The 144179-nt window shown below is 38.4% G+C and overlaps 1 long non-coding RNA gene across 2 annotated transcripts; it reads right to left on the reverse strand.

The window, feature by feature from the left end:
* Positions 1 to 9537: 9537 nt before the first annotated feature.
* Positions 9538 to 119431, reverse strand: LOC147916989 (uncharacterized). 2 transcript variants are annotated; one of them, XR_015552177.1, is made up of 5 exons: positions 119187 to 119431; positions 109748 to 109801; positions 96059 to 96164; positions 34995 to 35048; positions 9538 to 16640 (listed from the first exon to the last, which is right to left on the reverse strand). It is a non-coding gene; the product is annotated as an uncharacterized LOC147916989 (long non-coding RNA). The 2 variants fall into 2 exon arrangements; XR_015552178.1 differs by lacking the exons at positions 109748 to 109801; positions 119187 to 119431 and adding an exon at positions 100692 to 100816.
* Positions 119432 to 144179: the final 24748 nt, after the last annotated feature.

Raw genomic sequence — 144179 nt, forward strand, 5'->3', positions numbered from 1 at the left:
GGTAATTATCTTCTTTCAAATTATCTTTCTCTCACTAGCTCTCAACTCCAAGGAGACAGGAGAGACAAATGTCTTATACAGTAATATTCTCCAGGACTTGAAACTATGCCAATATAAGCAGTCAATATATGCTGAGTGAGTAAAAATGCCAAATGGAGACTCTATTTATTCACCCATAAACTCTACAGGGTTGCTGTGGTGCTTAATTTATTATATATTTAAATATGCCAGGTGCAGTGCCTGGTACAAAATAGCTATTTAGTTTTGTCTAGCAAATGCTAGTGGCTCAGCAAATATCATTAATTCATTCACCCACATGTATCTATGGCTAGCACTGGCTAAATTTATTACTTCCTCTACAATAATGTATTTGAAATTAGCATGTACCTTTTTGGAAATACAAAGTCTTAATTCACTGAACAGAATTGAGATATCATGGCAGGCGATCAGTTTAACATCTAAAGAGGTAGTCTTTTTCGCTCTTGAATCACAACACAGTGGACACATTCATTTTTCTATCTATATGGGGATCAAATTTTGCCAGAAGCATCCCCTGAAGTTACTAAGGTCAGGGTAGATCTGCCTGGTGTGAATGACGGGGTTCCTGGCAAGGCTTCTGCTATACCTGCAGCATCCCTATTGGAATGCCACCTGGGAAGAAGGGAAAAGGAAGCAATGATAAATCAGTGGCAGCCCACAGCTCAGCAAACAGTAGAAATCCATCAGGTGAATGGATGCTAATTTCTGTCATTGCCAAGTCCCCTTGACTTTGTGGGTTGTCATTTGCTCCTTTCCTTCTTAGTCCATCCTGGCATCATCAGGTTCCCTCTCTGCCACATTAGCCAGGTCCTCCGTGCTGACTATATTTGCCTGTCAAATGACTGAGCTCTTGACCAGAAGCGGTGGCAGCGAAGGAGAGAAGCAGATTGAGTCACGAGTTTCAGCTCTCATAAAGAAGCTGACTGTTTCATTTATGGTCCATTGCTTCTCTGGTTTCTCCCATCCCTGCTTCTCCCACCAGCTGTTCCCTTCTCCCTTTCTTTGTCCTCAAGTCTCCCATTAGCTGTCTTATATCCTTCCTCCTCTGCTAATCCTGTTTCCTCCTGCCTGCCATTACTTTCCTTCAATCCTTTTCTCTCTCTGACACCCATTTTTACTTCAAATGCTATGTGATAAACACATTGAACAAAAAGGTAGAGAAAAAGATAAATCTAGCAACAACAAAGAGTATAAAGCTATACCTTTTTTTTCCTGAATCTATCTTTCTTTTTAGGAATCCGAAAATAGATCACCTACGTTGATTCCACTTAAAATTAGCATAATAACACTTTTGTTGCCTAAAAGTGAAGACCTATCATTCTAAGAATTATATCTTGGGCCGGCCCGGTGGCGCAAGCGGTTCGGTGCACGCGCTCCACTGCGGCGGCCCGGGGTTCACCGGTTCGGATCCCTGGTGCGCATGGACGTACCGCTTGTCAAGCCATGCTGTGGCGGCATCCCATATAAAGTGGAGGAAGATGGGCACGGACGTTAGCCCAGGGCCAGTCTTCCTCAGCAAAAAGAGGAAGGATTGGCAGATGTTAGCTCAGGGCTGATCTCCTTACAAAAAAAAAAAAAAAATCAAAAAAAAAACCATAATTATATCTTAACCAATTTCAGAAGTGGGATCATATCTTGTAACAAGGAAACTTCTGAAAGGAAGACTAAGTGTCAAGTAGCATCTAGCCTAAGCAATTCCTCACCCTTTCAGGAATTAAAGGAAAAGAAGCCTTGATCTGATCCTATAAGTGGCTCAGAAACCAGACAATCATAACTGTGATCTGAAAAATGGTTCCATGTTGATTCCTGTCCCTCCACCCCACCTATATGAGTTTCAGAAATGGGGACTTCCAGCCAGAGGGGTGCTGATGCCAGGATTTAAAGACTGCAGGCCAAGCCTGGGTAAAGAAATATTTATCTGAAGAAGCGAGGAATGAAGCAAACAGAAAGAAAAACTAGTCCAGTTGTTCTCAAAGTGTGGTCCCTGGACCAGGAGCCTCAGCATCCATTACTTGGGAACATTTTAGAAATGCAAATTCCCAGCTCCCACTCCAGACCCATTAAATCAGAAATTGGTTCCATAACCAGTTGAGATCTGATGAGGAGGAATCCAATAAGGCTTCAGGTACAGATGTGATTTAAAACGAGGTTAAATAGAGGCTGGGAAGATGGTGGCGTAAGAGGACTCTGAACTCACCTCCTCCCATGGACACAACAGATTTACAGCTACCCTTAGAACAATTACTTTTGAGAGAGAACTGGAAACTGGATAAAAAGAACCCCCAGCACAAGGGACAGTGCTGACTGAGGTGGAAGAGGCAGAATATCTTTCCGGAGAGGGAAAAAGCCACATTCTAGCTGTGGTGCTTCATAAGCAGGAGCAATCTTAAGCCATATATAGGATCTGCCCCACCTTCCACCCCTGAAACGATTGTGTGCTGCCATGCCTGGGGCCAGCCCCACCCAGCTATACTACTAAGAGAGCTGACAACAGCCTTGCAGGATGGAGGCCTACAGCGATTGTAAGCCCCTGAGCCTAGCAACCAGCCACACTGGGGGCCTACTCACTTACCAGAAAAACTGCATCAGGAATGTGCTATTAGACTTTGCTACCAAATGTGCTAGGGCTCCCCCTGCCCAATAAAGTGACTGAAGGGACCGTAGCAGCTGCACACAACTGAGCCTCACAACCAGATTGCCAGGGGAACAGGCTAGCCTTTCTGTGCTCCTGCAGTAAGAGCAACCCTGCCACAACAGAAGGACACATGTAGGCCACACAGGGGACACTACTGGAACATTTGGAACTGGTGATCACAGGGAAGCACATTGCTGGGCCTCATGAGGCACCTCTTGTATCAGGCCACTTCTCCAGTATTAGGAGATGTAGCTGATCTGCCTAAAACATAGATATAAGCACAAAGATATAGGCAAAATGAAGAGACAAATAAGGGAACAGGACAAATCCTCAGAAAAAGAATATTTGAAGAAATAATAGCTGAAAACTTTCCTAACCTAAGGAAGGAAACAGACATCGAGGTACAGGAAGCACAGAGAGCCCCAAAGAAGATGATCCCGAAGAGGCCCACACCAAGAAACGTCATAATTAAAATGTCAAGAACCTAAGTCACAGAGAGAATCCTAAAAGCTGCAAGAGAAAGGCAACAAGTTACATACAAAGGAAACCCCATAAGGCTATCAGCTGACTTCTCAGCAGAAACCTTACAGCCTAGAAGGGAGTGGCACAATATTTTTAAAGTGCTGAAAGGCAAAAACTTACACCAAGAGTACTCTACCAGGCAAGGTTGTCATTCAGAATGGAAGAGGAAAAAGAGTTTTACAGACAAGCAAAACTAAAGGAGTTTATCACCAATAAACCAGCCTTAAGTGGAAAAGAAAAGACCACAAATAAGAATAAGAAAATTATCAAAAATAATAATAATAATAATAAAATCACTAGTAAAGGCAAACATACAGTAAAGGTAGCAGATCAACCACCTATGAAGCTAATATGAGGGTCAAAAGACAAAAGTATGAAAATTATCTATTTCCATGATAAGACGGTAATGGATACACATGCACAACAAAGGAGGTTAGATATGATATCAAACACAAAACGTGGGAGGAGGGGAGAAAAAGAGTAGAGCTTTTAGCAAGAGGTCAAACTTAAGAGACCATCAACTTTATATGGATTGCTATTTATGTAGGCTATTATATATATACCTCATGGTAATCACAAACCAGAAACCTATAACAAATACACAAAAAATTAAGAGAAAGGAACCCAGACATAATACTAAAGAAAGCCATCAAACCACAAGGGAGGAGAGCAACAGAAGAGGAAAAGAACAGAGAAGAACTACTAAAACACCCCCAAAAAAGTAACAAAATGGTAATAAGCACATACTTATCAATAGCTACTTTAAATGTCAATGGACTAAAAGCTCCAATCAAAATACATAGGGTGGCTGATTGGATAAAAAAACAAGACCCATATATATACTGCATACAAGAGACACACCTCAGACCTAAAGACACTCACAAACTAAAAGGGAAGAGACAGAAAAAGATACTCCACACAAATGGCAATGAAAATAAAGCTGGGGTAGCAATATTTATATCAGACAAAATAGACTTTAAAGCAAAAACTGTAACAAGAGACAAAGAAGGGCTCTACATAATGATAAAGGGAACAATCCAAAAAGAGGATATAACACTTGTAAATATCTATGCACCCAACATAGGAGCACCTAAATGTATAAAGCAATTACTAACAGGCATAAAAGCAGAAATAGACAGTAACACAATAATAGCAGGGGGCTTTAACACTCTGCTTTCATCAATAGATAGATCATCCAAACAGAAGATCAATAAGGAAACATTGACCTTAAGTGACACATCAAACCAGATGGACTTACTAGATATATACAGAACATTCCACTCAGAATACACATTCTTTTCTAAGGTACATGGAACATTCTCCAGGATAGATCACATATTAGGCCACAAAACAAGTCTCAATAAATTTAAGAAGATTGAAATAATACCAAGCATCTTTTCCGACCACAATGGTATGAAACTAGAAATCAACTACAGGAAGAAAGCTAGAAAAGCCACAAATATGTGGAGATTAAACAAAAAATGCTACTGAACAACTACTGGGTCAATGAGGAAATCAAAAGAGAAATAAAAAAATACGTAGAGACAAATGAAAATGAAAATATGACATGTCACAATTTATGGGATGCAGCAAAAGCACTTCTAAGAGGGAAATTTATAGCAATACAGGCCTATCTCAACAAACAAGAAAAATCTCAAATAAACAATCTAACAGTGCACTTTAAGGAACTAGAAAGAGAAGAACAAACAAAGCTCAAAAACACTAGAAAGAAAGAAATAATAAAAATTAGAGTGGAAATAAATGAAATAGAGACTAAAAAAAAAATAGAAAAAAATCAATGACACTAAGAGCTGGTTCTCTGAAAAGATAAACAAAATTGACAGACCTTTCACTAGACTCACCAAGAAAATGAGAGAAAGCTCAAATAAATAAAATCAAAAATGAAAGAGGAGAAATTACAACAGACACCTCAGAAACACAAAAGAATATTAGAGAATACTACAAAAAGCTATGCCAACAAATTGGATAATCTAGAAGAAATGGATTAATTCTTAGAATCATACAACTTTCCAAAACTGCATCAAGAAGAAATAGAGAATATGAATAGACCAATCACCAGTAAGAAGATTGAAACAGTAATCAAAAACCTCCCAAAAGATAAAAGTCCAGGACCAGGCGGCTTCCTTGGTGAGTTTTACCAAACATTCAAAGAAGACTTAATACTGATCCTTCTCAAACTCTTCCAAAAACTGAAGACAAGGGGAAGCTTCCTAACAGATTCTAAGAGGCCAACAGTACCCTGATACCAAAATCAGAAAAACACAAAAAAAGAAAATTACAGGAGGGCCGGCCCCATGGCTTAGCGGTTAAGTGCGTGCGCTCCACTACTGGCGGCCCGGGTTCAGATCCCGGGCGCGCACCGACACACTGCTTCTCCAGCCATGCTGAGGCCGCGTCCCACATACAGCAACTAGAAGGATGTGCAACTATGACATACAACTATCTACTGGGGCTTTGGGAAAAAAAGGAGGAGGATTGGCAATAGATGTTAGCTCAGAGCTGGTCTTCCTCAGCAAAAAGAGGAGGATTAGCATGGATGTTAGCTCAGGGCTGATCTTCCTCACCAAAAAAAAAAAAAAAGAAGAAAAGAAAATTACAGGCCAATATCATTGATGACCATTGATGCCAAAATCCTCAACAAAATACTAGCAAATTAACTACAACAATACATTAAAAAGATCATACAGCATGATCAAGTGGGATTTATTCCAGGGATACAGGGATGGTTCAACATCCACAAATCAATCAACATGATATACCACATTAACAAAATGAAGAACAAAAATCACATGATCATCTTAATAGATGCAAAGAAAGCATTTGACAAGATATGCACTTTATGATAAAAACTCTGAACTTATGATAAAAACTCTGAATAAAATGGGTAGCGAAGTAAAGTACCTCAACATAATAAAGGCCATATATGACAAACCCATAACCAATATCATACTCAACGGGTAAAAATCAAAAGCTATCCCTTTAAGAACAGGAGCCAGGCAAGGATGCCCACTTTCATCATTATTATTTAACGTAGTATTGAAAGTCCTAGCCAGAGCAATCAGGCAAGAAAAAGAAATAAAAGGGATCCAAATTGGAAAGGAAGAAGTGAAACTCTCACTATTTGCAGATGACATGATTTTATATATAGAAAACCCCAAAGAATCCACCAAAAAACTTTTAGAAATAATTAATGAATACAGTAAAGTTGCAGGATACAAAAATCAGTTGCATTTCTATACATTAACAATGAAGTAGAAGAAAGAGAAATTAAGAATACAATCTCATTTACAATTGCAACAAAAAGAATAAAATACCTAGAAATAAATTTAATCAAAGAGCTGAAAGACTGTACACTGAAAACTATAAAACATTGTTGAAAGAAATTGAAGAAGACACAAAGAAATGGAAAGATATTCTTTGCTCTTGGATTGGGAGAATTAACAGAGTTAAAATGTCCATACTTCCAGGGGCTGGCCCGGTGGCACAAGCGGTTAAGTGCGCGAGCTCCACTGCAGCCCGTGGTTCGCCAGTTCAGATCCCGGGCGCGCACCGACACAACCAGTTCGGATCCCGGGCGCGCACCGACACACTGCTTGGCAAGCCATGCTGTGGCAGCATCCCATATAAAGTGGAGGAAGATGGGCACAGATGTTAGCCCAGGGCCAGTCTTCCTCAGCAAAAAAAAGAGGAGGATTGGCAGATGTTAGCACAGGGCTGATCTCCTTACAAAAAAAACAATAATAATAATGTCCATACTTCCTAAAGCAATCTACAGATTCAGTGCAATCCCTATCAAAGTTCCAATGGCATTTTTCACAGAAATAGAGCAAAGAATCCTAAAATTTATATGCAACAACAAAAGACCTCAAATAGCCAAAGCAATCCTGAGAAAAAAGAACAAAGCTGGAGATATCATACTTCCTGATTTCAAAATACACTAGAAAGCTATAGTAACCAAAACAGCATGGTACTGGCACAAAAACAGACACACAGATCAATGGAACAGAATCAAGAGCCCAAAAATAAACACACACTTCTATGGACAGCTAATTTTCCACAAGGGAGCCAAGAACGTACAATGGAGAAAGGAAAGTCTCTTCAATAAATGGTGTTGGGAAAACAGGACAGCCCCACACAAAAGAAGGAAAGTAGACCATTATCTTGTACCATACACAAAAATTACTAAAATGGATTAAAGACTTGAATGTAAGACCTGAATCCATAAAACTTCTAGAAGAAAACATTGGCAATACACTCTGCAACATCAGTCTTAGCAGCATGTTTTAAAATACCACATCTGACCAGGCAAGGGAAACAAAAGAAAAAATAAACAAATGGGCCTATATCAAACTAAAAACCCTCTGTACAGCAAAGGAAACCATCAACAAAACAAAAAGACAACCTAACAATTAGGAGAAGATATTTGCAAACCATATATACGATACGGGGGTTAATATCCAAAATATATGAAGAACAAGAACAAAAGTACACACAACCCAATTAAAAAAATGGGCAAATGATCTGAACAGACATTTTTCCAAAGAAGATGTACAGATGGCCAACAGGCACATGAAAAGATGTTCAACATCACTAATTTTTAGGGAAATGTAAATCAAAACCACAATGAGATATCACCTCACACCTGCCAGAATGGCTATAATTAATCAGACAAGAAATAACAACTGTTGGAGAGGATGTGGAGAAAAGGGAACTCTCATACACTGCTGGTGGGAATGCAAACTGGTACAGCCACTCTGGAAAACAGTATGGAGATTACTCAAAAAATTAAAAATAGACCATATGATACAGCTATTCTACTTCTGGGTATTTATCCAAAGAACAGGAAAACACAAGTGTGTAAAGACAGATGTACCCTTATGTTCATTGCGGCACTACTCATAATAGCCAAGACTTGGAAACAACCTAAGTGCCCATCAAGGGATGAACGGATAAAGAAGACATGGTATATATGCACAACGGAATACTACACAGCTATAAAAAAAAAAAAGGTGAAATTGGGCCAGCCCGGTGGCGTAGCAGTTAAGTGCACGAGCTCCTTCAGTGGACCGGGGTTCGCAGGTTAGGATCCCGGGCATGCACCCACACACTGCTTGTCAATCCACGCTGTGGCGGCGTCCCATATAAAGTAGAGGAAGACGGGCACAGACGTTAGCCCAGGGCCAATCTTCCTCAGCAGAAAGGAGGAGGATTGGCATTGGATGTTGGCTTAGGGCTGATCTTCCTCACCAAAAAAAAAGATGAAGTCTTGTCATTTGCAACAAATACCGTATGATCTCACTTATAAATAGAAGATAAAACAGCAACAACAAAAAACACATAGATACAGAGATTAGATTGGTGGTTACCAGAGGGGAAAGAGGGAGGGAGGAGGGTGAAAAGGGCGACTGGGCACATGTATATGGTGACGGATGGTAACTAGTCTTGGGGTGGTGAACATGATACAGTCTACACAGAAATCAAAATATAATGATGTACACCTGAAATTTATACAATGTTATAAACCAATGTTACCTCAATAAAAAAAAAAGAAACCATTTTACTTCAGAAAAAATAAAAATAAAAAGGCTACAATATAGCTACAAAATAAAAATAAATAAAATGAGGCTAAATAAATAATCATGACTTAGAAATGACAAGCAAAGGGGGAGATCAATGCATGTGAAAGCCTTTTCCCCTTGCATCTGTGTCCTGATCTTTTACACCTCACTTTGGTCCTTGGTTTTCTAAAGGTGGTTGCTTCTTTATCGCTTTTTAATTCATAGTGATATGTTTAGTCACAGATTTCATCTACGCTGGGGAAACAATTCGCTGGTAATGGTTCTTATTCTTTCATTATATTTCCTCCTTTCGTCTTGTAGCATCATTCATACATTCTGCACTAATCTTTGATGAGGTGAAATCCTCCCGGACCACTGGATGGAGGTTTCTGTTAGAAAGGAGCTAAAGTCAATATTCTTTCTTGGCAATAATTTTTCTTATGACACAGGTTTGGGTGTGAGTGCTTTAATATTTATTTCTGGCAGCCAATAGAGATCAACACTGCAGAGCTAATCACGAGGCGAACTCTCTTCCCTCCTCTCAGTCTTACCAATGGTTTGCTGCAAATATGACTTGCTATTTGCATCCCTTCTTAATCCTGCCTTCCCTGTCTATTGTGACTTCAAGTGAAAGTGAATCCAGGGAAGGTCTTGCATTAACCTTGCCTTCTGCTTTCAATTTAATAAAGAGAGGATTATTGATTTCAAACCTCAGATATGCCACTACTAAGGAGAACAGATACAGGCCAATGCTGTCTGAGGTCTACAGCCACAGTCATCCTCTCTAGTACATTCTGACACCTTTCTTTTTTTAATTGCACACTGTTTGGCAGCTCTTGTTCATACATTATGGTTTGGGGTTACAAGACTTTAGTTTCATCAAATATGGATTGGCATGTTTATGCTTCTTCTCTTTGTTGTTTTATGATGATTTCCAAAAGGAAGGTGAGAAATCCAGAACAGCAGACCAAAAACAACAGGAAAATATGTCCTACAGATTCCATCTCCTCTCTGTCTATGTAACCTCCTTTCTGTTCCCACATCCTTCATTCAATCTTTTATCGCTTCTCACCTGGAGTTTGTAGTAGCTTCCTAACTGGCTACAGACAGGCTTTCTAACAACCGTTTTTTCAATAATGTAGTCTCTTTACAGGTCAGAATTATCCTATTAGCTTCTTGTTTAAAATCCCCCAAAGACTCCCTTAGCTTCCAGGACAAAGTTCAAATTCCTCTACTCAGCACCAAAGGCTGTTCATAATTGATTCTTGCTTAACACTCAACTATTTACATTCTTTCATGTGTTATTGAATACCTATGTGGCAAACACTGAAAATACAGTAGTAAATGAAGAACAGGTGCCCTGATGGACCTTCTGACCTAGCGGAGAAGACAGATGTTAAACAAACAAATGCCTACATCCATATAATTACAAATTGTGATAAAAGCGTTAAGTGGTGAAGACACGGTGCCACGAGCTAAAATAATCTGGTTAGGGGGAACAACGCAAATTGCAGAGTGATCAGAGTTCATCGGTCTTCAGAAGTGACGTTGGAGCTAAGACCTAAAGGATGACCAGGAGTAGTAAGAAAACTCCAAGGAGAGTACTCCAAAGAAGCGCAATGAGAGAAGGTTTGAAAGAGAAAAGAACTTGGCATTTCCGTAATACTATTTCTCGCAAGCATTATTTCCTCCAATCATATCAATTTCCTTGGAGTTCCCTAAGCTAGAAATCTTCTTTCAGGATTCAGTATCATTACATGTGCTAATACTTCTACTTGGAATGATGATCCAGTTCCTGTTTATCTTTCAAATCTCAGCTCATTTGTTACCTCCTGTAGTAGACTGATGATGTGGATAGCCCTGAGTCTCCACTCTTCCCATTGTGGATAGTGTGTTCAACCCATGCTCACTTTGATTCTAGGCTCATGCAGGTGATTTTCTTTGGCCTACGGAATGTTAGCAAATATGATGCAAGCAAAGGCTTGAAGAGCACTTACACACTGAGGCCTGTTCTCTTGCTTATTCTTGCACCTCTGCCTCCACTACAAGATCACGTACAGGCAGCCTGATGCAGAGATGTGACAGAAACAAGGCAAAGAGTCAAGACCATCCTAGAGCAGCTGACAGCCAGCTGACCCCCAAATATGCGACAACTGTCAGCCAAGATCAACCAAACTGCCTATCTGACCCCCATCTGTGGTAGATACATGAGCAAGTTGAGCCAATATCAGCAGAACCGTTCAGCCAACCCTTATATTCTTGAGTAATAATAAATGGTGGTTGTTTAAGGCACTGAGTTTGGGGGTAGTTTCTTAAGAAACATTAATTGTGATGATAGTGAACAGATATCCTCCTATAAAAACTTTTTGGATCTACTCAAGCAGAATTAATTCTCCTAGTCCTCAGTCCCATAGCACTTTAAATTTCTCTGTCATTGCACTTTTCTCATTGTGCCAAAATAATTGGTTTATTTGTTCAGCTTCTCTATGAGGATAGAGTCGGTAACCTAATTTGCATTTGTCCCATCAAGGATCAGCAGTATCTGACATTTTGGCATTTAATAGCACTTATTAAGTGTTTTTAATTAAAAGTGAATAAATTATTAAGAAGGAAATGAATAAAAGCCAAAATGATCAAGAAGTCTTCCTAGAAGAACCCAGTAGAATGTAGTAAGCTCCATGATGGCATCAATGGTGTCTATCTTGTCCACCACCACAAACTTAGCACCTAAAGCAGAGCCAGACACATGGTAGGTAGTCAAATATTTGTTGAAGTGCATGAATAGATAGCTGAAAGAAGGAATTTAAAAGGTGAATCCTGAGATGAGCTTTCCCCACTCCGGTATCACTCATCCACAAAAGTCCCATGGATTTGGCAGAATTGCTATAGGTCTGTGCTTGGTGGTTCCATCTTTATTTCCCCATACCAACCCTATTCTTTTTGGAGGACACAGAGTCATCACCCTCAGAAGTGGGGGCCACTTTCCTAAACCCATCAGATAAATGAGATTTTAAAATAATAAATGTTATTTATAGTATACTAACACGAGTGCCTCTGTAATACTTTTATGTCAAAGGGAGGATAGGAGAAGAAACAGATATGAAGTAGGAGAAGAAATAGATATGAAGGGATGTGTTTGGTTTATTGATTGCTTTTTTATGTTGATAAAGGCAGTTTTTCCTGGAGGGAGAAATCAAAGCCAGTCTTTTTTTGTTTTAATCTAATTCCCTTAGGTTTGGAACTATATCAATCCAGGTATGTAATTCATTTTTGTTTATAATTATAGATGAATGAAAATCTCTAGCTGCTTATGAATATACAAATCCCTCATTATCTCCATTTATGAGAAAACCTTTGGTTAACTTCTAATCTCCTGTGTTTCAAATTTACCAAAGTCTCTATGTTTCTTAAATAAAAGAAAACACTTATTCCGCTAATTGCCTTTTTTTACAAACTTTATTTACTCTCATCATTTCACATTCAGAAGCAAATTTGCTAACTCCACTCATTGTTTCTAAAAGAAAGCTGCATGTGATCATTTAAGGAGGGGACATCCTTTGATTGGAAACACACAATTAGTTCCTGTTACTTCCTTTACCTCCAGAGAAGACACTAAGATTAAATGCTGTGAATAGCCAGAAAAAGTAATGGTTCTGGCCATTTCCTTCTTCCCATTATAGACACCATCATAAACAAAGAAGTTTAGTACAATAAAACATTTAAACTTGTTACCACCATTTAAGAGGCCCATCAACAAACGGAATCTCTGGGGAAGGTCACAAAAAATAGAGTTTCTTTTATACTTTATTTTTTTCTCCAACAAGCGTAGTCTAATTAGACAAAGCTAATTTCACATATGTTTAACTAAGTATAGTTCTACTCTTATTCCCCAAAACTGCCTATTTGGAAAAAAGGTCATATGTGATATTTGGTTCTGTTTATCAAGAAGAGTTCATAGTCTTGCATTTTGAGGTTCTGGGGCTTCCAACTACAGTTTTTAAGTAGTCATATCCACAGAAACTTATTATTATTATAAGAAATAATAACAATGACAACTACTACCATGGAAACTGGTAAACAGTTAGCCATTGATGATTAGGTTGCTAGTAACTCAAGTCTGTTCTTTTTTGCAATTACTGATTATGGCTGTTAGTTGTTCATCTGCCCATTGTTAACCGTGCTGCTTAGGCAACATGCTTTCTGACTCCCACTAGGTTCCTACAGATAACATCTCTCTGGCAGCTGGGTCACCATGGTAATGGATGTTTGAGCTATTTTTCAGGAATTAGGACCTCCTTGTCCAGTTCAGGCCAGTTGAGACCACCAATCCATCAACTGGGCCTGTGCAGATGCCCAATAAGTGACCTTTTGACATCAAGAGGCCCAAACTCCACCCTCAGATCATGCTAATGCCATCATTTTGTGAACGTGCATCCTATGAAGAGGCATGAAGTTTGACTACACTTGTGCAGATCATCAATTACCTCACCTCTCCTCACCTCCAATCACCTATCTGCATACTTCAGACTACCTTGCCCCCCACCCCATAAATATCCCTGAGCTCCCAGTTTCAAAGAGGCAGCTTTGAGACTTGTTCTCCCGCTCACTCACTTGGCTGCCTTGTGATTAAAATCCTCTCTCTGCTGCAATCTCGTTGTCTCGGTGATTGGCTTTCTGGGCGATGGGCAAAAACGAACCTGGTTTGATAACACCACCACCATGTACTGAGGTCTTACTTAGTGCCAAGCACTGTGCTAAGTACTTTACATGCATGAGTTTCTTTAATCATTATAACAATTCAATGAGTTTAAGTGTTATTGACCACAATTTATGCAAATAAATTTGCTACAATTCAATTTAAGATATCAAACAAGGTGCCAAAACATAAGACCTCTATAAATGCTAACCATTATTGTAATTGTATAACTATTTTTCATTCACCTTAAAGGGATAATAATGAAACACAGTTCAGTGAAGGTGACTCTGAGAAGAGCTGAGATAACGTGTTCCTAATGAGAAGGCTTCCGGTGGTCTAACTAGTTTAGGAATAGAGTATAGAATATCTAGAATAGCTCCTCCCTGCCTTCTGCACCTAAGTCAAGTAGCAGCATCACCTCCATATTTTCTATCTAATCCTAATGGTTACTAAAATATATCTCCACATTGACAAGGAAAAGCCTTGAGAGTAAACAATAGGTCACTTGCATGTCAGGCTCTATGATCCAAGCCACTAAGAGAGACCATATTAGGTGAAAAAATACTGACTTCGTTGCAAATGCCAGTAGTCAGCTAGGCTCACTCACTGGATATTTGATAGGATGGGGCTCACCAACCTAAAAGCTATCCATTATGGTAATTTGCTTAATTAGCCTTAATTGGTTTCCTGCTCTTCTCTGTCTCACTTCCTGCCTGGTGTTTCCTGGAATCACATCTCAAATAAATGGCTTCCACTGGAATCCTTGTCTTAAGATCTACTTCTGAGAGATACAGGGTTATTGTGACAATTAAACGTGTAACAAGGTCAAAATTTCACTCCCATTAAACTTAGATTGGCCAGAACAAAGTGAAACAAAATATGTAGCCTCTTTATATTCTGTAACTATTCTAATCTTCTCACAAACCTCTAACATTCTAGATAATGGTGGAAGGAGAATTGAGGAGCCTTAAAAAAAAAAAGCACAATTAATAATCAGTATTTATTGGCTGATAAAAGAAAAAGACTCCTTCAAATTCAAACTATGGTCCCTTCTCCTCATTTTTTATCTCCTTGTTTCTATTCACCAAGATGGCATTAGTGTACAGTGGGTGGGATGTGCTCGGTATTTCCCTGCAGTAGATGTGGAGAAGGGAGCCTCTAAAATGTAGTGGTTTCTTTTGTAAAGTGGCTGAGTGAGTCTGTTCCCTGAATTGATGACCCTAGTATGCAGTGGCCTCATTTGAGCTTTTGAGATGCCATGATGCTACCTTCGTCTGAAGTCCTTGTCTTCAGCCATTTTCTTCTGCTCATGAGGTTCCTGCTCTTGACAGCCTCTCCATACCCGGACTCTTCCCTGGAGCACATTAAACCTATGAAGCCACTGTGTACTTCACGGGCTGTGAGAAGTCAGGAGGGCTTCTTCTATCTCATCTATGAAGCCTTTCTTCTCTGTCAATTGCCACTTCATCTAATTTGTGCCATGTGGGACATGCTGAGTGTGGAGCTTCTGCTAGAGGCTTATTGAGGAAACATACCACTAGGCTCCTCCCCTAATGTTTTCACGCTCCTCCAGAGTTATCTGGATATTTCTACCATCTGACATCTCATCTGGGTTCTACCCTGAAAGGGAGAAAAATGTAGACCCCTGTTTCTTGCTTCTGCTCTGTGTCTCTCCTTCTACTTCTTATCTTTATAGCCCCAGCCAAACAAGATGGGCTTTTCTCTTCTTCATAGCACATCAAGAGTTCTCTCAGACGCTAGCATATAAAAATGCTCTATGATTTGTGGAGTCAGACACGGCTCTTGATTAGGTAAAGGACAACATTTGGAATTGAAAAGTCTCCCCAAAGCTTGGATTTAAAGATCATTGTCTCAATACAAGAGGTCACTTTTCAGGTTTAAACCTGACAAATACCTCTGTTCCTCACCCCCAGGACCATGAGCCTCATGGCTCAGCCTTGAAATAGAAGGCTACAAGCCAACACAATTAAAGAGTAAAATGGAAATTCATCAGTCTAATATGTGTAAAATATTGTCTGTGTCGCATGTGCAAAGTGCCTAGAACAGTATGCAGCTCACAGGTCCAGTGAAAACTGAAAGAAACAATTATGGAAGGTCTTGCTTTTGCAGAGATCCCTGAAAGGATAGACAAAAGTTGAATATACAGAGACAGGTTAAAGCATTCTAAGCAGAGAGAGCAGTCTGAGCAGAAAACAGGGCATGAATTAGGATCCAAATCATTAAAGGGTCAGGGTAAAGGTTTTGAACTTTATTCTATAGGCAATGAGGGACCTTGAAAGTAGGTCTTTGAGCAAGGAAGAAACATGCTCATAGCTTTAAAAGAAAGACCAATATGACAGAAATTGTGAAGTGAAATTTATATCATTATTGTATAGTAAATAGAAATGGAAACATTCAGATTTCAACAGGTAAAATCTCAGAATAGATTGATGCTTAAGTAAGATATTCTTCCCCCTTCCTAATTATTGCTTGGTGCCAAAATAGAAACTTGCCAAAATGCCAGACCTAACAGTGATAGTCATTATATAAATAGTCATATACATAGATGCTAGATAATTTATTAAAAGAGAATATAGTATTTTCCATCAATTAGTATACCTTCTAAAATGAACTCTGCTCTCACTATAATACTTTTTTAAAAGTATTTTGCAATTATTTTCAATTCCAACACTTTAATTAAGAAAATATTTTAGAAGTAACCTAACCACTCCCTGAACAACTTCAAACATGTGCTGTGTTACTTGTCTAAACCCCTTCTAGTGAATTAATCTAAAGCCTAATAATTATAATAAAAACAGTCTCAGACCAGTTGTCAGCAGACTTAAATATGACCAACTAAAAGGAGATTTCACAGTACTGAGATGTCCTAACAAATGTACACTACACATCTACTAGTGCAGTGTGAAGTATTATCATAAATATTTTACACTTAAGTGTCATTTGTTAAAAATAAAGCACATTGGTGCCCTAGATTGTCTGAGCGAGCTTTGCATAATTTCTAATTCACAACTTTGATAATTGCCAGAGTGGTTCCCAGTCAGTAGTGCAGAGTAGCCAGGAGTCCATAAAAGCACGTTCCAACGAGGCTTTCAGATGCCGCAGCCGCGTGGGTCAAGTTTCTTGTGTTTTAGTCTCATGCCAGCTCAACCTGAACATCAAGGAAAAGATTTTGTTTTATTTTTGTCTGTTAAAAGTGAAATGCTAATTAAAAAAAATAATCTTCCAGTGCACTAAATACCTACATCATGGACAGTAGAACTAAACTTAATTTTTAAATGCTAAAATGGATCTTGAAATGGAGCAAACTGAAGGAAAAACTAGAGATTTCAAAAAGGAAGCATAGCAGTATTTTATTGGTAATCTATAAGTAGGTTTAAAAATACTTCACTGTAGAATGAAGAATTTGGTACTTGGGCTCATCTGATTCAGCTCTTTATGCAAACAAAATCTGAGCTATATAAATCAACTACAGAAAAAATGCCAACCTCAATTGGCTAATAAGAGATTTACCCAAACTACACTTTTACCCAAACTACACATTTTTTAAAATAATTCATTTGTATTCTGAATTAAAGAATTATATATTTATGTGAAATACGGTTGTACATTAAAAGCACATACACAGTATGAACAGATCCTCCATATTAAAACAGATTTTGTTATTTTCACCATCCCATCCCATTGGCATTAGAAATGTGACAATAAATGTCTTTTTTGCTGGCTCAGTATAATATTATATCCGAGAAACTTCAAACAGGCAATAATTAATATATTAATATTATTATTTTTCCCTTTATAAATCATTTTTCCCTTTATAAATAAATCCCTTAATATATTTATAATATTATTTTTCCCTTTATAAAACCTCAAAATATATGCAATATTTTTTAAATGTAACACTAAAAATGCACACGCAATGATAAGATGTAGCAGCATTGAGGAAACTGATTAATATTTCAGAGACATTGCCATTAATTTTCCTGGAAAATACTTTTGGAAAAAAAAAAAACATTCTTTAAGTTCAAAGGAAACACCAGTCAAAGAATGTCTTTGGAGCCCCAAGTAGCATTTCTAAGGAGTTATAAGCATGCTGGACTCTTCAGAAAGGAAATCAAGTGGAAAGCTTGTAAGGGATATTAATTCAGCACTACAGAGACAATCCTGAGAAAACAGAGGCATTGTTTTCAAAGGAAATTGGCTTTTTGAAACATAAAAAAAAGATACAACTCAGGGGGCGAAAGTTGTAACTGTGATATAGATAACACAATGGAAACACCAAACTAAGCCATCACCACTTGAAATCAAGAATGGAGACAAGACTGAGAAGCTTGGGGTAAAATACCAGAGGCCACGGTGGGTAGCATCCACCTTTTTTTTTTTTTTTCAAACAAGCAACATACAAGTGGTGTATTAAGGAGGAAAATTGTTAATTGATATACATTTTGCTCAATTACATGTAAGCTGACTGGAGAAGAGGAAGCCATGATGGAAGGCAAATCTGGATGAAGCTTTTTTTATTATTTATAAAAACATTACATTTAAGTTTGGATTCATTGAGCTCTAAGTTTTTGGGGAAACATATTTTAAAAAAAAGAACTATACAGATTTATCCAAAATTTCATTGGCACAATTTGAAATAAGATTAATAGTCATATGAAAACTATGAATGAGAGAGTCCGCTGTAAGAGGATATTCGACATAAACCAGCCACATAATTTCTATCACTGACATCCAGGAAAATTCAAAGGCAAATCTAGTAACAGGGATTGATAAACATTTTTGGTACTATTGATTTGAATGAAAGTCATGGGATGTCAGACTTGAAAGGAAACCTAGAACTGTCAACTCTGACATCTTTAATTTTGAGGAGACTAAAAGCCCAGTGAGATTATCCAGTCAGACATAATGGGGAGAAGCAGATTCATCCCTACTCTGCTCCTCAAAATCCTTCCTATCCTTCAAGACTCAATTCAAGACAGAGATCCCCACCCCTGACTCTGGCATCGTCTGTACCATTTGCCAATTAATTGCCGTACTGTGTCTCATTTCTTCTTTTTGCCATATTTGAACTATAGGAACTCTTCTGCCGCTGTTTGCCTTTCTTTTAGTTGCTCTAACGAAAACGTGATACTGTTAGGAAAGCTGATGGAGGGTTCTAGGTTCTCAAGATACTTAAGAGCTAGAGAAAGCCCTCAACAAGTCTTGAAGCTAGATTTTGTGGGGACTTTATACCACCAACAGCAGGGTCTGGCATCTCCTCCAATGTAACAAGTGAGGCAGTGCATCTAAGGACCAGGAGATGGATTCCAGCATTGATGATGTCCATTCACACAATTTGTCCATCTCCTTTCTGGCAGTCTGTAGACATGTACTGGCAGAATCGGAGCAAACAAATATCTCCCAGTAATTCTCTCAGGGGTCTTATATCCTTCTTCAATTATCTGGCAATTGCGAACAACTTCTGCTCATTGCAATTGACTATATTGTTTAGTAACTAGCAGCTGAAACACATTTAAACCTTTACAGTCCAACCTCTAAATCATATTGCAGCACATATACCTAAAAGAGTAGCTTTTTTCCTACAATAAAACATAACATCCCAGCATATTCTGTCATCTACATTCTTCATTCATATCTCATTTTTAGGGACCAGTCAGGGACACTGTGCTGCACCTTCCAGAACCCTCTTCAAGACTGAAGGATTTATTTTCCAGGCTGTGGAAAGTGCTGTAGGCTAGAAGCTCTCACCTTGCAGCTCTCTCCAGGAACTGCCCTTGGCTGCAAAGAAAGCCACTTTGCCCAAAATCATGCCCCTTCCCTGGAGGCAGTTTGCACCCAGAATCCAAAATATAAAGGCCTGCTATCTTCACTTAAACTCAGACCAACTGTGAAGATCTAACCCAGTTTCAAAATTCCCCCATGAAATGTGTGAGAACTTTGCTGTAACTGCATTGTTGCATTCCAGTATCTCCCTCTGCCCAGTCCAGCTTCTGTCCCTTCCCCACAGGTGTTATTCCTAATAACCACCTGCCCGCAAACCCCCATCTCAGAGTCTGTTCTCTGGGGAACCCAACCCACAACAAGCCTTAGCATTCTTTCATTTTTTATTTCTCATATTAGCAAACTGCCTTTCATGCCCATGTTCATCCACTCAATTGATATTGTATGAGCACCTACAATATGCTGGGCATTATTTTATGTGCTGATTATTCAGCAATGAAAACAATAGATCCAGAGGATTTCACTGGCAAAGTCTACCAAACACTTAAGGAAAAAAATAAGCCCAATTCTACATAATCTCTTCTAGAAGATTGAAGAATAGAGAACACTTCTCAACTAATTTTTTGAGACCAGAATTACTCTAATACTCAAAACAGACAATGAAATTACAAGAAAAGAAACTACAGACCAATCTCTCTCAGGAATAAGATGCAAAGATCCTTAATAAAATATTGGCAAATCCAATCCAGTTATATATAAAAGGAATTATACAACATAATTAAATGGAGTTCAATCCAGAAATGCAAGGTTGGCTCAACATTCGTAAATCAATCAATGTAACATCATATTAACAGACTAAATAAGAAAAACTGTATGATCATATTAATAGGTGCAGATAAGACATTAAATAATATTCAAATGCCCACTCATAATAAAGTCTCTCACAAAACTGAAAATGGAAGAAACTTTCTTAACTTAATAAAGATTATAGGTGAAAAAACCCATAGCTAACATCATGCTTAATAGGAAAAGGCTGGATGCTTTCCCCTAAGATCTGGAACAAGGCAAAGATGTCCTCTCTCATCACTATGGGGGTAGAAAACAGATCAATGGTTGTCAGAAGTTTGGGAAGGGAGGAATGTTTGACTAGAGGCAGCACAAGAAATTTTTTAGGGTGATGGAACTTATCTATATGCTTGATATATGACACTACATATTTGCTAAAACCTATAGAATTTTACAGCACAAAGAGTCAAACAATGTATGTAAATCTTTTAAAAACTCAACCAGGAAATTGGAGGATCCTAGGATGGAATGTATACTGTAACAAAAGAATCTAACTGTATTGTAAATATATAACATAATCTCACTGAAGGAGGTGAAGAAAGAAGTGCTAGTCTAAGTAACTTTGGGGAATGATATTTTTACTAGAAACTGTAAGGCTAAAGACAAAAGGAACTTCACATAAACATTAGCTGATAAACACTCTAGCTGATAAAGTTGCTTCTCACAAGGTATGGGTAAATAATTCTGATTGCTACATATGCATACTGGGATTAAACAAATAGGTAAAAATATGGCAGATAGTGGGAGCCAGGTTTCTCACTATTAGAGTGAGAGTTTACACAAAAACATAGTGGGAAGGCCAGAATGAACTATGTGGGACTAGATTAGAGTTGGAGAAATCAATATGAATTTACAGTTACCTTAATATAGATACAAGTGATATACAGGTATATAGTAATACATAGATAATATACAAACAAGTAGATAGATACAGAAATAGTTATAGATACACTAATACATGGGTGTATACATGAGTTGGTATCCATACATATATTTCCTAGCTCTCTCTGCTGAGAGAGCCTAGAAATGATGATATCACAGTAACAATGAGCACACTCAGAGCCCAGATCTTGCTTTTTAATTCTCTAATAAATACTTTAATAAAAGGAACAAGGGATCCTTGGAGAAATGACTGATTCTAAAGTTGGAGCATAGAATACAGATGATGAGCCTGGAGCATCTTGTAGTGCTAGAAAGTAAGGAAGTGCTCACAAAACAAAAAAAAACGGGGGCATGTCAAAAGGATACAGGGGGCCAACCGAAAGAGCTCCTAATGGCCAAAGCTGGAACAATCTGAGCAACAAAAGATACAAAGGATTGGATTATAACCTAAAGTATAAAATAAATATCCATAATCCATATTGATTAATGCTTGAATAAATAAATAATGAGAAGAGGTAAACTTCTTGTGACAAACAATTCTAAGTACTTTATGTCGATACTCTGTTCTCAAGGAGGTGGAGCATAACTCCACACGTCTTGGGTAGGGGCTGCACTTAGTGACTTGCTTCCAAATAGTAGAGTATGGAAAGAGGAAAGAAAACTCTACAGTGGAGAAACTTAACAAACATGGCCTCAGCCAGGTGATCAAGTTCAACGTCATCAGTGATACTTCACGATGATAGAATGTCCCTTTGATATGATGTGATGAGAATGGCATTTCACCTCATGGTTTCCTCCCAAAAACCTATAACCTCAATCTAACTGTGAGAAAAACTTCAGGCAAGTCCCAGTTGAGGGACATTCTACCAAATACCGGATCAGTACTCCTCAAAACTGTGAAGGTCATCAAAAACGAGAAACTCTGAGAAACTGTCATAGACCAGAGGAGTCTAAGGAGACATAACAACTGAATGTAATGTGACATCCTGTATGGGATCCTGGAACAGAAAAAAAGACACTAGAGAAACGCTGCTGATATCTGAAAGCAAGCATGGTTAATAGTAATATACCAATATTGGTTTCTTAGTTGTGACAAATGGTGCATAGTAACGTAAAATGCTAACCATACGGAAAACTGGGTGAGGAGTATATTGGAACCCCCTGTTTTACCTTTGCAACTTTTCTGTAAATCTAAAACTATTCTAAGATTAAAAGTTAATTTAAATTTAAAAAATAAGGCACGGGCCTTGGGACACTCTAAAAAACAATCTCACAGCCAAAATAGAACATATAATCAACTTCCTCTGTCTGAGTTCCAGTATTTTATTTCCTCTTCTTTCATCTTGTCCTTGTCTAGAGCCACGGCCCCCTGCAGATCTGCTTTCGCTCTTCCTTCTTCTTAGACCTGTCCTATAGCACTTTTTTGGAATTTTTTTTCAAAGATCTTTATTTAAAGCTGCAGGGAGTAGTCCTCAAATATTCCCCTCAGTCTCTCTTGTATCAAGATATCTACTCCTCTGGGGATCCTGATCCCCATTAGCAATGAAATGGACACAGATCTATATCCAGGGCACAGGGGTGGAGAAACCATTTATGCCTCAGGAGCTCTTTAATACAAAAGAACAGGCGACAGGGAGTGAAATCCATTAACAACCTAAAGCCCCTCGGGACCAACACTCCAAGTATTGCTAACAAAACAATTCCTATAGAACAGCAAGGAGTCAATAATAACTTTCTAACCCGAGTACACTTTCAAAAATGGCTCCTAGATATATAGTGCTACCTCTCGTTTCAATTTACAATTCTTCCTACGTTTACCAGCCTTCCTTTATTCTTATGGCATTCCTATGCACATAATAATAAAGAGTAATCACATCTTACATGTATTTAGTGATTACTATGTGCTATGTACTCTCCGAATTATTTCATTTAATCCTCACAGTAAGGTGGTTACTATAATTATCCACAAATTACAAATAATAAAACTAAGTTCAAAAAGGTTAAATAAATTAATCACGCTTGTAAATAGTGGAGCCAAGGTTTGAACCGAGATACATATGGCACCAGATTCCATGATCTTAACTTCCATACATCCTGCTTCCGATCTGTATGTCTTCTCTTCTCTCAATTACTCTTTCAGAGACTTTTAACATTTGTCGTTGGTTCTCTGTCCACACTCGTTATGGTGGACAATTTTTGTGAATCAATGTTTTCTCAGAATAAGACTGAGGTCCCCAAGCATCTGATCAGAAAGAGAGAGAAAAAGAGACATCAAACTGAACAAAATCCTGTAGCTGTGCTTCATCTCTTTCCACTCCCGACTCAATCCTTACCTCTCTGGTTAGAGCACCAACCCACAATTCTCATTTACGTTATGTTCAGGTCTCCTTCAAAACCTTAACCCGGGAAAATAGTAAAATATCCTTTAAAGAAGAATGAGGTACAAAACTGCAGAATAGCAATCCTTAGCAAGTTCCATTGTATTATGTATGCAAATACCTGAAACTACATATCAATCAGCTTGAATCACCATTTTCCACTGTATGGTGGTTACTAACTACAACCACCAGAGGATTTAAAATAGAAGCTCTAAACATTTTTAATCCCACAAAGCTAACCAGTTTTCCCAAACGTTCTCCCTGATTCACAGTGGAATCATCAAGAAAATTAATCTGTTCAACTAAGAAAAACATCTAACTAGAATAGTATTAATAAAAAATTTATGTTCCCAATTTTATTAACTAAATTCTTGAGTTATAAATTGGTTATTATTTTAAACACATCTATTTAAATATAAAAGATAAAAAGCACCCCAATTAACTAATAATTTCCAAGAGAATAGTTATGTAGAAACCACATCTCTTCGTTCTTTAAATTCCCCCATAAGCACCAACTGCCTTGCTTATAGCAGAAACTCAAAGAATGTTTTATCAGTCAGGCAAAAAATTATTGGTTTTTTTTCAATGTCTGTGGATAATTGTGTCAAGAAAAGTCCTGAGCTCAAATTCAGTGTTTGGAATGTTTTCTAGTCATTAAGCAATTTCAGGAGAGGAAAAATACTATCAAGTAAAAGGCATTGATTCCTTTCCCACACATTCTGATAAATTCCTCTGTAAGAATCAAACAAACATGAAATGACCTTTCCTAAGTCACATATAACTTTATTAGGAATGCCAAAACATTCTACACTGTTCAAACATTAGAATTATCAAAAAACATTTATTAGTGTTTTATTAATGGAAGGAAGAAAGTGAATCTTTAATGCTACCCATCCAGACAAATCAATACCCACTAAATAGAAAGTAATCCTCTCATTGAATATGCCAACTGTAGAGCATGGAAGTCTCCCATGAATATAGATTTTCAAAAAACAAACACCTAGTACAGAATCTATCTTACCCCATTTCCTCGTCATCAGGCCTTTTTGTCTGAAATGGAGTTAGAATATCTACTTATGTGCTCAACTAAATGAGCGATTCAAAGATGCTCTAATAATCAACCACTATATGGCCAAACAGGTGGTCAAGCTAATTAGATGCTGAAATTACCAGCCTACATCTTGGATGCATTCTATTTCAGATAAAATATGGGAGGATATGTTAAATCATATTTCGAGCAATAATTTTTGTAATCAAAATGTAATTCACTTATTTTATGTAGATTAGGATTATCCTCAATTGACTTGAAATAGAAATATTTTCCAGTGCTATTTCATTGCTAGCCTATTTACTAATATTCAGAGAAGTTTTAATCATATTTGATGTTACTCTCTGTTATTCAGAAACCCAGCTGTTTTCTTTACCCCAAGCTGTCAGTCATGGAACTGAAGACCCCTGACAATTACCACACAGGATAAAACTACTTATGGGAGAAAATCACCTCTGGGGAGGATGCCAATGTGCACAATTTACAAACAACTTAACCACCCAAAACTAAATATATCTTGGGCTATTATCTTACATGTGAAGTAGTTTTATATACATTTTTTTCTTTTATTATATAGGGAATACATGAGTTCATTGTAAAAAAAATCACAAATTAATGTATATGCATATATAAAAAACTCTTTTGTCACCCCACCAACAGCAATAATGAATTCTAATTCCCTATGCAAAGAAAATCTTTACTAGGTTCAGTGTGTATTGTTTCACAATATGCATACAACTCACATATATACATCTACGCATATTTTACTTTTCTTTCTTAAACTTTAAATCCATATACGATAATTGAATTAAAATTTCAAGACGTATATATAATTTTTTTCCTAAATCTCCATATAGTCTTATCTTTAATACGTTAGCTGGGAGGTGGTGGTGGGTGTTGCTGTTACTAATGTTGTTTTTAAATTAAGGGTGAATAAAAGCCTAACTTACTTCTTAGTAACCTTCCTCCCTACAACTCTGGCTTAGGCAGCAGGAAAAGGGACTCTCATCGCATAAGTGAAAGGGATTTCTGTGTTTGCCCTGTGACCGTTTACCCCAGGGATTCTCAAAGATCCGACTGGGTTTTTGTAGCTGAAGAGAACCAAATACCATGTGTGATTTGTTCAGTGTCACTTAGTCTTTTTCAAACAGTTCTAACGTTTACATACGTTACTTTGGAAGTCCCGGCTGTGCTCCCACGGCACATAACCCCTGAGCTCACATCATCCCATTTTTCTGTCCTCTCTTTACAAGTTGCATCTTGATGAGAAATCAGAAAAGTCTCCCTAAGGAGCCTCAGATGCAGAGTTGGACAAAATGAGAACTGTGACACATATCCAGGACTCACCACATTTGCTGAATTCCATCAGAAGAAGGCAGAGCTCCTTAAAACTCCATGGAAGAGTATTTATTGCTGAGGAATCTTAAAAGATCTGAATAAAGGCAATCTTCACTCCACGGGGGTCCGGACATTGAGGGTTGGCCAAAGCAAGGGGCCGAAGACACATGAGTTAGCTCTCCAAATAAACTTGAGTAAAGGTACCCCAAAGGCACATTCTCCCTAACTCGTAATGAAGAACGGTAATAGCCATGTTGTTCTCTGAAGCCAAATGGAATTGGTCCTCAGTTCTCTGTAAATCCCAATCTCTTCCACCAGTAAAATGAGAGGAACTAAAGTACCTATTGGATAAAGTCATTGTGAAAACTAAATCATCTACACAAAATGTTTAGTATAGAGTCTTCAAAATGATGGTTATAACTACACTTACAACTGTTGTCATTATCATCTCAATTTTCAAGAATTCGGTTCTTAAAGTGTACATTACGATGAGCCCAAATGTCTGAATGCAAGGAAGAAGATTTTTTTCTCCATAACACCTTTACCTTTCTATATGGTCTCTGCTATCTGCCCAGCACCTGGAACGGCAAAAGCCAAACGAATGAATGAATGATCAAACGAATATGTTTTAGCATTTTACATTACTTTCTTTCCCATCTACTTGATGGACTCTTGCCTCTTTTATTATGAAACAATGATTTGTTCTCCATTTCTTCTCAGCCTGTATCAAAACACTCCAGTCTTCACATATGGTGATAGCTTTTACAACGTTTAAAATTTTAAGTGAGCTATTTATCCCCTACTGCCAATAAGTGTGTTCCTATTAATCCATTTGTCTCCTGTATCATGAGCACAGAGGTGACTGGGAAGATGAATAATAATAGCAGGCAAAAGGATCTACCTCAAATTCTCTAAAATCACTAAATGTACTGTGCTCTTCTTCCACATAAAAGATTATGGGGTGACAGAACCAGCATATTAAATTTGGAAAGGCAGCTCGGTTCACAGGTGTAGCCAATTGAGTCTACAGTGCAACTTTCACATAAGCCTATCTTGTAATCAATTACATATTTGCTTAAGTTCCAAATCACTGCAGAGAGTTGTCTGTTAATCTGATTACATTATGATCATTACTTCTAGCCATCCAACTGTTTAAAGAGGAAAAAAAGAAACATCCCTTTTAAAATAGACACACCAAAACATTTTCCTACACTTCTCTTTAATTTCAAACTCTTTTGCATAGCGTGAATTAGAATAAAATGGAATAAGATTGTACTTCAAGGGCAGAGCATTCTAAATTCTCCCTTCTCAATAGTCTCTCTCTTCTAAAATAATTCGAAAGAAAACAGTATATTACTCCAGTGTCACAAAGCCTTTTCACATGTGCTATTGAAAAAAGTCATCACTCAAAACGTAGCTTAATCTTCTATGCCCTACCAATTATTTTTGTTAAGAAACTACTATTTATATTTGAGAATGTTTGTTACCACCAGCATCCTGTTGTGATGAAATACATAAACAACAAAAATCTGAGAGGCAAAGGGAGGTAGTCTGAGAAACGATGCTTTTCATATTTAGCAGCATAATGGAGTTGAAAGCAGTTAAGAGGAGAAAGAAAGGGACAGCTGACTGCTCCCCTCCTCCTGAGATGTGAATTTAGAGTGTGATTTTCTCTTATTACTTTTGAAGTGAGGCAAACCTCAGACATTCTCATGTGGCACTGACGGTATAGAAGCAAGTTTCTAGGCCAAAAACAATAATTTAATCACAGCCAACTAGGATTTTTCAAACTACCACTCTGGTACAATCAGTAGAATAGATAAGGAGTAAATGGACATAAATGTCTTTTGTAATAACTGCTAAATAGTTATTTTTATACCACTCTCTAATTTCTAATTATGCCACAGGAACAAAGGCACACTACGGCAATCACAAAAATGCACCTCTCAGATCTCTTACTTTTAGAGGCATAATTGGCAACAGCCCAAGCTGCTGCATTTTGAAATCCGTCACTGTGTCTGTGATGAGGCCATGCTCCCCACCGCTGCTCCTAGCCTCTGGCTGAGCCCATTCCTGCAAGATGCGGGAGCTCACTGGTGGGAGGACTTGGCTAGAGGACCTCCTGTCAGCCTTGCTGAAACTGTCTTAAAACTGTGCTGCAGTCTAAGACCTTCCTTCTTCCCATCCTCTCTTCCTTCTTCTCTTCCTTCCTTCTCTCTCACCTTCAGAGGGGTCTGAAAATTCTTCTAGTTTCTTCTGATCCCTCCCCAAGTTTCCTCACTGGCATTTCCCGCAGTAAATCTCTTCCCATCTAATACTACTTTAATACCTGCTACTCAGACAACTGTGACCTACACCTGTACTTCACACAAAAGAAAATGGGGGCAGATTTATTTTTTATATTTTTATAAAATTTTATATAAAAATATTATATATTTTTATAATCACATTTTAAAGTCACTGGATAAATATATAAAGCAAATAAAGGAATCCGTTTTTTTATTTGCCTATAATTATGCCCTAATTTATGTTTGGTAAATTCTGATTTCTGTTTATTAGCTTTCACTCAAGTTCAATACCATTGTACTAATCTCCTCGATCTCTAATATACCGACGTCTTGCCCCCATAACACTCAAAAATAAACATGTTCCATTTATTTTAAAATTCTAATAAAAGAACAAGTTTCTCAGGTAAGTTTGAAAAAACCAGTGCAGAGGCAGATATGACTGATATTAAAAGGAAGTTTTCTTTCTTTCTTCTTTTCTTTCTCTTTCTTTCTTTCTTCCTTCCTTCCTCCCTCCCTCCCTTCGTACCCCTCCCCTCCCCTCCCCTCCCCTGCCCTCCCTTCCCTTTCCTACCCTTCCCGTCCCTTCCTTCCTTCCTTCTTTCTTTCTTTCCTTCCTTTTTTGGGGGCTGGGGAAGCAGTTTGTGGCAGAAAATGCTAGCTAATCACCAAACCCCTTTCCACTTCTGCTGGACAAACAGCCACCAGACTATACTTCTCAGCCTCCTGCATGTGGCCAGGTGTGACCACGTGACTGAGTTCTACCCAGTGAAATGTGAGCAGAAATGAAGGGCACTATTTCCACATCCATTTTATGGCCCATAAAAACTTTCCTGTGTGACTCTCCATGTTCTTTGCCTTTTCATTTATCACTGCCTACAAGCACAGCAAACCTGGAAACCACATGTTAAAGATGAAAAAATGACAAGGTGAAAGGAGCCTGGATCTCAGAGTTACCAAACAAACAAGAGCTGCCTTGACCAGGAAGGACCTGGGCTGTTATGGAAACATAAATAAACTTGATTGTGTGAAGCCTCTAAGATTTGGTGCTGAGCTTGTGTCACAACAGCAAGCATTACTTTAACTAATATATAGTTCTATACCACGAGCATAGCTAGCGGGATTCATAATATGATTGCCTCTGCAAGGCAATGATGAAGGGAGGCTGTGGCAGATGGCTGCAAAGATGACCACCAAGTGTTCTTCCCCTTCCTGTGTGCACAAGCCACTCCTCTCCTCAAGAAGCAGTTTATTTCCCCCACTCCTTGAATCTGGATGGTCCTGTGACTTGTTTTGACCAATAGAATACACTGGGGACCTTCAGGCAGTTCCAAGCCTAACCCTTAAGAACCCAGACAGCTTTTACTTTCAGCATGAACCTAGTGGCCATGCTATAAGGAAGACCAAGCTGTCCTCTTGGAGGCAGGGGCCACTTGGAGAGGCCTCATCATGAGGAGAAAGAGGCCACATGGAAAAGATTCAAGGCACCACAGCCAGCCGCCAGCTCCAAGTCTCCAGGCCTTGGTGAGACAGTTACCTTCTTCTTTCCAAGCCAGCCCACAAGCCAGCTGAACGTAGCCATGTGGGTGACCCCAGCTGATACCGCATGGAGCAGAAGAACTGTCCAGTCAACTCACAGATCATGATAAATAATAAATGATTGTTGTTTTAAGCCATTCAGTACTTTTTCGGGGGGTGGGAGTTGTTGTTATATAAGAAATGATAAATGATGCATTGGGATTTTAAGTAAAGTAGTAGAGTTTAGAGTAGGAGATAGCCTGAGAAGTGATAGTTTCTCTATTGTATTTTCAGCTTTGAAATGCCAAAATATAAATAATTGTAACTTTTTACCCTTTTAAAATATTCTTACGTTCTCCTGTCAAATAAATGACAGACATCTTTAGGTTACCGAGTAACCCCCTGATTTCAACACAAACAGAAGTAGCAAAACAAAACATTCTTGTTATTTCAAAATAAAAACACAAGTAATATATTTATACGCATAAAAAGGTCAAATTACACATAAGGAGAGGGAAAAGTGATAACTCCCCTTCCATGTTTCTTTCATGACTCCAACCCCACTCCCTCTCCCAGAGGGAACTGCTGAGGAGATTTCAGTTTAGTGTGTTTCATTCTTCCAGGTTTTTTCTATGCAACGTCTATGTGTCAATGCATGTGTGTGTTTGTATTTGCTTTCTGTATTTCAATATGATGGGATCAGACTGTGCATGTTATTTTGCAACCCACAGAATACATTTTTGAGGGAACAAATACGCTATGACAGACTCTATCAAGGGATTTATTTTTTACACGTGTGCTTTCTTTCTGTTAAGTTCACATTTAGAAGCTTTATCCTCTAGGACCAACAACATGCCACCAACCACTTCTCTCCTTCGATTTAAGCATACTACATAACAAGAAGAGTTTCTGAAATACAGACTATCTTTCCCACAGGGCAGTTTCTCATCTGTTTGATTTTGAGACATTTTCATTGCATGAATACTACTTTTCACGTTTCATGAAAATTTTTCATGTTTCTGTTTCAACTATTTCCCGGTAGTCTTCAACTAAGAAAAAATAATGGGGAAGGATAAAGCTCTGATGTCCACAGTCCCCAACAACTTACTGGTAACAAAGATTGTGAGGGCACTAATAAATCTGTACCGTCGCAAAATTGTAATACTTATCCCAAGCTTGGAAAGAGGAGAATTAGATAGAAAGACATGAAAATGCATAGAAATTTTTCTCCTTAGAAATCTCTTTGTGCTCGATAATCTTGAATAATGTGTATTCTTAAATAACGCATATTCTCAGATTCTTGAGTCAACTTTGGAAAAGCTAATAACTCTATAAAAAGATTTCTTGGGTCAAAATTGCCAGATTTCTTGAATATCAGGCCTCTTTAAAATGGATAGTTTTGGTTCTTTAATCCTGGAAGAAAAGGCATTTCCTTCTTCTTTGTAGATGAATACAAGGTCTAAAGGCATCTCAAGGACACGCTATCTTAAGAAGGAAAAACAGTCCTCTTTTTAAACAATAATTCAGATTAGACTCCTTCATTATTAACAGAATATGAAGTAGAACACCTTTGCATCTGGTATTAACAGAATAAGTATCTTCTTTCAATCAACCACATAGAATATCTCCATTTGTGAGAAAATTCCATGGAGTTGACTACACTTTAGCATCAGATAATAGCCTGGCTGAGACAGAACATTTTCATTTCATTTCATAACAGAAATATGCTTAGCACTATGTTTCTTCCACTCTTAGCATATGTTTCCTTGAGGTATGTGACAGTGTCAAGAAGGCACTAGATAATAATATTATAGCTGTGGCAGATTGTGTCTTCCAAAGATGGCCGGGATAACATCTCCTAACTCACATATTCCTCTTACAATGCAACTCCATCTGTTGAAATCTAGGTGAAATCTACATCCTTTACCCTAGAAACTGGCTGGGCTTTTGTGACAGGTTCAACAAACAGAGTACAGTTGAAGTGTTGCTGCATGACTTCTGAGGCTAAGTAATAAAAGAAATTTCATTTCCACCTTGCTGCTAAGCAATCACTCTTTGAGCCCTGAGCCTCAATGCATGCAAGAGACTGCCCTGAAGCAGCCACGCTGTGAGGAAACCCAAAAGAGTGCACATGTGAGGACAAATGGAGAAACTCAGCCATCTCTTGAAGAGTAGTGTCCAGTCAGCTTCTAGCTACTCCAGGCCCCTATTGAATCAGCTACAGCCCCTCAAACCAGAACCAATCAGCCAAGCTGTTCCCAAAGTCCCAACCCACTGAAATTATGGGAGAAAATACAATGGTTATTGTTATTGTTCTAAGTCACTAGGTTCTGCAGTGCCTTGTTACATGGAAATAGACAACTAGAATAATAGCTAATATTTATTGGGCCATAATAATATTGAGCACATGATATTTTATTCAGTTTATTGGGCATATAATATTTGTGTGCCAGGCAGTGTTTAAAGAAAATTACATGAATTAATTCATTTAATCCTTACAAAAACCCTGTGTGGTAAGTATAATATTTCTATTTCAAGATAGGAAACTAGAGCAAAGAGCACTTTTGTAAATTCCTCAAGTTCACAGTAGTAGGTGGCAAACATGGGAATTAATCCTGAGAGTCCAACTCCTGAGCTAACACTTCTATTTTATTATTTTATTTTATTTCATTATATATATATTATATATGTATAATATATAATTGTGGTTGATATATACATACATATTGATACATATACATGTATATACATATATATCAACCACAGTTATATTATTAAATAGAACAAAAATATTCAGAACTTTTTAAGATAAAAAACACAAGACTCCAGAGAAATATCTACTTGAAGCTATTCATCCAGACTTTCTGAAAATTATGCCTCTTATCAAAGCATTTCCTGAAAACATGTTTTCATTTTATTCTGTTTGTCATCATGAACTTGGCTTTTCATTGAGTGTCATTATAAGAAATTGTGATATGAAGACTGTTTCTACATAATCAGTAAGAAGCAATATTGCAGACAGGCCTCTCTATCACCGCATGGGTAAACACCTGTTAGAATATCATGTAAGGCACAGGATACCTAAACATGGAAACTTCGTTGTGCCTTTTTGAGCCACTTTTCTGCAATGAATTTACTTGTCTAGTTTCTCTTACTTCAGGATTTAAACTATTACCTTTAATAGTCAGGTGGGGTCCAAAAGTATCAAAGCATAACAAAATCTGCAGGGTTATTTATCTTGGGAATTTATATAAGAAACAAAGTATGAATTGCGAATTTTGTATTGAGGATGACAGAGAGTTTAACATACCAATTATTTATAACAAATTCTAAAGAATTTGGCAGCAAGACCCAATTCTTCAGTTCCTCGTGACTATGGAGTTGGTGATGAACTTTAACTTCTATGGCTAGAGGAGTGACCTCAGAAGTGGTGCCATCTGAATCCTCTTGAGTGGGGCTTTGTTCCACAACAGACCTATATCTAGCACTTGCAGAGCCCAAGGCAAGAGTACAAATGCAGGCCTGCGTACCATGCATCTAAATATTTAGAAGTTGTAACTTATGCTGCGCCGACAGACTGGCCTGCATTCCCACCCGGGGGGCCCTATAGTCACTTATGGGAAGTTGCCATGGGGACCCAGGGGCTAAGAGAGTTGCATTATCCCTTGGTTCAGCCCTTCTGCCTGGGAGTGTGAGAAGCAACACAGATCTGTCTGGCAGGACAAGGTGGATATTTGCCTACTGCTTACATTTGCCCACCAAACTTAAGGAAATTCTCTGTTAGGCAATATATGGTGGTTTTACATATTTCTGCAAATTCTTTGATACTTCTCCTGTCTTAGTCTGTTTGGGCTGCTATAACAGAATACCATATACTAGGTGGCTTATAAACAACAGAAATTTATTCCTCACAGTCCTGAAGGCTAGGGGGTCCAAGATCAAGGCACCAGCAGATTCAGTCTCTAGTGAGAGCCTGCTTCCTGGTCCATAGGCGGTGTCTTTTCACTGTGTCCTCACGTGGCAGAGGCGAGAGAGCTCCCTGGGGTCTCTTTTATAAGAGCACTAATCCATTCACGAGGGATCCACCCTCATGACCTAATCACCTTCCATAGGCCCATCTCCAAATACAATTGCACTGGGGGTTAAGATTTCAACATCTAAATATTGGGAGGACACAAACATTCAGTCCATAACACCTCCTACCAAAAGTAGAGTCTAATTCCTCTCCTCTTGAATGTGGCCCAATCATAGTAACTCAGTTCTAATAAAAACAATGTCATACAAGTGACTCTGTTTGATTTCCAAGGCCACTTTAGAAGAAAAAGTGATAACTTCCAGCTGGACATCTGTGTGTGTGTGTGTGCGTGCCTCCCTAATGACTCTCGGAAGTCATGGTCTCAAGGAGGCCATATGTAGGTGTTCCTGGTGACAGCCCCAGCTGAGGTGCCAGCCAGTGGCCGTCATCAACCACCAGACATGTGAGTGAATGAGTCTTCAGATGATTGCAGCCTAACTGATGCTAAGCGGAGAAGAGACAACTGTCCCCACCAAGCTAACTCTGCCCAAATCGCAGAGTTGTGAGCAAAACTGTTGCTATTGTTTTAAGCCATCAAGTTTCGGGGTGGTCATATAGTCATAGATAGCCAGAACACAGTGTTAAATACCAGTTTTTCCAATGGCCATGCTATAGTGTTAATTGTCCCAGATTTCTAAGTCAGAAGATCTGAGAATTTGAATTGAAGCTTCATCATTTAATACTGTGTGGATATATTAGCTTCTGTTTCCTCATTTACATAATGAGATAATAACCCTCCCTGAGGGATATCAAGAGTTTCAAAAGGAAAATGTATATGGACATAAATGACACAGGGCACTTCACATTTCATTAATGTTCCTTGAATCCAGATCTGACAATTCCAGACATTTATTCTTTCTTCCTTTTCTACCCCTATCGCTTTTCCACAAGGGCAGAGAATTGTGAAAGGTATGCCTGCTATGTCTGCATCTAAAAGTTTGCATCTGAATAATCTGTACTTTATTTTTAAATGAAGAAATTATTACTAGAACATTATTCATCAAGACCATTATCCATTCATAGAATTAGGAAGAAACTGATAGACTTTTATTTTTCGGAGTCATCGAAGATCCCAGAAAGAACAATACCTACTGTGTTCCAGTGGGAGCTTACATACTGATCCATCTTCTGAATATGCCTTCTCACTGAGCTAAGTGTCTCAGGGAGCAAAATGCTCCCCATTAAAGCCCAAGATGGCTCAACTATGTCATCTACTCCCGCCACAATGTTAGAATGCTCTGCATCCTAAAGAATGACTCAAAAACAGATTCTGACTTGAAAGGTTGACTTTTCTAGAAGCTACATTTCAGAGATACTAAGTCTTTTATTTTTTAATTTTCTCTTAATGTTCTCTAAATGGCATCAGAAGATGAATTTCAAAGAAGTATAACGTATTTAAGATTTCACTTACCAAACAAACGAAGTAAAAGACGATATCAAACATCTGCGGTTTTCAATCACATCACTAACAAAGAAGCACAAAACGGTGTTAGTGAAGTGCATAATTTGGCATCCTTGCCATCAAAGGCAATTTTAAACACATAATTCAAAATGCCCATTGACAGCAGGTCCCTCTTGCTGGATATTAATCTGCCAGGATGAATCTGAAAACATCAATGTCTCTCAATTAGAAGCATAAACTTTAAAAATGAGAAATAAAATCATAGTGGCATAAACAGGGCGCAGGTGGGTAATTGACAAGCCTGCATAATGTGGAAAAATCATAGGTTAGAGGAAAAGGCATAATAATAATATAAAGCTATGAGTTTGCACAGCCACTTCACCCAAAGAGATCAAAGCCTTTAACATACATGATCTCATTAATCCCCCTGCTACCTGCTGCAGGGGCAGTGTTAGGGCAGACACCCATTGGTGGTGATTCTGTGGCCATCGGCACCCTGTGCGGCAGCCTTTGTGAACCCGATTACTTTCCTTCTCTTCTCTGTAATAAAGTGTGTGGTTAGCGCTAGAGTCACAGCTGGATATGTGACACAGCTTCAGTTCTTAAACCAATTTCTCCCTTTCCCCAACTTGTCACACTACACAGATAACTATCTAAAATATTTCCATCGACAGGTACATTATTAACAGGCTGTAACGGCGTCTCTGAAAGGGAGTTCAAAGACATCAAAAACATCTGTAACTACTAATTAGAGACTCGCTTAACTACATGAGATTATTTCAGAAAGCAGGTTAGCTGTGGGCCTCACTTGTTGCTCAACACTCAGGACATTTCAGACACTTGATTTTTTTCAATTACTCTCTTCCCACCTCCTGTTAGAAAGATTATATACACATTTATAGTGCAGGTAAGTGTAGATTCATGAAAAACAATAAACAAAAACACCATTTAGCCATCATTCATGCTAACTTTTCTGAAATTCAGATTACCAAAATCTTATTTCACATCTCTGTATTCATTATATTCATTGTATTGCATTGTAAAATAAGCCTCTACGAAATATAACTATTTTTCAAATGCTACTCATTCATATTACATCAATTGAAATCGTCAAACTACAGCTCATGTTCCTTGAAGAAGAAAAAATTACACTGATTCAGAACCCTATTTCTATATCTACAAACCTTTATGTATGCTAATGATTTTACTATATTGGAAGATTCCACTGGGTGAATTTGTTTTTTGGTAACCCATCCAAGGAATGTATCTGCCACTTCAAATTCTCTTTGAAAATAAACTTTTAAAACTATGTCTGCACTGAAATTTTAAATCAATGACTTCACTTCCAAAATATAATTATTTAGGAAAAAGCATAACCAAATTTTTTAATTGCCTGGGAAGTATGCATCTTGATTTTCGGGTACACAGCTAAGGGAGAAGTATTACATGCAAACTTTCAGATTGTCTTTGCATGGAGCTACGGCCTTGAATTTTTGTAAAAAATAAAATAATTGGTATCCACCTGAGCTATAACAACACCAACATTTTCAGGAGAAATGTCATTTTCAGAAGTGGATCCCTTATGAGAAAGTGGCAGAGGCACTTAGGGACAGTAATGACTAAGTTTGAGTACTCATTGATTTGATTAATTTAAATACTATGTGCAGGTGTTGCATTTATACTGAAATGTGATTCATTTTACGAAACGCTGAGTTAAGGCTAGCATGCCACATCTGTCTGCCAGGTCCAGCTACTAGATATTGAGACTCTTGCTACTCTAAATGTGGTCCTGAGCAACATCTTGGGTTCATTAGAAATGCAGAATCTCAATGTCCAATTATGCAAAGTGAAATAAGTCAGAGGGAGAAGGTCAAATACCATATGATTTCCTTCATTAAGTAGTAGATAATAACAACAACAAACAAACACATAGAGACAGAGATTGGATTGGTGGTTACCAGAGGGGAAGCGGGGAGGGAGGAGGGAGAAAGGGATGATTAGGCACATGTGTGTGGTGATGGATTGTAATTAGTATTTGGGTGGTGAACATGATGTATCTATGCAGAAATAGAAGTATAGTGATGTACACCTGAAATTTATACAATGTTATAAACCAATGTTACTGCAATAAACAAAAAAATTAAAAAAATTAAAAAATTAAAAAGAAATGCAGAATCTAAGGCCTCATTGAACTAAGGCCCCAAACCACTGAATCAGAATCTACATTTTAACATGATCCCAAGGTGACTGCTATGCACATAAAATTTGGGGAAGCACTGAGTTAAAATACTATCAGAAACTTAAAACACAAAATTAAAGAGACCGTCTTAACATAACCGAGGTTTCTGTAGCAAGGTAGCATATTTGGTCTAATCTACTTTTTGTTTTGTTTTTGTTTTTGTTTGTGTGAGAAAGATCAGCCCTGAGCTAACATCTGTTGCCAATCCTCCTCTTTTTTCTGAGGAAGACTGGCCCTGGGCTAACATCCGTGCCCATCTTCCTCCACTTTATATGGGACACCGCCACAGCTCAGCCTGACAAGCGGTGCGTAGGTGCGGCCCGAGATGCGCACCCCGGGTCCGGCCTGGCTGCCGCAGCAGAGCACGCGCACTTAACCGCTACGCCACGGGCAGGACCCTGGTCCAATCTACTTTTCATCCATCAAATCACTAATACTCACCCATGTTCCCCCTCCTCCACTTTCAAAATATGCCTTGGTCTGATAGATAAATGTAACATAAATATAGCCAGAAAGGTCCATTGTCGGTCCTCTTCTGGATTTTCAGCAATGACATTTTCTGCCTCAATCACTGAGAAGGGAGACTTTATGTCACACAAAGGGGGAAGGGAAGGTAAGTGAAGAGCTTTGGGTTCCCAAGAGGAATCTATAGTTTTGCTTTGCTTCAGACACTATCCAGTTTTTGCTCTTCTTGATTTTAATTAATTGGCTCACCATCCTCCAGTGTGACATACTAGTGTCATCAATGGAAATGAAATGCTTTTGAACGTTTTCTGCTTCTATAATATTTTATTGTCCTCGTGTCATTTTACTATGAAAATGTCACCAAACTCTTCTATATATTAAATTCTAAGCAGAAGCTATAAATAAAGACAGTATCATTTTTCTGGATGGGAATGAATTCACAGAGAAATTTGACAGAATGCTCCTACTGACATTGAAACATGGAATCAATAACAAACTGGAAAGTTCCACGAGAGTAAGAGGGATCCTCAAAGAGACCTCAAACTATCCCGGCAGAATTTTGTCCCCTATAACCCCAGATCACAGGAAGTAATTTTAAATGTTTAACTTTCTCATCAAAGGTATTTGAGAACCATACTATATTTCCAGGGAATATTGACTATTAAGAATTAACATTTTAAAATATTTGGAATCTGTCTCCCGGGTCACGCAGGTTATGATTAGCTCACAAAAGGCCACTATTGGCCCTATTTTTCTCAGGGTTGCCAGATATTGTAAGCAGTTTTCAGGGTGACAATTACCAGAATCCATAGGTCCTTTACTTCAGCTTAAGAAACTCCAATATTATCTTTAAAATTTTGTTCTGGTCATATACTGTTGCTTAACTAACCATTCCAAAACTCAATGGAATTTTTTTTAAAAAACCACCCATTTTATTATGCTCACAAATTCTGTGATTCTCAGGAATTCAGACAGGGCAGAGCAGGGACGGCTAGTCTCTGGTCTGTGATGTTTGGGGCCTCAACTGAGAGGTCTCGGACAGCTTGGAGTGGGGGGACTCAAGTGGATGGGAGATGGGAGATGGAATCCCAGAGCCTGGGCTGCGATGGCTGACTTAGCTTGTTGACCAGACTCTCTGTGCATGGCCTCTCCATGTGGCGTGGACTTGCATACAGTCTAGTAGCTTCTGGGTAGTCAGACTTCTTACCCTGGTAAGCTCACAGCCTCAAGAGCAAATGTTCCAGAGAACAAGGCAGAAGCTGCATGGCCTTTTATGACTCAGCCCCAGAAGTTACACAGTGTCTCTTCCACCATACTCTGTTGGTTGAAGCAGTCACAAACCTGCCCAGACTCAAGGGGAGGGGCCATAGACCCTAACCTCAATGAAAGTATTGTCAAAGAATTTAAGACAATATTTTAAAACTGCCACTTACCCATTAAGTTTAAGGGCAATATTTCCATTAAGAAATGGTTCCAAAGTTAAAAAAAAAAGTTTAAAAAAAATCACTGATTAAATCCAATCCTGCTATTTTGCAGATGAAAAAAGACATCTTGATTGAAGAAAAATTTTATGCTATATATTTGTTTTCTATTTGTAATTTGAACTAGGTTATATGCATTTCTCTCAAATCTAATCCCAATATTCTTAGTACTCTATCTTTTCCTTGTTAATGATAGGCATAACCTGTCCTATGTCCCACTCGGAAGCTCTACCAAAGTTACAATGACACACCATCTTTAAGAGAATATTTATCTATCGAAGTCACTGTGGATACACATCCAGAAAGATAAGTCTTCTGAATAAAATTGTTGATTTATGTACAATTACAATGTTCATTGCCCACACATAGTAAGACAGATTCTCTCGATACTCTGCATCCTTTTAGTGCCCACAATCACTCTTACAGAATTGAAAATGTATTCAATCAGGTAAAGAAAGTAGGGAATCTATGAGAGTCTGCTCTCCTCAAACATAGCAAAAGCATACAGGAAGTCAGTAACATTTCTCAAGGTCAAATTAGTAGAGAAGTTTCTTCCATAAGGGGAGATAGGAATTTCATTGCTGGAAAGAACCATAATGAAAATTACATGGGAAGTTGTAAATCATTCCAAGACCGCTAGGACATAATATAAATCTAAAATAAGGAGTTTAAACATTAATTGAAAAGATCTGGGGAGAGAATGAGGGAAGATGGCTGCTAAGGCTAGATAGTGATGTTGCCTTCCCCAGTCCTAGGGCCAGCACATGTAAGGCAGCTGGGCGGGTCCATTACTAAGGGGCTCCGGGGGAAAGGATCGCCAAGGATGGTCCTGGGGCTGACTGCACCAGGCCAAGGAGCTTATGAAATAAGGAGTTACTTACTTATCACAAACATAGAAGTTTGAACAGCTAATACTTATGCGTTTGAATTTCTAACACTAGGAAGAAATATTATCCTTGAATTTGGGGATTATGGGGGTAAGAGGATGGCATCAGAATTCCATATGATGACAAACTAAGAAATGCTGTTTCTCAGATGAGGATGATAAGGAAATCTTCTACTTAGGGGTGGGAGGATATGGTTCATGTAATTTTAAGCATGTCAATTAAATGTACACACATACACACACACATTCAAATCTCCATTTCACTGCAGTGTTGAAAGTACATGCTTCAATCTAACATAAAACAGGAGATTTTTTTGTTTTTGGTGAGAAAGATTGGCCCTGAGCTAACAGATGTGTCCATCTCCCTCCATTTGGTATGTGGGATGCCACCACAGCATGGTTTGATGAGCGGTGCGTAGGTCCATGGAACCCCGGGTCCCCCAAAGTGGAGCCGGCAAATGTAACCACTACGCCACCAGGCCGGCCCCAAAACAGGAGTTTTAATTATTCTCTTACAAAAGACCCATGCTTTTCACAGTGTGTGTGTGTGTGTGTGTGTGTGTAAGATAAGTAATAAGTTATTTAATTATTTTTAAATGGATATCTTAGAAAATCTACTTTTTTAATTAAACTATTCTATCACAGTTGTTAAACATTTAAAAAGACCAGCACTTCATGGTCAGTTATTTCTAAGTGGGCTTCAGCCCATGCCATCAGAAGCTGTGATGGGTAGAGTGAGACCCTTTCAAGAGACATTTATTCCATTAGAAAATTTTCTAATTAAAAAATAAGGAAACTTTGATGAAACTAGAACTGAAGTGAGATAGCTAATAATCCATAACTAAACTAGTTGCCATAGAAATCAATCCCAAAAAAACAGATCTTAAAATTCTAAATTTCCTTCTTAAAAGCTCAAACTCTGATGTGGAATCAGAGTCCATAAAGCCTGAATTCATCATGGAGCCATCGATCAAGTTCATTAATGACAAACCAAGTATTTTTTCAAAGAAAAAAATCATGCATTAGTTTCACAGCTTTGCTTCACATACTTTCTTAAAGAGTCCCTTGACTAGAAGAATCAACAATGAGTAAAGGAAATGAACTAAGGACCAAGGGTATAGTACAGGGGACCTATCTGCCTCATGGCTATACCTATCACACCAGGACAGCTGGTTGAATGGTGAAAAATAGAGCAAGGGAGATGTCTTGATGATAAGTAATTGGGTAAAGTGGACTAAATCAACTACTTATTTGGATGCCAAGTGAACCAACTTTAAAAAAGAAACACTTTTGAGGGGCAAAATACTAAAGTAATCTTTTCAAGTTATGCTCTTCTAAGCCATTGTATTTTTAAAATGACTATCTTGTCAAAATTTCTAACAGGATCAATCATTTCATCATCATCCAAATCTTAATCTCATGGTTTGTCATACGCCGGGTCCCCATTGCAGTAAAAGTCATTGGGGTGAAAGAAATGAGTTAGATCCCAAGGGGTTGAATAGGCCACAGTACCCTGCCTGATAACTCAAAGAGGAAGACTAGGCTGTTAACTCCATGAGGCCTGAGAGAAAATTTTTTTTTTGTTTTTGTTGTTTTTACCAATTTGTGAAGAGAAAACTAGAAGTAAAGCCTAAGTAATCAAATTTTAGTACTTGACCCCATTCTTTGTTTATGATTCTTTTTCAATCATATGGATACTCCAGTTTCCCCTATAGTCCACTAAACTGGATCCTCTTCACTATGCCACATCTGAAGGTGTGAGGAAGAAGGACTGGTAGCAAATAACTGGCTCCTCTGAGGCCTCCAGTCCACAACTTCTCCTTCTCAACTTCTGACCCCAAATTCCTAACAATTTCCAACTCGTTCATGACTTCAAGATAAATACCTTTTTTACTTCAAACTTACCAATGCTTCCATTACCTTGACTCCTTCAAGTTCTTCTAGTCCATCAGCACTGTCATTGCTTCTCTTTCTTTCATAGTCAACATTGATCTCAAGGTTAACCATCTGAGCTAATTTGTCACTAGCATCCTTCATTCTCTTCTGGCCCAATACCTTCTAAGAAATTGGCCAGGCGAAGTCCAACACCAGCATAATGTTAAATTCCTCCAACTCCAATCTAGGTAGTGGTATACTAGATACTTACAACAATGTGTCAAATGGCATCTTGCTAAACTCCCATCCTACAACTTCAGCTGGGACATGAGAACCATCAACCAGTTCTGTCACACACCCTTGGTCAGCTTCTTTTCCCATCCCTCTCAATTACCACTGTAGTCCAGTTCACTTTCTCAAGTTCCCTGCTCAGCCTCAGCAAACAATTTGCCTTAAGAAAACTAAAGCTATAATGTATAGTTGGGTAAGACTTCTAGAATGGTGGAATGAGGAGCTTGGCAAATCCTCTCCCCAAAAAGCAATGACAAAATTGGATGAAATTGTCAAAAACAAAAATATCAGGACTCTAAAAATAGAAGGAAGGCAATAATACAATTTGAGAAGTGTCTACACAAGAAAAACTACTCAAGTAGTTCAGATAAGAACTTCTTTGTGATATTTTAGCCTGGGGTTGCTATAATTCCTCCCTGCCACCCACCCCATCTCTCCATTTGTACCCAGCTATGTACTAGAATGGGGCAATTCATAAAAATCCGAAGCTTCTCAGCCAGGAGGGCTAAGGGCTAACTTGATATCCAACAGAACACGGAAAAATTGCCATACTCCTGGGCAGTGTCAGAAAAAGTAGCAATTTTAGTGACAAATGAGAAAGGTCACTGTGAGTTAACCTGAGGTTCTGATTCTATTTGGGGCAAACAGCAGGCAGTCAGACTTGGCATAAATTTAACAGGAAATGAGACAGCCAGAGTAGGCATTGATAGGCTGCCACATATCTCTGGTGGTCTGGAAAGCAGTACCCATGTGCAAGACCGCACACATTCTCAGGAGAGACTGGAGAAGGCAATTATCTACTTGTCCGTGGATGAATGTGAAACCTTGTGCTAGCAGAAAGTAAAAGCCAGAAACAACACTATCTGAAAACTAAATGTGTCCCTCAACTCACACACAGATCCATGAACAAGGGCAGAAGACTTAACAGTTCAAGGTCAGTGAGTACAACCCCTGACTAATTATTCAGTGACCACCAAGCAATTCTGACATGGGAGCAACCCCTATGAAGTCAGACTTAAAAATAAAAGTAATAATGAAAAAGAAAAAATGTTGGCAGGGACATTGGCGGTCTGTAAGGGAAGACAGACGCCACAGAATTAGTCAAAACAAATCATTAGCCAATAAACAAACAAACAGAGGCAACACCCAGAGAAGAATCAAATTCACATTTGCTATGATATATTGTCTAAAATGTCTAGTTTTTAACAAAAACTTATGAGACATGCAAAGAAACACAAAAGTGTTACCCACGCTCAAGACAAAAAGCAGTCAAGAGAAACTGTCTGGAGGTGAGGGATGGGAAAAATGGGTGAAAGAGGTTAAAAAAGTACAAACTTCCAGCTATAAAATAAATAAGTCATAAAAAAGAGAGAAAAACTGTCTACTAAGGGATCTAGATATTGCATTTAGCATGCAAAGATGTCAAAGCAGCTACTATAAATAGGTTCACAGAACAAAAGAAAATCATATTTATAAATTAAGGGGAATGATAATAGTGATTCATCAAATAGAGAATATCAATAAAGAGATAAAAATTGTAAAAAGAAAGAAAAGAAAATTCTGGACTTTAATGATAAAAATTGCCACTTCCAGTCTCCACTCCATGTAAACAGCTTAGAAGTCATAATTCCCACCCTCATAACAAGAAGAAAGCTGAAAAACTAAAAATCAAAAGCTCTTCTTAGATTCGTCGGAAAATTGAGGGCGCAGGGAAAACTGCTGCCCTAAAAACTGGAGAGCTAGGAGAACACAGCTTACCAGGAGCAGAAGCCACCAGAGCCAGGAACTGGTAGGAACACTGAAAAACCATAATTAACAAAATTCTGGAGGTTGAATGTGGACTAGTTTTAGAGTTAAAACTCCTGATGGCTCAGTCTTAGAGGAACCTCCCCATATTCGTGAGTTTTACCTCCAAGAACCACATCAGATTCCCACTTGTGAAGACTGGAGAAAAATTCCCATGTACTTTGGAAAGAAGAGAAAAATCGCTGTTTTGAAATACATAGAGAATGATCCATTCCTGGGTCTGCCCTCCAGGAAAACTACTTCACTAGAACCTTATCTGACCTAGGGAAGAGCAATGAGCCAACTTTACTCCCTTTTAGCATTCCTGTCTCACATAAGGAGAGTTAAAAAAAAAAGGCTAAGAAACTCTTCTGAAGGCCACAGTCCAGGGACTCTGGCCCAATTGTTTTTAATAAATGGAGATTTAATCATAAGAATGTAGAACATTTCCCCTCCCTTAGTACACTACTACCACATCAACAGAGCTCTAGTATAATAACATTAAATTACAACTAACGGAGGTGCAAGACAAAGATCCATTTAAGAAGGAGTTGCTAGGGAAACCCAAATACAACAGGGGAGACAAAAACAAGGACACTAGAGTAAATTGAGGCATCTGATACCTACAGCTACAACAAACATTAAATCCAGCCTAACTTCTAGTCAGATAAACATAAAACATCACACTAAAGACCTATTTACCTCAGTTCCTAACACATCATTTTTGGATTTCAACAGAAAATTACAAGGTATCCTTAAAGGTAAGGAAAAAGCAGTCAGAAGACACAAAGCAAGTATCAGAAACTAACTCAGATATGGCAGAGATTTTTAAATTATCAGACCAGGAATTTGAAATAACTATGACTAGTATGGTAAGGGCTTTAACAGAAAAAGTGGACAACATGAAGAACAGATAGGTCATACAAGCAGAATGATGAAAAGTCTAACAAAAGAATCAAAAGGAAATGCTAGAAATTGAAAACACTGTCAGAGAAATGAAGAATGTCTTTGATGGGCTTATAAAAGGCTCAGCATGAACTGAATATCGTTGAGGAAAGAATCAATGAGTTTGAAAATAGGTCACTAGAAATTTCTCAAACTGAAATGCAAAAAAAGAATGAAAAAAAAAATGACACAGAATATCCAAGAACTGTGGAACAATTAAAAATGTATACTACATGTGCAACGAGAATATCACGAGGAGAAGAAAAAAAGGAGCAGAAGAAATATTTGAATAATGGCTAAGAATTTTCCAAAATTAATCACAAACATCAAACCTCAGATTCAGTAAGCTCAAAGAACACCCAGCAGGAAAAATACAGGGGGAAAAAAAAAACTACACCTTGTCACACCATATTCAAAATACAGAAAACAAAAGACAAAGAGAAAATCTTAAAAGAAGCCAGAGGGAAAAGTATACCTTATCAACAGAAGAAAAAGGATAAGAATTACGTTGAACATCTTTTCAGAAATCATCCTAGCAAAGAGAGAGTGGAACAAAATATTTAAAGTGTTGAAAGAAAAAAAATCACCAAAATACAATTCTATATCTAGCCAAATTATCCTTCAAAAGTGAAGGCAAAATAAAGATTTCTCAGACAAGCAAAAACTGAGGGAATTTGTCTCTAGCAGATCTGCATCATAAGAAATATTCAAAGAAGTTTTCAGAGAGAAGGAAAATGACATAGATCAGAAACTCAGGTACACATAAAGAAAGGAGAGCATTAGAGAAGGAATAAATGAATTAAACATTTTCTTTTTCTTACCTTTACTTGATCTAATAGATAACTGTTTAAAATAATAGCAACAATGAATTGGGTGGTTATAGCTTACGGATAGTAAAATGAATGACAGCAGTGTTGTAAGGAACAGGAGGGAGGAATTGGAAATAATCTGTTATAAGGTACCTACACTACCCTTCTAATAATATAAGGTTATTTGAAAATGGATTTATATTAATTATAAATGTATACAATTAATAGATATTGTACTCTTTATATATTGTAATATATATAATGTAATATATATTTATATAATGTATGCTCCTCTCTAGGGCAACTACTAAAAAAATTTTTTTAAAGAAATATAATTGGTATGCTAAGAGAGGAGGAAAAAATGGATCATATAAAATGATCAGTTAAAACCAGAGAAGACAGACAAATAAGAGAAGATAAAGAAACAAAGAACAAGTGGAACAAATAGAAAACAGTTACAAATAACTACACCAATTAGAAGACAGAAATTGACAGAGGAGATTGGAAAAAAAAAAGACATAACTAAATATTGTCTACAAGAAACTCACTTTATATATAAATAAATATATAAAGAAAAGATAGATTAAAAGTAAAGAGACTGAGAAAAATACACCATACCAACACTGATCAAAAGAACACAGAGTAACTATTGTTTCAGAAAAAGCAGACTTCGAAAAAAGGAAAAGTATAAGTGGTAAAGAAGATATTATATAATGATAAAGAGGTCGCTTCTCCAAGAAGATATAATAATCCTTAATGTGTATGTGCCTAACAGCACAGCATCAAAATACATGAAGCCAAATCAAATAGAACTGAGAGGAGAAGGAAATAAGTCCACTATTATAGTTGAGATATATCTCAATCAGTAATTGACAGAACCAGCAGGCAGAAAGTCAGTAAAAATAGAGTTGAACTGAATAGCACCATCAATCAACTTGATATAATTGACATTTATAGAATACTTCATCCAACAACAGCAGAATACATATTCTTCACATGGAACATTCACAAAGATACACCACATTCCAGGTCATAAAACACACAAAATTTTTTCAAAGAGAAACCATAAAAAATATACTCTCAACCCACAGTGGAATTGCACTAGAAATCAATAACAGAAAGGTATCTAGAAAGTCCCAAAATATTTAGAGACTAAACAGCACACTTCTAACACATATGTCAAAGAAGTTAAAAAATTTTTAAACAGATTGAAGAAAATGAAAATATAATTTATTCAGATTTGTGGGATGCAGTGAAAGCAGGCTTAAAGGGAAATTACAGCATTGAATACATATATTAGAGAAGAAGACAGATATAAAATCAATAATCTAAGCTGCCAATGGCTAGAGAAAGAATAGCAATATAAACTTAAAGCAAACAGAAGAAAAGAAATAATTAAAATGAGCACAGAAATCAGTGGAATTGAAAACCAGAAAACAACAGAGAAAATCAATGAAACCAAAACTTGTTCTTCAGAAAGATGATTAAAGTGATAATTATATTCAGGCAAATCAAGAAACAAAGTGAAAAGGCACAAATTACTAATATCAGAAATGAAAGACAGACCATCATTTCTGATCCCATGGACATTAAAAGGGTAATAAAGGAATATTCTGAACAACTCTATGCTCACAAATGTGATAACTTAGAAAAAATACACCAATTCCTTAAAAGATACAATCTACTGAAACCCACACAAGTAAATATAGATAATCTGAAGAGACCAACAGCTATTAAAGAAATTAAATCAGCAATTAATAGCTTTCCAAAAAATGAGCACCAGGCCCACATGGTTTCACTGGCGAATTCTATCAAACTTTTAAAGATAAATGATATCAATTCTCCACAATCTCTTCCAAAAGCAAACCTGAAAAATCAAATCTAAAGCAAATTAGTCATTACCTGGGGACAGAGGTAGAGTGGGAATTAATTGCAAATGGACATGAGAGATATTTTTGGGGTGATAGAAATATTCTAAACCTGGATTCTGGTGATGTGTATATAACTCTATAAACTTACTAAAAATTATTTAATTGTACACTTAAATCGATGAATTTTATGGTATCTAAATTGTACTTCAATAAAACTCCTAAAGAATAAGAATGCAAATAATAATATCTGACCTGTCTGAACACTGACCCATCATCCCCCCGCACACAAAATGTATCCAGCAAATGGCCAACAGACACATGAAAAGATGTTCAAAATCACTAACTATCAGGGAAATGCAAATCAAAACTACAATGAGATATCACCTCACGCCCGTCAGAATGGCTATAATTAACAAGACAGGAAACAACATGTGTTGGAGAGGTTGTGGAGAGAAGGGAACTCTCATACACTGCTGGTGGGAGTGCAAACTGGTGCAGCCACTATGGAAAACAGTATGGAGATTCCTCAAAAAATCAACGATAGAACTACCATATGATCCAGCTATTCCACTGTTGGGTATTTATCCAAAGAACTTGAAAACACCAATTTGCAAAGGTACATGCACCCCTGTGTTCATTGCAGCCTTATTCACAATAGCCAAGACTTGGAAGCAACCTAAGTGCCCATCAAGGGACGAATGGATAAAAAAGCTGTGGTATATATACACAATGGAATACTACTCAGCCATAAGAAACGATGAAATCCAGCCATTTGTGACAACATGGATGGACATTGAGGGCATGATGCAAAGTGAAATAAGTCAGAGGGAGAAGGTCAAATACCGTATGATTTCCTTCAGTAAGTAGTAGATAATAACAACAATAAACAAACACATAGGGACAGAGATTGGATTGGTGGTTACCAGAGGGGAAGGGGGGAGGGAGGAGGGTGAAAGGGATAATTGGGTACATGTGTGTGGTGATGGGTTGTAATTAGTATTTTGGTGGTGAACATGATGTAATCTATGCAGAAATAGAGGTACAATGATGTACACCTGAAATTTTTACAATGTTATAAACCAATGTTACTGCAATAAACAAAAAATTTAAAAAAAAAAAAAAGAAAAAAAGAAAAAATTAATTTTGAAAAAGATGAATGAAATGGATACCAAGGTTGCATATAGGCTGAAGGTGACAATGACAAAATAATATGTTTTTCAGGCGATATAAAACACACATAGAAAAGCAATAAGGCAGAGCAAAATAAATTAAAATGTGTTATACCTCCATTTGAAAGTGTTCAAAGAAAGACAACAAATAATTTAAGCCTTCTCATGGAACCTAATGGAAAGTATCAACAGTCCAAAAGATGATAGAAGACAAGTAAAAGTGTTACTGCCCAACATGTGGCCATCTGCTCGCCACAAGACATGCCAATAGTCAAGAGGCAAGGTGGTAGGAGAAAAAGGATTTTTTTATTACAGCTTGCTAGCAAGAGGGAAGATGTCCAACTAATGTCTGAAAAAAACCATCTTCAGGGGCACAAAGTCTTACAGCAGTTATATAGGCCAGTGGGTTATAGCAGAGGAGGTTAGGAATGTTGACCTTCTGGTGTTACAGACTGGGAGTAGCCACACCAGATCTTTCAGTTTTCATTGACAATGGCTATTAGCATATATTCTCTGTTCGGGGATCAGCACATTCCTAAGGAACTCAAAAGAACAAAGTTATCATCTTATTGCAGCTGGGAGGTACATGCACAAGCAGGGGTCGTAAAATCAACAGAGCAGTTAGATCTCCTGGAGGGTGCAGATCCAGCTGGGTTAGTTAGTCAGAGGTCATTCAAAGTTAACAGTAGGTTTTCTTTTCTACGACATGGCTTCCCTCATATCAACCTTGTCTTGAGCCGGTATCAAAAGGAAAAGCTATTTGGGAAGCTGAGTCTGAAAAGGAAAATCTACCAAATCCTTCTGAAAGAAAAAATGTTGAATGTTAGTTTTTCTAAAAAGGCAAATTCATCTAATTAAAAACTTTGAGACAAATGTAGACATAGCATAGACTATTAGGATATGTCTTTCAGCGTAGTCTTAATGAGTCAAACAACTTCGTTTAAATAAACAGTATGTTTTATTGGAGTTCTTGCTTTTTAAAGAAACTTCTAAACTTTCCACCAGTTACTAATTGTTTGACCTCGACAAATTTCTTAGTCTCCCTGGGCTTTGGTTCTCCACTCTTTAAAATAAATTTTAAAACATTCTCAGCATTGTTATGAGCATAAAATTGGATAAATTGTTTACCATAGTGCCTAGCACATAACAAGTGCTTAATAAATGTTAATTGTTACTACTATTTTTTACTTTTATTCACAAAATTATTACTCAAATTCCCCAAAATAACATAAGATTACTTGTGATCTCTAGTGGACATCTTTTATTCGTGGTCACCCAGTATCATTTGAACTCTATCTCAAAACTGCGATAGTACCCAAGTTGCAAATTCTGCTTCCTTTATTTTGGTATCCAAAATATTATATTTCCCAAGACTCCTTGCAGTAATGGTGTAGACATGTGGCCTACATTCCACCAATCAGATGTACCAATGCAAGACCAAGATTCAGAAGTGAGCTATTATATGAAAGAAGCTGAGGGCAAAACACACATTGTGATGATGCAGAATGTGATTTTGAAATCAGCAGAAAAAGCCAAAGTCTCTCGCATTAACAGTTGCAGTGGGATAGTTCCCAATTCCTGGCAGACGGTGTGTCTCTAGGTAGGGCAGAGGGAGCAGCTCCCTTGTCTTAAGGTGCTGTTCTGGAAGCTGTTCCTGGAAGCGTACCTCACAGGATTATTAGAGAGATGGAGAAATAAGCTACTGGCTACTTGATATCCCTAAATAAACTAACTAAAGTGGATTCTGTTGTCAATAACCAAGAATCTTCATCCAGAGAAGACCCAACTTGTAACTAAGTTCACATAAAATTCTGTCTTGTTTGGTATCTATGAATGGCAGTGAGGAAAGCTTAATAGGTGACCATTTGCATGAAGATCCTATTCTAGGAAAGAATATAGCCTCAAGGAATAAGGAGAATCCAGGTTCACAGGTGTGATACAAAAGAAACTTCTCTGTTACAAGGGATGGGAAAGAAGGAATACAAAGTACAGAACGCCAGTCATTGGGAAGATGGCCCAGCCCAACCTCTGCTTTCATGCATGAGTTCTAGGAGAGGAGCTTTGAGGAAACACTGAAAATGTTCTTTCACATATTCTATTTACGGTATTGAGGACAAAAGGCTGCACAGCTTTGTGATTTGTATGACAGAGGTCAGCACTACTGGAAAATGAGGCACTCTCTGTCACTTGGAGATTTCTCTGGAGAATAAAACAGCTAGAGCAGATTTAAGGGCAGGTCAGAACAGGCTTCTCGTGGACCAGCAAATGAAGAGAAGAGGATATTGTGTTGATAGTTGAGCATCAAGAGGAGATAGTGGTATAAAGTTTCAACTGCAGATTCGCATTACCTCTGTGTGGTTTGCAGGCATCAGAGCATTTTCTAAAAATTATTTTTTCCAAGGGACCTAAGCAGGATTGGAAAATGGATGCCTTATTGTAGTCAACAGAATTGGTCATAAGCAAATATCTTTTGGGAAATAGTTGTGAGTGTGGGACAGGAAAACAATAGGTATAGGTGCTTGAATCTTGTTAGAATTCTATTCTCCTCCCTTCCTGTGGCTCAATTTTGTCCTTTGGCCGGTGAGTCATGAAGGAAACATAGGTTGTATTTGGGGAGTTTGTTTCAATCAAGCTCTCTAAAGCAAAGAGTAAGAGAAGATCTCAGAGATGGAGATCTTCTCTCAGGAAGAGATCAGAAATGAAGATCTCAAAATCTCAGAAATGGAGTTTGTCATAAAGATATTCAAGAACATGGTTTAGTAGAGAATATTGTCTCTTCATTCATACAGTCAGTCTAGGTTCTAGGCTGGAAGGTATAGAGGCTTCAAGTAGAACTGAAACAATAGGTCAGAATCTGCTGGAATACCCATGAAGTTCAGTGACCTACCTGCTGTTTTCTAACCTTGCATTTATACATCCCAATGGAAGACTTTGACTGGGTTGATTTGCTTTTATATGGCGATATGGAAAACCATTATCAGACAGAGTTTGAACCAAGTCAGCTCAGAAGTACTAAGACTGACCACAAGATCCACCTTTGGTTTAGTCTCTAATCCCTTTTCTGATCAGTACTGGCCAGGTAACTGTATTAATTTTCAACCCATGTGGCAAGAGCAATAGTAACTTACGCAAGAAAGAATAGATTAGGGATGCAATGCAGTGAGGATATGGCAGCACTTGAACTACATAGTCTTCTTCGTGGTCTGCTAAGTACAACACTCATCCACGAGAATTAAAAATTCTGGTGCCGCAGCCATCTACTCTGTGGACTGATTACTACTTTTTGACATTTTGCCAAAGACCCTGGAAAAAATCTTGCGCTCTCCCCACCCACTGGTATAAACATAGACTGTCAGAGATTATTTATTTTGAGAGATATACTAGTGACCTATAATAGTGTAAAGCAGAACTTTCCAACTTCCACAGAACATTAGTCTCACATAAGTTATTCTAAAAAGGGCTTCATATTCAACTAACCCCCAAATAACAGGAAATGCTGAAGTCTAAAGAGATTGACCCTCTGTCTAGAAAAAGAGGAAGACATAATCTAATGTGGCCTGATTACTGAAGTATGAGATGACTTCTGAAGACTCAAGCCTGGGACTGTAATGTAAGAAGACAATCATTTTACCGGGGCAGAGGGCAGAAAAAGAGCGTCAAGCTTCTTGTGGAAACATAAAATTCTAAACATTGCAGTACACTGTGCCAACTCCTGCAAAGAAACTTTTTAATTTTGGCTGAAACATACCACTGAGATGCTGAACAAGTTTCTTGCAGCTAAGAGAAAAAAGAACAGGAAGTCAATCAAAAACTTATTGCCTGTCATCTGTGTGTTCTGGATAGAAAATGCTCCATAACTTGGATGGCATACTTAGGGAAACTTAAACGGATGGTGACATGAGTCAATTTTCCTAAGACTCAACAAAAGAAGGGGAAGAAAGTCATTGCTTATTTATTAGGACAACATTAGCTATTATAATACAAAAAAGATAAGGAGTCAAATACAACAGTTGCTAATTTTTTGCTTCCAATAAGTTCAAAATGGGAGGGACTGTGATAGGGAAAAGCTTCTGGTTACAGAAATGCATCATAAAACCCTGGTAAGAATACCCAATTCTGAGCCCCGCAGGGATGTTTCATCATACTGACTTTGTCCCGCAAAGCAGTTGTATCCTGAGCAAATTCTTATCAGGGCATAAAATGGAAAGTTCCACCATTGTGTTATTTTATTTTGATTAGGGCCACAATATCTTGACATATAGCAATGATTTTTTCTAATAATTCAGAAAAAGCACTCAATTTCAAAAGGGGTCAATAGTCACTCTGGATCAGACATGATAATCAAAATATTTGACAGTTGGTCCAACATGGGCACTGAGCTCCATACAGATGCCAAATAATTAGAAAGGAGGCAAGCCACAATCCTGAATCGATTCATACCAGCTGATGTCAACCCTGCTCTCTATTCACACTAGGGTGACAGAAATCCTCCAGGTACCTGTGACCTCAGGCTATGGGAGCGCATCTGGCATCTGAGGATGGCTTTCTGATAGAAGGTAGAGAACCAGTCATATCAGCCAGGCTCAGCTGTATTCATTATGCAGATCCTCTAAGGCAAAAGCCTCTACCTGTCCCCAGTTCCTGAAGGGTTTGATGGGAAGGTTGTTGAGTCTGGGAGCTTCCTTTGCAGGGAATATGTACCTATTCCTCAAGAACCTCTGTGAAGTTCAGCATCTTTATAGGGAAGAAAAGGGAGGTTATACTTACATAGTTAGCAGAATTCATAAATACTATTGGAGTCAGGATTGACTTACCTGGTTACTGGGATACAGGAAAATGGACTCCCATACAGGACCACCTAGTTTAGCAGAGGGAAATCAGGACCACAGGGAGCCAAGCCCAGGAAAAGTATATGAGCAACCCAATGAGATTTTTCTGTTCCTTTTCTATTTCTCCATAAAGGGATTTCTCTGAGAATGTGTCAGGGTTCACACCTCAAGTCTAAGTTGTGTTTCCTGGAATAGTAGACAACATCAGTGCTCCACTCAGATCTCCTGGTATCTCTATTATACCATTTTTGTGCAACCCACCCCCAAATTTTAGATGTTTTCAACAGGCAGGACCTGCAGCTCTTCAGAGGAAGAGACTGTCCTCAGACCACTGGAGCCACTGCCTGCAGACCAGAGAGCTGGAAATGCTTGGGAGTTCATGTTCACCTGGATCAGACTTTAGCCAGTGATTAACATGTGTGGGAGTTATTCCCTTGCTCAGCTCCCTTGCCTTGGTTTGTGACAACCCTGAGGTGAATCATACCCTAGCATTCTACCAAAGGATCGAAGCAAATTTACCCTCAGTGGAATTTTGCCTGAGACCTCACCCTTCCTTAGCTTCTTCCTCTTTCTGTCCCAAGACTCATCCTTTCCTAGTTTCTCTTGGACACTTCTACAATAAATCACTTGCACACAAAACCTCATCTCAGGATCTGCTTCTAGGGAACCTGACCTAAGATGCTGGGATTCAAACGGTGACCTGACCGTAAGGGAGGTAGCCAACATTTGTAGGTTCAGCAGAAGCCTTGGGGATGCACGGCAGCTGTGAGGAGTCAACAGTGGCTAATCCTGTTTTGTCCTTTAGAAACATATGAAAAACTACTTGGAATTTGTTCTATACGAAGAAAAGATAAATGATATGTGTTCTTTAAAGTTGAAAGAATCAGACTCTTTTGGCCTAGATTCCTCTATCTTATATCTCTCCCTCTATAGTATTCAGTAAATAAGAAATCTTCTGTTTGAAGACAAAACCAAGATAAACACATCTCCTTTAGTTTCTAACTAATAGAACTGAGAAGCTGTACAAGATAAATATAAGATTCAATAAGGCCTTCAAGCAAGTATATTTAATTAGCTGGGCTAATAGGGGGAAGGAAGGCCATATATAATCCAAACCAAGAGATTATCCAAAAATAATTCATATTTGCTTTAGTTAAGCAGGTTCATTTTCCTATTTGTCTTTGCTCTAGGCAAATACCCAGGTGAGATTTCCTTCCCTGAGCACACATCAGCTAGGGCCAAGAATAACACAACTAGAAACACACTAACTAGTAAAGGTCTGAGGACACAATTTGCCATAGCAAGTACATGAGGCAAGTTTGCTTCATGTGGATAGCAAGAACTGAATCCAAGTAATTGAAATACTAGCAATAAATATATTTCTCATTAGATTAGAATTTGGTTAGGATTACTTCACAACTCCAGGAACAGACTTAGTGACTCTGGAACTCGGTACATCTCCTTCCAATCAGGAACTGCTAAGAACAGGAATGGAAATTTCCAGAAAGCAGCTTCATTTTTACTCCATAAGAAAAAATTTAAACAATAGCACTAGACTACAAATGGAAAATCTGACTTATTTATTTCTTGGGTGTAAAATTGGTAGCAATTTTTAAAAGGTTAACGAGAAAATATTTTGCGTAACTTGTGGTCAAGTTATTTTATTTATTTAGATGACATTTTGGCTTACGATGCGACACTGAAATTGAAATTAGGTTCCCCATAGTAGATATCATTAAGTTAAAGACTGTCGTTTTTAAACTTAATTACAAGAACGGAAAACTATTTCAGAAAATAATTGATTTAGTATGTTTAATTAGTAATAAAAGAGTCTTTGGATAAAAGTAGTCTACCAGAAGGACAGAGTTGACTGAGTCTTATTAGTTTTGAGAAATTTAGGCATCAACATATTGCTTTGTTTTGTAGTTAGGAAATTAACTCGAGACAAACTTTGAAAAGCTAAAAACTTTCAGAAAAAAAGGCAAGGAAAGATTTTAAGGGAGAAGAATTATTGAACAAATAAATGACTTTCTATTTATGATAACATTAAACAAAATAAGCATCTGTGTCTTTATTTTATAATCTTTGATAGGCCATCCCGGTGAGTATTAAAGAAGAGAATGTATTTGCATTTAATAAGTAGGTTATTATTCTTACCATACTTACATCTTATTAAGCCCACTATTACTGATAGTGGGTGGTATATTTCTCTGATATATCAGATGGATAAAAAGTTGAGAAATGCGGAAAAAAACCCGGTACATTAAAAAATTGTCAGTCCTTGAGATTAGGTTATCCAGGAATTCAATTCAAGTCTTGAGCACCTGCTATGTGCTAGACATTCTTCAAAGTGCTGGGATATATTTGCTGAACAAAAGAGAGAAGATCTCTGCTCTCTTGAAAAGCTTTACAGTCCATTATTTTTATTTATCAAATTCATATATGCTGCTTATGTATGCCAGGCTTTGATCTATAAAAATAATACTTCCTTTAATCCTCATAACAACTTTATCAGGTAGATCTTATAAATATTCCCATTTTACAGATGAGGAGACTAAATCATAGCTAGTAAGTGGTAGAGCCAGGATTGAAATATAATCACTTTTCTTCCGAATTTGTGCTTTTAGCCACTATGCTATGCTTGTTCTAGTGGAAGACGCAGCTAATAAATAAGTTAACAAACAAATATACTATGAAAGAGCTAGAAAGGAAAAGGACAGTCTTCTCTGTCTCAGTAAGAGTTCAACCAGAAAAGCAGAACCAGTATGCTATCATCACGTCCGAGGCTGGAGCTTGAAGTCCACAGGGCAGGCATGCAGGAAGGGAAGATCAAGAGCAGACGGGAATCTCACAAGGACAGAGTGAAACTCGTGTTCACTCTTGTTGCCTCTGACTTTGGTGACAAGAGATGTAAAAGCCAAGACTCTTCTTCACAAAGACAAAACACGTGCACCTGGCCCAGATGGTGCTTCACATCAAGGAGGCAGTGCAGCAGATCAGCAGCAACAACACGCACATACTGCCAAATGGCTGCAGCCGCCCTTCCACTCTCCAACTCTGGAGAGAGAACGTCCTTTATAGCCCTCCTTAATGAGGAATATACTAGAAAGGGAATTCTGGGAAATACATCACAAAGCCATTGCATATGTTCTGAAAGGGAATAGTGAGATGGGGCTGGGCAAAAACAATGGTAAACAGATTCCCTGACCTGAAAGAATCTAGGATCTAGTGGGGAAGACAGAAAATGAAGATGTAATAAGTGAAGAATATCAAAATGAGGTCCATGAGGTCTGCAGGGAAGACATAACTGGAAGAATTAGGTCAGCAGAGGACTCACTGCAGAAATGATTTTTAAACAAGAACTTGAAAAATGATTAGGAATTAGCTGATGAAGATAGAGTTTAGGAGAGAAGAATGAGGACATTTTCCAGGTATCACCAGATTTTAACATTAGGATATAGGATAGGTGTTTAGGAAATGTTAAATGAATGAATCAATTAATCAGTGGTTCCTGCCTTAAAACTTATCAGACGTGTACAGTATGCTCCAAAATAACTTTTACAGGTTGAAATAATATCAGTGCAATTTCTTTTGAATATAGCTCTGCCCAAGAGGTTTCTATTATAGGTCTAAAGAATAAAAAGTCATGAGAATATATTTGCAAATCACATATCTGATAAAAGATTAATATCTAGGATATTTAATAATGCCTACAACTCAACAACAAAAAACCAAACAACCCAATTTAAAAATGAGCAAAGGATTTGAATAATTTCCCCAAAGAAGATATACAAATGGCCAATCAACACCTGAAAAAATGTTCAACATCACCAATCATTAGGGAAATGCAAATCAAAACCACAAAGAAATACCACTTCACACCCATTAAGATGGCTACTGTTCAAAAAAAAAAAAAGAGAAAGAAAGAAAAGAAAAGAACAAGTATTAGCAAGGATGTGCAGAAATTGGAACTCTTGTGCATTGCTGGTAAAAATGTAAAATAGCACAGCTGCTGGAGAAAACAGTATGACAATTCCTCAAAAAATTAAACATAGAATTACCATATGATCCAGCAATTCCACTTCTGGATATATATCCTAAAAGAATTGAAAACAGAGTTTCAAAGAGATATTTGTACACCCATGTTCAGAGCAGCATTATTCATAGTAGCCAAAAGGTGGAAACAACCCAAATGTCTACTGATGAATAAATGGATAAACAAAATATGGTATATACACATAACGGAATATTATTCAGCTTTAAAAAGGAAGGAAATTCTGATGCAGGCTATAGTTTGGATGAACCTTGAAGACATTATGCTAAGTGAAATAAGCCAGACACAAAACAACAAATGTCATATAATTCCACTTGAATAAAGTACCTAGAGTAGTCAAATTCATAGAGACAGAAAATAGAATGGTGGTTGTCAGGGGCTGAGGGAGAGGGAAATGGAGAGTTATTGTTTAATGTGTACAGAGTTTCAGTTTGAGAAAAAGAAAAAGTTCTAGATATTGATGGAGGTGATGGTTGCACAACAATGTGAATGTACTTAACACCGCAGAACTGTACACTTAAAAATTGCTAAAATGGTAAATTTCACGTTATGTATATTTTACCACAATTTTTAAAAATGTTTTAGGGGCCGGCCCGGTGGCGCAAGCGGTTAAGTGTGCGTGCTCCACTGCGGCGGCCTGGGGTTCGCCGGTTCGGATCCCAGGCGTGCACTGATGCACCACTTGTCAAGCCATGCTGTGGCGGCGTCCCATATAAAGTGGAGGAAGATGGGCATGGATGTCAGCCCAGGGCCAGTCTTCCTCAGCAAAAAGAGGAGGATTGGCAGGTGTTAGCTCAGGGCTGATCTTCCTCACAAAAAAAATAAATAAATAAAAAGGTTTTAAAGATGTGTGTCCTTGAGGGCATCTGCTTCAAACAATTAAAAATCATTAGAATGTATAGTTTTCTGCAATAATATCTGTAATGCGCAGAGAGAAAAGTAACTCAGTTTTCTTCTAAATTAAACTACCATTCAGGAGAGGTGAAATAAACACATTGAAAATTGTCAAAGAAAATTTGTACCAGATGAAGTTAAATGGGCAAAGAAGACTTCATTAAGACTATTGCAATAGGGGAGAAAGATTAAACTCAACTCTGCCGAAACAAAAGGCAGGAGAAGTTTTAAGTGCTGGGGTCAGCTAGTGGAAAAGTACTGGCGGACGTTAGTGGAGAGGTTAGTCATCGTAATTAGGTCATCTGTTTTTGCTAATTGCTTATGGAAGTTAGTCTCCTACACTCCCACAGAAACTGGGAGTTTGGGTTGCTATCTTTCTTTTTTGCTGTTTTTGTTTGTTTGTTTGTTTTCCGACCCCCGTGCCTGCCTGGTCCCTATCTTTCTTGATGAGTACACTGCAAGTGGGATGGCTCCCATTCCTGAGTTGTAAAACTGGCAAGAGGCTGGGAAAAGATTTACATCTCAAAGGAGCAGAGAAGGAATTTGAAATTACAACTTTTCTAAAGTAAATGCTCTTTTAAAAGGGAGGTGGAGAGGGCCAGTCCATGTGCTCTGCTTCGGTGGCCCCGGGTTCTCATGTTCGGATCCCGGGAGCAGACCTATACACTGCTCATCAAGTCATGCTGTGGCGGCACCCCACATAACAGATAGAGAAAGATGGGCCCAGATGTTAGCTCAGGGCTGATCTTCCTCACCAAAAAGAAAAAAAAAGTAAAAAGGGAGGTTGAGGGGCCTAGAGTCTGGAATAAACCTGTCTAAAGTTTAGTCAAGCTGAGGGAAACATTAGGCTGTCTTGGTCAGAGTGAAAAAAAAAATAAAGAAAATGCTGTAACCATTTACTCTCAATGAAAAAGCCATTAAGCATGTATTTTAGCAAGAAGGTAATTGAACCAGCAAGGGAGGAATGGGAAGCAAGAAAAAAATGCTGAATAAAGAAATTGATAAACATATTAGTAAGTCAAAATAAGCATTGAGTGTAAACAAGGCTTGTAATAAAAACTAAAAATTGGGAGAATTCACAAATGACATGGAACTAAAATACGTAACAATGATAATGTGCAAGAAATTGGATCCAGGTTATTAAAGTTGAAACATTCTGCGATCTCTGGTAGGATACAGAACTATTGATATATTTTAGAATCAGTCAGGTATTTGAGGGTAACCACCAAAATACAAGAAGGAAAATAAACCCTTTTCAATCAGTAGAGGAGAAAGGGGACTAAATAAAGTTTAAACAATCAGAAGCCTCCAACCAAAAATGCCAACAGAAACCAATGGGCAGACCAAAAGCTCTAAGGAAAGTCTACTCTCCCCAGCCAAAGGATCAGGAAGGGGTCAATGTAGCAAAACAGAAAACTTTTAAACAATAACCTCTCCATTAGACCTAAACATTATAAGGAAAACAAATGTGGCCCCACACCCACTCTGTCAGCAAAGTCCTAGGGATATTTAGCAATACTAGACCTATATGCATTCTAATAGCATAGCTTCAAAATAATGACAAAATAGATAAAAGCACAAGAAGAAATTGGCAAACAACAATCATAATGGAAAATGATTTAAAACAGCTCTGAAATAAATAGAAATTTTTAAACACCTCTCTGAGAAAATAATCAAGCACACTCATAAAATAGTCCTAAGCACTAGAATATTTAAGGAACATAATAAATCATAGACATAGAAAGTAAGGACATGTCAACAGTGTAACTAAAAACTTCAGTTTATATGGCAGTAGGCAAATAAGCATCCTAAACCAACTGAGACGTTCCACTTCTGCCAAGAAGGTAGAAAACTGGAAAGAGCAATGTTCCTAAACTATAAAAACAGAAAACAAATTAGCGGTCACTGAGGCATGGTGGTGGGGAGATGTACATTAACAGCAAATGTTCTTGAGGAATCATATCGGGTATAAATTCTACGATATGCAAAACATGCCTCAATAAAATTAGTTTTAAAACAAGGGTGTTGCCCTAGCCTAACAATGAGAAAAATCTGAGTAAACTACAAAACTACAACTTTTCTTGAATATCTCAAAGAACTAAGGTTGTCAGGAAACCATGTGGCCAGTGGTGGACTGAAAGTAGTCATAGCCACAATTAAACACAAGCAGCTCACCTCATTATTTTGGAGAAGAAGAAAAGGTAGCTGCAAAAAGTATAAACTTGTGTAACTCTGAAATATTTCCTTATAAGATTAGGAATAACATTCAGCATTGTTCTGGAAATCCTAGTCAGCAAAGTTAGGCAAGAAAAAAATTAAAATATATAAAAATGATAAAGGAAGTAGCACAATTGTTATTTGAATATAATATAATTATGTCCTTGGAATATCCAAAAATATATATGGATAAATTAATAAGAGAATTTATCAAGGTAGGGAAATATAAATCTACAAACAAGAATCAATTGTATTTCTATATATCAATAGTTAAAAATTGAATTTGTAGAATGTTTTAATATTCCATTTACAGTAACAGAAAATATTAAATACCTAAAAATAATCCTAACAAAGGTCTGTAAGATTTTTTCAAAGCAAACCATAAAACTGTACTGAGAAACATTAAAGAAAAAACTCAATAAAAGCAGAACATACCATATTCATGGTTTTGAAGATTTACTGCTGTAAAGATTTCAATTCTCTCCAATGGATTTAGAAACTCAAGAGAATCTTCATCAAAATCCAACAAGTGTTTTGTAGAACCAAACAAGCTGACTCTAAAATTTATACGGAAGTAAAAAGGACCAAGACTAGCCAACACACTTTTTAACAAGTCAAACAAGATAAGAAGTCTTGTTCTTCAAAATGTCAAGGCCTATTATAAAAAACTACAGTAATTGAGCTATAGTAATCACTGTTATAAACAGTACAGTGATAGTCAATAGGCCAGCGGAACACAATAGATTGCTGAAAAATAGAACTATACTTATTTGGACTCTTGTAATATGGTAGGGATGGATCTGAAGATTGTTTGGAAAAGAATCACTTTTTCAATAAGTGTGAAAAACTGTACTAAAACACTTTTTAGAAGACTTTTAGACAACATTTTCTATAGGAAAATATCTTCCCATCCTTTGGATAGGGAATGATTTATTAAACAAGACTTAAAGTGCACTAACCATAAAGGAAAAGATAAATTTACTTACATTAAAATTAATAACTTCTGGCTACCCAAAGACCCAAAAGGAGTAAAAAGTCTAGGGAGACAACAGGAGAATATTTGTAGCACATATAGCCAAAGAACTTGCACTTAGAATACATGAAGAATTCCTAAAAATTAATAGGAAAAGACAGACAACTAAATTTAAACATGAGCAAAACACTAGAATAGGCATTTTATACACACAAAAAAAGGAAACATAAATGACCAATAAATTTATTTGAAAGATGCTTTACCAATTAGTAATCAAAAAAATTTCAAATTTTTTTGAACAAGAACAAGATACTATTACTCACATAATATTAAAAATAGAGACAACCCAAATAGTGGTAATGATGTAAAACAAAAGAAACTCATAGACTGCTGATGAGAATATAAACTGGTACAAGCACTTTGGAAAACAGTTTGACATTATCTAGAAAAATTGAGGATACAAATACCCTATGACCCTGCAATTACACTCATACACATACATACATAGTATATATACATGAGAGAACTCATACGTATGTACCAGGATACATATATACAAATGCACATAGAAACATTATTTTTAATAACCCGAAGTTGAAACAATCCAATTGCCCAGCATCCGTAGAATGGATTTAGAAGAGTAAAATATTCATACAGAGAAAAGGTTTGGGAAGCTGGAGGAGAGGGAAGATAGAGTCAGACCACATGATACATTTTCAACAGGAGTGGTATTGTTCCCAAGGAGACAAAAATTGGTTCTTGGAAAGTGAAAAAACTCTTACTCTCTTTGTGTCTAAAGTACGTATATACTGCATACATACAATACACTAACAGATATTTGGCATTAAAATTTCATGGGTTGGGAGGATGTGGAGGGTAGTTAAGAAGAACAATATCTAAAAAGGCTCCTTAGGGAAGTGATAATGGAAAATCGTTTGGGGATATTGGACTAGACAACGGACAGAACAGGATGGGGATAAGGGTCTGCATGATATGGATTCACTTTGCTAATGGTGACTGAGACAAAAAGGATGCAAGGCAGAAGGGATGTATCATAGCACAGCAGTTCCCCCTTATCTGTGGTTTGCTTTCCACGGTAAACCACAGAGATCGTCTGCTCCTGACATCCAACCATCAGTATAGCCATGGTTGAATGATCCTCCTTCTGAGATACGTCAGAAGGTCAACAGTAGCCTGACACTACATCACTACGCCTACATCTTTCACCTCACTTCATCTCACCACATAGGCATTGGATCATCTCACATCATCACAAGAAGAAGGGTGAGTACAATACAAGAGGATAGTTTGAAAGAAAGAGAGACTATAATTCACATAACTTTTACTACAGTATATTGTTATAATTGCCCTATTTTATAGTTACTTATTGTTGTTAATCTCTTACTGTGCCTAAATTATAAATTAAACTTTATCGTAGGTATGTACATATAGGAAAAAATATAGTATATATAGGGTTCAGTACTGTCCACGGTTTCAGGCATCCACTGGGGGTCCGCTCCACCGTGGATAAGGGGGTACTACTGTAGTCATTCAGAACCAGATAGATAATAGTTCAAGTAATAGTCCCAAGTATTTAACTGGGACTGTTTCTCCAGCAGATTACTGCTGTGTGTGATGCTCTAGGAGTGGGGCTAAGTCAAAGGGGACAGGAGATGATAGGATGATGTTAAGCTGACTGGCATCTCCAGAGAAAGACAACTTTGACTTACACGGTAATCACTAGTGCTGTGAGCCAGTATTGGATCCAATAGGAAAGGTTCATTTTATAAAGAATTCTAGGAGTTATCATTAATGCAGGCTTACATCCCCCAATTGGTATCTTTAAAATGAAGAAGAATAGAGCAACTAAAGTTGGGGTAAATATTTAATTATTTAGTCAAAATAATAATTGTGTAACAGACAACCAAAGTAGTCATTACAATAAAAGCCAGTGGGAAGTATAATTTAAAGAAGGGCTCAGAGTAAGAAAATGCTGAGTAAAGCTCACAGTAAGATAGATCTGTGAGCTGCAATAAACGGTGAATAAAAGAACAGACTTACAAAACCACCCAGCTAGAAGGACTTTCGTGATGCTGAAGCCCACAGCAGTTAAGTGACTTGGTTTGGTTGTGAAGCCAGTTGCCAATGTGGGGCTGAACCCCTCAGTCTTCTTGTCAGTGCTTTTCCCAGTAAATCATGTAGCCTGTCAGAGCACATCAATTGTCACTTTTACCTTCGAGTAATTAACAAAAAGATCTGTTTTCCTTATTTATTTTTCAATTTTTATATTGAACTTGAGTCTACAAATTAATTCAAATAAGCTACTTTAAAACAACCTTTCAAATAATAACTGAGAATTATACTCACATAATAAGGACATCAAGGGAGCTTTCAAAACATGCCCACAATTCTCACTAAAAAATAAAAAAGTATTACTTTGGACCAGTAGTTATTGTAAAATTATTTACAATAGAATATATTATATCACATTCTATTTCCTCAAAATTTGAAAAACTCAGAAAGATAACTTGTTAAAGAGACTTTATAATGACTGAAGGGGCTGGCCCCGTGGCTTGGCGGTTCGGTGCACGCGCTCTGCTACCGGTAGCCCGGGTTCAGATCCCGGGTGCACACTGACGCACCGCTTGTCCAGCCATGCTGAGGTGGTGTCCTACATACAGCCACTAGAAGGATGTGCAACTATGACATACAACTATCTACTGGGGCTTTGGGGATAAAAAGGGGGAAAAAAAAAAGGAGGAGGATTGGCAATAGATGTCACCTCAGGGCCCGTGTTCCTCAGCAAAAGGAGGAGGATTGGCATGGATGTTAGCTCAGGGCTGATCTTCCTCACAAAAAAAAAAAAAAAATTACTGAAGACTTCTCTTTAAATAAAACAGTATGTTTATTCTCCCAAATAATTTACATAGTTTGAGGAGAACGTCAAGTAATTTTTTAGACAAAGTGGCATTGATTTTTCAAATATAAACCAAGCAGGGCTGCAGTATCTGTGGGTTAGAAACCCAGATCAGAGTTGATAAAAAGCTTATGCCCAAACTTGATGAGGCCAAGAAAAGCAAGTAAAGGATACAGATTTAAAACGCATTATTGAGTGGAAATGGAAAGAAGGAAAATTTTTCTAGAGTGATTCTTTACAGTTGGCACTGCTGTTACAGCATTTTGTTGATGATGGAATGTAAGATAAAAATGGTACATAACAGCGGATGGGACATTTCTATTTATCATGGCCAGACTCATCAATTTATTGTGCTTTTTCATGGAAAAAGAAAGTATCAGTCATAGCAGTCAACTCTGAAGAAAATCCCCAAGACATACAATCAAGGGGTCCACTAGGGATAAACCAGGCTCCTGCTTTTAGGCAGGCGTGGTCTTCCTGGTTCCTTTTATCAATGAGATTGAGTCCATTGGTGGCTTGTCCAAGATGCCACAGGTAACATGAACCACCATATCATCAAGAGAAGAGGAGGCTTAATAGTTACCCTATTACCTGTTGACTTGCTCTGTGTAGATTATCAAACCTCATAAACTTTGCTGCATTGAGGACCTCTTGCCTACAACAACAAAAAAATTATCAAGAATTTACTAAATCAACACTTGTCCTTGGAGCATATCTATGCAGCTCGTTACCTGTGAATTTGTTACATGTAGAAAAGTAAAATTTAACGCCAAAAAGAGATAACTGATTACATGGGCACTCAAGCATCCATCATTGTCAACAGTTCTTTTTGGACAGTATGTTAAAAGTGAATCCTTAAAAAGTCAGAATTGCTCCATTTGGTGTATACAAAATGATTACTAATAATAAAATAACTAAATATCAAATTTTTGTTGTTTATTTCTTTGAGGAAATTCTCAAGATGAATTACCTGAAAATATCTGTAAGCACTAGGATAGTAAGAAAAGACTTGTGACCAAGCTTCATTGCCTTTTGTGAACCCCTAGTAATGAATAAATTTCTTTGAGTAAAAACTGCACACAAGAACCGAAAGACCTCAATAACTAGAATGTCTCAGTCAGGGAGTGTTCCGCTTTATTAAATTTCTAATGGTCTTAGGTTTGAATATAAACCCCTTCCAGGTACTGGCTTATTATATATAACCCTTTTGAGGGAACCACTATGAATGTCAATTATCATTGTGGTATTTTTTAGGTGTAAAAACAATCCCAACTCCTCTCCTAGAATCTACTTCATTTTAACTAAATCTCTTATCTCAGTTTATTTTCTATTTGCCTCTCTAGTTCAAGTCAAATGTAAAAATGATTGCCACTCTGAGGGTTCCAGTTAGTTAAACTTTTCCTATACTCTGTCCACTTTTAAAATGTTAAAATGAGACTTAGAAATCAAAAGACAGCACACCTATGGAAAAAAACTGTAAATTTGCTTTTTACCAAGTGTTTACAAATACATTCTTATTTGACTGTCACAATAGTGTTATGAAATAGATAAAGAAGGGTATTCCTACCAGGAAAAAGTGAAACTCAAAAAGTCTATCATCCTTGACTCTACTTTTTCTCTCACAATTCCTATCCAATCTGTTAGTAATTCCTTCTTGCTCCACTCTCAAAAGGAATCCAGAATCCAACCACTTCTTCCCACTTCCACAGGCAGCCACCTCCTGAGAGCCACCGTCATCTCTCACTTGGCTTATTAGAATAGCCTCCCAAGGGTGTCCTTGTTCCAAGTCACTTCTCAAATCAGCAACCACAGCAGTCAATGTAAAACATAAACCAGATCTTGTTACTCTTCTACCCAGAACTCCACAATAGATACCATTTCACTTAGGGTAACAGCCGAGTGCAGCCCTACCGTCCCTCTGAGGCCTCACTTACTCTAGTCTTCCGTATCTCTCCCACCTCACCTTCTACTATTTCCCCTTTGCTCACCTTGCTACAGCCACTCTAGTCTGCATGCTGTTCTTCAAACACAGGAGGCCTGTTCCTGATTTGGACTCTTTGAACTGGCTTTGACCTCTGCTGGAACACTCCTGCCTCCGATATCCACATGGCTTCCTCCTTACCTATTTAGAATCTGCTGGATTCTCACCATCTTAATGAGACCTAGCCTGACCACCTGTTTATAACTGCAATTCTCCTCACACTCCAGATCCCCCTTGTCTTGATTCCCTTTGCTTTTTTTTTTTTAAGCCATAATACTTATGACTTGTCTGCTCTCAAATCCCCCACCCTTGACCCCCTGTTAGAACGGCAGCTCATGAAGTCAGGGATTTCTATCAGTGATGCATCCCAGGTGCCTAAAACAGTTCCTGAAACTCTCAGTTTCAACATTTCCATTAAGCTCTCAAGAAATCTGCTAAATAAACACACTAACGGAAACATATATGTGACGTGCTCAATTGCATTTTTTTCTTTGTTGTTGCTCGTTGTTTCTTTGTTTTGTTTTCTTGGCTCGTTGGGTTAGAATGGCACTCTTATGATCTGGGAATTTCTTTACTTGGGATTAGTTATAACACCTGGTGAGTCAAGAAATGACTGAGAAACGTGAAAAACATACAGTTCCCTGAAGGGGTCTGTAAAACCTAGACAATTTAGAATTTTCAATGTGTGAAATGTGCTGAGTTTAGTCATGTCCCGTGGACCAGAGAGCATCAGAAAAAGTCTCCACCTATCCCATACAGTAACTTGAGAAGGACTGAGTGAAATGCAAATTGGGAGGAGTCCATTTGGGGATTTCATTAAATTTAGGAGGAGGTAGAGACAGTAAATTGCCTGATGCCCAAAACACATTACTCATCACATGCCAATAAAATATACAGAGACACTTCTGGTCAAATGGTCTCTGTTTTCTCCTGTGTTGACATGGAAACTCAAGGTCACCTCTATGGGAAGATGGCCTCTGGGAACCATAATAAAAGCATTAGGGAATGTGGGCCAGTTATATCCATTGCCATTCAAAATTGACAATGCATCCCCATTATTATAAGCTCCCAAACAAAAAGGAAGGAAAAAAAGGAGGAAATATAGATTGTATTCCTATAAAGGACTCGGAACACCTGGCAATCTAATTAATATGGGGACCATATTTACAGTCTCTCCAATCCCTGTCTCCTGAAAACATTTAAACAGAATTTTCCAATGGATTCCCTGTACTGATTTTTTTCCCCTTCAAGCTTAATAAGAAAAATAATCATTTGGCTGACGGAAAGACAGGACCATCTTCAATCAGCTTTCTTACTGAAATAATGCTTATAATCAAAAGCATGCCTTTTAACATCTAGAAAATACTGTAAAATGGATTTTAGTGCTGACAATGAGCAACCTGCAGATATTCACTTAAAGGTATACTGTCCCAAGGGAATTGGCTCTATTTTAGTATCAACATCTTGATTTAAGCAGACATATCATTTTAGAAACTTTATTTGTAAAGGAATCAGTAGGGATAAAATCATTTAAGCATTCACTTGATTTTAGCCAACTATGTAAAGATTTAGCCCAGAAATTGAGCTTGTGTTAAAGAAGGAACAGCCTTTGAAATCCCATTTGTGCAAAATACTATCTGGTCTTAAAATCTCACTAATGCAATCCATAATTGGAAAATGTTCCTCACTATTGGAAAAATGAAACTCATCTGACTTGACTTAGTCAATTTTTTTACTCCATATTCTTCAAGCAAAGAATATTTTCAAGTCCTTTCACAAAATAATATTCTTAGGAAAAGCTGCACTATACTTTGTTCACAGAAAGTCAGCGTTCTGTAATAGGAAAAGCATGTAGATTTTGATGTTAGACAGACTTGGGTTCACACTCTGGTTCTGTCAATTACTTGCCATGTAATATTTTGTGTACTGCTTAACTGAGTCTCAGTTTTCTCATCTGTAATATGGGAATAATAATGACTTATTTACCTCAATGGGTTGTTTATGGTGATTATAGAATATATGTAAATCATCTTACACATAGGAAGTGCTAAAATAAATGGGAAGTATTCATATATAAAAAGAAATCATACTGATATGCTAAAATACCTCAGTAGACTAGAAGAAATAAAGAAGTTATGCTGACAAAAGGATTATAATTTCTTTGAAAGTCATCCTCATTTGATCTTTCCTCTCTCTTCTCACTGCTATCAGCCCTCTGTTCACTGCTCTCACTCATCTGATCATGAAAATGCCTTCATAAGACTTGTCCTCATCCCCACCCTCCTAACTCCATCATACCTGGTTAATTAGTATCCAGATCAATCTACCTAGTAATACATCCCACTGATAAAATAATTTCCCCTTTCAAAAACTTTGGGTAACTCTCAGTTACATATCAAATAAATCGAGACTTCTGAATCTGATATTTAAGGCTCTCCACAACTTTGCACAAATTGCTTTTTCTATCTGATCTCTCCTGATTCACCTACACATACGCCGTATTTCAGTCAATCTGACCTACTCGCTGTTGCAACCATATTGAGGGAGGGGAGCTTCAAAACGGTAAAACAGTAACACAACTGGAGTGAGCTGGGTACTCAGCTTAAGGGGCAGATGTCTAAATTTGGTAGCTATTTACCACTAATTCTCCCTCCACAAAGAAATTCTATTTTTCTCTACAATCTGCCTTCCTTTTTTGTCTCAGAGAATTGTGTCATATCCATTAAAAATTGAGGTACTATAAGGTGGTCTGAGCTAGGATGCTTAGGATGGAAGTGATCTTGGTGTTACAGGAAACAGAAAGATCACACAGAGATCTAAGTGAGAGCCTTTGGCCTGGGGTGAGAGGAGCAACTAAATCTACCGAGGGGACTTTCTGCATACCCACACAAAGGTACTGTACATCAGAAAATGCGAAATGCCCACCAGGGGATGAGAAAGACACTAACGTGAGCTCAAAGGGCATACATTTCCAGATTGTGGTCAGGGTGACAAAAAAGCAGGCTTCCACCTCCTATCTTTAATGATGCCACTTTCGATTACCCGTATTATAAAATATGAGTTTTATTGTGTAATTTTAGGCTGACGTCTAATGCAAAGAATATGGGGTGCTCATTCACGAAAGCCTTGGTTGATGTTCACAGCAGCATCACTTGCTGCCATGGTGATGGCAGCTCCTGTGAAGTTTCAAAAATCTGAAAAACGGATCAGCCTCTTGATTATTTGTGTTCCCTGGGAAACCAGGGAAAGTTCCAGCTTCTAAGGGGCTTGGCATTGTACTAATAACACACAGTCTGAGCCTTCTAGCCCCTCCCTGCTTGTCATGCCACGCCTTCTCCCTGCAACTTGCCCTGTTAAAACCTTTCCCAGCCTTCTGGATCCAGCTCAATGGCATGTCCACCACGAAGCACCCCTCATTCCCCACTCCTTTTCCCTGGCAGAAAGTTTCTCCTCCTTCAATGCTTCCTCTATATTATAGCACAGTCTTGTAGTTAGTTGTTCTCGTGTTACAGTCCATTTTATACTTACACCAAAAAAGGGGGGAGGGTTGATTTGGGTTTGGTTTTGTAATTTTGTTAGTCCCCTACAGTTCCCAGTACAGGGCCTCATGTACAGGGGGCATTCAGTAAACATTGGCTACAAAAATGATTCAAAACAAAGTATATGTCAGCACCCCAAGTCATTTCTTGGAATTAAGGGAGATCATTTGAAGTGAGCCTTGAAGGCTGGGTAAGGAACAATGGACAAAGTGAAGGAGAAGATACAGTAGGAAAGTATTCTCTCAGCAGAAAGAATTCTGTGTGCTAAGGCACGGAGGTCAGAAACAGCATGGCATGGTTAGGAAACCACAATAAATTGAGCATGACTGGAGTGCAGCGATATTCACTCAAATGTCAGAAGACACCAAGGGTAAGTCTGATGTGCTAACAGAATTTGTAGAGAACGTTTCTCATGTGAGACAATGCTGGGATTGCAATCCATCTCATACCCCTTTCTGGGGCTAAAATAATCTCAATAAAACAATTTACTCAAAATAACTCCCACTGTGGCTATAGACACTGTGTTTCTTCCTTCTTTTCATTCTCCAAATAGACAAGCACTGATAACACTTCCAAACCTCTAGTCAGAAACCTGAAATGTTTCTAGAAGAGCCACACCACCTCTAAAATCTATCATAATTCTAATGCCAGCCTTCTCCGAAAAGCAAACAGGTTTGTGCTTCCAAATGTATTTATAAGTCAATTGTCTGGAACTCAGGACACAGACACCACGGAAAAGATGGCAGTTAATTTCCATGGCTCATTCACGGTGTTGAGGCTTTGGGCTCAGTGATTTTTCCCCTACTCTACACTGTCTCCCATTCTTCTTTCTTTTTCAATTTCAGTTTTCACTGAAGTGCCGTACTCTTCATTGAATGGCGCACTCACATGTGCATTTATCCCTAGCGTCATGTTATACAAGTAATATCTGGAAGCACTCACTTCCGGAACTCAGTATATTCAATATATCCAATTCACATAGCCAAAGGTCTTGCCACACAGACTGTTATAAATATGTAGCAACATGAGTCCATCTAACCTTTTCCACATTCATAAATCATTGGCACAATAAGGTCAGAGTCGCTGAGGGCTGCTACCCATGGAAGGCCACAAGATCTAACCAACATCGGCAAAAAGATTTTAGTTGCTTTTGGATCTGCCTCATCTCCCTCACAAAACTATAAGCTCCTCAAGCTTCTCCTTTCAAGTAGGGCATGGTTTTCATTCATCACTCTATAGATCATTGCACTTAATAACTCACAGTTATTGAGCCCTTACTATGTGCCATGCACTCTGCTACGTACTTTCCATGTATTATCTCAACTCTGGTAAGATAAATACTATTAACATCATCTTCATTATACATTTAGGCAGGTGAATTAACCTTCCCACAGCCATCTAGCTTATCAGTGGCAGATCCAGAACTCAAATCCAAGCCCTTTGATTCCAAACACCATGATTTTTCATTCTGTGTTATACTTAACACTTCTCATCTGCTACGATGACTTGTATGTTCAATGATTTATTGAACAAAAACGTGACAGTTGATACACATCAGACAAAATTCCTTATTTCATATGTCAGCAGAAGAGTTGAGGAATCCTAAAACCATCATCCTAGGCCACGTGGCAGCCAGATTTCATTCCTCACCCGCATGCAACATAGTTGTTTAAAGGAAATTGACTTTTGCATCATGTCATGAAATTATTTCACTCTCAGTAATTCTCAACATTAAAAAATACCTACACAAGGGGCTGGCCCAATGGCTTAGCGGTTAGGCTCACATGCTCCACTTTGGTGGCCCAGGGTTCACAGTTTCGGATCCCAGGCACGGACCTGTGCACCACTTATCAAGCCAGGCTGCAGTGGCATCCCATATGCAAAATAGAGGAAGATGGGCACAGCTGTTAGCTCAGGGATAGTCTTCCTCAGCAAAAAGAGGAAGATTGGAAATGGATGTTAGCTCAGGGCTGATCTTCCTCATCAATAAAAAAAAAAGAAAGAAAGAAGATACCTATGCAAGATGTCAGTTCCCTGGGAAACCAGGGAAAGACAAATTGATCTACGGATTCAATGCAATTCCAATGAAAATTCCAGCAAGTTATTTTGTTGATATTAACACACTGACCCTAAAGTCTATATGGAGAGGCAAAAGACCCAAAACAGTCAACACAATATTGAAAGAAAAGAACAAAGTTGGCGGACAGACACCACCTGACTTCAAGACTTATTGTAAAGCTACAGTATTCAAGACAGTGTGGTATTGGTGAATGAATAGACAAATATATCAGTGGAAAAGAATAGAGATCCCAGTAACAGACCCACATAAATATAGCCAACTAATCTTTGACAAAGAAGCAAATGCAATACAATGGAGCAAAGATAGTCTTTTCAACAAATGGTGCTAGAACAACTGGACATCCACATGCAAAAAAATGAATCTAGACACAGGCTTTACACCCTTCACAAAAATTATCTCAAAATGGATCATACCCCTAAATGTAAAATGCAGAGCTATTAAACTCCTAGAAGATAACATAGGAGAAAATATAGATGACCTTGGGTATGGTGATAACTTTTTAGATACAACACTAAAGAGATAATCTACAAAAGAAATAATTAATAAGCTGGACTTCATGAAAATTAAAAACTTCTGCTCTGCAAAAGACAGTGTCAAGATACTGAGAAGACAAGCCACAGACAGGGAGAAAATATGTACAAAAGACACATCTGATAAAGGACCGTTATCCAAAATATACAAAGAACTCCTAAAACTCAACAATAAGAAAACAAACAAACCAATTTAAAAATGAGCCAAAGACCTTAACAGATGTCTCATCAAAAAAGATATACAGATAACAAACAAGCATATGAAAAGACACTCTGCATATGTCATCAGGAAATGCAGATTAAAACTACAGTGTGTCACTAATCATCAGGGAAATGTAAACCAAAACCACCATGAGATATCACTTCATATCTGTTAGAATGGCTATTATCAAAAAGACAAGAAATAACAAGTGTTGGTGAGGATGTGAAGAAAAGGGAATCCTTGTGCATTGTTGGTTGAAATGTAAATTGGTGCAACCACTATGCAAAACAGTATGGAGATTCTTCAAAAAATTAAAAATAGAACTATCATATGATCCAGCAATTCCACTTCTAGATATTTACCTGAAGGAAGTGAAAACACTAACTTGAAAAGATATCTGCACCCCCATGTTTATTGCAGCATTATTTACAATAACCAAGATACGCAAACAACCTAAGTGTCCATTGAGAGATGAATGGGTAAAGAAAAAAAAATTACACACACACACATAACACACACAATGGAATATTATTCAGCCATTAAAAAGAAGGAAATCTTGCTACAACATGGATGGACCTTGAGGGCATTATGCTAAGTGAAATAAGTCAGACAGAGAAAGAAAATACTGTATGATCTCACTTATACGTGGAATGTTAAAAAAAAAAACAAACTCATGGATACAGAGAACAGATTGGTGGTTGCCAGAGGCAAGGGGTGAGGGATGAGTGAAATGAGTGAAGGTGGGCAAAAGGTACACACTTCCAGTTATAAAATAAATAAGTCCTGGGGATGTAATGTACAAGACGGTGACTATAGTTAATAACATTGTATTGTATATCTGAAAGTTACTAAGAGAGCAATTCTTAGAAGTTCTCATGACAAGAAAAAAAATTTTGTAACTATGTGTGGTGTTGATGCCGTGGTGGATGTTAACTAGACTTACTGTGGTGATCATTTTGCAATATATACAAATATCAAATCATTATGTTATATACCTGAAACTAACATAATGTTATATGTCAATTATATCACATATAAAAATATTTTTCAAAGAAAACATGAAGAATAATACAGTAGGGCCGGCCCTGTGGCTTGGTGGTTAAGTGCGCGCGCTGCAATGCTGGTGGCCCGGGTTCGGATCCCGGGTGCGCATCGAGGCACCACTTCTCCGTCCATCCTGAGGCCGAGTCCCACATACAGCAACTAGAAGGATGTGCAGCTATGACATACAACTATCTACTGGGGCTTTGGGGGGAAAAAATAAAATAAATAAAATCTTTAAAAAAAAAAAAAAAAGAATAATACAGTAACCATTTATGCTCTTACTACCCAGCTTCATCCAGTCTTAACATTTTGTTATGCTTTCTTCAAATATATTTTTTCATAAATAAAACTTTATAGAAAAAAAAACTACAGTGTGATACCATTATACATCTATTAGAATGGCCAAAATCCAGAACACTGCCACACCAAATGCTGACAAAGATGTGGAGTAATAGGAATCAAATTCATTGCTGGTGGGAGTGCAAAATAGTACAGCCACTTTGGAAGTTAGTTTGGTAGTTTCTTATAAAAGTAAATATACTCTTATCATATGATCTAGCAATCGCACTCCTTGGTATTTACTCAAATAAGTTGAAAAATTATGTCCATGAGGGCCAGCCCTGTGGCATAGTGATTAAGGTCACCACGCTCTGCTTCAGTGGCCCAGAGTTTGTGGATTCGGATCCCAGGAGCAGATCTACACCACTCGTCAGCCATGCTGAGCCAGCAACCCACATACAAAATAGAGGAAGATTGGCACAGATGTTAGCTCAGGGCTAATCTTCCTCAAAGAAAAAAAAAAATTATGTCCCCAAAAAACCTGCACACAGATGTTTACAGCAGCTTTATTCCACCAAACAACCAAGATGTCCTTCAGTACGTGAATGGATAAATGAACTATGTTTCATCAGACAATGGAATACTATTCAGCACTAAAAAGTAATGAGCTATCAATCTATGAAAAGACATGGAGGAACATTAAATGCATATTAATAAGTGAAAGAGGCCAATTTGAAAAGTCTACATACTGTTTGAATCCATTTATGTGACATTCTGGAAAAGACAAAACTATGGAGATAGTACAAAGGTCAGTGGCTGCCAGGGGTTGCATGGGGGAAGGATGAATAGGTAGAGCACAGAAGATTTTTAGGGCAGTGAAAATATTCTGTATGATAACATAACGAGGATACATGTCATTATACATTTATCCAAACCCACAGAAGGTACACCAAGAGTGAACTGTAATATACGTAAACGGTGGACTTTGGATGATTGTGATGTCAGTGTAGGTTCATCAGTTGTAACAAATGCATCACTCTGGTGGAGAACGTTGATACTGGGGAGGCTATGCATGTGTAGGGGCAGGGGGCTTATGGGAACTCTCTGTACTTTCCCCTCAATTTTCCTATGAACCTAAAGTTGCTCTAAAAAAGTCTTTTTAAAAAACCTATATAATATTAAATTTTATAACTAGTTTTCATGACTATTAGACTTTTCCACTCCTTGCCTACTCGAATTTTTAAATCAGTTTCCCAGTAATTCATTTTAATAAACTTTTTTGCTTATAAAAGTCTACTTTCAAGATTATATGAGGGGCCGGTCCCATGGCTTAGTGGTTAAGCGTGCGCGCTCCACTACTGGCGGCCCGGGTTCGGATCCCGGGCACACACCGACGCACCACTTCTCTGGCCATGCTCAGGTCACGTCCCACATACAGCAACTAGAAGAATGTGCAGCTATGACATACAACTATCTACTGGGGCTTTGGGGGAAAAAATGAGGAGGATTGGCAGTGGATGTTAGCTCGGAGCAGGTCTTCTTCAGCAAAAAGAGGAGGATTAGCATGGATGTTAGCTCAGGGCTGACCTTTCTCCCAAAAAAAAAAAAAAGGAAAAAAGAATTAAAAAAAAAAAGATTATATGAAATTATTTTCTTTAAAAAATGTTTAACTTTCCACGTGGTAAGGCAACTCATTTTCATTCAAGGAAGAAATGGCCCTTTATATATTTGATTGGTTGGCCAATCTTGCATCATTTTTTAAAATCACTATTATTTGAGGTAAACAAGCTTTGTATAACAGGCTTAGCCTTTGCAAACAATTAATTTTACAGATAGAGATAACACCTTGGCATTAGCATTATGTGCATTTGACAATGCAAACACATCTATTTGCATACTTACCCTCACATTTTCAAACATATCCTTATTAGAGGCAGTTTTAGGAAAAACATAGCCTCTCTGGGATTTATGTTGTTAAACATTAAATTTATTTAAAAATGCTTCTTTATTCGTCTTGATACAATTTTATCCTCATAATCCAGAGATGCAAAATTATTACTGGAAATTTACGCAGAGAACTTAGTTAAATATTATAGAATCTTTGGATCTCAGACCTCCTCTTACATCATTACCAAGACCTTAGATAAACTGTCCTATCCAAAAACCATATTTATTCTTTTTTTCCCATCCCTCAAGACCCTGTCTCCACAGACACGTCTTAAAGAGGAAATCAAGAATAATTCACACAATTTCATTTATGGTCTTTTTTCAAGGTTTGTAATTGTAACCACTTTTGACAAAATTTCAAGGATATATTAAAGGACTTCATTTTTTGTCTATTTCCCAATGTGCATGGCTCTAAATTAGCAGTCAAATCCATGGTATTAGCTAAAATGAAAGGACAAATAGCAACTCACAACTTTATTTTCTATTCTGACTTAACTACATGCCTCTTCTCCTCCTTTCATGTCGGTCAGCCATTCTAGGCAAGTATAGCCACTGATAGTCTTCCAACACAGTGTTATACTACCAAGGAGTCTCCACCAGTCAAATGAAGCAATAACAGTTACCTAATCTTTATTACACATAGCTAAAGATTTCTAAATTTCAAGTATGAAAATGTGCAGTAAAGAAGTAATTAGTGAATCATAGATATCTCTAACTATTTTATTTTCATACATGAACCTCAATATAATAGCTCCAGGAAAGTAATTGGGATTATTTCAAAATCCTGCCAAAAACATATTTGATAAAACTCAGCTTTCATTTCTCAATTTCCTCAGTTTTTAAAAATGAATACAAGTTTACTTCCTTAAAATGATTGTATAAAATACAACCTCAAATTTAAGAAATAATGTTATGCTTAATGGTATAAATCAGGAGCAGGATAAAGATGCTTATTATTACCACTGCCATTAAACTCTATTTTGTAATGTTAGCCAACACAATTAGATAAGAAATTAAAAATAAGAATATAAATATTGAAATAGAAGAAACAAATTTTTAATTAGCTACAGATAATATGACTATTTGGAAGATTCAAAATAATCTATTTAAAAATCATTAAAGTAGTAAGGTATGTCTTGAAGAAAATTGTTTAAAAAATTAATATGCAAAATCAATATCTTTCCTTCACAGATATCTCCCTACTTTTACGCATAATCCATTTCTGAAAAACACTACCAAAGTCAAACAATGAATCTACACTACAATAGAGAAAATGTGGGGTAGAACAAAAAAGTTTTATGAACATATTAAGTAAGTAGAGGTGTATAATTAGTAAGTTAGACAATAAATAACGCAATTAAAAATGAAGCACTTATGTACATTTTCATACTAATCCCTAAAAGCTGGCCTGCTCTTTTCCTCTGGTTCCTGAATTACTTTTCTCACAGTGGAAGAAAAGGAGGAAATCTTGGCTCCTATACGGTACATCAGTGTCAAAGCTCATTAGTTCCTTTTGTGCATCAATTTTCTCTCATTATTGTGTTGTTATCTTAGGTAAGGATCTTCTTTGCATAGGAATTCAGAAGCATATTTATTTGGTAAAATCTTCACCAAATCTTCAGCTAGGACTGGAGCTAGTTAGAACAGAATAGAACCATAGTTTTACTGAGCCTAGAATCATAAAACAATTATAAAACCCCCAATTACAACTCACCTTTTAGACACAATCTTTAATTCCATTTTTCCAACATTTCATATACGTGCTTTAATCTTGTTCACTTCCTTCACAATTGAACACAATTGCATATAGACAACGAGTAGTTGGTTGAGAGTAGTTTGAACTTTTTGGCATGTCTGAATATTTTGCTTTTGCGTCAATTGTACCTAATTTTAGGAGACCTATGATTTTTGTCACTAGTATTAGCATTTTTATTTTTCATTTTTTCCATTCATTTTTATGAAACTCAACTAGTAACTGCAAGGAGGCAGGTCACCATGAAAAATAGCTCAAATTGTGTGTTCATTACTTGAGAGATACAAGTCCAAATTCTGAAAATGAAAAGCAGTTTAGTGGTATCATTACACTATATAACGTGGAAACGCACATGTTGCATGAGACACAAAATTACAAAAGATAAGGATGATCATAGAAACAAAAATAAAGAGAAAGTTTAATTCAAAAAAATTTTGCATTAACAATTTAAAAAGTTAAAAATTTCATAATAAATTTGTTCTAGTTGTCTATTGCTATGTAATTAATATCCCTAGGGCCCGGCCCAGTGGCACAAGCAGCTGGATGCGCGCGCTCTGCTGCGGCGGCCCGGGGTTCACCAGTTCAGATCCCGGGCGTGCACTGACACACCACTTGGCAAGCCACGCTGTGGCAGTGTCCCACATAAAGTGGAGGAAGATGGGCACGGATGTTAGCCCAGGGCCAGTCTTCTTCAGAAAAAAAAAAAAAAAAAAGAGGAGGATTGGCAGATGTTAGCACAGGGCTGATCTCCTCACAAATAAATAAATAAATAAATATCCCTAAAACTTAGTGGCCTGCAAAAATAACAATCATGTTATTATCTCTCATGATGTCTTAGGGTCAGGAGTTTAGACAGGCCTGAGCTGGAAGGTTTTAGCTCAGGGTCTCTCTTGAGGCTGCAGTCAGATAGTGACTGGAGCTGAAGCAGCAGGTCGTGGGAACAGCTACGGGCTGGTATCTCTTTCTTTCTCTTTATTATAGTCTCAGGGCTTCTACAGGCAGTCTCTCCACATGCTACTTCAGGATCCCTCACAAAATGGCAGCCTCAAGGCAACTGAAGGCCTTAAGAGTAAGTATTCTAACCAAGAAAAGCTGCATCATGGCCTAGTCTTTTATGGAAAGAAAAAGCCTTCTACGGCCTATCCTCAGAAGTCACACAGCATCACTTCCACTGCATTCTCTGGGTTACAAGTGAGTCATAAACCCACCCAGATTGAAGGGGAGGGGAATTAGGCTTTATCTCTTGATGGGGGCATAGCAAGATTCTACAAAAGGGTATGGCATGGTAAATAATATTGTGACCGTGTTTAGAAAAACAATCAGCCACAAAACGTAATAGGAGCTATGCAGAACCCACATGGAGAGAATTACATAATCTTAACAAAAATAATTAAAAAGAGACAATTAATAAGCATATGAAAAGATGCTCCACATAATATGTCATTAAGGAATTGCAAATTAAAACAATGAGATGCCACCAAACACTTATTAGAATGGCCAAAATCCAGAACACTGACAACACCAAATGCTGGTGAAGACGTGGAGCAACAGGAACTCTCATTCATTGCTGGTGGGAATGCAAGATGATACAGCCACTTTAGAAGAGAGTTTGGTGGTTTCTTACAAAACTAAATATACTCTTACCATATAATCCAGCAATCATGCTCTTTGGTATTTATTCAAATGAGTTGAAAAATTATGTCCACACAAAAACCTGCACATGGATGTTTACAGAAGCTTAATTCATAATTGCCAAAACTTGGAAGGAACTAAGATGTCCTTCAGTAAGTGAATGGATAAACTGTGGTACATCCAGACAATGGAATATCATTCAGTGCTAAAAAAGAAATAAGCTATCAATCCATGAAAAGTCAGGGAGGAAACTTAAATGCATATTACTAAATGAAAGAGGCCAATCTGAAAAGGCTACACACTGTATGATTCTAACTATGTAATATTCTGGAAAAGGAAAAAAACTATGGGGACATTTAAAATATCAGTGGTTGCCAGGCATGGGGGGGGTGTTGAATAGGTGGAACACAGAGGATTTTTAGGGCAGTGAAACTATTCTGTATGATAATATAATGGCGGATACATGTTATTATACATTTGTCAAAACCCACAGAATAAAAACACCAAGAGTAAACCCTAATGTAAACTATAGACTTTGGGTGATGATGATGTATCAACATAGGTTCGTCACTTATAACAAATATACCCTCTGATGTTGATAGTAGGGGAGGCTGTGCATGTGTATGGGCAGGCAACATATGGAAACTCTGTACTTTCCACTGAATTTTGTTGTGAACCTACCACTGCTCTAAAAAACAAAGTCTGTTTAAAAAAGAGAGAGATTTGTGTTAACAAATGTTCTTGGATGGTACGACTTGATATCATAGAGATGCCATTGCCCCCAACACAAATTTATCAGCTTAGCGCAATCTCAATCTAAACTCCAATGGGATTTTATTTCGAAACTTGACAAAATGATTTTAAGTTGATCTTGAAAAGTAAAGTGTTTATGTGAGGACTGACTTAAATAGTCAAAGGCCAAAAGAAATTATCACTCCATAGGAATAATGTGAGGATTGAAGGAATTGCCAGGGGTAGAGCACTCAGAAAGTATCTAGACTATAACAATCGCTCAATAAATGTTAGCTATTCTTTCCATCATTAGACATAAATAAAATATTGTTACTCTATATAATGATCTTCAAGGTATAAAAAGAGAATAAAAATGGTCTTATGTGAAATATCTGGGACTAATGTATTCCTTTAGTAAAGGAAAAGAAAGACAGGGTTTGTAACTAGAGGGGGAAGAGAAGTCCAGAGGGACAGTTTTAAGATAAAAAAAATTAACGTATTTGTGAGCTGTGTGTATGAGTCTGTGGAGAGGGGGAAAATGATGGTACATGAGGGTTAGAGGATAATTGCTGGAGCCCTTTCCTTCAGTAGATAATAGAGACTAGAGTATAAGAACGCCATGCACATGGGGAGGATTGACCCTGCACTAGCCCTGCACTGAGATCCCTACTCTCAGGAGAGGGGTCAGCTTATATGGGCACAGACACTAGCAGGGAGGTAGATGGTCAAGTCTAGTAGATCAGGATCTCTGGGAGCGGAGCCCAGCGCACTGCATTCTAACACACTCCCTAAATGATCCTTCTTCTCAACAGAGTTTGTAAACCACTGCTCTATACAGCACATGCATTTAATTTATGGGGAAACTGAGGCCCAAAGAAATGGAAATAATTGCCCAAGGTCAGACAGCTCTTTGCAGCATAATCAGAATTAGCTTCCACCCTTTTTTGTTTTCACTATACAAAATGAATCAATAAAGTAAAAGCAACTTTTATATAGAGTTATTTAAGGTTATTCCATAACCCCTTAGTCATTTGGATGTAATAAGAACAATCTAAATCAAATTTTCCAGCTTTTACAATTCACTGTGAAATATGACACTCAGTTAATGGTATTAAAACCTAAATGGAAGAAGAGTTACTTGGCTTAGAAACTCTCTCAAACTCCAAAACACGACTATGAATAGTTCCCTACATTATATACAAATAATTCCATTTAAGAATTCCACTCAAGATGACTCACCTCTCTATTAAAAAAAAAGTTCCGCTATGCCAGTTATTAAACGTTGCTGATTGGTTTAGGATACAGTTTTATAGTTGTTTACTAAAACACTTTTCCTGAGATGTAGACAAAATTAGTGACTTGTATTGTCTCATCAGTTCCAAATTAAGCTCACTCAGAAGAATTACTCCTTTAGCATGGATTAAACACGTGCATGCATAGCAACACACTTTTTTTTTGAGGAGGATTGGCCCTGCGCTAACATCTGTTGCCAATCTTCCTCTTTTTTTTTTTCTTTTCTCCTCAAAGCCCCAGTACACATTTGTGTGTCATAGTTGTAGAGTTGTAGCTCTCCTGTGGGGAACACTGTCTGAGCATGGCTTTATGAGCGGTGAGTAGGTCCACTCCCAGGAACCGAACTCACGAACTCCAGGCCACCGAAGTGGAACGTGCAAACTTAACCACTGTGCCACCCGGCCGGCCCCACAACACACTTTTAATGAAGAATCTTCTTAAGTGTATAAAATGTAAAGCCCTCTCATATTAATATTTCTCTAGTTATAAATTTGGAATATATTCTTCCATGCACCACCACCTTTTCAAAAGGATCATAAAGATGACCAATGTTAGTACTGAGAGAAAAAGGTAGAAAGACACACAACTTAAAGCCCAAGTAGCTGATGACATTTAATGTGAGGCATCTGAGAACCAAGCTATCCACTCACTGGGCTGAAAAGTCAATCTCTAGACATGAGAATTGATTTCTTTGTGCATGTGTGTATTTTGGTTAGTGATGAGATAGCCAGAAGTTATATCAGTAGAGAGGTATCCCCCACTATTAAAAAACAACAACAACAACAAATAACATAAAAAACAACCCACCTCTTCTGGGATCGATTACTAACATAATTCACATCTCATGCCAAGCTGTCAGTATTTAATGATTTTTTAACAGAAAATTCTTTGTTGATTTCAACCCTATGATATATGAAAAACTCCATTACCGAGTCCTTGAGCTACGCAAACTCATTTTATCCATTTAGCAACTAAAAGTGTGTTTAAAATAATTACTGATGGCCTTGTTTGCAACTTTTCCAAGAGGATTACCTGACTTTGTGACATCGTAACCCCTGCAACAAAAGTGAAGTAGTGGCCACACTCAGCACCTATCCTTCCTGGAATGAGGGTGTGGAAGGAGTGAGCAGAGACTTGGAATCAAGACTAAGCAAAGGGGACAAGGGTGAGGCAAATATCAAAACCAAGACGCGATATCTAGGATCAGTTCATTCTACAAAGACCATGAAAGCCAACTGTTGGGGGCTGAGGGCATGTCTGAGACATCACAGTTTCTGGGCAAGGTCCACAATCCTCTTCTGAAGAGTTCCTTAGGCAGAGGTCTAGGCACTTGAATTTTCCCTACTAAACACTCTGAAGGCAAGGACCACATTTGGTTTGTTCACCAGTGTAGCCTTAGCACCTAGCATAGTGCCTGATTCACCATAGTTACTCAATAAACTTGTGTTAAATGAGTGAATGAATAAATGAATGAACAGTGACCATCACCCTTGGATGGCAACTGGTTGACCCAATTAGTTTTTCTCTCCCTTGAAGAATTTAAATGTGTGTTATAAGGAGAGTTACAAATACAGTAGCAAGAAGTAATAAAGCAAAAGTCATGATTTAAGGAAAAGCAATGATGTTAAAATGGGTTAAGATGAGTCAAGTTGGTCATTAGTGTAGAATAAATAAGAATAGAAGCTAAGAAGCATTCAGGGGGGAAAAAAAAAAAACAAGCCTGCAGCAAAAGTCATGAACAAGCAGAAGGTAGTTAACAGTATCACAGAAAGATGAAGCAGAGACATCCAGCAGAGTTGCACTTTTGTCCCCAAAGCCACTGTCAAAGTATTAAAGAATTGCTCTCAGCAGAAGAGCGGCCTTGTCCAGAAGTATATGCAAATCCCATCCCTGGGGGAAGCTCAAGACCAATGGACAACGTGGGGAAACAAAGGGCCAGCCCCTTACCTCAGTTAAGGCAAGACTAGCTCTGTGGAGTAATGAGCTCCCCATGGAATCAGGCTGAAGCTCATCTCCAGCTGAGACCCTGCTTCGCTCCTTCCCTCAATCCCTTCTCCAGAGAGCACTCCTTCAAAACTCATCTGCACAAGAATCCCCACCTCTGGCTCTGCTTCTTGGGGATCCCACCTAAGACACCCAGCGCCAGGCACTGGAAACACAATGGTGAACAGCAGAGCTCAGCTCTTCCGCCTGGAACTTCTCAATTTGTAGGGGGTGGGAAATAGACAATTAAACAACAACTTAACCACAAAAGTATTTAGTTATAATTTCCACCATTTCAATGAAGGAAAATGACACCATCAATGAGAGGTAGCATCTGGAAAACTACAAAATTCAGAGTCAGCTGCAAGACTCCAGATGGATGATTAAATATTAGATAGTTACCACTGAAGATGTTAATCACACTGAGGAAGAAAGGAAGACATTTTGTTCTTCCTTTATGGACCATTTATTGAAGATAACCTCAGGTTCCCACCTCAAATTCAGAGTGTCATTTCTTTTCCTTCACGATACAGACTTTCTTCTTTTTCTGTTAATCCAAATAAATATATTTTAAACGAGAGACTCAGAAAATTTCTGCCCAATGTATTATATACGTGTGGAAATACAGTAAATAAATACATGGGAAGAGAGAGTGGGTGCATGCACCCCAGGAAAATGTATAGTACCAAAATCACATGTTTTCAGTACCTTCTTCAACCTCAGTGACTCTCATACAGCTTTCATACTCATAAGAGAGTTTAAGGAATTAAGAACATCTCTCTAAAACTAAAATGCAAAGGATGCAAAATTGTAGCAGTGTACTGAGGAAGCTAGAGTTCCCTAGCTAACTGGATAAGCAACCATGAGGAATTTTTTTTTTTTTTTTTTGGTTTATTGTGGTACCATTGGCTTATAACATTATATAAATTTCAGGTGTACATCATTATACTTCTATTTCTGCATGGAATACATCATTTTCTCATGTCACCACCCAAATACTAATTACAATCCATCACTGCACACATGTGCCTAATTATCCCTTTCACCCTCCTCCCTCCCCCCTTCCCCTCTGGTAACCACCAATCCAATCTCTGTCTCTATGTGTTTGTTTGTTGTTTTTATCTACTACTTAATGAGTGAGATCATATGGTATTTGACCTTCTCCTTCTGACTTATTTCACTTTGCATAATACCCTCAATGTCCATCCATGTTGTCACAAATGGCTGGATTTCATCGTTTCTTATGGCTGAGTAGTATTCCATCGTGTATATATACCACATCTTCTTTATCCATTCGTCCCCTGATGGGCACTTAGGTTGCTTCCAAGTCTTGGCTATTGTGAGTAACGCTGCAATGAACACAGGGGGGCATGTATCTTTACGCATTGGTGTTTTCACGTTCTTTGGATAAATACCCAGCAGTGGAATAACTGGATCATATGGTAGGTCTATCTTTAATTTTTTGAGGAGTCTCCATACTGTTTTCCATAGTGGCTGCACCAGTTTGCACTCCCACCAGCAGTGTATGAGAGTTTCCTTCTCTCCACATCCTCTCCAACACTTGTTGTTTCCTGTCTTGTTCATTATAGCCATTCTGACGGGACCATGAGGATTTAATAAAAGCATTTCCCTGTTACCTACAAATTCTTTTTAATTAGGTGAGAGAAAGCAGCTTAGCTCCTCTTCCAAAGTCAGACCTTAGATATATGTGAGCCCAAAGAGTTTAGTTCACAGGAGAAAATTCAATAAAGACACATGTGGACGAGGCTACAGTAAAAGGGCTGCGATGAAAGGAGCTGCAGTGGGATTTGTTTGTAGTGTCCTCAAGCAGCACAGCGTCTTCTTCAGTCTGGCTTTTTTAGGAGACACAGTTTACCGTCTACATCTCTGAGACTTCCCATTCTGAAAATGTTCTGCATGTGGAAAATCTTCCCAAAGGAGTTCACCATTACTGATTTCCTTTAGCAGGAAAATTTCTCAGAAACAACATTGGAATTACAACCCAGAGGAAGATTTCAAGCCACTGCTGGTATTTATCACGGCAGATCACTCTCAGTAGAACTTTAAAGGCTTTTAAAACACAGAGGCAGTACTGCTTTCATCTGGTTCTTCAAACCAGTACTGCTGGACCTTCATTTTTCTTTATGATACCCAGATCAACTGAGCGTAAGCTGTACTTTCTAGAAGAGCTCTAAGATGAGAAAAATGATCTGTATAGTGATGATATTGGGTAATACAGCATCATGGGCTCTGGAGTCAAACAGGCCTGGGGCCAAGCCCCAATTCTCCCACTCACTAGCTGAGTGAACTTGAGCAAGTGGCTTAATTTCTCTGTGCCTCAGCTTCCTCATTTGTAAAATGGGGATAATAATAGGACCTATTCATTGGATGTTGATAATGATTAAATGTGAGCTTGAACACACAGCTCCTAGCATGCTGCTCATCCCATAAGAGGTGCTCAACAACCTCCTTTGTTGATTCCACATTATTTAATAAACATTTATTGAGTACCTGCTATATGTCAAGTATTATACTATTTCTGCAGCTATGAAGTCAACTTTCTAGGAGAACATTATGTAGAGGTGATGATGACTATGATGGGATGACAATGATGATGGTGATGAAATTAGAGCACAAATAGGAAATTACAGAGTGTCCCTGAATAACCATAGTGATTTGCTCTTCAAAGTTTCACCTCAAATACTCTTAAAAGTCAGACAGAGTTATAATTGAGCTTTAACCAACTCACTCTTTAGGATGAGATTGAGCTAAATTTTATCCCCTGTTCTATAGCCACAAAGGGCCTCCTAAGCTCATTAATGCTATAAACAAGATAGGAGGGGAATTTTGCCTGCATCAGAGAACAGTTATTTCCAAGCACTTTTGCCTGTAATTGTCAAACAAGCATCGTAACTGCAAAGTAAGCAGAAGCCAGCAATGCTAAGCTTGGTTTTGTACTCATTACCGCTCGCCATTATCCGTTCATTAATGCTGGTCCTGGAGCTGGCAAAAGCCCACTCAGCCTCGTCCTAGTAACTGTGCTCAAATGCGGTGGAGCAAAATGCCGTAAAAGAGTTTATACTGCACTAATTCAAAACTCCAGAACAATATGGGAGTGAAGATCACTGCCTCTGGAGTCCACCTACATGGATTCAAGTCCAACTCGAGTCCATCTTGTCCTGTACAACCTCAGTGAGCTGATTTCACTTCCTTGAGCCCGGATTACTCTCCTGTAAATGTGGATAATAGCAGTACCTAACCAGTAGAGTCATTTTCAGGCTTACAGAGATAATCTACGTAACTCATTTAACACAGTGTTGACCCACAGTAAGCGCTTAAGACTTAGCTGCTTCTATTCCTTATCATGATCATCATTATTCTAACCATCAAATAGGATCAATGAGGTCACAGTGGGTAAGGAAAGACCCATAGCTTGATGGAGGAAAAAAAAGGGAGCCCGTAGGTTTTCAGAAAAAGTGGTGCAAGAAAGAAATATCCGTGTTCGATCTCATTTTTAAAAATTACACTAACATACTCAAAGGAAAGTCTTATGATTTCCCTACAAATGAGAAAAGGTCCTAGAGGAGAATTATGCTGTCACACCATGTCAGCAACCTACCTTTTAAGATAAATTAGTGAAATACCAAAAAGAATTATTTGCATCTAGGTTGCCAAAAGGCCAATTTTTATTTTACTTATTTATTTGGTCAAGAGAGGCAGGGGGAGAAAGAGTTGTATTTCTCAAAGTCAGGTTTATTGATCCCCTTCTCAGTGCATTATCAGGCTAAGATGTGTAGTCACCAACAGCTGCGTACCAGCTGACTCGGCGAGCGAACCGAGACCCAAAGGATTTCATTTTCACCCTAGAAAGTCAATTTTCAAAGTCAAGGTAATTTTGTTAGGCTTTCATACTGTATTCCCCTTCAGCTAAATCCAAGATATCAGAGTATAACTTAACAGGGGAAAAAATGGGGGGTACGTTTTCTAAATTTTTGAAATTATCTATTTGCTAGAGCATGTTTCTTAGCTTCAATGTTTTTCTTTTAACCATTCCAGATCAGAAACACCTCTAGATTCATTTTGAGATGACAAAATTCTGCAATTAAGTGTAAATTAGTTTAATGTAGTCATTTTATCTTTTTAAGCAGAAAATATTTTTGCATTTCTGAGCCAAATTTCAAAAGAGCCACAGCACATCTTTTTGTTTTGTTTCATCTTCGTTGAAGCTATAGTTCGATTTGGAGAGTTCTTCGGTTACAAAGAGTAGATTTTTTCCTCCAGGAGAATATTCTATTTGCTCTTCTCACACTATCTTCTCCCAAGTGAAGTTGCCCTTCTCCTTTGAGCTGCACGTCTAGCACTTGAAAAATGTCATTTCATGTTGTTCTTTCTAAAATGATTTGGGACCTGGGCAGCTTCACTCTTGTGCTCGGCAAATAATCATTCTTGACTGAGAAATAGGAGAAAGCTGAAAATGCTTCCAGTAAAAGGTTTTTAAAATGTGAAGCTGCTGCACCGTGATCTACGGTTGTGAATAACAGCCATTTCATGAAAAGGCACTTCAGAGTAAACCCGAGTGAGTGAGTGATACTTAGCCCTCATTTATCTCCCGTTCCTCCAGATCAGGAGAGCAGCAGCACTTTAAAAAAGCAAGAAACCTGGTCTCTGAATTTCACAGCAGGTAGAAAGAAACACCTAATTAACTGCTGGCCTGTTTCTCTTGATGAAATATGCATGTCACACAGTCGTGGCTGCAATGAGACTCACATTAGCCCAAAGAAAAAGTGCAGAGATTCCTTGACCAGCTAAGCGGTTAGGCAGGCGGGATCAGAGAGGATTAACACATGGAACTTCACACAAACAGGAAGAAACTCTGAGGAAAAACAACGCCCTCCTTCATACCCATTAAAAAAAAATGGAAAAAAGGGGCCAGACAGGTGGTGTAGAGTTTAAGTTCATGCACTTTGCTTCAGAGGCCTGGGTTTAGCAGGTTCGGATCCCTGGCGCAGACCTAAGCACTGCTTATCGAGCCACGCTGTGGCAGCATCCCACATACAAAATAGAGGAAGGTGGGCACAGATGTTAGCTCAGGGCCAATCTTCCTCACCAAAAAAAAAGAAAAAAAAGGGAAAAAATGCAGATATGTCTATAAATTTTTTAATAAAGAGAATTTAGGTTTTGAATGAGCAACAGAATTCTATAAATATTCAAAATAATATATGTTATGCATTCAAATAAAGTAGAAAGGCATTGCTATAATGTCTATAAATGTAATAAAAGCGCTTTATATTTTTATTGGCACTTGTCATGATTTTACGAAATGCCCTTAGTTTATGAGAATCACATGAGAGAGGGGGGTGTGTATGTGTGTGTACATGTATGTGTATGTATGAAAGACTAAATCTTTCATATTGCCATGTTCTGATTCATTCTGACTCTTTCATTTAACACAGATCTGGAAATACTGGTTCATCCTAGTAGTGGGACCATCCAATCTATCACCCTGAACAGGTCTTGGTCCTGTGTAATTATGCCACATTCATAGGGTCAGGGTAACCCTAAATCTGTGTACTTTTCCAGTAAGAAAACATTGACATTTTGCTATTTCAGAGTCTCCATGTTTCATTGTAATTTACTGGTACCGAGCTATACTTTCGTCACCCCAGCAGGGATTCCTACAGGAGCACAGTAACATGTTAAGGCAAAAATAGCTTAAAAATAATAAAAATGACATTCTACGGTGAAAGATGAGTGGTGGGGCAGATCAGACACAGATTTCAAGGTCACAAGAAGTGGGCTAAAGACTTTCTACCCCCAATAACTGGGGAGAGAAGGGAAAACTAAAACGAGAATTTATTATTGTTTACTATGTGTCAGTCCCTAATCTTATGACATCGTGTGCATTTATTCTTTATTCTAGCCCAGTACTATTAACTCCACCATCTTTTTCAGATTGTGAAAAGAAAAAAAAAAAATGTCCCTGAGAGGTTTAAGCAAGGTGCTTTACAAATACTGATGACTAAGTACTCTCTACACACAACCAGCTCTCAAGACAGCCCTCATCCTGCTTTTCCCCACTGGGAAGAATGGGTAAAATAGCCAATTGTGCTCTTCCCAGAGGCGCTTTCTATATCCACAGACATGATCCAAGAATTGGGGCTTTTATTTACAACATTCAGAAAATCTCTTGTAGTTCTGGGAGACTGTTTCTGGCGGCAAAGTTGGCAGGAAAAGAGATTTTTTTTCAAAAGAAAAGAACCTACCTAAATACCTTGGAGAACACCAAAAAGCACACTGGAGGAGCATTCCATTCCTTGTTAATTAGAAGGACTCTCCATGCAAATCCTCCATGGGAAGTGGAAAGTAGAGAAAATTTGGGGGATAAGTTGATTCAAAAAAGATCTTTCACTTTATATCTCCTTTAGCTCAGATTATCCCAAAATGTATATTTTCCACTTTTTAAAACATATACGTGCATTTTCAGTAACTTCCTTTTCTGAATGGTATTAGTTTATAGTTTTCTCACTTCATTAGGCAAATATCCCAGGCTAAATACCTGAGATTTTTAAGGAGTCAGAAAAATCAATAGCTTCAAAGAATCCATACCTAAGAAATGCTCACATCACAGAAAAGCAATGTTTGGATGACTGTACTCACCACACCTGTCAGCACATCTAAGTGGCTCACCAACATAATAAATTATGTACTTTAATGAAATTTAAAGAAAAAATAGTTCCATTAATATTACCTGAATTAAACGTAAGCACAAATGTCAGTTGGAGAGTTAGCACATTCATATCTCAGAAGCAATAACAAAGATATAAGGTGAAAAGTACAAGAAATACACAGTCCCAGCTGTGGACGCAGCGTGTTGAATAGCCCTGTGATCGTTTCATAAACTCCTTGTATCTCAGTCATGACTCGTTATTAAAGGACAATGATGTAGCATCACATTTGTCAAAGCCCCTGCATGAGGACACATATAAGCCCACAGTGCCCAGAATATTATTTCTATTTTGAGGTTCAAAAGGCTTCTGATTTGTTCTACTGTTGGCATCTGGTTCTGAGGGATTTCGAAGAGGAGAAGGCAAAGTATAAAAATGTCACTCTGGTACAATCAATAGCAGCATCCTCTAGAGCAATTCTGTCCAATAGATATATACACAAGTCACATAGGTTATTTTAAATTTCCCAGTAGCCACATTTAAAAAATAATGAGAATAAACAAATGTCTTATTAATATGCTATGTTTAATCTAACATATCCAAAACATTATTTCAACAGGTAGCCATTATAAAAATAATTATTAATGAGATATTTGACCTTTTTTTTCCCTAAGTCATTGAAATCCAGTGGACATCTCTATTTGCACTAGCCACATTTCAAATGCTCAATAGCTCATGTGGCTATTGGCTACCATAACGAAGAGCACAGATACAGAACACTTCCGTCATCTCAGAAAGTGCTATTGCACAGTGTTTGTTTAGGGTATCAAGAACTTAAAAGTGGGGAAATAATTGCACCTGGCTTGAGAGAGTCAGTCTGAGGACCAGCAACCAGCAACTCTCAGGTGTCCTTAGCTCTTCCTAGATGCCCAGTCTCTGGGGCTAATGATTCCATTAATTTAGGGAAGCTCAAACTTTCCAATCTACAACACGCACATCAAAGAAATAAACTAAGGGGTTTGAAACTGATGCTCCCCAAGTAGGTCCCTTTCGGCTCCTCACAGCATCTTAAGCAAATGCTATAGAAATCTGCATGAACAATGTTAATGGACCTTAAAAGAAAGGGCTTGTTTCAAAAGGAACATGTACACAGCATTTTGTGTTTTAGTGTTATCTCCATTGTACTTTGAGAGAGATACAGACACTCAGTTTGAACTTGGCTTTTTCTTCGCTTTCTGTTTATCAGTGTTTTCCCCAGCAAGGACAGACACAGAGCCCAGGAGTCTTTCTCCCCTGGAGTTTATCCAGGAGTTATCTTGCAGCACCCTGCTCTTGCTCAGAAGTTCAAGGGCAAACCCAGCAGCCTCTTTCTTCCACTTTTTTAAGTGAAGTTGCCAAAAGAAATGACTCTTTCAAAATGGTTATTACAAGAAGAAAATATATGGTTAAACCATTTAATTGTCACAAATTTATTGAAGTCATGCCACTATGGGTATCTAAATAAGGTGAATTCAAACGTATACATTCAGCAAGAAACAAGAACCCCTGTACAAAGAGTGCCAGCTACCCCACCCGCCACTCCACTCAGTGAGCATATGCAACTCAGAGAGCAACTGGTCCTGATTTCCTCCACATTTGAGCATCTCTTTGCCATGATTATCATCTAATCTTTTAAATAAAATATTTGTCGTGTACATGGTCCCTAAACTCAACACTGCTCTTTATTGCCTGGTTAAGAGATTTATCAAGAATACTTTTGACTATGCACAATTTTTGCCTTAAGGCTTAATTATGCATCCTACCCTCTGAGTGAGGTGCACTTGTATGTGCCAAATTTTATGTGGTGGGTTTATCCAAGATGACCTCTTGAAGCTGACACTGTGGCAGGAAAGATAAAGGCATGTACACAAACAACTATAAAATTAGGCAGAAAGCCATAACAACTGTTAGATAGTTAAAATGAAATATGAAAACCCCCAAAATAAAGCAACATTTCTGCCAGTTCAAGGGAAGACTTCTTAGAAGAAGTGGCATTTGAGATAGGTCTTCAAGGAAAAGAAGGATTTCAAAGAACAGGGATAAGATGGAGTAACTTTATACCCAGATGGAAATCACAAAAATAAATGCATGAAAATGAGAAATTAGAGTATATGCTAAAGAAATAGACAGTGTTCCAGTTTGGCCAACATGCAGGAAGCATTAAAAAAAACGTGGGGAAATGTATGTGGAGATATAAGCTTGGGCCCAATCCTAAAACGTTAGTTGTGGTAGAGTAGGCTGTGATTATAAGTCCCAATGTGCATAAAGGTTCCAACATAGTAAACACTTGTTTTTCATTCATGTAACAGTTTCTAGCAGAAGTTCCTAGCTTAGTGGGTACTTCTCTTCCACATGGTGATTCAAGTACCCAGGGTCCTTCCACTTTGTGGCTCCACCATCCTTAAGGGCAGAGGCGAGCTAAGAGACATGATCTGGTTTTGTACTTCAGTGAGCTAAGAATGGCTTTTACATTTTTAAAGAGTCATAAAAAAATAAAAATAAAAAAGATTCGTATTGACAGAGACCATATTGCAAAGCTTAAAATATTTACTATCTGGTCCTTTTCAGAAAAAGCTTGGTAACTCCTGCCTTAGGGCCTCATTGTCTTCTGCATGCAGCAGTCACAAAGAGAAAAATTATGTGGAGGGGCCTTAGCCCCTTCTTAAAAGCCTTGCCCCAAAATGATATATATCACTTCTCCTTTCCTTCCATTGGCTAGAACTCAGTCACATGGCCACTCCTAATTCCAAAGAAGGCTGGGAAATGTAGTCCAGCTCTGTGTCTAGGAAGAAAAGGAGACAAGTTTTTGGTGAACAGCTAGCAGTCTCTAAACACCCCGTTAGGTGTTTAGATTTTCTTCAAAAGGCAATGAGGAACCACGAAAGAATTTTGAGGAGAGAATTGGCATGATAAAACTGTTTAAGAGCATCTCCTTTCTGAAGTTGTAATAAGCAGCCACCTGCAGGAAGCATAATTCAGGTATTCTCAAATCAGCGAACACTAACACAGACTTAAGTGCACCTGGCAAATGGCCTAGACCAATTTTTTAAAACTACCTATTCATCAATCAAACTTCACCACAAGGCAATTAGCATAGTGATTTTTACTCTCCAGAGAACACAGGCTATGGAAAACAATCAGGAGTTGTAAGAATTTACAATAACAGTAGATTCTGTATGGGATGGTTTGTGAAAAATATCTACAGCACAGTATAGATTCAAAGATAAATTTCCTTCAGCAGAGAAGAACAGAGCTGATAGCAGTGGAAACACAAGGACCGTACAGGGAATTGGCAGTCCAGGACCTGAGGACCTCTGCACCATGCTGTGCAGTAAACACAGGCTTTGAAATCAGAATGAGCTGGGTTCTAATTTCTACTCTGACACTAGCTGCATGACTTTGGGAAAATCATTTAATGTCTCTGTGCTCAGTTTCATCATCTATAAAACGGAGGTAGAATCAAAAAAAAAAAAAAAAAACCTTTACTTGCAAACTGTTGTCAAGATTAATAATAATATACAGAAAACAGCTGACCGATGCCTGGCACTGAATAAGCCCTCAACAAGTTTTAACTACTATCATTAAAATTATCATTATCATGCCCATTTAAGGCCTCTTTTGAGCAAAAACAAAGTCATTTGTATCCTAAAATTGCTTGCCGATGACACATAATTTACAAAAACATTAACATAGGTGGTTACAACTTGCTCTTTCATTCCAAATTTATAAGAGAAGAAGCAGACATTCAAAAAGCAATTTCCTTAATTAAAAGGAATCTGATATTCAATTCACAAACAAGGTTTTAGAGCCATTAAACTGGATTCAGTTTATTATTCGTCTTTGTGGTTTTCAAAACATGCTTTATCTTTAAACACTTAGAACCCTGGATGAGGATTACAGGTAGAGTCATTTCCACTGAGACACCTGTATTAGTCACATGAGTCATCATTTCGTAAAGACAGGAAATAAAAGGTGATGCATATGCAACAAAATTATTCTGTGACATTTATCTGAGGCTTTTTGCTCCATGACAAAATCAATGAACAACTTATTTAAAAAAATGTATTAAGAACTTCATAATTAAGACACATAGTAGGCATTCAGTGAAGATCTGTTGCTGTTTAATAAACTAAGGATGGATGTGGTACTGTGGTTTATAAGTAATTCTTCTTAAAGGCCTCTGTCATCAGCCTTCAGAGTTGAAATGATCCCCACCTTAAGTTGGGTTCCATTAGAAGCAGGCCTGAGTCAAGAATGTGAATGTGCACGGTGTATTTTCAAGGCTACCCCAGGAAGAATCAGGAGGGAAGCCAGGAAGTAAGATAGGGAAAGGAACGAAGCAAATTAACCAGGTTTCAAGGAACAGTCTACCCCTCCAGCAACTAAGGCTCAGTCCTGCTGGAAACCTCTGGGGAACAATGTAGAAAATGCGTCAGGGTTGTTCCACCGGAGGGGTCATGAAACCAGATATTTACCCACCAAATCCTATTTGCCACAGGTTGAGGACTACAGGCCAAGAACATTCCTACAAGCCAGAGAAAGCCCCCTGGTGGTGCTGGGAGGTTTGCGTGAGGAGCTAACAATGGCTGCTGAAATACCCAAAGAGACGGTATATTAATATTTAAAGGTACAGGGGCCGGCCCCGTGGCTTAGCTGTTAAGTGCGCGCACTCCGCTGCTGGCGACCCGGGTTCGGATCCCGGGCGCGCACCGACGCACCGCTTCTCCGGCCATGCTGAGGCCGCGTCCCACATACAGCAACTAGAAGAATGTGCAACTATGACATACAACTATCTACTGGGGCTTTGGGGGGAAAAATAATAAATAAATAAAATCTTTAAAAAAAAAAAAAATATTTAAAGGTACAATGAGCCAAGTATTGTTATCATCACTGGCACTTCACCCAAGAGGAAATATCTTTTGTCTACCCTAAACCATACTAGAAAATCTAATTGTCCATTTTATTAGTCAGGGTTCTCCAGAGAAACCGTAGCAATAAGATATATATAGATAGATAGATAGATACAGATACAGATACAGATACGGATACAGATATAGGTAGAGATAGAGATCTAGTATAAGGAATTGGATCACATGATTATGTTATGGAGGCTGGCAAGTCCCAAGATCTACAGGGTGAATCGGCAAGCTGGAGACCTGGGAGAGCCAATAGTGTAGTCCAGTCCAAAGGCCGGCAGGCTCAAGCCACAAGAATAGCCGATATTTCGGTTCAAATCTGAAAGCATGAAAAGGGCCAATATCCCAGTTCCAGGGCCATCAGGCAGGAAGAACTCTCTCTTACTTGGAGGAGGGTCAGCCTTCTTGTTCTATTCAGGCCGTCAGGGGATTGGATGAGGCTCTCCCACAGTAGGGAGAGCAAACGGCTTTACTCAGTCTACCAATTTAAATGCTAGTCTCATCCAAAAACGCCCTCACAGAAACACCCGGAAAAATATTTGAGCAAATATCTGGGCATCCCACAGCCCAGTCAAGTTGACACATAAAATTAACCGTCACATTCATTTAGTGAATGTAGCAATCAGTGTTTTTTTCAGATGGAGAACTCTAAATGCTTGCTCCATGCCTTCACAACAGACAAAAACTAAACCAAGAGAATGATTATAGGAGAGAATGTTCCAACTAGTCCCCACTGATGAAACACATTATGACAATACCTGTATTTTATGCTCAAATGTTTCTGTCGGTCTCATATTCAGCCCAACTCGTCTTTAGGGTCAGGAGTCACAGATCTGCAGTCAACGGTGCTCATTTCAAGGAACTCTGGATGGATCACAGAGGCAAGGAAGGTCAAGATATACACATTCTTTTCTTATGACATGACAGAGAGGTTTCTGTAATTAAGCAAGAAATGCGGAGGCCAGCCTGCTTTGTAGATAAAACCATTTGAGAATCAGCGACCTAAACAACCCTTAATTTGAGTTCCTAAATACACATAAAGAGATACATCCAAATCTAGTTAATGATGGATGTTCTTATTATTTGCAATCAATAAGATTTTATCTTTCCAAATACGAACTGTTCCACTACAATTTTCCCCAATGCCTCCCACTTAAAACCCGAAAGGTCAAAGAGATCAGGACTCTTCACTTTCAAGGTCTGAGTTCTTCCTGAAAATCAAAATGAGTGAGTGGCTGCTTCTCTGCTCTGGATATTTGCGTGTCAGAAATCACAATATCTTATTTAAAACTTTAACAGCCAGATATGATAAATACATAGTATGTCATTTGTGTGGTTTTTTTAAAATAAGGAAACTTAGTACAATTTTGGTGTAAATGACATTTTTGCCCAAAAAAGAGTTTTTTGGTTTTTTTTTTTTTTTTTTTTTTGGAGAGGGGGTTCATTATTATTATTACTCTTACCTAGGTGACTGGTAACAAGAAATTAGCCAGGCACTCTTCTAGGTTCTGGGGATGTCAGAGAGAATAAAATAGGTAAAAATCCGTGCCTTTATGGAGTTTATATTCAAGTAGCAGAGGAGGGGAGATAGAAGAAAATCACTAAAATATAAGTACGTGCTTCGAGAAAAGCAAATTCTGTAAGAGGAACAGAAAGTACAAGGAAGAGGATTTTCAGTCCAGCAGCCAGATGAGGCTCACTGAGTTGAGCGGAGCAGATATCTGGAGTGAGCGCCTTCCAGGCAGAGGAGACAGCAAGTGCAAAGGCCTTGAGGGGCAACGTGCCTGCCTGTTCAAGAACTGGGAAAGGGATAGTGTGACTTAATCAGAGTGAACAAAGGGGAGAGCAATAGGAAGTGAGGTCAGAAGGGAGTGGGGTGCAGTGGCCAATTCATGTAGGGCCTTGTAGGCCATCCCACCCTAAGGACCTTGGCTTCTACTCCAAGTAAAACTGGGCAGGGTTTTGAGCAGAGGAATGACATTATCTGTCATATAGATCAAAGGATCACTTTGGTGGCTGCATTGAGAGCAAACTAATGAGAGATAAAGGTAGAAGCAGAGGGACCAATAAGGGGGCCAGAGAAGTGATCCAACAGAGAGAAGACGGCGTTTTGTTCCAGGGTGACAAGAGTGGAGTTTGTGAAAATGGTCAGATTCTGGATATATTTCTAAGTTAAAGCCAGTATAATTTGCTGGTAGATCCTATGTGGTAAGTGAAAGAAACCGAGGCATCTTAGACCCCTCCAAAATTCCAGGTCTGAGCACCTGGAAGGATAGAAGTGCATCTATCGATGAGTGGAGGGCCGGAGAAGGAGGAAGTTCCCACTCAGGTAGGAACAGTAGTTGTGAGATGTCTATTAAATATTCAAGTGAAAAGTCAAGCAGATAGTCAGACTAGGGGTCTGGAGATAGAGGAGAGGTTCATACTGCAGATATGATCTGGGAGTCTCATCTTTAGAGATGGTGTTAAAGCTGAGACTGCTTGAGGTCACCAAGGGAGAGCATTTAGAGAGAAAAGAAAAGCAATTCAAATAGAAATAAGCTACTGAAAACAGCATGTCATTGAAAATATATCATTTTTCCACTTTAAATCCATTTTTAATTATGAGAAAGTGATTTTAGAAAAAATATGATAAACATAAAAGCTCAATGAAGAAGATTTAAATCACCCATCATCCCCACTATCCAAAGAAAAGCACTATCAATATATGGTATATTTGCATAATTATGATAATACTACACAACTAGACTGTAACCTACTTTTTTCACTTAATAGATCATGAACTTTTCCCAAAGTAAACTACCTATGAATATGCCATGTTTTGTTTAGCCAGTTCCTCACATTGTTGGACTTTTAGAGTATTTCAAATTTTTCACTATTATGCATAACACTGCAACATTACTTATGCAAATAATTCTGAATCTCTGATTATTTCCTCATAACACACCACTATAAGCAGAATTGCTGGATTGAATGATGTGTACATTTTAATGGCTTTTGACACATGGTGCCAAATTGCTTTCAAGAAAGATTGCACTAATTCACACACATAAGAATGCCTTTTATCCCTTCCTCTTTGCACTAAATTGGTAGTCAAATATTTACCTTTGTAAATTTGAAAGGTAGAATATGGTGTTTCAATGCTGTTTCATTCTTTATTTCTAGAGAAGTTAAACTAGTTTCATATTTTTTTGGCTCTTTAAATTTCTCATTTTATGAATTATTTTGCTCATATAAATTACTTGCTCATATCCTTTGCCCATTTTTTTAATAAGGTGTTCATCTTTTCCTTGTTGATTTATAAAAGCTCTTTATATATTAAATATAACAAGTTTATTTTTGTTTTGGTTTTCTGAGTTCTTTTATGTAAAAGTAAATCAGAGTCCCTGCCAGATTCTAATGCAAATACAAGAAAGGATACTGTTACATTATAAATTAGTTCTAAATTCAGAGCCTTCAGTTCCATTCAGAGGTCCTACAATATTCCTAAGGTAAATACCAGGAGCAGGAAGATAGTGTTTCTCAAAACGTGATTCTTAGAGCACCTGCACCAACATTTCCTAGGGACCTTGTTTAAAAATGTAGATTTTGGGCACCAACACAAATCTACTGAATGCAAATTGCAAAGAATGGGGGCAGGCTGAGAATTTGTTTCTTTGACAAGTTCTGCAGACGATGTGTTTTGCACAGTCAAGTTTGGAAACCCCTTGCAGCAAGTAAGACGAATAATAGAACTAACTCGCAAAACTTTAAGACCATTAATATTGGGTTAGATTTCAGCTGTAGGCCCTGTGATATTGCCTTGCTCTAGACTCACTCACCGTAGGGATTTTCTTCGAGTCCACAGTGTAAGCCAGGAATGGCAAATGGCCCAATGAATATCATGGCAGCCCCTGCCATTATATAACACATTATACAAATCCTCTCTCTCGCTATAGATGCAGACATACAAATCTTCATATAGCACCAGAAAGACCATTTAAAACACAGTAGGACACACCAAGGAAGAAGCAGTGTCTGGTTTAAAAATTAAGTCACTCCTGCAAATTTCCACATGGTCTGTGGAGGGCTAGAGCAAATGCTCTTTTCCTTCCTAATATAGCATACTACAAATTAATTTTAGTATTAAAAAAAAAAAGCCAGACATCTTTTATGCTCTGGTTCATATTGTCATGTCTCACCATTTTGCTTAGGCCATTTCTGCAGCAACCAACCAGGGGCAGGCAACACCTGACAGCACTCCTTCTGCCCAGGGTTTAGCTATGTTGGACACCTGCCAGAGGCTGCCAAGTGAAATTTGAAAAGCAGGAGAGTTAACATCCCTAGAGAAGTGCTTCTCAAAGTGTGGCCCCTGGACTAACCTCAGCATCACTTTACAACTTGCTAGAAATGTAAATTCTTCAGCTCTATCCCAAACCTACTGAATCAGAAACTCCAGGGTGGAATCAGCAATCTGTGGTTACATAAGCTCTCCAGGTGATTTTGATGGACATTAAAGGTTGAGAGCCTGTAGATGCATCAGAGTCACCCGGAGGACGTGTGGAAACGCAGATTGCTGGACCCTTTCCCAGGGTTTCTGATTCAGCAGGTCTAGAGTGGGTCCTGAGAACCTGCATTTCTAACAGGTTCCCAGGTGCCACTGATGCTGCTGGTCCCAGGAGCACACTTTGAGAAAAACTGACCTAGGGAAACCCTTGACCAGTGTGGAACAGGAGCAGGTAGGTAAATGATTCCATCTTCCATGTCTTGGTGGATAATCAATCCTAAGGGCATGTTCTATGAGATTCCTACAGGGTCCTTAATAGAGGTGAATTCAGGTTGCCTCCAGCAGTAACCAGTTCAATCACACACTCTTGGTTTGGCTTTACTTCCTTCTGTGTTTCGCTCTTCCAAGCCCTGTGCTCCAATTCCTCGTGATCACTTCCCAAGATAACCGCCACAAGTCCTTGTCTCATGCTCTACTTTTTTGGAGGAACTCACACTAAACAGCACTTATTCCATAAACTCAATACGCAAGCTTACTATCCCACAGATTTCAGCCTTTCTTGCAATAGCCACTTTCTCAGTGTGCAACTCACACCCTCTTATTTCAACAAGTGCTCATATTTGTTTCCTTCGTTTTTTTCCCTAATACTCAGTAAGGATATCCCAACTTCTGCCAGAATCACCCTTAATATGCTTCAAAAGTATTTTTTCTACTTTCATTCCCAAATGAACATCTTTTAACCCAAATATTTCTCAATATCCATATCCATGGCAGGATGAGTGCTACCAGAATATAATGTCCTGGTGGCAGCTGAGGGCTGTGCCATGTCCCCTGGAGACTATAACAGAAGACTACTCATTTTGCCCCAGTGGGGAAGCTGATTAACAAGAAAGAAAACTTCTTACCAAGTTTGCAATGGTGAGCTCCTTCTCCCCAAGATATTCCTGCCCCCTTGGATTCCTGCCCAAAAAGAGTCCCTCTGTGGGATTAAAAAAAGGATTTAATTATACCAACGTTTTCCATGGCCAAGAAAGAAACGCACCAGTAACGTCAAGACGACGACCAAGAGGAAGGTTGCCACAGCTGAGAAACAAAGAGGAGTGAAAATCAAGAGAAAGTGTTGCCAATACCAGGCATGCTGAGAAATTTTACAGCCTGCTTTAAAATCGTTGAGATGAAAGAGAAGGATAAAAGAGGCCTTGAAGTATATTTCTCTTTTCCTCCTCTGCCCGGGATATTTTTGTTAAACACAGTTCAGTGAAAAAAACAAGGGTAATCAAAAAGAGTCTGTGGAAAGAAAAAAGAAATAAGAAAGCCTTCAGTCTCTTGTTGTTGTTCTTATCGTATAAGCAAGAAGAGATTGTGTTATTAAAATGGAGGCCTGGTTGCAGGGGCGGGAGGAAGGCCGGGGGTCTGGGAAGGCTGATTAAGACCCGGGTAGTGTGCAGCTGGATCCCATGTGCTTAGTAATTTATAGCATCCTGACGTGAGATAAGTCATCTTATCTTTGACGTGGTTTTTGCCTAACTCATTTATTACAACAAATGACTGGAAACCCAGAGCATTTGATTTATTCATCCATCAGCTTGCTCAAGCCCAGAACTAACCCAGAGAGAAAACACGGATGAGAAAACCATCTATCATTTTGAATTAAACACTTGTTACCAAATCATGAAAATTTGTCCTTTATCCAACCTATGTCCAAAATCAATAATAAAAGGTCATGCCTTGGGAACAAGGTGACTTGAAGACTTCAACTAAATCTCTAGCCTTTCATGAACTTGAGCTTCAACCTTCGAAGACAACAGCGCGTTGAGCTGGGCAGCAAATGATCCAGTAATCTTAACGCTGATGTGAAAATTGTGACTTGCTTAATTTAAAACATCGTTTCACTGTGAAAATTTCAAGTTTTGTTTTGATTCTGGCTTCTAATACTTACTGATAAGTATGCAGAAAGAGATACTTTGGGACTTTTTTATTACCATATTGCCTATTACTGCTTCTGTGTTTAAAAAATCTGCTTATTGCAAGCAGGGTACAGTCAATTTGTGCATATTGGATTTAATTTTCTGCTAAGCAAATAAAAATGCCTAAATGCAATTTATAGATCTTCTTTTTTTCAAATATTGTGTATGTACTTGGATTTCTAGTGCTATCTGAATGACCCCATTCTGAAAGGTTTTCATTTTGCATTTCCAAAATACATACAGAACCCATTAAATGAAAGAAATGTAAGTCACAGTTTATATAGGAAAGAAAATGCTCCAATCATAACCCAATGATTTTATATAACCAATATGTCCCTGGCCTCATCAGCCTAGGACTACAAAATCAGGTCGCACTTTCTTTTGTATACCCAAACTATTACATGCAAGTCCTTTCCTAATCACCAGAAATCCACTACCACTCACACCCCTCTCCCAAATGACCTTCAGCTGTTTCTGAGAATATCCCAGGATGCTGCCTGCCACCTGTGCACTGAGGGACAGTCCCCCCACTCTGATTCTCCTCTTCTAGTGTCTTCATCATTAGACCTCTACTGCCCATGACCTGCCAGATATTGACAAGTGCATGACATAGCCGTCCTCTGCAGCTTACTGCTGCTGCTCCCAGACTTATCGGAGGGGACGCTGGTCCTCCTGTCCTACTCCACAGCAAGAAAGGGCAAAGGCCTCTCCTGAACTCCCCAAAATGTCAACAGACAATCTGTTAATAAAACAAAGCTAAGTTTATTCAAGCTCACTGCAGTAAGGGAGGTTGCTCTGCAGTAAGATGGTTACTTAACAGAGTAACCGTCTTAACAGAGGCCCTGCAGGGTCTTAGAAGGAGGAAATCAGATGCAGGGTATTTACAGGGCTTCAGGGTCCGAGCTCAAGTGGGTTAAGGCCTGGTGGGGAACTGACTGGATCTGGGTAAGGTCTGTGACCCAATAGTTTAGGATTGGTGGATACAGAGGTGAGAGTCGGGAAGCAAATCTTGATAAGTAAATTGTCGTTTGATAAGCAAGCTGTTTGCCCTGGTAAACAGACTGCTGGCTCTGATAAATTGATCAGTGGGAATTTCCTGAAGCAAACAGTCAGGTTATTTACTGGTATGCAGTCTTATCTTTCCCAGGCAAGGGTTTCCTAGAACAAATAACTACGTGATGTTAACATAGGTGGACTAGAGCCTCATCTGTGTCTTGTTGACACCAAAGGGCTCAGTTTCACCTCCCCTAACTATTTGACAGGCCAGATTCTGCCTTAGGTCTCAAAGCCCAGCTTCCTGCCCCACTCCAGATCTGCCTCATCTGGCCGAGGGCAGGTCATGCCCTTCCACCAAAGCCTTTCAGCCTCAGCATCAGCCCAATAGACTCTCAACCTTGTTTAGGAAAAAAAGGAAAGAAACAAAGGACACTTACCCTTCTTCCTCTTCCAAACTAAGGTCAGCCTCCCCTGTGTCCTTTTCTCTGGCCCAAATTTAACGTGGACTTGCAATAGAACCCCTGACTCCCAGTAAGGATATGGTCTGGCTCTGGCCCTATGGCCCAATAAGAGGATCACACTGGTATAATTCTCAGTTTCTGTTCAGTTGGGTCTTTTTTATGGTCCCCTTATAACCTACATTTTCTAGAAACTAGACCTAAAACACATGCTCTTATGGTTCTATGGCTGTAATCCTACTCAGCAATAATTTTCCTTTGAAGCATCAAGAAAGAAATTTACTTTAACTGTGGAAGACAATGGGAAAATGACCCCTTCTGCTCTGGTATTTAAAATTTGATTCTAGACAGTGTGTTAATTTTTTTTAATTCTCATCTTTTTGTGTGTGTGTGTGAGGAAGATCAGCCCTGAGCTAACACCTGCCAATCCTCTTCTTTTTGCTGAGGAAGACTGGCCCTGGGCTAACATCCATGCCCATCTTCCTCCACTTTATACAGGACGCCGCCACAGCATGGCTTGACAAGTGGTGCGTCAGTGCACGCCCGGGATCCAAACCCCAGGCCACCACAGTGGAGAGCGCACACTTAACTGCTTGTGCCACCGGGCCGGCCCCTAAGTCTCATCTTAATGGTCCAAAATAAAGGAAGTCTAGAACAAATAAATATATAGGAATCTAAACTGAGACAATAAATGCTATGCAATACATACTTTCTTCTACCTGTTGCTTTTTTTTAATCCATTTAAGGAAATAGACTCTCCCTAAGCTAGAGCCATCCACACGCTGTTTAAATATGCAATATTCCCAGTTGATGGCTTCAGTTAATGCCTTAAATATAAATAAAATGACAAAGTCATCTGACTCTAGGAGACAACTTCTGGAGTCACAAAAGCACTAAGGTCCCCTCAACATCCTATTGGGCAAATGCTTAACATTCCAAAATCAAGAGACAATTGGGGTTTCTTGCAATTAACTCCACAGTAAGTACTCCCTTGAGAAAGAAGTGTCCAGAAGAATATGCGGAAAATTGAAAATACACATGAACTGGGACAAGTATTATTACCTTATCTGAGTCTCTGAGTTCCTTGAAGGCAGAGCCTGTTCCCAGTACCAAACACAAAATAATTGCTAAATAAATGTTTGATGATTGACTGATAGAATGAGTGAATGAATGAGTAAATGAATGACTTACAACTAACCCTCTTGGAACTCAGCGCACTGAATTTGGCCTAGAGATCTTGGAACTGCAATCAGATGGAGCTGCATCAAGAGAAAGACGTCTTCATTTTGAAAACTTTGTAGATGTGGTGAATTAATATGAATTCCTAAGCTCCACAGGAAAGTGATAGACCAAAAAATGGATCTAGAAATAATAGAGTGTATCAAGGTATCAACAGATCTGGAGGCAAACTCCTAGCAGAGGGTGGGATTAGGTAGAGGGGCTAAGAGATGAAGGAGAGGTAGAGCCATCCCGTTGGGCTGAAATAGTCCCTCCCCTGGGAAGGACAGTTAATCCAGACAAAGTTAAGTCCTCAGACACTATCAATATCGCGCATGGGGCTGTAGAACTTTGAGATCCTGCCATTCAGCATCTGCTTTTTGGCTGTGGTGGGAAATTGAGAGAATACTGAAAGGTCAGAACTTTCAAGTGCCCTACAAGCACCGAGCTAATGAAGGGAGAAATTTACCCAAGCTTCTTTGTTCTGGTCAAAAGAAGCATGAAGATCCCTCAAAATAATTCAGGCCTTATATCACAAGCATCTCTATTACAGAAGTCACATCTACAAAGGCTGCGTGCTCGTTAATTGTGACTTCAGTGGAAGCAAGGTCTTAGAGTTGTCCCTAACCAAAGCCTAGGCTTCACGGTGAATGCATATATCAGGCTATATTTAAAACCTGATCCTAACCATCCCCATAGCAGCAACTCTTGTTTGGACCTTGGTATATTCCTCACAAAACCAGGAATAGAATAATTCACTCCTGTGGGAAAACCAGCAGAAACACTTATAACAGAGCCAGGTCTCTGAGTATTTGTTGCAATGATATCTTTATTGTTCCCTCCCTTTCTTCTCTCTCTCTTTCTCTCTCTCTCTCTCTGTCTCTCTCTCTCTCTCTCTCTCTCAGGTCCCCAGGGCAGTGATTCTCAAGTTTGGCAGCGCAGAAGCGACATTTTGGGAGCTGCTTCTAAAATTGATTTCTAGGCCCCACACTCTGACATTCTGATTTAATTGGCCTGGTGAGCGGGTCCAGGTGTCAAAAAAATGTGTAAGTGATTCTAATGTGCAACCAGAATTGAAAACCAGTGCCCTCGGCCCACGTTCTCCCCCTGAGCTCACACAGAGGCTGAAACAAAAATTCAGTAGAAACCACTTGTTCAAGAACAACACGTGGGCCTGGCTATCGAGCCAGCTTCTCTCCTCAGTGAGATGAAAGGCTGGGGCTGGGGAGAAGGAGCAAGAAGATGAGGGAAAAGATCTAGGAAGTACAGGACATCCCTGGAGTGGGAAAGAGAAGGGAATTTCTGTCACAGAGAACCCGAGGGAGGGGTGGAGGGTCTTCCAAGGCCAGACTGGCCTCCAGCAAGGACACTCCTCTCCTACCACCTCCAGCGCATCAGCTGGGGCCAACCTGGCCGCCAAGGCGGCTAGATGCCTGTAAGGTCTCCGGGCAGCAGGTAGGGGACTTAGGCACCCTGTGTTATGGGGTGGGCGTGAGGGGGACCCCACTGTTGACTAAGGTGGAACTTGAGATTGCTGGTGAGGAAACTCCCTGTAGGTTCCCCCTGACTTGTCCACATTTCTTTGCTAATATTGGGGGGAACAAAATATGCCACCCAAAAATGTGCCACTTTGCATGTGGATTTTTTTGAGCTGAAGGCAATTAAGGCCTAGCTGACTCAGGAAAAGCTTTTCACCTCTTCTTTACCTGCCTAAAAGAATTTAGATAGGCAGCCTATATCAGGAAGAGAGCTATTACAAGAGAGAACTTGTTATACCAGAAAGACTGATCTCCATGGCATGGCAAACATTTGTTTACCAGACATTTGCTTTTCTCGTCTTCCGGTGAGTTGTCGTCCCCCGCTTGGAAGCCCCAGATCCCCACTCTCTTCTCCTTAGCTCAGGATGGTATATAAGCCTCAATTGCCTGACTGCCTTTGAGTCTCATATTTTTATGGGGCTCATGTATATACAAAATTTGTCTTTCTCCTGTTAATCTGTCTGATGTCAATTTAATTATTAGACCAGCCAAAAACCCTAGAAGGGAGGAAGGGAGAAGCTTTCCACCCCTACAGTATCAATTAACTCAAGTCCTACCACTGCTCTGACCTTGAAGGAGCTTCTCAGAGAGGGAAAAATATTTTCAAAACCTACAACCTCAGTAATATCTTGAAGAATTATATCCCACATTCTTCTCTCAACCAAATAAGTTGTCTTGTGATTGAGCCTATTTTGAAGAAAAACCAGACACACTGAACAATGTGATTTTATTTGGTGGCTGCTAACATCCATACAGAATTTCAGATTTCCATGGGTTAATTAGTTCAGGCTCATTGCAACTCAGGGGTATTTTTGCAACATGGTTTATTCAAATCTAATCCGTTTCTGGAAATGTATTGGACAGTGAATTTTCAGATAGTGGTATGTGTTCCCAGCCCATCCAAAACCCCCAACACATGTCCCCAAATATCACTAAAACCCTTAGACACCTATATAACAGTACACCAAGGATCTCTACAGAACTCAAACATTTAAAACACCAATTACTGAATTATTGAACACTTAATAAACTCATTAGTGGCTATGTTTATACTCAGTGATTCTAAACAATATTAGATATAAAATACATTTTTCTTCTAGTCTGCCACAAATATGCATTTACTGTATATAAATCAGCAATATATTAAAGATACTAAAGAATACCAAGGATACTATCTAAATTGGACTAGGTTGGTGGAGCAGGGGGTAGAGTGGGAGGTGACACTGGAAAGGGAAGGAGGTAAAAGGTCCACATCAAGCCAAGCTCCACAAGGGGTAACTGGCTCAACCCCACAGGGCGCTCTGAGACCATGTGGTCACACTTCAGGGTTGCTCCAACAGGGGGAGAGGGAGCTGCAGTATTTTTACCCTCCACCTATCAGTCCTTGGTTAAGGGCCACCTTTGGGGTGAGGGATGACTAAATTCCCAGGTACTTCTGACTTTCCATGCATTCGGGCAAAGCAGATTCTGGAGGCCTGAGGGTGGTCCTTCAACAAAGAGGTGCTGGCTGTTGGTGGTGAAAGCACCCAGGCTAAGCACAGCTACGTGCATTCCCTACTCTGGTCCCCTTTTTGTACAAATGCAAAACTGAGGCCTTGAGAGACAGCAGCAGGGCCTTTGACTTCTCCTTTTTTATTTTATTAATTTTAATCACATGTTTTTCCAGCTTTCATTTTTCCCAACAGGAAATCCTAATTGCTTGGGTTTTCACTCACACAAAAGCAATCCATTGACTCACCAACTTGAGTGTCTCAGGTACTCATCTCTGAAACTGGGCCTGTTGTGACTTATCTTTCTAATCTTTTAATTTCATTTGACCAGAATGGATCAGAACATTTCAGGGAAGCAAAGAATGCAATTTCGTACATGAGGAAGAAGACTTTCTCATTTTGTTCTAGCACTTATGCTGTGGCTTAAGATTGACTGTTTTGGTTACAGGAGCCCAGTCAGCTGATGTCTCTGGTACCAGTTGACAGTGAATCTTGGATCTCATACTATCACCCCAAGGCCTTTTTTAAGACTTTCTGCCTGAAAAATCTCTCCGCAGATCACTAAACCTCCTCCACCAGACAACTCCTACTCACTCATCTTTAAAAACTGCTTCCTTTGGGAAGCTTTCCCTGCCCACCTCCAAGCCCAGGTTGGGTGGGCCTGGATACTGCAACAGCATGCAATAAGGACACTTATCATGGGGCTTATCATACTATCCTCCAAATGTCTTCTAGCTTTATTCTCCCTTCATACCATCAGATATTGAAAGCAATAACTGTCTTTTTATTATATATCCCCCAGTGCTTGGCACATGGTACGTTGTCTATAAAGAACTTTTATTTTTTTGGTGAGGAAAATTTGCCCTGAGCTAACATGTTGCCAATCCTCCACTTTTTGCTTGAGGAAGATTGTCACTGAGCTAACATCTGTGTCAATCTTCCTCTACTTTGCATACGGGACGCCGCTGCAGCATGGCTTGAAGAGCAGTGTGTATGTCTGCGTCTGGGATCTGAACCCGCAAACCCAGGGCCATCGAAGCAGAGTGTGTGAACTTAACCACTACGCCACCAGTCTTGCCTCCATAAATAATTTTTGAATAAATAATTTGTGAGAAAATCTCTTCCTGAGTTATAACGGATCGTTTTAAGGTCTCAAAAAAATATTGATCAAGATCTGTTTTTCACCAACATAGAAATGAGCAAAAGGGTTTACATATTACAAGTATCTTCAGCTCACTTTTAAGCCTGGAAGGACACTGGGCACATGACCTCTTGGATATAGAGGCAATATCCTCTCCTACAACTACTAATAACGTGTATAGCTACTGGGAAAGAACTAAATACTTGCCCTCTCATATGTCCAAACACAATCTTAATAAAAGTGAATTAAACCAGTACAGTAAAAGACAAAGTCAATATTACTATTCTGGTCCTACCCTGTCTATGTCCACACGTTTTGCTATAGTTAAACACACAGAGATTATCCACAACTATGACCTACTAATTTCATTTTTGTGTGAGAATGAATATTTTCCATAATTCAGAACTGCCTCTGGATGTAACTCTAGACCAAACTCAAAGATTGTCTTAAGATACTTTCTCTAGTTCCATTACTCTCATGAGATGCTCTTCAAACAGATGTATGCCGCTGTGGAACATCAAGTACCATGTAGAATGCAATGAGTCTATCAAGTCTCTAGACTAAGAGCCAATGTTATATGCCTGGCAGTTATCTTCATGCAATTCTTTCCTTTTTAAAATAAAAGCTCCAAGGCAACACTCTGAATTCCAGTTCTAGTCATAAAATAGCCCAGAGAGTCTAACAAACGCCATTCATAAAATGTATCACAGCTAAACTGTTCCCAGGATGATAAATTTTATTCTCACAATCAACACAGCCTTTGAAAAGGGTATTATTTTTATCACATATGCCCTCTCAGCCTTCTTCTCATCCAACTGGAAATCCTCTGCTTTGCCCAGCTGGGCTTGCCTGGGCTTGGCTCCAGGTCACAGGCTCCATTCAGGTCTGATACACATGGCTCTCAATCTTCTGGGATTTGGGCAATGGGCTGCCCAGGACTTGTTCTGCTCATGGTGATAAAGGAAGCTCAAGGGCATAGCCCAATTGTACCAGCCTCTGCTAACATCCCATTGGCTGAAGCAAGTCACATGGCCATATGCAAAGTGAAGAGGTATGGAATTATATCCATCTCACATGGAGTTGGAGAGAAGAGAGTGACTATTTGCTGAGCAATGATCTAATCTACCACAAATGATTTGCATAACATCTTTACCGTTTTGCTGTTTCATTGCACGGTGGGCTTGATATCTTGGTAGTTCAGATGAGGCTGGAGGTAGAGGGAGGGACATTTGGTCCATGTTAATAATAATAACAATAGTAATAATGATAGTTAACACTTATAACAGCAGGATCTTCTAGGTCATGATAATAATTGTTTAGTTTCCCCTCATTAAAAATCCTGTACATCTCCTTCAAGGTCTTAGTTACATATCTTTGAACCCGAGTCTGCTCTCTCCTGTCTTTCTCATTTAACCTTATCTTAGTTGTCCATTTATACATGGGTTAAAAAAATTGATCTAATTCAATATTTTCATTGAGCCCTGAAACACAAACGGATTTGGACCTCTGCCACGAGGAAACAGATATAGACAAAGGGAAATAGAATGATGGACTGATATAGTTACGATGTACACCAAGGTTCACAGAAACCACCCTTCATATCTTACAAATGGAGAAAATTAAGCCCTAAAAAGGCAAGTGCCCAGGTTGTGTAATGACCCCTCCATCCAAAACTAGAACCGGAGTCACAAAGTTTAACATGGCACATAAAAAGTGTTATCTAAATCTGGACCAAACAAGCAACTTCCCCCAACACTCCTCCTACAAAACATATAAATTAGGTTCTGTATTTTACTAACCGTAATAAACTACCTTTCAGATAGGAAACGACAGTGGAGGGCAGTGGAAGAAGAGCTAGAGAAGGAGCCGGGAGATCTGTGTCCCACTCCTTTCTCTTCCCCTTGCCGGCCATGAGACCTACAGTAAGCCAATTCACCACGTCTGACGTCAGTTTTCTCACAGTGGGAACACAACCACTTGCTCTGCCTTTCTCAAAAGTGCCAGGATCAGGCCAGCCCCGTGGCTTAGCAGTCAAGTGCGCACGCTGCACTGCTGGCGGCCCGGGGTTCGGGTCCCGGGCGCGCACCGATGCACCACATGTCGGGCCATGCTGTGGTGGGATCCCCTATAAAAGTGGAGGAAGATGGGCACGGATGTTAGCCCAGGGCCAGTCTTCCTCAGCAAAAAGAGGAGGATTGGTGTGGATGTTGGCTCAGGGCTGATCTTCCTCACAAAAAAAAAGTGCCAGGATCAAAATAAGCACGTGTGAGAGTTGTGTCACTACACAAAAATGCAATTTATTCCTATTCACCATCAATAAGGCGTGCGTTTGGTATTTTTTCCCATATTGGTAGATAATGGGCCAAAGACGATGGGTGTTATTAAATACTAAAAGCCTTAACATTTACCCCACAGGGAGATTGCAGGGAGACAGAATTATTTTAAATTCATCTATATGATGCATAAATAAATTACTATAGGCAAAACAAGCTAGAAATGTCTGACTTAATATAGAACCAATTTCTCTGCAAAGCTATAGAATATTTACTCACGTGCAGCAGATATTTGCTGAGCCACTCCTACGGACAGACACTATTCCAAGCATTGGAATAGAACAGTAAATAAAACAGACCAAAAGTACATTACAATTTAAAGTTGCTGAGAGGCCTGCCAATTCAGAGAACAGCCAATTAATAATAAATCATTTTGAATAACCACTAGACACTGCAGGCCAGATGGGTTGATTTTCCTTAAAGCCAAGTTTTCCAAGGTTGTGACATTCTCAGTAGTTTGTTTTTCTGTTTCCTTCAAATCAGAGCCACCTTGACATCTTGTGTTAAGATACATCTGCTTCCAAATGCCATTGACACTGTGATGGGTTTTAACTGGGCCTAAATAAAAGTTGATCCTAACTAGGGACCATTTGGTCATATGGAGAAGAGAACATCAGTACATTTGTAGCAGATCTGGACATATAGGCTTTCACACATTTGTGAGTGCCCAGAAGGAGGCTGATAGGAGGAATCAGGGACAAGCAGACTGAAAAAACTGCCAAGTGATCATTTTACGGAAATTTTTACAGGAATATTTTATGTAAACTCTGGACTAAGATTTCAGCAAGGAAGAAGTAGAAAATAATGATGATGTTTGGGTATTTTCTGTAATTTTGGGTATTCTTATAACTCTCATACACAATAAGGAAGAATGGCTTGTAACCCGTCTAGTGAAATAAAAAGTACATCATTAAATGTGTGGATTTGTGGGGGCAGGTGAAGAGGGAGAGGAGGCGTGGGAGGACAGTTCTTTATTCTGCATTGGTACAAACTACCAACCCAGAATAATTCCTAGCCCCTAGTGCATACGATTGAGGACTAAAATAGAAATGAAAAGGCAACATAAAATGTTGCCCAAAGGCATGATATTAGAAGTATTTTTATTTAAAGCAAGAGGTGACAATCATTTTTCTTGTACCTAAATATAAAGGCACAATCCTCCATTTTCAACGTCAGTGGAACAGCCTGACTCCTGCCCCCACTCAGATCGGAGTGAGCACACTCCCTGCGTACACTCACTCACAGCACTCCAAGGCCTCTTTCAGGCTTACATCACGGAATCACAATTGCTGGCTTTCTCACCCCTTTTAGGCTAGGAGCTCCGTAAGAACAGTTGTGATTTCTATCTTAGAACTACTGTGTACAAACGTATGGCCCGTGTTTCATATATTTTTGTGGAATGGATAGAAGAACGAATGTTGAAAGTAAACACTGCAGAACATATATACAAACACTCTCTGAGAGCAACTGAAGGTAGCAAAATTGAACAACTAAAATTCTTCAAACTGAGCTCCTGGTAGACAAGGAAAGGAGTTGGTGGGTAGCTAGACTGTCTTATTTATCCTTATCTCCCCCGTCCGTGAAAGATGCCTAGAAAATATTGAATGAATGTATAATAAAAGAATGAACAGTTGTCTAACTAGAGAAGACAGACTAGGACTCTAAAGGTTTATCTTGTTTTAAATGTGTCCATAATGTTGGTTGCTTAAGTAATTCTGATGATTATCATGGATATTCATCCCTCCTAATTACTCTCTATTCAATCTCAAAAAAAGGCAATAGATCTCCTTCAATAATCTCCTTCCTAAAAAAGTCTAAGAATGGAGATTTCTTGGCTTTTCCTGAAGCCTATCAAAGTAACAATACAAATATCTCCTTTGGACATGCCGTTGGAAGCCATCCCAATAGACTTCTTAATTCTAATCATAATATTTTACTCATTACTTCATTAAGCGATTCTCTTAAGGAAAACAAGTATAAACATGACTGCCAGTGGCTGTATCCACTTTGGTCCTAATATGTCACTAAGTTATTGAAGAATCCTTTGCTTATAAACATTGTCTCTGTGTTTTTCTGTGTTCTCTTTCTATTTCAGCCCAATTTTTGATAATTTGGCTGATGGCACTTATCAAATTAGAAACAATCTCCGTGCAGTACATCTCCAGTAGACTTTCCTGAAGAATTAGACTACTGACTCCTCCCCCCTAAAAAAAGTTAAGACAGATATTTATTACTTCTGTCTATTTTTAGATGGTATCATTTTAGACCTGGAAATCTATATTTCGCTCTGACGAGCCCACCTTTTCCTTATCTAAGTCCAATTACACAGTGAGTTCAGTCACTGGAATCTAATCTAACCTTTCCAAGTCCCCAACACTCATCCAGTAAACTCTAACCATATTAAAAATAAAATGGGAGGCAAGATAAAATTGAAACATTTTTCCTCATTCTCACTTAATCCAACTTGCAGATTTTTTTCTAAACTTGTTTTAAATGTCTTCTAATATCCTAATCATATTTTTGGTGAAAAGCTAATAAATGGGTTTGTTGAGCAGAAAGCTCTTCTTTTTACGGATGCTTGCCGTTTTGTATTTTCTAGTTTTTTATCTCACAGACAGCCTCCTGGACTACCACTTATATTTAAATTCCTTGTCCTGGCATGTAAGGTAAGGGATGACTCTATGGTCCAGTAAGCCACATTTGCTGATTAAAACGACCTACGGCCTTAATTTTGCTATCATAGTGGATGTCAGTGCTCCTTCCAAATACCCGAGATACCATCCCAGATGATGTGTTTTCTTATTGTCTCTTTGTGTAACACCCACCTCCCAGCCTTGAAACCCACTCCATGCTTTGGTATGCATTTGCTTCCAAAAACCAACACCTGCAGCAATTGTCAAGACACTGTCCTCAAGCTACTAGAGCGTGCTTTGGCCTCAACCCAGGGCTGGAGATACCTGGAAATTTACATGTCCCTTGGGGGATGAAGGAAGAGGAAGAAGAATTTACCAGTGACTGAAAGGAGCAGGATTATGAAAGCCCAGCTTCCTCATCTCATGTGGGGCAACTCTGACATTCTCCAGAATTCTCCTGTGGGATCAGGCTGAAACTATCCTCTATAGGACACACACCCCCTTGGCTTTCTCCTGTGCCCTGCCCTGCCCACCCAACGTCATTAGTAGTTTCATTTGTGAGCACTTCATTAATAACTCACTTGTACGTGAATCCTATCAGAGCCTGCTTTTGAGGAAACTACGCTAACACAGCCAATAAGAAATAATTATATTTTAAATGTCAGAATCACCCAGCGATAACGTGTGGTGGGTTTGTTGTTAACATAATTATTGTTCTCAAATCTGAAGGATGACTTCAGCCATATAAAGAAATGAGGAATGTTTCTAAGTATTACTTTAGAGTAGTTAACAAGATACATTGCTAACTTTAAAAAGAAAGATGGAAACAATGTGTGTGTTGTATGCTACCTTTTATCTAAGAAAGAGGTAATAATAAAATGCATTTATACACTTGTTATGTACTGCATGTCCCCCCAAAATGCATATGTGCTAGCCCGAAGCCCCGCTGTGACTGTATTTGGAGATAGGGCCTGTGAGCAGAGGGGAAAGGTTAAACGAGGTGGTAAGAGCAGGGCCCTAATCTGACAGGGCTGGTGTCCTTATAAGAACAGAAAGAAACACCAGAGCCCTGTCTCTGCCATGTGAGGACACTGCAAGCCAGGAAGAGAGCGCTCACCAGGAAGCAAATCAGCCAGCACCTCGATAAGCTTTTAGCTAGACTAACCAAGCATAAAAAAGAGAAGATTCGAATTACTAAGATCAGGAATGAACAGGGGATAACACTACTTACATTACAGAAATAAAAGGATTATTAAAGAATACTATGAACAACTGTATGCAAACAAATTAGACAACCTAGATGAAATGAACAAATTTCTAGAAAGACACGACTCAAGAAGATAAAAAATATATAAATAGAACTATAACAAGTAAAGAAATTGACTTAATAATCAAAATATTTCTCACACAGGGAAGCCCAGGCCCAGATAACTTTACCACTGAATTCTACCAAACCTTTAAAAAATTAGAGTTAACACTCATCATTCATAAACTCTTCCAAAATGTAGAAGAGGGAATACATTCCAACTCATTCTATGAAGTCAGAAATACGCTGATACCAAAATGCAGATAAAGACATCACAAAAAAGAAAACAATAGAGCTATATCTCCTGAATATAAATGCGAACGCTCAACAAAATACTAGCAAACTGAATCCAGCAATATATAAGGAGGATTATACACCATGACCAAGTGGGATTTATCCTACAGTGCAAGGTCAGTTTAACATACAAAAATTAATCAAAGCAATACACGATATTAATAGAACAAAGGACAAAAACCACATGATCATTTCAACAGATGCAGAAAAAGCATTTGACAAAATCCAACACTGTTTCACGACAGAAAAAACACTCGATAACTAGGAATAGAAGACAACTTCCTCAACCTAAAAAGAACATCTATGAAAAAATCCACAGCTAACACCAAACTGCTTTTAATAATCATATTGCTAATAATAATTTTTGGTATTTTTATGTTAAACATTCTGGGCAACCACATTGTTTCTCTAATTCCATATTCACCAAAAAGAACCAAGGTTTCTTGGAGAAATGACTGATCCCAAGTCTGTGACAGAAATGTACAAGACGAGGCTGGAAGCCCATAAGGAGAGAAATCTTGAAGACTACTGGGGTCACATCTGAAAAATTTGGAAGCCAGATGGAACAGTTGGAGCATACAGAGAAATAAGGATCAAACATAGAAGATGTTTTTAAAAATTCTTGAGTTCATAATGATATAAAACAAATAAAAACCTATTGCTCACCTTTGGGGAAAGCTAAGGAACTAATTCATCTTGACAACTGGTAAATGATGGGAAAGAATCAAACATATAAGCTGCCTTCTTGTGTAAACTGTACTGTAAGGTAATCAAACAGTTAATGAGGAAAGTTTGCCATTATAGAAATATTCTAGCTAATAAATAAAGAAATGATAGAATGAGAACATCGCCATTTTAAATACTCTTAATGAAATAATGAATAGGCAATAACAATTCATGGCTATTCACATAATGAAATAGGAATAATTGGACCTTATATGCCTTCTTATGGAAGTATATGTAATAAAAATCACAGCTGAATCTGACCAAGCCCCTAGTTCTAATACCCAATTAATTAAAAAATACAGAAGACAGAGGAAATGTTAACCTCATAAGCATGCAATAAATAAAATCCAGAATGTGGAAAACTTTACAAGACAAATGACCTAGTTTCTTCAACAAATAAGTCATAAAGCAGCACAAAGGAGGGTAGGGAGAAATGGAATGTATACTTCTGTAAGGGTCTTAAACTATGGATGAGGCAGCATAATATTGTTCAAAAGTAGACTATGGCAAATCACTAAAAACATTAGAAAATGAGGTACAATTAATTAGCCAAATGGAGATAAAATGGAATCATAAAAAATTTTCAATTAACGCAAAAGCAGACCAAAAAAAGTAAGGAAAGGAAAAAAAAATAGATGAAATAAATAGAAAACAACTAACAAATTGGCAGATTTAAACCCAGCCATACCAATAATTAAATAAAATGTAATGGTGTAAACACCCAAATAAAGACAGAGATTTTTCAGGTTGGATACAAAAGCAAGAACCGACTATAAAGATAACCAGCTAAAGGTAAAATGATAGAAAATTGTATACCATGCAAACACTATTCAAAGGAAAAGCTGGAGTGGCTACGTTCATATCAAACAAAGCACATGTCAGAGCAAAGAAGGTTATCAATGGTAAATAGTGTCATTTCATAATGATAAAAGAGTCAATTAACCAAGAAGACCTAACAGTCCTAAATACATATGCACCTAATAACAGAGCTCCAAAAAGTGAAGCAGCAACTGGTAGACCTGAAAGGAGAAATAGACAAATCCACAATTACAGCAAAAAAATCCAATCTCTCTGTCTCAATGATTGACAGAATTAGTATACGGGAAAATCAGTCTGGATATAGAAGATCTGGACAACAGCATCAAACAACTTGACTTAATTGACATTTCTAGAACACTTCAACCAACAAAAACAGAATACATATTTTTTTCAAGTGTGCATGAACCATTCATCAAGATAAACCACATTCTAGGCAATAAAACAAATCAAAAAAATTTAAAAGCATTGAAATCATATAAAGTATACACTCTGACCATAAGAAATTCACCTAAAAATCAATAACAAAAATATCAGGACATCCTAAAATATTTGGAAATTAACAACACACTTCTAAATAACCCACAGGTCAAAGACTAAGTCAAAAGAAAATGGAAACATATTTTGAATTGAATAAAAACGAAAACACAACATGTGAAAATTAGTGTGATGCTGTTAAAACAATGCATAAAGATAAATTTATAGCATTGAATGCTTATATTAGAAAAGAAAAATGGACTCAAATCAATGATCTAACCTTCCATCTTACTAGAAAAAGAAGAGCAAATTGAAGCCAAAGGAAGCAGAGGGAAGAAAATAATAATGAACACAAGTCAATAAAATTGAAAACAGATAAATAACAAAGAAAATCAATGAAACCAAAAGCTAGTTCTTTGAAAAGATCAATAAGAATGATAAACCTCTAGGAAGACTGACCAAGAAAGAAAATAAAGAAGAAACACATTACCAATATTGGGAATGAAAGAGAAGACATCACAATAGACCCAAAAAGCATTAAAAGGATAATAGGGAATATTTTATGCCAATGAACTCAACAACCTAAATAAAATAGACAAATTCCTTGAAAGAGACCAGCTGTGAAATCTCGCTCAAAATAAAATTGATAACCTCAATAATCCTATACTTCTTAAAGAAACTGAATTCCTAAAATCCTTCCACAAAGGAAATTCCAGGCCCAGATAACTTCACTAGGGAATTCTACCAAACATGTAAGGATCAAATAATATCAATTCTACACAAACCCTTCCAGAAAATAGAATAGGAGGGAACACTTGCCAACTCAGTTTACAAGGCCAGTGTTATCCTGATAACAAATACCACCAAATATCACCAAAAATATCACCAAAAAAGAAAACTACAGACCAATATCTCTCATGACACAAATGTGTCTCACCAAAATACTAGCAGATTGACCCAGCAGTACGTTAATTTCAAGGGATAAAAATAAAAGAGGGGTAAATTTAGATAGTAAAAGAGATTTAAGCTACATATCAACTTGAAGCTTTGTGTAGATCACGTATGAATCCTGGTTAAAACGAACAAAAAAAATCAGACATATTTGAACACTTATTCAACGTTTGTTGATATTAAGGACTTGTCAATTTCTTCAGTATGATAATGGTATTGTGATTGCTTTTTGAAAAGTGTCCGTTAGAGAAATGATCAGCCATACATGCTGAAAAAAGCACAGATCATATGATATAATCTCTAGGATTTGCTTTGAAATAATCTATGTGATGATGGTGGTGAGGAATGGGAGAGGTTATAGATGAAACAAGATTGGGCATATGTTGAAAATTGTTGAAGCTAATTTCATTACATTAGTCTCTCTAGTTTTATACATGTTCAAAATTTCCATAAAATAAAGTTTAATAATATAAGTTTAATATAAAGTTTAAAAAATAAGTGATTAAAAGTACCACTCTCTGAATACATCCCTAAGAGGTTCATTTCAGTAAAGAACAACCATAGGCCTGCTGGGCTATATATCTTTTTCCCTCAACTTTAAAAGGAAGCTATTGAGGCTGGCCCAGTGATGTAGCAGTTAAGTTCGGGTACTCCACTTCGGCTGCCCAGGGTTCACAGGTTTGAATCCTGGTCGCAGACCAATGCACCACTCATCAAGCCATGTGTGGCAGCGTCCCATATACAAAATAGAGGAAGATGGGCACAGATGTTAGCTCAGAGCCAATCTTCCTCAGCAAAAAGAGGAGGATTGGCAACAGATGTTAGATCAGGGCTAATCTTCCTCACAAAAAAAAAAGGGGGGGGAAGCTATTGAGGCCTAAGCTCCACACATGTGCCCCTCCTCCCATTGGTTTACTATGAAAATAGTTTAAAGCATTCATATTTCAAGACTTTTTTTACACAACGGTGATAAATTAAGACTTTCTTATTGATAACTTTCTCCTGTTCCCATCCCAGGAAAATCATTTTGTGACTTTTATTTTCATTAATACTTACTAGGTACCAGGCACTCTGCAAAGTGGCAGCAATATGAGGTTGGGAAAAAAGAACGTTTTTCTTTTCAGTATCTACTGTGCAACAAACACTCTGATGCCTATCATTTCATTGGATGATATTATTATCTTCAATCTGTAAATGAGAAAACAGTTTTAGTTACTTGACTTGTGGTCTAAAATATGTCACTGGTTAGACAACTTGTTTATAATGATAGGTAGGACACCAGACCATTTTGTTGTTTTGTTTTGTTCTGTTGTTTTCTACACCATGGGTCAGCAAGGTCTTTCAGTAAAAGGCCAGTTAATAAATATTTTAGGCTTTGCAGGCCACGTGTCACATATTCTGTGTTTTGTTCTGCTTCATTTTATTGAGGGAGAGAGATGTTGGATTTTTTACTATAAATGTGGATTTGTCTATTTCCCCTTTCAGGTCTAGCAGTTGCTGCTTCACTTTTTAGAGCAAAAACAGACCCTAAAAAGCAAAACATTTTAGGGTTTCATTTTACAACCTTTTAAAAATGAAAAACATTCTTTGCTCTCAGGCTTAAAAACAGGCTATGGGCCAGATGTGGCCTGTGGGCTGCAGTTTGCCAACCATGGACTAGACTATGGTATGTTTCATTTTAATTCATTTATAATATCTCATTTCAGTTAAGATCATTGCAAGACTATACTGCACCATTCAGTACTAATCATGGTAGAAGGCGAGTCCCAAATACTTTGTATGTTTGCCATCTGATCACTGGTCTTCCCTAGAAGTCTACTAATGGGCTGAGAACGTGAGAAGCAAAGTGATGTCAAGTGCTCTGCCCTACAGAGCATGATTTTTGCAAATGTTTTGTCAAAAAAACACAAACGTGCTTATCTTAAATCTATGACTTCATTCATTCTATGGCCACAACAACCGACACTAAAAGAACCAGACCAAGATAATAAAACATGTTTGTCTTCACAAAGGAGATAGAAAGTTAGGAATCAGCATTTCTATTCAGGTTCTCTTAAAGCACAAAAACTAAGTCAAAGTTATTTTTAAGCCTTCTCTGCTGAGCTAATCGCATCAAAGTAAAATGAGTTCTAAATTAAAATAGATGTAGCAAAATAAAATGTGATCTTCTATCCTGGTCCCTCACTCATTGCCCTCAGAAGCCTCAGTCGTCCTTAGGAGAATTAGGATTGCTTAGCAGAAGTGCAAAAGAAAGACATAGTGCCCAAGTCTTTAGTTTCTAAATCAATTTTAAAATCCATAACAGAGACAGCAGTTTTAAGACCAAAGCATTTTATTTTTAAGAGCCAGGAATCCTGAGAGAAGAACAATTTGAGAATCCAAAATAATAAGACCTAAAGTAAGCAGAGCCTAGAGTTTATGTCATAAACAAGTGATTGGAATGAGGAAAGAAAAAGATACAGATTAAAGTCCACAAGAGTTGCTTGTGTTGCAAAGGGGAAGAGAAATGGAAAGCAACTACCAAGGAGGACAGTGATGAGGCCAGGAGGGGTCTTGGGGGGAAGTGAGGAATCCACTTTGAAAGAATGCCAGCCTCTGCCTGTCTAGACACTTCCTTTTCAACATTGATCAGGCAGGAGCCCAGCCCAGTGGCAGGGAGTGCACTGCCCTGAGAGCTGTTTGTGCCAAGAACAGCTTGGTGTGCACCTTCCTTCGACAGTAGCCTGCAGGTCCCTTGTTGATCATCATCCACGGAAAACGATGCCCATTGAAGCGCTGAGAGTTTGCTCGGCACCATCTAAACACAAGGTGAGATAGACCGGAACCAGCCTGAGACCCCCATTCCTCACTCCCTCCACACACACTACCCTTCAGCAAAGACAGTATTAAAACTCCAACTCCAGGTGTCACAAGACACTTGAGGTTCAGGGAGAGTGTTACATACACAAGGACACCCTGCTAGCAAGTGACAAAGCTGGGACTCAAGCCCAGGTTGGTCTTGCTCCAAAGCTACTGCTCTAACTGCAGCATTATTCTGCCTCCCAAAATTTATTTCAGGCCCAAATTTCTATAATGCTTTTTTTCTGAAGGTCCATCTGCCTAGAATAAGCATAAGTGCAAGGAGAAATCTCATTTGTATGATCAAGGACTCAGAAAGTTCCTTATATACACCCCTCGTACACCTCAAGTTCCTTATACAGGTTAGCTCACTGAAGCCCCACAACCACCTGCAAGGTAAGCAGTGTTGGAGATGGGAACTGGGTGCTCAGACAGGCTAATTAATTTAACCAAAGTCACACAGCTGGTAAGTAGCAGAGCCAGGAATTGAGCCTGGATCTGGCTGATGCCAAAGATATTATTCTTTTCCACTATAGCAAATCTGCAAACAAACATGTATATAGATCTATGAAAACAAATTGCATTGTATTTTTAAATTTACCATTTATTTCATGTAAAATAAACTGTCTACTCAAACAAATTCTTGTCCATTACTCTCCAATTTCTTGGCCTACAGCTAAATATAAACTTAATTTTGTTCTGCTTACAATGCTGATCTCTTACAAATAACTTGTCTCACTAGATTAGATTCCTGACCTTAAATATTTATTTACACTACATTCCAGCACGGGCTTCAGATACATAAATAGTGAGAGAAGAAAGAAAGGGAGAAGGAAGTGAGTCAAAGAAAGAAGAAAAAAGTAAACAATTGAAATTAGGAATAAAACGGATTATAAATATCTGCCTAGAATAGGTAGGCATCAAAAAACAATAATAAGTAATATCTTAGGGTTTCACAAATAAAGTTGCAGTATCTTTTTGTAAGTAAAATCTTGTATACTACCTTTTATGTTCAGTGTCAGCGTCAGCCATGACCAACTTAATTCTGTATTGTTAATTTCAAAACCAAGTGCAACCAACTCTAGGAACTTGCCTGTTGAAGCTGAACCAGCTTTCAACAGCTCCTCCAAGTGGCCACACATCTAAAGCACTTCAAAACTTTCCAGTTGAGGTTGTTTTGTTCAGTCGATCTGAAAGTTAATTTTTTAGGAATCTGTGTTGGCATTATTTACAATTACTTCTTTGTTAAGTAGCAACTTATTTGTGAAACAGGAATTTTTCATATTTAGCCCTGATACACATGAGTTATGAATACACTATCAGGGGGCTATAACATTTTCTAAAGATTCACTAGTTTATAATGTGTTGCTTCTTGGCCACAGCCATAAACTACTTACTGGAGTAACTAATGGTGTGCACGTGGCCTGGTCAGGCAAGGAGAACCTAAATTCCTCTCCAGGACAAATGAAATGCATTTCTTCCATCTGAATTCACTGTATCTACTTAAGCAGATCTTCACAAAGCAATGTAGTAGTTAGGAATCCAGTGCAAATAACGGAAAGCAGCTTTCACTCTGGCAAACCCACTTAGCAAACTGCTTATCTGGCAGAGACTTTAAATCATGCGCCTTTTACCCTTTGCATGAATTCGTCAGGGTCAGTACCTGGGAAAGTTGTAAGAGAAGAAAGCCGCATTTCCTATTTCAGTGCCCCCATTGTCACTGTAGGTGACCTCATTTCAGCCCCAGCACCACCCCTGCCACCTCCTGCCTGTCTACCTCACCCTCAACCTTGTGGTTCTTTTCTCAGTCTTACTCTACACCCTGCCTCCATCCTAATCCCACACGGGCCACGGGTGTTTATTAGTAAAAGTTTAAGAGGCTATGCCTCCCGGAGTGCTATGATGTTTATAGGGACATTTAAAAACTACAATGTTTATCAGGAATCACAAAAATGCATTGACTCAAGGACCATGGTGTTTTGAAAACTACCACTAAAGTGAGAGGGACAGAAGCTGACATAAATCAACACACTGTATTTTTAGAGTGGCAATCAGAGGCCACCTCCATTGCTGCTTTTGAAGTAGAAAAGGGACAAGGCACACTGATATTAAATGTGACTAAAATGCAGCTTCCCCAAATCCCCCTTTGTTCATTCAGTTCCTCCAAAGACTGACCCTCCACTGGATGCCCAGGCACTGTAGTAGGTGCTGGGGCTACACAGATAGACCACACTGTGCTTTTCCTCAGGGAGTCAAACCATAATGGGGGCAGCCACACAAACAAAGAATTATCCTAGAATGTGATAAGTACTTAAAAATTGAAGTTACCTAACCCTGGTGATGGGACTGAGCTGGGCAGGGGGAGGAAACAAGGGTGGGAGGTTTCAGGGAAAGCTTTCCAGAGGAATAGACATCTGAGCTTAATCTCTACCACAGAGCAGCAGGAAGACAAGGGAAGGCGTGAGGAATGAGAGGAGGAAGGATGGGAAGATGGAAGGATGGAAAGGTAGGCATGTTTTCTTTTCTGTTTGTTTGTTTGTTTGTTTGTTTTGGTCTTTAACTCAAAGAGTTTTAGTCCTACAACTCCATTCCAAGGAACTCTGGAAGCATGAGAGTAGATAGAGGTCATGTGGTATCTTTCCTGGTTTATTCCAGAGTCTCAGCTCCCATTAACTACGGCCACAGCCCCAGTAGTTGAACCCGGTGTTCCACATGTCCACCCTCCTGGGATAGCCCCTCACCACCCTCCTCTGTCCATGAATCATGCTGGTGACCCCCACTCCAACCTGGCCTGTAGAAGCTAACTATAACTCAGACCCGGAGGACTCCAAAGAGGGACTAAGGCGCTCCCGGAATTTTTTTCTCACAGAAGTTACCTGCAGAGGAACAGTGTATTCTGGGTTACAAATGCAAAACTCCAGGTAAATTCTGACCACACATTTTTGGGGGCACACATCAATGTCACTCTATTTTTTTTTTCAAGAAAATTATAATTCAGAGCCTACTTCCAGACCTCATCCCATTCAATTCCTATTTCAGTTTGGTATGCACATCCAAACCCTGAATCCATTTTCCCAGGAGCCCATCATACAATGGGCCCAAGTTGAAAGTCTTCTCTCAAACTGGAAAGTGTCTTCCCTAGTAGATTTGGTAGGTTTGAAATCTTCCCACTTCTGTTCAACCCTGCTTTTGCGGACAATGAACCAGAAAATAGTTCTATCTGGATAAATCAAATGCTCTGGTTTATTAAAACATTGTAGAGGCTGCTAACAAATGGAGAATCTTCGAGCAGTCCCTGATGCTGACACTGTCAACCTTACGGCCCAAGAGCTGGGTTAAATGCCCGGCGTAGGTTCACCTGCCTAGTGACTCTTCCTATCACCCCTGCTCCCTCCTTTCAAGTTCAGGAAAGGACCTCAAGGGAGCCTCTTGTCATAAAAGGAGATCACAAAACTCACCTTTGTTCCTCTGTTCCTATATCTCTTCAGTGAAAGAATGTTGGAAAACTGTAAGAGTTTGGGGGTTTGTGAAGGTAGGCATATCAGATTTTAATGTTAACAAGCTTTGGAAATTTCCTCAGTTAAAATAACTGCTAGATGTTAATGAGTAAGTCTTCTAACCCAACAGTCCGGATGACATTCTACTAACTGTTCAATTAAAGTTTTTTTGATCATCAGGGAATCTCTGATATGTATACAGTGGTTCTCTCCATTTTCACTGGACAAGTTCAATAACAAGGAAAATGATGCTATCACATTTCATTGCTCTTTGCAAACCACTGCACATACATCCCAAATTTATGCCTGTCAGTTCTCAGATTAACTAGGAAACTAAAGGGCATAGACCACACAGAAAGACCTGGACATGTATATTCCAATATCATATGTACAAAAACAAACAAACAAAAGCATGATGTTAAAATGGTGTATTACCAAGACAATTTTTTAAATGAGATGACTTCTGACTCTCCAAAGGAAGAAAAAGTAATTTATCATTTGGAGTTAGGAGGAGATATGTCATTTTGGAAAATGACTAGCTCCCTAGCTAAGCAAGTCCAGACTTAAAACTGGATAAAATTACCTCTAACAAGTTAATTCAAATGGTTTAATGCTATAAACCACGAGTTTCTACTAGGACTGTATTCAAAAGGGATTTTATAGCCCCAGTCTGGATTCACTTCCAGGAAAGTCAAAGAAGACTCAAGGCGTATTTGATGTGATTTTTCCACTAATGAAACTTTTGTGATTTCAGGAAAGAAATGTAAGAGAATTACACTGAAGTTTAATATGATGCATGCAGGAAAACGACATGGAAAATTTAGCATGTAAATCACAAGACCTTTAGCTTTACCACCAAAATTTGCAGTATCCAACCTACATAAGATTATAAATCTTGGATTGGGGATAATAAAATTTGTCTTCTATCAAAAATTTGTCTTCTATCAAAATATGTATACTGACCTGAAAGAGCCTTATAATTTCATACCTGCTTAAGTGTGACTTAAAAACATCTAATCACAGATTGTTAGGGCTATTAGAAATCTTCGATAATCATTTCTTCCATCCTTCAACAAGAGGAAGAAACTGAGATCCAGAGAGGCCTACCAAGTCTCCTTTCATTAGCTTTCTCTTCCACTCCTCCACTTCCCCCCAATCACTCCCCAAATCACAACACAATCTGAGTTCTGCCTCCCCAATGCACCCCCAACCAGGAACTCCTCCCCAATGACACAATTGCCTGTCTTGAAAATTCTCCTCCCCTCACTCAATACAATACTTCCCTGATGTTCTTCCTATCTCTGATGACTTTGCCTTAGAACACTCTCTTCTTCTACCTTTGACTTAAATGTTAATCATCAGGGCTCTCCTTACTCTCCACCAGAAAAATTCAACTCTTCCCAGGACTGATAATCTGCAAATCTCTATCCTTACCCCAGACCTCTCTCCAGAGCATCACGCCCATGTCTTCCACTGCCCACTTGAACCTCTGCCTGTATATCCCACAGATTTCTTAAACCCAACATGGCCCAAACCGATGGTCACTTTCCCCCACCTCAAATCCACTATTGGATTTAGGTTCCCTAAATTAATAGTGAGCTATTAATTTCTGCACACATACTGAAAGACTAAAAAATAATTACTGTTTTCTAGAAATACAGCCGTTATTTCTGTTTTCTCTTTTGACACTTCTCTTGATGCCCAAGGTCTACAAAACAGACCCTTCCACTGAAGGGGGTGTTTGCCAAAGAAAACATCTGACATCTTTTTAAAATATAAAAGTGCCACAGAAGACAGGGAATAGAGAGAAGCAGTATCTGTGCCTATGACAACTTCTCATCCATGCCCTGCCAGCAGCAGTTCCCAAGTCACAATTAACCAGCCTCAAATTGCCAATGGCTTGCCAAGTACCTCTTGGGAAAAAAATTAGTTGTTAAAGAAAATATACCCGTAGTTCTAAAGGATAACAGATACTTTTCAGAATTACCGAGAAAGCTTTTGCAAATTCTAGGTGGCCTAGTATGATTCCTAGAGCCTCTGATTCAGTAGGTTCTAGATGATACTAGAACATACATGTTTGGAAAATCTCACAGGTAATTCTGATGCACAAAATATTTAAGAACCACCGAGATACAAATTTTCCATAAATTCCTAGAGAATGTGCTGATAGAGTCCTCCAGGGTGTCAGGTTTCTACACTTGCTTCAAGAAACCTCCCTTAAGAATTCCAGAATTCCAATTCAAGAGAGGAGGAAGACTTTCAGGAGTTTCAAAAGCATCAGGATGTCAGTCTGACCAGAAAAAGCCATTGAGGTAACAATCCACAGGGAATCTCTTCTTCACCAGGAAAAGCCTGAGAATGAAATAAAAACCCATGCCAAGAAAAAGGAGAGAAAGAAAACAAATCAAGATGGTAACTATCCTTGTTTCTGTTGACATCACAAATAGGTGATGTTTTTAATTCTTTTTTTAAAGCATGCAGATATTTAAAGAATGTAGCTTTTAAGAAACACTGTAGGAATTTCTCAAAAATTTTGAGAATATGTTACTTTTATAGTGAAAAATAAGTCTTTGGACCCATATATTTGGGATGAAACCTTTGTTCTGCCACTTTCAGCTGTATAATAGTAGGCAATTTGCTTACTTCTTTTGAACCTCAGTTTCCTCTGCTGTAAAAATCGGAATAGCAATTTAGTAGTAAAAGGGGAAGTTCGCTAGTGAATCAAATTGGCCCACAGATGTATACAGAGGTGGTAACTTACTGGGAGAGGAGGAGAGTGGTGGGCAGATCAGAAGTGTGGATGGATAGAGGCTGTCTGTGGAGAAGGTTGAAATGCACTCTCTGATTGGGCAGGGGCTGAAACTGGAGATGAAAAAATAAATAAGCAAACAAAAACCATATAAACAATTCAGGACATTAACTTTCTGGTTTGTGTAAAGGCTGGACCGTTCCACCAGCTGTGCCTCGGCTTCTGACACAGTTTGTGTGACAAGACACAGCAGACAGCGGGAAACGGGAAATGTTTTCAAAGATCTTAAAAACATCAGTCAGATAGATGCTCAGATTTCACCAGGAGGAGTGACCTCAGCCACCAGACAACTCAAAATGCTAAATGGGATCAGAAACTTTAGTTTGAAACACATCAGGGCTATTTCCCAACTCACAGGTATCCATGAAGTTTGGACCAAAGACCACAAAGGGATGGAGAGGCTGGGAAAGATGGCTGAAATTCAGCAGGTGGTGCCGAGCTTTGGGGTCAATGCTTAATCATTTTCATCCTGAGCTGTATCAAACTGGTCGGATGTGGAGAAAATTATTTCATATGTATATAAAGCTTCTAGCACATACTAAGAATTCAAAAAATGTTCTGTTTTTCTTATCACACTGTTTATCAGTAAAGCGGCCAATTGCCCTGGAGAACAAACTATTACCCTTCTACTTCGCTAAATATCTTCAAAATTAACAAGAATCCCAGTCCACGGTGTGGTGATTCCAAAGATTCTTCAGAACCCCTCCTGATGCTTTTACAACCCTCATCTGTACTGCTAGCTTCTGTCTGCATTGAATCCCAAAGGCTGCAGTACACATTTATTTCTTCTTGTCCGTCACAGGGGAAGAAAGAAAATGAGGACCACAATCTTCTGCATGATAGTCCTCTGATATGTAGAGAGAACCAGTGCCTGGGGAGCTAACCAGCAAGTCCCAGACCAGTGCACTTAGAGGAAAGGTTGGATCTTTTGCCTTATTCATGATCTCTGTTGGAGAGCTGGTACAGTGCAGGTCTCTATGCTTCCTGAAAAGGGTTATTGATAAGTAGTGTTTCATACATATTATGCTGAACATCCCTATGGTATTGGGGTTATCCACTCAGCACCCCTCTCTTAGGAACTGCCTCTCTCTCCCATAAGCATAATGAAATCCAGAGCTGCTATCTTTTTTTTTATTGAGGTAACATTGGTTTTTCACTCTATATAAATTTCAAGTGTACATCATTATATTTTGACTTCTGTGTAGACTACATCATGCCCATCACCCGAAGTCTAACTGCCATGCGTCACCACACACATGTGTCCTTTTATCCCTTTTGCCATCCCCCCTTCCCACTTTCCTTCTGGTAACCACCAATCCATTCTCTGTGTCTATGTGTTTGTTTGTTGTTGCTGTTATTGTTTTTGGTCTTGGGGTTTTTTTTTATCTACCACATATGAGTGAAATCATATGGTATTTGACTTTCTCTGTCTGACTTATTTTGCTTAATATAATGCACTCAAGATCCATCCATGTTATCACAAATGGCAATATTTCATCTTTTTATGGCTGAGTAGTTTTCCACTGTATATATATACATCTTCTTTATCCATTCATCCACTGATGGGCACTTAGGTTGTTTCCAAGTCTTGGCTATCGTGAATAATGCTGCCTTGAACATAGGGGTGTGTGTATCTTTTTGATTAGTGTTTTTATGTTCTTTGGATAAGGCCACTGCAACCACTGGCTCCAGGAGTAGTTGCCTAGGCAAGCTGAGCCAATGAGTCTCTTCTCCAGAACTTGGGACAATATAAAACTCGAGAATAGTCTCTCTTTGATTGTTCTGATATTTCATGTTTCTCATTACATGATTTGAACCTGTGTGGAGTGAGAAGCAGAGGTAGGGACCTAGCAGCATTGAAGACCCTGGTTGCACCTGCCTGAGGTCCAACTGCGTCCCTCCTCTTCTCAAGCCTTTGCTGTTTAGGTCTTCTTTTGACTCCATGAGACACCCCATTATCTTTCCTTTGTTGGTGGTGGTTTTTAAGCCAACCAGAGTCCATTTCTATTGCATACATCCTAAAGAGCCATGACTAATAATAATTGAGCTTGCTGTCTTAGCAGTTATCTAACTGAAAAATATATACTATATAAGAATCATTTGTCTGATCTTATTTTTAATCTCTTTCTAGAAGTATTTCCAACCATCCAACCAAGTATATTGGTACTACTTATTATTATTTACATACACAATGCAGTATAGTGGTTAAGAACCTGAACTCTGAAGCCAGACATCCTAGCTTTGAATCCTAGCTCCACTTATATAGTGGATTCTGTAACATGCTACCTAGATCCCCCTTCAGAACTAAAGGATTTCTTCCCCCGGCTGTTGGAAGTGCTGCCCTAAACTGTTCTCTACAGAAGAGAGCTGGCTCACCCACAGTACCACCCTTTCCAGGGACAACATGCATAACATAAAGGCCCATCCCCCTCATCCCAATTCTGGAAAACTATGCAAGGCCATCCTTGCTCCAGAATTCCCTATGTAGTTGACTAAAGCCTTTTTTGAGACGGCATCACACCCCAACTTCTCCTTCTGCCCACTCCTGCTTCCTTCTCTGCCCCCTGGGTATTGATCTTGGGAACACTCCCTAATACACTTCCCGCATGCAAATCTCCATGCCAGAGCCCACTTCCTTGGGCACCCAACCTGCAACAATTCACTTGCTGTGAGGTCTTGCAAGTCACTCAACTTCTCTGTGCCTCGGTTTCCTCATCTATAAAATGGGGATAATAAATATGACCTATTTCACAGTAATATCATGAGGATTAAATGAATTACTATACACAAAATGCTTAGAACAGAATAGCATCTGGTATATGGTAAGTGCTATTTAACTCTCATTTACTCTTATATTTACCACACGGTAGCAAATTGACTCTTATTTCCTTTTATACAACTTAAATTGACTTTTAAGATTAGACAAGTTTCTAAGGGACCCTAACTATGAACACAAAGAAGTTCAGGCTTACTAGGTCCCTGAATCAAACATTTCCCTTCTCTCTTGGTTCATTAAGAGTCCAAGTATGTGGGCCTTTAGGGCTCACAGAAGGAGATCCATCTATTGACTGGAGTTTGTGCCTGAGAAAGGGCGATGAGGGTTAGCCTTGGAGCCTGATTTTTCCCAATCTGTTGTTTTTGTAAGTGGTGCTTTGTACTTGAGCCCAGAGGTGCTAGTGATGAGTGCATTGCTATAAAACCAGACATAAAGCATGTGAAATGGAGCCTAAATCATAAATACAAAAATTGTAACAGCGGGTTGGATTTTATGGCTCTAATTTGTCTTAAACTGACATATAGTATTGCTCTTGTCATCACTTGGAGTAGTGTATGCAAATCAAAGGTAAATATGGGCCCATATAATTAATTTTAGTTCTATAGTGAAGTCAATATTGATAACTGAGCACTAATCATAATTCTTGATGAAGGGATAAATTTTCTTTTTATTATTCTGTGGTGAAGGATAAGTAACATATTATACATTTGCATTTACCTAGCAAGTGATTAATTGAATATTTCAGTGAAAGTTTGACATGAATCCAAGGCAAAAAGCAGAAATGGAGATTCTGTTAGGAAAAAAGACAGAATCTGGACCACCCAGAATTTTCTCTTTCTGTAAGTTAATGTCTTAATTGGCTGAGAGTCCTGATGTAACAATGGCACCCCGTTGTGGGAGTGGGAGGAGAGGAGTATCAAAGGAGGCTATCTGGCCACAGCTTTGAGAAAAGATAAGGTGGTCCTGGGCTAAGAGATTGTCTCTTAGCCCAGTACGATGGACTTTAAAGACCATCTCTATGTTGATAACTCCCAAATCTACACCCATATCCTCTCCTGTGAAATACGGGTCTCCTACTAAAAGTTCTACATGGATGTCAAGTAAGTATCTCAAATATTGCATGATGCTTGACTTTTCCCCTCAAAACTTGCTTATCCGCTAGAGTTTCCCACCTCTGTAATGACACTAACTTCCTCGTAATTGCTCAAACCAAAATTCTAGGATTTATCCTTGATTCTCCTTTTTCCCTACACCCAGTTAATCTCCAAAATATCTTGAGTCCACATGCTACTTTCCATCTTCACTACCACCACCACTCTAGTCCAACCCCAACATCACTCTGCTCTCCTGTGATGCTCAGCCCCATTGGCTTTCCCTCTGTTCCTCAAATACCAGTTCTCTGCTCTTCACACTAATCATCACAGATCATTCCCACCCTCATGCTTTTTGTTAACTCTTTTTTCTGCCTAGATTGCTTGTACCCCTGGTCTGCATATCAGTAGCTCCTTCTTGTTACCCAAATCTTTGCTTAAGTGTCTCCTCCTCAAAGATCACATAAATGCTGTCTTACATAAGCTTGGGGAGCATGGTCAAGAGACTCAGCATCTCTGTACTTTAGTTTCTCCCTCCACATTTAACCCAAGTGCTCCCAAGGTTTCCCATCTCTGGAGGAATGATGGGGAAGGAAGAATATTTGTGGACCATTCTAGAATTTCCCAAAATACAAAGATGGTATTCCCCATAGATGATTTCATTGCTTCTCTGGAATGTAAAAAACATACCAGATTTTTACAAATAGTACCATTTTTATCTTTTGGCCTACTACACACAAAAAAAGGGGATTGTACCAGATGGCCTCTAAGATCCCTGCCAGCTCTAGCCTCCCAGGAATCAACAAGCAGAGTGGAAAGAACACAGGCTTTGAAGTAAAATAGACCCAAATTGTAACAGTGAATCTTTCTGAATCTCTATTATTCTGTAAAATTGACATAATAAATGTACTCCACAGAGTGGTTGTAAAGACTAATAACGTACTTAGTACAGGAACTAGCACATATATATTTAAAATGGTGGCCATTTGATTATTATTGGTTGATCTGAGTCTCCCCCAAAAAATACATTGAAGCCCTAACCCTAAATACCTCAGAATGTGACCTTATTTGGACATAGGGTCTTTATAGAGGTAATCAAGTTAAAATGAGGTCATCAGGGTGGGCTCTAATCCAATATGACTGGTGTCCTTATAAAAAGAGGTAATTTGGGCACAGACATAGACGTGTACAGAGAGAATGTCTTGTGAAGATGACAGCAGAGATTGAGGTGATGCATCTAGAAGTCAAGGAACACCACAGATTGCCAGCAAACCACCAGAAGCTAGGGGATAGGCATGGGACAGATTCTCCCTCACAGGCCTCAGAAGGAACCAACCTTGCCAACACCTTGATCTTGGACTTCCGGTCCCCAGAACTGTGAGACAATAAATTTCTGTTATTTCAGCCACTCAGTTTGTGGTACTTTGTTATGGCAGCCCTAGCAAACTAAGACATGATTCTGAGTGGCTAATTGTTCGTAGTGTGTTTGTATTGCTTTTCCACCTACAAGTCAATGTTTTTCAAACTTTTTTGACAGCAAGCTCAGTAAGCAAAGTATTTTATATAGTCACATATCTTATAGATATACATAAAATGATATTGGCTGTTACCTAAAATGCACTTTGATATTTTCTATTCTGTTCTTTTTAATCTGGTGGTGACCCATTAAGTTGATTTCACAACCCCTAGTGGGTAGTGACCCCACTTGAGAAACACTAGGCTGGACTACAAACTCCTTAAGAGCAAGGATACATCTCTCTTTTCATACCACCTAACCCAACACTGGACTTGTATTAATCAAATAAACTCTTGAGGATTGACTTTTAAGGCCAAAATGTATTTGATATCTTTTTATGCCACTACTTTGAGCTTTGTTAATAAATCTGTGCCAAAATATTCAAGGCCTGTGGGAATTCTAAAATAACTACCATGAAAGTACTTACCAATAAATGTTCTTAGATCAAATTATATTATTATAAAAATATGTGTTGGATGTTTCTTTAGTAGACAGATTAGTTCTATCCTGGATGGCATTAGCTCTCTTCAAGGGTACTGAGGTTCCACATGCTGCTTCTCATCCCCCAAAATTAGTGTACATAAATCAAGCTTCCTTGTAATAATAAGATAGCTTGTATGTCTTTTGTCAGATGATATATATATATAGGAAAGGGAAAAGAATCTGCTTCAGTATTTCATATCACATTGTTACATTTTAAAAGGAATTATATCAAATAAATATTAGATAACAAGTGATAAATACTTCTCACTGGTGACATAAGGTGAAAGTCAAAGGATGTGTTGTGCTTTTGAGAATGTCTGTGAGTTTATTAGTTATCCATGTTTCTTCCTTTGATAAAAACTCAAAAATAAATATAACCCAATATTAAGGCAACAAATAATTATTCAGTACCTACTAAATATCTGCAAGGAACTATGATATAAAAACTCATATAAAACTATACGAGACATGATATCTGCCCTGTAGGACTTGCTTAAAATCTAGTGCGACTTAGAAGATACAGGGCTTCTAGACTAGGTGCAGTGTGACCACAGGTACACTCATGACTCCTGACTTCTGTCCCCTCCCCAAATCAGCTCCACCAACCACCACCACCATGCTAATTCCCAAGGAAATAAGTAGTACAAGTAGAGATAAAACTTACACTGGCATTAAAAACTAGGGCTGGGAGCTATTCACGTGCCAAAAAATATTAGCACACACATACCTCCCCAGTAGGGCCCATCCAGCTTGGGCCTCAAAAATCTTCTCCTGATGTTAACAACTACACAGAGAAGAAAACACCCCTACTTCCCCTCATCCCCACAGGCAAAGATGGAAGCTTTGGTGCCTCACCTTCAAGGTCTTCACAACGTGTTCAGATGGTCATATGTTTTTAAAACTTACAAAAGATATTTTAGATCTTTATTTCTACTTTGACTTCCCTCCATTGTGTTTCCCCAAATGTCGGGTGGTATGGGAGTGGCTTCAGGCAATCCCGGGAGCCAAGGAAGAGTTGAATTGGGGATACATTTGGTTTGGATTTAGTAGGATCTATTTGTGTGGTTTGCAGTCAATTCTGAGATGGTAAAATTAATCCTCCCATGGAAGAATGGCTTCTAAGAATTCTAATGGCCACTGTACTGACTCACTCAGCATCATGACATAAAGTTTCAGAGCCAAGGGCTGCATCATGATATCAACACTTCCTACAGTACCTGGCACAGACGTGTGTGGGTTATGGAGGAAAAACAGGTATTAAAATGTAAGAAGCCAGAAGCCAGTTTGTGGAAAATTCTTCCAAATCTTCTCTCTCATCTATGAAAGAAACTTAAGAGAAGTTTTGCCAAATTGACAACACTAAAAATGCACATATTATTATCAATAACAAGTTGGAAGTTGAAAGAAATTTTCGAAATGATGAACAATAAAAAAAATAAATAAAATAAAAATTAAATTAATAAAAACAATAAATAATAAAGAAACATTGATCATCCATTCTAGAGGAAATAGTAATGCATCCTTCTATTCTCTTTGAAAAGGTGATCAAAGACAATGCAGGGAAAAAAACCTAAGAAAAATTCTAGAGATGTGTTAGGAAGTGTAGCAATTTCCAGGCCTGGGAGCAGTAAGTAGAGTCAGCCTAATGGTAGGAGATCTCATAAAATGCCAAAAAGAAAATCCTTTCTGGAGGAAGGGTCTGCCCTGCAGTGAAATCTACGTCTTTTGTAAGAGCTGAGAGATGTGGGGAAGACAGGAGAAGGGCGATGGAGAAGGGCTCCATGGGAGACAAGTGCAAAGAAGACTCAAGGAGAGTAGTGAACTATTCTGGGGCTAAAATATCTCAAAACACAAGGACAAATCATCTCCCTGAAGGGAGTTCCTGTAAATAGCTAGGCTAGGAAAGTGCAACTCATTCTCTAAAGCGTAGTAAAAAATTGGTACAACCTCGATACAACAGTACTACTAGAAAAATGGTGTGAGAGAGTAGAAAACTTACCAGACAAAAACATCTGCCAGGAAAAGGTTGCCACACAGAATAGATGAAAATAGTGACCAAGTTTTTTTGGTTTGTTTTGTTTCGTTTTTTAAGAGTGAGCCAACCAGCACCTCCCAAAGTCTTATGGCATGGAAGTCTCAAGTTTTTGGTTTTGTCTTTTTCACTGGGAAAGATTCACTCTGAGCTAACATCTGTTGCCAATATTCCTCTCTTTTTTATTCTCTTCTTTTGTTTTTCTCCCCAAAGCCCCAAAACATAGTTGTGTATCATAGTTGTAAGTCCTTCCAGTTCTTCTATGTGAGCCGCCACCACAGCATGGCAACTGACAGACAAGTTGTGTGGTTCCACGCCCAGGAACCGAACTCAGGCCGCCAAAGCAGAGCACGCTGAACTTTAACCGCTAGGCCATCAGGGCTGGCTCAGTGACCAGGTATTTTGCCCTAATTTTTTTAAGTTATTTTTCTCTAAAAAGTAAGCCATAAAGTAAAAATTCAGAAACTCAGAGAACAGATTGTATGCAAACAAGAGGAAATGGTGAAAAAAAGGGATGAGATAAACATTGTGAGAACTCAGGGAAAAAATGAAAAGAAAAAAAGCATTATATAAATGATTACAAAATTAAAATCAAGACAAAAGAGAAAATATATTTTGTGGGAGAAAAAATAGTGATTAATATCAATTATAGATATTAGATCAATATAAGATCTAATGTAGATCAAAATAAGACAAATAACAAAACAGTTAAAAAGGAAGAGGGAGAAGGTGGGAGATGAGAGAAAAACAGGCAAATGAATTCCGCTATAAATATAGTTGTTGTCTTAAAAGAACAGTAGATCAGGGGCCAGCCCCGTGGCCTAGTGGTGAAGTTAGCACGCTCCTCTTCAGCAGACCGCATTCACTTCCCAGGCATGGACCTACACCACTCAACAGAGGCCATGCTGTGGCGGCAACTCACATACAAAATAGAGGAAGATTAGCACAGATGTTAGCTCAGGACAAATCTTCCTCAAGCAGAAAGAGGAAGATTGGCAACAGATGTTAGCTCAGGGCAAATCTTCCTCAGCAAAGAAAAAAGAACAGTAGATCAGAACAAATTTTTGAAATTATAATTCAAGAAAATTTTCTTGAAATAAAGAGAATTTGAAGTTACATGTTAAAATGGCACACTATGTGCCTGAGAAAACTGACCCAGAACAGCCAAGATTGAGACAAATCCTTTAGTAAAACTGTTGGAATTTAAAGATTAAAAGAAATCATTTCATTTGTCAGACACATCAATCAAAAGACCTATAAGGGAAAGAACTAGGTTCAGACCAGATTTTTCCACAGCACCATCCAAAGCCAAAGGCAATAGAGCAATCTCTGTAAGACTCTCAAGGAGAAAAGTAGGAGCAAAGGATTTTATAGCCAGCCAGGCTGTCTTTCTGAATAGAGGCTACGGAAAAACAGTGTTGCACACACAACTCGGAATATTTCTCATGAGCCCTTCTTGAGGAAACATCTAGGCAACAAATTCCAGCCAACTGAGAGACGACTGAGGAAACCACAGCAAAATGATTGATGATGTACATTAAATGTATTTAACAGAACTAAGATTAAAATAAATGTGAAGATTATGGGGACATCAGACTATAAATATTAAATACGTACATACTCTGTGCCAAGCAATTGCCTTCATAGCTGTATTCCCTAAAGAAACACATATATCTAAGAAGATATCTTCAAGAGTTTCATTGCAGCATTGTTTATGACAGCCAAAAAAAAAAGATTGAAACGATATGTCCACGAAAATTTAAATGCATGCAAAACAGTACTATATAATGCTTATGAATAAATATATAGTTAAAATCAGGACTGGCTAAATTATTTGCAGAACTTAGTGCAAAATGAAAATGTGGGGCTGTAACACAGTATTTCACAAGTGCTGTCTTGACTCAGTTTTGAAGTCAGGACTGAAAACCTCAATTTCCCTTCACCAGCAGTTTGCTAAAGCCCCACTCCAACCACTTCCCCTGTCAGACTCTCACGCTGCAAGGTCACTGCGCACAAGCCCAACCGCCTCCCTTATCAAGACCTGACACTCTAGGGCCAGGTACCAGACGACTAGGGACAGCTCCTTCTCCCCAGAGCCTGTGAAATTATTCAAATTAGCCAATCCACAGGGACCCCAGGAAACCTAGCTAATCCCACTGGCTTGCCTTACATAAACTGTTGCATTAAACAGCTCCAGCTTGCTGTTACACTGACCCGGGGCAGCCCTCTGTGTGGCCCTGCATGGCATCCTTCTCTCATTTGCAGCTATAAGAGTTCTGCCTGTCACTTATCTGAGTGTCAGTGTTTGTATCCCACCATCAAAAGAATCTTCAAATCTTACAAAACAAGGGCCACTTGCCTGTTCAAGAATAATTAATATTTCAAAACAGCAACAGCAGAACGTTAAACCAAGCACGGGACTCTTCTAAACATGGCCATTATGTAACTGCACAGGTTACATACCTGTAAAGCTGACTCTGGTTAAAACTTTGAAAAACACATGACTCATAAACACTAAATTGAGAATAGTATTTACTTCTGGAGAAGGAGGGAGGAGAATTAGAAGAGCAGGGAAAACTGAGCCTTTCAACTGTATCTAGGATCTTTTATTGTGTTAAAAAAAAAAAAATCTGGGCCAAATACGGCGAAACATTAAGATCTAATAAAGCTAGGTGATGGATATATGGGTATCTGTCATATTTTCTGAACGCTTTGAATTATTTCAATTTTTAAAAATGATTAATACAGTAATATGATTCATGCAGAGAACAGTTTACAATTAAATGCTATAACAGTATTCAAAAATCTTTGGGATGTACTTTAGAGCCCACAAGCCTTAAGACAGATTTTGAAAGCAGATTAAAAATTAAGGAAAATGAGTTTGGGTGTGTTGAGACAGATAGTAGAGTGGTGATTGCCAGGGGCTGACAGAGTGGGAAATGGAGAGATGCCGCTCGATGGGTATAGAGTTTCAGTCATGCAGGATGAAAAAATTCTAGAGATCTGCTTAAGAACATTGTGATTATAGTTGACAATATTGTACTGTACACTGAAACATTCGTTAAGAGGTTAGGTTAGATCTCATGTTATGTGTTTTTACCACAATAAAAAAAAATTCACCTTGGAGATTAGCGTATGTCCCTAAGCTTTAATTTACCCAATATTTAAATGATATTAATAATATTAGGTGTATTTTTAGCATTATAGTAAGAACTAAAGAATACATGTTAATCATTTAATACAGTACTCATGTTTACCATTGGTATTATTATCATCACATTATTGAAAAATACAAGTAGATGGTTCACAAAAAAAAAAAAAACCAAGAAAGTGGGAACATACATTACTGTAATATAAAGTGTAAGGAAGGATGAATCAAAATAAATTACAAATATCCTCCAAAAAATTAAGGAAAATACATTTACTTGTATAGGTGCTCGTTTTTGAACTTTCCCCTTTTCTAGTATGAAAAGTAAATTGAGATTCATGATTTCTCTGTTTAGTGTCTATCACCTATTTTTTTTTAATATTTTTCTTTTTTCAAACAGCAACATTAACTGTCATCTGAAGACTTAGAACATTCATCAGTGTCAAGATTTATGAGAGAACAGCACAGGTAAGACTGCTTGATTAGAATAAAGGGCAAGATTTAGTAGAGTAACTGCCACCTTCTGTTTTTTTGGTTTTGTTTTTTTTTTTAATTCACCATTCTTTAGTAAATGCAAGTAGGGAGAATGTCAGAAATCTTATTTAATATTGCTGGTCACATGTCTGGCCACAACCAGCAGGAATAACTGCCTGGCAAACTGTAGAGAGATGGGTCTCAGAAGACACAACCCCATCAGCAACGTGTGGCCCTCCAGTGATTTTATTTCTAGGGGGTGGGAGTTGGCAGGGGACCAAGATGTATTCTGTTCGCCCCTCTGGACCTCGCCACACCCTGCCCTTCTCTGGAGCTGACCCACATACACTGCATCAAAGTCAAAGGGCTCCCTTGCTCTCTCACATTTGCATCTGGACGGTTTTAGCTAAGTGGGGGACAGTGGCAGGAGACTGGAAAGAGGGTGACAGTGAGGTCAGGTATTTCTGCCCCTGGGTCCCACTCTCCTCCCCACAGTTTGCAATGGACACCCTGACTTCTCTACCTGGGGCTGAGGCTCCATGGGCAGCCCTCTCCGTAGAGCTCCCTGCCCCCGCCCTTCTTGTCCAGAGGCAGACATGGACTCCCCGCAATCGCTAGCCTCAGGGTGCCACACCGTTTGTTTCCCTAAATCCTGCTTATGCCTTTATTAGATTCTTCTCAAATCACCCAATCCTATTGATGTCCTGCTGCGACAGGGAGCAAGAGAGGAAGAAAAGTGAAATATGAAAATGAAGAAGAGGCACAAGAATAAATGTTAAGTGCCTCAAAGGTGACTCAGCCACACAGCTCTCCTCTCCACCACTGTTACTGTCTCTAGTTTAGTGAAAAAAATAGAATGAAGTAAATGCAGTTAAATATTCTAAATTATTATGACCGCCGTAATTGTAATTATTCCACGCTTCTGAAGCAAGTTTGTATTTTGCAGAATGCTTTTGACTACCCTTTAAATAGCTTAAGACAGATATTGGTCACTCTTAAAGAGATGGAGAAACTGAGCCCTGGCCCAAAACACTTAAATGATTTGGAACCTAAGTGTTTCACAAGAGGCTAGAACCTCCATTTGGGGGACTTAAACTCACTGCACAGATTCTAAAAGTTTCACGGACAATTCTATCTCACTGGAACTACTATGTGCAAGCTTTAACATGCCTGATTTAACACCTTTGTTAGCTCACTAACATAAATGATGGCTTTCACTGCCTGACAACCTGGGCTGCAAAAGGAGAGGTGAATTGAAATTAATAATATCCTACACTGGAAAAGTTTGCTGGCCTGTCATTCCCACTCCCAGGTAAGTATTCTGGCTCAAGCAGATGCTTCCAGAAGGAACTTAGTCCCAGAATTTTTCATCTTCTTCCTTCGCAAACAGAACCCAGAGTGCCCTCCTGTGTATAAAGTGGAAATAAATCCCTACTCTTGCCATTATTACCAAGATAAGATTATGTATGAGCGTTTATTTTCCTGACAAAAATATATAATTTTGGTGACAGTTTTTAAGCAGAATACGTTCAATAAATTGTCATACCATTGGCATCATTATTTACAATTCGAGCTATGTATTGTATATAGTTGGAGTTGGGGTGATCTCAGAAATGGGACAAGTTCAAAACACAAGCCTCATTTTATTCTAAACTAAAATTAAAGTCCCAAATATCTAAATGATATTCACATCTTATAAATAATTATAATTTGAGATTGAAAATTAACAGAATGTTCAAACACTTGAAAACATGTTATGACAAAGTTTACAAACCTTCACCATGGATGTCAAAGATTTCTCTCATTAGGGCTTTTACCTAAATTGATTTGCTTGAGGTAACTCCCTTCTGCAGCAAAGAGAATCCCTGAGTTTTATTTTTTTCCGTGAGCCTTATAATGTTCTCTGTTTTCAGAGGAATTGTCGGACAAACCCAGTTCGACAACCTGCAAAAGACTCCATTTGTCAGTTGATGAAGAATTGATCAAGTTTAGGGTATTAAGCAGAACTTCCAAGCAAATTCCTACATAAGTGTTCAGGTTATTAAAATAATTTATCCATTTATCTCCTGGGGAAGCCATCCATCACATTTCTAAAATTACAACTTTGGAAGACTGAGAGCACCAGTGATAGAATTTGTTTTTCAGTAGAAATATTGATAATCAGTCATATTTTTATAGTTGGAGAGCAACTGGATTTAATTTTGGAGAGTAAGTTGTCTGATATTGTACAGAGGATTTTCTTTAAGTTACTTATGTATTCCTACATTCTCATCTATTTGTTGTGTTCTAGTGTCCTCCAATGGATATTCTCGATAGTACTGGTATTGCAGAATCTATTTGAATCCGAGAATCCAGGAGGCTGGATGGCACATGAGCTTCATGAGCAAACAGTCCTGGGAAGAAACCCAATTCTCCTAGTCTGAGCTGAAATCAAGTAACACTTAAAGGCACATCTAAAAATCATTCTCCTTAATAGACAGTGAGTTCAGGGTCATTCAGATTAAATTCTATCATTTCCCTTCTGTTCTTATCATATTGAATAATCGTGAAAGTAATGGACCCATATATATATGAAAGTTGCTGTTGAGAAATGTAGGAAGAATATGATTTGGTGACTGGAATTTAGAGGTATGTGGTACACAGTTAGACTTTAGATGCCAAGCAAGACACTATTAATATTCCTTTATTAGCCTAGAGAACAACAGGAAGTATTCTAGAGCACATGAAGTTTGATTCTAAAGCAGTTGGTTATGCAAAACAAGATAAAGAAAAAACACTTAAAGTTAATGAATAGATGAGTCTAAATTATTGAGAAGTCTGAATCGGAACATATAATTTAAAGAACAGTGCTTTTGTATTTTCACGACCATAATTAGGATGTAATTTCAACAGATAGCCCAAGTAATTACAATAAAACCCAGGGCTATTCTTATAAATTGATTGTGTCCAGGGGTATTTAGCAACAACATGTCCCAAATTTTCTTGTTATTTCCATTTTAAATAATCCCTCCAATTCCTGCAACAGGTGTTGAATCTTGTATTAGCTCAAGTGTCCCAATTTTGTTGCAGAAACTATTGTGACTCAAACTGTGGAATGAAGAGGGTACATGAAAAGAAACTGGAGTCTACTGGATATATGAGAATAACTCCTTGAGAAAATAAGAATGTGGACTATGCCTTGCTTCCCCACAGAGCTAGAAGACAGCTAAAATATGATGCTTTCTAATATTTCACAGGTGTATATATTTCCCTAATGCAATTATTGAAACATTTAAAATAGCTATATAGCACTATAACCATCAGTGGGGACAATATTATAGGTGTGCTTCTCTCATTTATCCGTCCATTTCGTGGGAATTCCAAAGATCTGCTATTGTACCTGCAAAATAGGAGGTCTGGAAAGTTTCTAAGCATTGAATGGCAGTCAGGTATTTTAATAAAATGAGTCATGGTCCTCAAGGAACTCCAACAATTAGATGTTAATTTCAGATTATGATTACTTGAAATAAAATAACACCTGTGGCATATCCTAAAAGCAAGTAAGGAATAGCTCTCTGTAAGTTGAATGCAAATGTGAAAGTATGGACTTGCATGTACTTTCCCCGTGGGAACCTGATTGTAGTTCTAAATACAGTGCTATGAGTCCCACTGAGCTGTCCCATCAAGAAGACAGTAGGTCCCTTGTCAGTTCCTTCTATCATGTTTATCGACAAACATAAACTACAAAGCACAGAAGAGCATGTGAAGGTACATGCATGCAAGTGTGCATATGTGGGTGAGTATGAATATGGAAATGGCTGTATCGGTAACTACCTAGACCTGTAGAACCTAGCATCTCCTGAGAGACAATCCACCAAGTGTTTGAGAGTATGTGTGAGATGGTTAGCAGAAATAGAAAGAATAACTATTATTTCTTCAATGCACTCTACCAATATCTGTAATTGTACATTTTTGATCACCGAGATGGTTAAGGTGTTCCTCCTTCCATGATGTAGTACCCAGCACAGATCCAGACAGCTTGCATGCAGAATTGCTCCAGCTCTAGGTGGCTTAGAGGCAGGCATGTGAGCGCCCAGAAGTTCTGGTATAACTCTCGCTCAGGCATTATCATTCACAACTGTGCTCTTCTGATCTTGGTACTCTTGGTATCCAGAGCTTATAACTTTTGGAAAATATAGCTGATCTCTCTGCTAAGTATCCTAACTACATGGGCTTCCTTCTCTATCTTTTAGATAAATAAGCCTTGTTTCACTCATCCATGAGCTGTCTCTGGCTCTCCATCAATCTGAATCTAGTATTTTCATTTGTCAATGCAATGATCATACAGGAATTTACATAAAGTTAAAACCTACATACAAATATCATTATGAAATTTTTTATAATGAATAATACACTGTTTCCTGTGATGATCACATTCACTCTGGTGACTCAGTAATCACACATTTCAGAAAAACTGCAATTCCAAAAACCTAACTAGTCACAAGACGTTTCAGAGTGAATATCCTGGTAGCATGTCTACCTGTCTCATTCCAGAGCCTAGGCTGTAGGGCTACCTGGGGTATGTTCTCTTCATGGAAATGGAAGAAGCTCAAGAAAGCAAGCCCAACCAAGCAAGGAAGTTCATTGGCCAAAGCAAGTTCCATGGTCAAGCCTAAAGTCAAGGGTCAGGGAAATACACTCTGCCCATCGTGAAGTGATGGCAAGAATGTAGATATATAAAACGACTACAGGCGATTGAAAAAGTAGTATGAATAACTCAACCTACCACAGTCACCAAGATAAACAAGAAAGAGAATTAGATTAGGAGTTAGAAGACCTAGATTCTAAGTCTTGTTTGCCCACGGTCTATTTGAGCCTAGGGGTAACCTCTGAGTTCCAGGTGAGTCTGGAGCAAGTAGACTGAATGATTTACGAAGCTTTACGCAGTTCCAATTATTCTCTGAGCTCATTATCTCTCACTTCAAATCAATTTCTTCTCCTGTCAAGCATATTGCCTTCAAAGTTATCAGTCTCCAGCTCAGGATCGATAGATTAATCCTCGATTTCTATAACTAACAATGAGTCACTCCCACTAATATCTCCCTTATAGTACATTTTCTATAGGCACCTACACTTGGTTCCTCCTTCCTGTCCTTGACATTTAGCCTTAATCCTTAATTGTTGAAAGAATGTCCTAGAAATTATCATAATTCTTATATCAGCCTAATTGTTTAGCCTAATTATTTTTTCTAAAATACCCCTTAATCAAGTCCACATCCAAACCATTAGTGAATTCCTCTCCACAACTTCTTACAGGTCCAAATTCATTAGCCTACCGTTCAAAGACCCCTGAGCTCTCCTCTGCTTTCTTTTTGTTATTCACTCCACCCACTCCACTTGGAAACA

The sequence above is a fragment of the Ceratotherium simum genome, chromosome 5 (assembly GCF_057802395.1).
Source record: "Ceratotherium simum simum isolate JZ-2026a chromosome 5, ASM5780239v1, whole genome shotgun sequence".
Lineage (NCBI taxonomy): Eukaryota > Metazoa > Chordata > Mammalia > Perissodactyla > Rhinocerotidae > Ceratotherium > Ceratotherium simum.